Raw genomic sequence first — 144,179 nt, forward strand, 5'->3', positions numbered from 1 at the left:
GCATTGGCCTGAGTGCTGGGATTAAAAACGCGCACCACCATGATGCCCAGTTTAGTCTTCTGGTCAGAAAGAAGCCCTGTTTTTCCTTAAAGGAAGATGAGGCACAAAACTCATGGCTACAGCTAACTCCTGCTTTTTACCAGCCATCCCAAGATTCGGTATTAAACCAAATGCACTTCATTTGCTCACAGTTCTTGGGCTAACAATTTAGGCATGGCACAGCGAGGCTAGCGCGTTCCAGGGTGCCTCAGGACTGCAGGGCTGAAAGGGCTTCATCTCCATGACTAGAGACTTTAATGCTGTTGAGGAGGGGATCTTAATTCTCCTCTGTTTCTCTTCCTCCTCCCCTGCCCCGAGCACTAGCCCAATGTCTCATGCCCCTCTTCATTTTGTGACCCAGCTCATTTTTATGTGACAGCTGTGTCCCACGTGGATAAAATGTATCATACAGCACAGCGTTGTATTCTGTTGGCCAGAGCAACTTAGAGGATCCACCTAGATTCAAGAGCTGGAAAACAGATGCTACTCCTAATGGGAAGATGGTTTGGGCACACTGCAGAAGGCTATGGCTAGGCTTGCCAAAAGAATCCAGATACACAAATTTATTATGTATTAAGGTCTTATGTATATGCGCTTATATCTGTTTGTGGATGCCAGAGGTTTGTGCCTGGTTTCTTTCTCAGTTGCTTCTCCACAGATGACAATTGTCTCCACAGACAAGGTCTCTCACTGAACTTGGAGGTCACTGATTCACCTAGGCTGTCTGGTCAGCAAGTCCCAGGAATCTTCTGGTTGCTGCTTCCCCAGCACAGGAGACTTTTATGTGGGTGGTGAGGATCTATACTCAGGTCCTCATGTTTGGAACAGCAACCTTTTTATCTACTGAGCCATCTCCCAAGTTCCTGGAGTTATTAAATAAATCCCAGAAAAGGCAAGCTAATCAATAGTGACAGGAAATAGATCATATAAAGCATCTAGAAGATTCTAGATCTAGAACAGTTACTTTAGTAAATCATACAATAGACAGCTCTGATGTATGTTTAAAACCGTAGTTCTCAAACTCAATATTCCCCTGTCTCTACCTTCCAAGTGCTAGGATTACAGGTGTTTGCCACTATGTGTATAGTCACTTTTCTTAGTCATACATTAAGAGACTGTGGATTATAAATATAAAATTACTGTAAATGCATACATTAAATTGTGTTTTGTGTGTACACTCTAACAGTCAATGTACAGAACATTTCTATCACTTCCAAATTTTGACCATGTGTCTTTGCAAAAAATTCCCACCCACCATTTTCAAAAAGCCCATGATCTATTTCCTGTCACTATTGATTAGCTTGCCTTTTCTGGGATTTATTTAATAACTCCAGGAACTTGGGAGATGGCTCAGTAGATAAAAAGGTTGCTGTTCCAAACATGAGGACCTGAGTATAGATCCTCACCACCCACATAAAAGTCTCCTGTGCTGGGGAAGCAGCAACCAGAAGATTCCTGGGACTTGCTGACCAGACAGCCTAGGTGAATCAGTGACCTCCAAGTTCAGTGAGAGACCTTGTCTGTGGAGACAATTGTCATCTGTGGAGAAGCAACTCCAATTCCACTGGTTCTGATTTAACTGACCAAGGGCAGGCTAGGACCAGTTTTTAAAAGCCTCCCAAGTGATTCTTGTATGCCAGTCAACACCAAGACTTACTAGCACGGTGAGCAATCCTACCTGACCTCAATATTTAAGCAATTGCAGGAGGAAGGTTGGGAGACTAGCCGACATCTTAGAGCAGAGAAAGAGCAGGGAAATGCTTCAGCAAATCTGAAATACAGTGCATTCCAACGTGAAACAGGGAGGAAAAAAAGCCTGCTTAAGCTAGTGCTGTCCGGGAATATTTAGGGAAGTGAGTACTTTAGACTTAAGGGAGAAATTTTAGAGAAAACTAATGAAATAAAATCAAATGCAGTATAAAATAAATTAGGATTGACAATTCTTTCTGAGGCTGTGTTATGCACAGAATCTTTTCATACAATCTGCATTTCTAAACTAGTATCATTTACTACTTTCTAAAAATCCTCCAAGAAGTCTGGTATAATGGTAATACCCCTGTAATCCCAGCATTTAGGAGGCTAAAGCAGAGGGTGGCTGGGAATTTGAGTTCAGGCTGAGCTACAGTGTGAGACTCTGTCAAGAGAGACAAAGACTTAGAGAGGGGGAGATGAGAGAGAACAAGGGAGGGAGAGAAAGGAGAAAGAATGAGGGATAGAAAGGAAGTCGATCTTGAGGACATCTATTTTTAAATGTTTGTCTAATGCTGCTATTTTCTGCATGGTTTGTGGTGTGTTGTAAAGTTGGCTATGATCAAAGTTTAGGTGAAGAAAACACTCTTATAGAAGGGTAGAGGTTGACTAGATAGTAATTATTTTTATTTACACAATAGCCAATTGAAAGAAACTAGGAAAATTAGACTTTATACAAAAATTGAAAAATAATTCTTTTGCTAAAAGTTGGCTTCTTAAATGACTATGAACTTAAATTGTATTTCATTACATTTTAATTCACATATTTATTTTATATATTTATATTCTGAGTAAATTGAGGAACAGGAAATAGGAAATTTTTTTAAAAAGTGGTGAAGGGACCCAGGGTCTAAAGAGAGCAGATGGCAAATGAATGATTAAAATAGGGGAAAAGATACAGCAAAAGAAAGGTCCTGGTAGTAGTCTAATGAAGAAGAGTAGAAAGACTTTTGTCCATTCACGGCTGTATCTGAGGCATCTAGACAATGCCTGGCACATAGCAGATGTTCACGGGTTGAACATACTTGAATGCATGGCCCCCAAAGATTTCTCCAGTGTTGCATATTAGGGTGCCATACTTACTGGGATGATTGCAGATGAGTGCACGAAATCTCACACTTCTTTCTTATGAAGAGCTTGTCCGGCTCTATTCTGACAGGTATTATAAACCTGCCCTGGCCAAGGTGTAGACTTAATCAAAAGTTCCTAGACATGGAAACTGATACGGGAGACTCCCTGGGGATAGCTGGCTATTCTGAATCTCCACACTCCCGTTTAAGTACTTCATCTCATTTTCCTCGAAACTGAAGGGGGTTCACCCGATTTTCATCTGAAGCACGGTCCAGATGTGTGTTTAATGGTGAATACTGTATAGTTTTCTTAAGTCCCACAGCAGTCCACCAAGGATGCTACTCAAACTACCGTACACTGGAGAGGAGCTCGTAACTGGAGACCAGTGAAGAACAATTATGTATGCTCATTTTCCTCGTACACTTCAGGAGAATTAACAACAGACTACCAATGGCTAGAATGAAAAGCAGCAGAGAAGAGAGCTCGCTTTTTTTCCTTTGGAAAATGAAATGGCAGACTGGCTACTTCTTAGCTATCCCTTATGGATTATTGAATCAAAAAATAAAAGTGAAGTTAGGAGAGCAGTTTTCCTTGTGTCTTGTGATTTTTATCCTCAACTCACAGGACTCTTAAATAACGGTTGCTTCTTAATTGCTGACTCGGCAAATATCTGCAACCGCCCCCAGTACATTGCCAAGTACCACCCTGGGCTCCAGAGAAAATAGGGAATCCCTGTTCTAATAGGTTTACAGGGAGAAGAGAAACCAATGAACAAATATGAAAACTATATATTGTTAAAAAGAGGTTAAATGCCATGACTGTGGGTAATTTGCCACTAGAAACTTTAAAGCCAAACTTGACTTCCATTCTGCCTTGCTATTTTTTGTTGTTTGTTTTGTTTTGTTTTCTCATTCCTGACAGGTTGTAAGCGCAGACAGATGCCTTCCCTGCTAACTCAAAGCCGGTTTCTTCCTACATTCGCTTTGGGTAGTCATAAATTCTACGATGGGACTCCTAACCTAACTCTAACCCAGGTCGGTTCCCTCCCCTAGTTACCAAGGCTCTCTGGTTCCATTGCTCCTGCCCAGGGTTGTGCACCGTGCAGGGCGAGGCCTCGATGAAGGAACAGCACCAGCTGTGTGTGGTGCCATCCCCAGCTTCCTCGCTTTTTTCTAAAACAACATGATGGTGCAGGGAGCCAGAGAACTTGGTTCCGCACAAAACTGTAGAGCATGAGAAAACTCCAAAACATTAAAGGGGACGAGGGCCGATAGCTCGAATCCAAACGGGAAGGTCGTGCACAAACCAAAAGCAATCCCTCCTCGGGCGCGGGACGGCCTTCCAGGCCGGGAAGGCGCCTGGGCCACAGACCAAGCCGCCCTGCGCGTCTGTGAGTGGCGGCCAGGAACAAAACGAAAGTCGGCCCCGGGGCCCGGTGGGGATAGGCCGAGGCGAGCCGGCTTTGTCCCCTCGCATCCCGACACGAAGTCTCCCGATGCCCTGCAACCAGGATGCCGAGCAGGACGAAGCCCGTTCGGCTCAGCGGGCGGCGGCGAGCGGCCACCGCGGCCCCTGAAGAGCCCAGAGCAGGAGCGGTAAGGCCGCGCGGTTGCGACCTCGCGAGCTCCGGGCCCCGCGCCCGGGCGGGAAGTAGCGCCGTCCGCGCGCGGAGTGGGACGCCCATGGTGGCGCGGAGTGAGACGCCGGGTGCAGTGCGGCCGGCGCGAGTATATAAGCGCGCAGCTTCTGTGTGCCGCCGTCGTAGCTGAAGTACGGGTTGTCCTGCTGCTGGGCTCTCGCTTTCACGAAGCCAAAAGATCCCACATCTGTGCATTCCAGTGGCTCTGCATCCGCCCAGCTGGAGTCCTTGGTCCCAGAGGCAGTTGCAAGGCATGGGGTGTCCCGAGGAGGTGGCGACTTCAGCCTCGGGGAAGCCCTGGGTTCCAAGCATGTTTTGCCAGCGCCTGTTCCACGTCACTTGGTCCCATCTGTCCCCTCATGCTTCACAGTAGGTGCTAGCGGGTTGGCAAGAGTTGCTCGGTGCTTCCTTCCCAAACGCTGTCCCTCAGAATGGAGGAACCGAAACGAGGACAATGCAGGGAAAGCTGTCCAAAAGCATATCGTACCCCGAAAGGTTAACTCAGCTTTAACTCAGTGTGAATACAGGTAACAACTCACACGAACCTGAAAACATTATACTATGAGGGGAAATCTCAGGAAAGACCGCGGTCAATTTGAGTCCCTGACAGAGTTTTAGAAGATGTAAACTAGATAGATATACAACGCATCTGCCTGGGCAGGAAATGAAAGGATTACACTGGAGGCCAGTTGCCACAATTCAACGAACTGCAATCAATCTAAATGGATAAAGTTTATTCTACTCGAACTATAAATAAATTCTTCGAAAGTTGGATGACTGAGGTAGGGTGTGTTGGGGGGGAGGAGATGTCTACCTTCTCATCAAATCTTAGCACTTAGAAATTGATCTCAAGGTTAGCTTTTCTTTGGCAGTATTTGGGTATTGGGTATACTTTCCTAAAAACCTCACAATCCTAATAAGCCATGTTTTCTCACTGTTTCGGCTCTAGATTACTGTCTCATTAGTGCGCTGCCTTAGCAGCAATCAGTTGAGAATAATGCCAAATATCACTCTTTGGGGTTGGGAGAAAGATAAAAGTTTGGGCTTCTATTTATTTATTTGGTTTCTACTGGTGTTTCCTCACAAGAGTTAATTCCTGATCATGGGATCTTACATGTTATAAACATTAGGAAGTTTGAAAAGTTGAGATACATGTTTTGTGTAAAACAGAAAACACATTCAGTTACGGTGATAAAGCTGTTAGCCTGGAGCTCTAATTATATGTTTTAGGTCATTTTCAAAAAACTGTGTTGTGTTTGTTCTAAGATCACCCGGACAGGCTAAATTACAAGCCTTCTAAAGCAACCTCTAACTTATAATACTTTGCAGTTTTTCTTTGCATTATTTTAAATATCAGAGAGTTAAGTTCATGGTTTTAATGATAATAACCACTGTTGCAAAATATTTATTGAAGATTCCTCAGGCCCATTCTGGCTCCCATCTGGCTTGTCAGCCATCTGTAACTTGATCAACAGTAGTTTGAGATGGGACTGGCAAGGGTCATATGTTAAATAGAACATTTCCACCGTTCTGACTACAAAATCCTCCCTTTCCTGGCCACTTAACAACTGTTACATAATCTGCAAACACATGAATCCAGTGGCTTCTGCTGCAGACCTTGGTAAGAACACACACCTGCAAATTTGCTTTTCTGTTGCCACAGTGTTCTCTATTTGCAATTTAACTGCTTAAAATTCTAACCTTGAAAATCATTTTAAAAATATATTCTGCTTTCCTCTTCATCTGTAGTTAGTGAATTGGTTGTTAGAGTGGAAACCTTTTCTCCTACTGTGTTTACAGTGTTTAATGCTTGAAAAACATTTCATCTGAATTTAATTATGGCAGAATGAAGCAAGGCTGTGCAGATAATGTGAACGTTTTCAAAGAAAGAAAAAGACATTTAGGAGTGTCTTAGGTTCTTCATGTCTACGCAATAGCAGAAGAAATCTTAAATCCTGGCTGCTAGTTCCTCCCAAATTTATGAGGACAGACAATGTTCAGCAGCCATGCAGGTTTATACTTACAAATAGGTATTGCCCTCTCCAGTAGGTCAAAAGGTTACTGTGGTTATGTGCTATTACTCAAACATTTTTAGAATTCTTTATGCTACTAGTGTCTGAGTCACATTTTAAATGACATATTCGGTGTTAGCAAATCTTGCCCACTTAGAGCAGATCAAACTGTTAGGAATATCTGAAAGTCATTTGCAACCACAGCTGGCTTATCAGCATTGTTTAACAAGTGAAATTTTAATGAGAAAGAATAAAACTAAGTGAACTGGGCAGCACTTCAACAAAAACACTATAACCAAATAATAATAATAGTAATAGTAATAATCATAAGCCTCCATGGAAGGAGGTTTGAAGAATGACTACTGAAAGAGAAACTGATGAAGGAGAGACTGATTAAATGAATTAATTCAAAAGGAAAGAGATCAGGAAAATTAAAAATCTATTTAACAAATTATATAAAGCATAAATAAAGCTGAAAAGATGAAGGGCATAGCACTGGTAAGGAGTTTGCCTTTTAGAATTCATCTTGCTACCATGATTACATTTTGTTTTTTGTTTTCCTCAAATAAATTACCAAAAATTAATCAAGAAGGAAGAGGAAAATGAAGTGTAAACCAAAGTCGAGGAAGAGCTTTTTAAAGGCTTTATGCTTCATAAGACATAGAATTCCCTTTTAGCGTTATAATACGTTAAGGATTTTTTATAAATTGAAATTTATTATAAAACTTTTCCAAATGGTACAAAAAAATTTAAATGTAAGTTCACACAACAAACCCAGTGTCAGCAAATTAAATTGAAATACAGTAAGTCACTTTTAGCATGGCATTTTTTTTTCTAGAAATAAGATTTATTTTTATTTAATTTTTGTTTTTTTAACACAGGGTTTCTCTGTGTAGCCCTGACTGTCATGGACCTTGCTCTGCCCCCTTTTGAGACAAAACTCTGTTGTTGAACCTGCAGCTCTCCAGTAGTGAGGCTGACCTAACTGTGAGCTCCAGAGATGTCCAGTCCCCATTCCCACCCTCCCCAGCCCCCTTCCCACCCTCCCTGGACATTCCCACCCTCCCCAGCCCCCTTCCCACCCTCCTTGGCCATTCCCACCCTCCCCAGCCCCCTTCCCACCCTCCCTGGACATTCCCACCCTCCCCAGTGCTGGAGTCACACATGCTCGTCCCCTGCTCTCATGTGAGCTGGAAACTAAGTCAGGTTCTCATTCTTACATTGATGGCTCTTTACCAATGGGCCATCTCCCAGCCCATGAAATTTTTAAAAGTAAAATCACACCTGTATATTATCCTGTGCTTGCTTTTTAATTTCATTAAAAAAAACTTGACTGTCTTTCATGTCAGCATTTTTTATAATTGTTAGGAATAATTACATGAATGAATCACAATTTTTCACTCACTAATTGGTAACCACTTAGATCGCTATCCAGGTTTCTCAGTAAAATAGCAGTGGAATGCCTTTGCCTACTAGGGAAAACCATCACTGGATGCCTTTGGCTATTAGTTAGGACTAATACCTAGTAATGGAAATGAAGATCAATATAGGAATAGGTTATCTCTCCCATCTAAGTACTGAACAGGCCCACCCTGCTTAGCTTCCGCGATCAGAGGAGACTGGGAGCATTCAGGGCGGTATGGCTGTAGACGTGAATAGGCATTTCTAAGCCTTTATCCAGAAGGGTGTGATTTGTATCCCTCTGAAACTCCATGCAAAAGCGCTGAAGGTTGTTGAGAACACGTGACAGGTAAATGTCATATTATGCACTATACTTTTGTTTATAGTTTTAAATTTCTATACTTAATCATATAACCAAAGAACCATCTTTATTAAAATTAAATATAAAGATATCTGTTGCCACTGTTGTTATTTAAAATTGCTGAAATACCCAAAAAGGCAAAATGTAAATAATAGGGAGACTATTGCAAAGAAGTGGGGAAATGCTTTTATTTGCAGGTAATATTTTTGCCTACAAAACTTTAGAGACCTAACTGAAAAGCTACTGGGAAATATTGAAAATGGGGGCGTGGGTGATGGTTCAATGAGTAAAGTGTTTGCTGAGTGAATATGGGATTAAAGGCCATGGTAGTTCACACCTTAATCCCAGCACTCAGAAGGGAGAGGCAGGCGGATCTCTGAGTTCAAGGCTGGTCTGGATAATGTAGTGAGTTCCAGGATAGACAAGACAAGACAAACTACACAGACAAATCCTGTGTTGAAAAACCTACTCTGTGTGTGTGTGTGTGTGTGTGTGTGTGTGTGTGTGTATACACATGTTATCCCAGCACTGGAGGCAGAGATAGGAAGATTCAGGGAGCATTTTGGTCAGCCAACATAGTTAAAATGGCAAACTTCTGTTCAGTGGAAGACTCCATGGAAGGAAATAAGGTAGAGAATAATAGAATGGGACCTCTGATGTCCTCCTCTGGCCTCTGTAGGGATATGCAAACATACTGTACACATACATACATATATGTTTATGTTATATATAAAAAGGTTTTTGCAGTGACCTACCAATTGCCTGTTGGCTAATAAAACTGTTAAAAGACCAAATTCAAAATAACTAAATGATCCTATTCGCACATAAGTAATGTTGACAATAACTGAGTGAAATCTATATTCCAAAGGAAAAGGGGGCAAATACTTGAATTAATCAATATATATATATGTGTATATATGTACATATACATATATATATGCTCCTAGATAAATATTTGCAATTTTAACTTAACAACTCTGATGGGACAGATTTGATTTGAAACAATTTCTACCTGGGAGAAAAACATAGTAACTAGAACAGATCTGAAGAGTAAGAGCAGAGATGGTCCTTCCACCAGATGTTAATCCATATTAAAAAGCCTTAGTAATCACAGTGATATTGAATTACTGAAAAAGATTGATTAATAGATTAATATTTTAGAATAGGCAGCTCTGAATTCAATGTGTCAGTAAATAAAGCATCACTAATGGAGAGGACGTGGATTATCCACACGCAGTCACTGGGGGAGTCTGGTGGAACACAGCTTCATCCACCCTGAAACTCATCTCGGGTCAGAGGGAGGCGTGAAGAGGTTAGAGTCTGAAGCATGCCACCGAAGGTGTAGTGTAAGTCAGAGCACGGCTTACTTGTGATTGCTATCACACAGGAGAGTTAGCATCTGCATCTTAGCATCAGCCCTCCATGGTGTTCTGGGAATTTGTACAATAGCATCAATATACATGTATGTCAGTGTGTAAAAACCCTCAGAAGACTCACTCATCCTATTTTTTTTTTGAAATGCGCAGATTTTTGTAGTTTTTATATTTTGCTTGTTCTCACCTCAATTCTCTTCTATGGGGTAACATTTAGGTTGTAAATGCTTTTTTGTCCAGTTTCTTTTTCAAAAGTGTCCCTGAAACATGGCACTTTCTTATATTCTCTGGAGGAGAAGGATTGAAAATTTTGCTGAGATCAATAAAATGGCAATAATGTAAATGATAGGGAGCCCATTGTATGGCGGTGCAAAGGTGCTTTTCTGTTTACACAACACTTTGGCCTTCAAAGCTTTACAGAGTCAGTTTATCACCTTACAATCCCCACTTCCCAGACTAGAAAGGATGATTTGTGTGTGTGTGCGCGCACACACACACACACACACACACTTCTTTTAAGCACAAATAGGTATCAAAGTGAAAAACAACATAAACAAAGCCATTTGAAGTAAATTTATTAACGAAGCCATGGGAGTGAGCTGGGTTTAGTGAGAGGCCAAAAGGTGCCTTCTAATCCTCAGAGGATTGTTCCAACCAGCATCCTCACATCTTATTACTCCCATCCCTAACTACCACAGGCCACACTAAGGGATGATGGCTTAACTGTAGCAGTACCCAAAGAAGAGAACATCCCAGAGGCTATGAGAGTCTAAGAGAAAGTCCCCTGACTTCAGTGGAAACCCCTGCCTAACGACCTGCATTTGTGCTGGCATTTACAGAGAACAGAGGCTGTTGTAAGCAGGTTCTGACATTGTGATCCGCAGGAATTACCTCAGGTAGCCATTACCAAACAACCCTAGAATATAAGTAATTTCGTTTCTTTATTTTCTACATTATAGAACTTACGTACAGAGAAGTAAAGTATCTTGCTATCATCCACCCCAATGGAAAGTGATTTGAGCTCTTTGTAGGAACTCTTATGATCTTCACAACTTTGTGAGCGGGGTCAAGAAATATCCTTCCTAATTTATACTAAGGCAGTGGGAAGCAGAAACGGGTACTGGAATTAATACATTTTTATTCAGTGATCGGAAAGAAAGAGCTGAGCACGGACAGACATGTGATAAGGAAGGACTGGAGGGAAAGCCAGACTTAAAAAGCCTGGGTCAGACAAAAAAGAAAAAGTGCTCTAAACTTTTTCAGATGAAACATGAGCTCATTAAAGCGGAAGAGGACTAGAGAACAGGCCAGTGGTGATCGTGGTAGTGGAGTATTCACTCTGTGAGAATGGAGCCGTGCCCACGGCCTTAGAACTATCGAGAGCCATAGCAGTCTAGATAGTAGACACACACACACACACACACACACACACACACACACACACACACGCTGTTTCCCACTGTTTTGGAATCTACCTTCCTGAAATACTAGCTCCTGTTTGGTCTCCCTGTTTATGTAAGACCTCTCATTCATTGTGTGTAACTGTTTATCTAAGACACTTGTTAATTTATAGCTCTGTTTATTTACATAGCTTTGGTTAGTTTAGATAACAAGAGTGTAAGTTGGATGTAAAGCCACCACAACGAAGTTTCGACTGAGCAGAAGGATTTTTACTTACTTTCTAAATAAAAGCTTGGCAGTGAAGTTTAGGTGAGCACTTTTAGAGTTTCAGAACTGAAACAGTATCTGTCAGCCTCTGAACTTACTGCTTTATTTTTTTAATCTCACTTGTTTATAATTCTGAAATATTCTAGAAGTAGCCTCACAAAAAACATGCATATGATGGAAATCTGACTTTTGTCTGGCTAATCTGATAGACACTGAAACTGATGAATTGTTAAAAGTGTTTAGTTTTTTGGAGTTTAAAATTGGTGCTTTTATGTCAGTACAAGGGCAGTTTGTTTACCTCCTTCATGTTTCAACATTATCCAAAAGTTTTACATAAAGGTATATCACTATCAGATTTATCATTAATAACTTCCATAAATAAATGGAAATTCTAAATCCTCTCCCAAGGTAGCAAATTCCATGTAATAAACCCTTCCCAGCCTCCCCTGCACCTCTCCGAAGACATTCTTTCGTCTCTAGTTCTTTGTCATCAAAGTCCTTCGGTGATTTATAGCAACCAAACAGGTTTCTAGTATTTGATCTAATAGTCTTGTTATTTTTAAGATTTTTTTTGGCTGAAATATTTTGTCTATGTCTCAGGAGAGAAAAATAAAAGACACTTTTTTAATCCATGGTTACAACAACCATTTATGATTTTTTAATTGCTAGAGCTGGCATGCATAAACACTAGATGATTCATTCAATGAGGATTTGGATGCTGGTGGAAACCCAGGTGAGTTAACAGAAAGGCCTGGAACTTGTGGGGAAAACGGTGTCAGGAGAAGAAAAGGAGACTCAGCCCGTGCAGGAAAACATTGCCAGCTTGAGCTCTGCTCGGTAAAGCCTGAGAAAGGCCAGCAACACACAGCACTAGGATGGGGAAGCCGAGGGGGAAAGTTTCAAAGCTGACTATCAAATAGATGTAACTTACTGACTAGTGTGCCCATGTGGGATTTTAATTACTCGGACATCTGTTTAGCGAAGTGTACTACTAAATAGGGATCAAATACAGAGATCAAATTACGTGGGGAAGGGAGTGGAGATGACATTCATGAGTCAGAAAGGAGAGCCATCAGCCGGGGGAAAATCAATCCTGGCTTTACGTCTCACCAACAGAGAAGCAATTATTTTAGATGTGGGGCTGGTTAGCATCCTCGGTCATGAATTTAATTAAATAACCCTCAAGTGGCAGAAAACAGAACAAAACACTGTATTTAACTGTCAGGAAGACATGCAGCATATAAATGATCCAAATTCCCCCTCTTTCCTCCTCCTCCTCCTCCTACATAGATCTGTAATAATTTTTCTTCCCTTTCCTAACAGTCTTTTCTTTCCAAAGGCCTCCAGTGAACTCATTGGTATAGATGGTTAAACCAGAGAAGCGGGATTTAGTACAAAAATCATTGCAAATGGGGTAATTTAAAATGTGGAAGGAAAAGAAAAGATGCAAGGATTGAGTCGCCATTTGAGTTCCTTCCTTGGGCTCAGTACAAAAGCTAATAAATTCACAGGAATATCTTGAAATAAACAAAACCTCTGTGACACTCTTACTGATCCTCACTTGGCACCTTGGATGGATAAGGCAAAAGACACAAAACTTAAAAGTTCAAGTGGCCAGAACAAGAAGTGTAGGAAGCGTCCCTACGCATGGAAGAGACCAAGAAGAGAGTATATAGTTGCTTTCGAAATGGATGTGCTAAACCCAGTCTCACTTGGTATAGCCCCTTAGAACCCTCTTTTATCATTATCTCAGGACTAGTTCTGTACTCAGGTCTCCTTTCCCCCTCCTCAACTACTTCCCTGGGCAACACCAAAATTCTTCCATGTCCCAGAACCGGGATCTATCTGGTTTCCTCCAGATGCTGGTCCTCTGTTTGCAGAGAGCAGAAGCCAGCTGGGGAGAACTTAAGTGACCGGACACATTTACAAACATGCCTAGAGCATCTCATGGAACAACCAAGCTCTGTGTGGTTCATTCCTAGTGCCTCAAAGCCAGAGTCCACTGATTGGCTGCTATGAATCACTCTAAAAGACACAATTATCACTGTTTCATGAGTAAATTCTAATATTCCCAGGAGACTCTTATTAGTGAGTTCACATAGTAAATATTCAAACTGAAGTCGTAAGATATGTTCTGAAAGTCTCCTTACAGCGTGGGGTCTTTCCTTCTAAACTTCTTCTTCTTCGTCGTCGTCTTCATCTTCGTCTTCGTCTTCGCTTCTCCTCCTCCTCCTCCTCCTCCTCCTCCTCTTCTTCTTTCTTCTTCTTCTTCTTCTTCTTCTTCTTCTTCTTCTTCTTCTTCTTCTTCTTCTTCTTCTTCTTCTTCTTCTTCTTCTCCTCCTCCTCCTCCTCCTCCTCCTCCTCCTCCTCCTCCCCCTCTTCCTCTTCCTCCTCCCCCTCTTCTTCTTCTCTTTTTTCCCCTCTCTTAAAATCCTAAGAATTGCTCAGGCACTGCTAACCTCAGCTGAGTCCATGTGGCCGCATGGCTGCCAGAGCAGCAATCTTGACGTAGAGAACCTGAACAGAGCCTGTTCCTGCTTGGGCAAGCTGTCTTTTCAGAGCATCTTCAGCTGGGCTAGGGATGTTGTTGAGTGATGAAACATTTGACTAGCATGATCTAGACTCTGGGCTTCATCAACAGCACCAACAGCATCAACATCAACTCAGCCAGAGCAGAGTTCCTTTCAGGGCGGCTCACGGAACCCCGCAGGCTCGTTCCTTCCATAATCACCTCCCGATCCCTTCCTAGCACTGGGCTGAACACAGAGATGGCCAAGTACGGCTCCCTTCTTGCCCTTGTGAAAAACCTTAGATGTGTATCTAGAATAAGCAACTATCTGAGGCTTCCCCAGAATAAGCGCCTGTGAACCCTGGGACCTAAAACCTCTTCCATTGTATAGAGACCTAAGGATTCTGTCTGGTGCAAGGCAGTCATTGCTACTGAAGGCGAGAGTTCATGCTGTTAGGGCCTTCATTGCACCCATGGAATGAGAGCTGAGTTGATTCCATGAGGAAGCATGGCCTGGTGTTATTTCTTTTCATGCTATAATTCACAGAATATGATTTGATTGTGGACTTGCTTTTTGAGAAGTCGATGGTGGGCCAGTGAGGTAGCGCAGCAGTTAAAAGTGTAAGACCCACAGGTTTGATCTAGAACCCAGGTAAAGTTGTTAGGAGACACTTGGCTCCACAAAGCTGTCTTCTGACCTTTACATGCCTGCTGTGGCATGGAAGCCCACACATGCCCATGACACACAATATTTAATATAAAAGACACATTCTGCCATTAACATCCAAAACCTACCCCAGAGACACAGTGATGACATCTTCACCATGTAAATTCTAAAATTCTCAGGAAATCTGAAGAACTTGGATTATTTTTATCTGGCTGAATTCTGATGTGACCCAGTTACCTCAATGTTCTTAAATTACTTTTATTCAAATGAAGGTATTAATTTTAAAATTTGACAAATTATTAAGATTCATTCTGGTTGTGATTTAATTCAGTTCATTTCTGGAGTTAGGATATAAAAAATGTCTAACCATATGTAGTAGTGCACATCTGTAATCACAACACTATGGAGGTTGAGGCAAGAGGATCTCAAGTTCAAAGCCAGCTTAGGCTGCAAGTAAGACCTTATCTCGGAAAAAAATAAAAGGGGAAAAGAAAATTTTTTTTAAAAAAGTGTGACTCCACTTGAGACCCAGGGAGCCCGGGATCATTGTTGACCTTTGCTCCTGAGGAAGCTGGGGGTATTTGTGGGGAAACCACAGTTGCTGAAGTTGCACTGGATCTCAGTCTGAAATGCTACTTCCACCTTCTCCAGCACTCCAACTCATCCCACGCTGGTCTAGGCACACAGCCTGGTGCATGTGAAACCCACGTCCTCACAGGCCCTAGTTGCCGTGCCTACCCCAGACATCATTTTGTTCTTGTCAGTTTTCTGTTGAAACTAAGAATGGACAGCAGGAGCTACCCCTATTGCATCGCATGTACCAAATGCTCTTTCCTTCCTGCAGGCTCTAAGGCAACCCTTCCTCCTCCGGGAGACCAGATTCAATAATCACTATTGGTACAGAGTGATTGTGGTCCTGCTCCCGTGGCATACAGAGATTAGAGTACTGGATTGAGTGGCAGCTGCATTTTAAAGTATAATCAGATCCTTTAATGACATATGACCCCTCCGGGAAACAAGGTTTCTTGACCCACAGAATAGAAGGCTTGAGTAACAGGAGCTACAATTGCCCAAATATGCCACTGAGAATGACATAAAGCAGGGTCATGCCTACTTCCCCCAGGCCTATGTTTCCATGTATTGTGTTTTGGACATAGCCCCCATAAAATGTTCATTGATTTAGGGTGTCATCTCTAGGCTGGAGTCTCCAAACTGAATAGAACTTGTGGACTCTGCTGTATGGACATCAGATAGTAGCAGTAGCCAGGCCGGTCTTGGTGAATGAAAGGCCACACCATTGAAACTCTACCTGACCATTGTCCCTGCCACACTTGCTGATCCATCCCTGGGCCCTTGTGCCAGCACTATGGTACTCTGAGGCTGACTTACACATGTGGCTTGGTGAATGCTCTTCAGTGTCATTTAGGGAACAGCTAACTTCCTATTCATACAAGGGATTCTCCTGTGTCCCTGATCAAGCCATTACCCCGTGTCTTCTCTTCAGCCACACTTCTCTCCCTGCAAAGTGGGTGGCCAGTGGACATCAGAAACTTTCCCCATTTTAAGGAATTCCCTTCCCCACCCCTTTCATAGGAAGCAACATCCACTGTTAGTTTGCACTCTTGACTAAACCATCTGTGAAAAAATGGGTTTCTGTTACCCTCATCCATAAGTTTTCTCAAAGGCCAACCCCATGCAGCTAGCTATAGCTGTGAATACCAGCACAATAGCAGTGGATGACATTTGGGTCTAGTCCCTAAACTGGTGTCTTCCCTCTGTGTTCATGCCCAACCCCATGTCTGTTTCTTTTAATTCTAGGCCCACCCAAGTTATATGAGTTGTGTGTGTACAGCCAGACCTCTGGCTGCATAGCTGATGATGCCCCATGGTCAGATGATTCATTCAAGTTAGGTCATAGTAGTGGAATGTTGTTTCTATGGGTGGTGTGAATCTTGCTCCAGGTTCCTAGAAGTCTGTGCTCTGATTCTTCTTTTATGATTCCTGGTAACTTCCTGGCCTCCTTGTCCCAACAAATCCCACTAACAGCATAGGGTATTCTGAGAGGTGTGTCAGCGCTTCCTGCTGTAGAGCTCTTCCCTGGTTAAAGGGATAGAACAACATTCTGGTGATGAGAAACAGCACTAAGTACATTTTCGAGGGGAGCGTTGTCTCCTTAGACAGTGGGATTGAGGTTTGAGACATGTGCAGTTCTGGAAACTGGGCTAGTGACTTCGGGAGTATCCTAGTTTGCTTTCCATTTCTGTGATCAAACACTAAGCAGAGGCAACTCAGGAGGAAATGCTTTGTTTGCTTACAGGTTACAGTCCATCATTGAGCAGACTTAAGAGGAGAACCATCCATTCTTGGTCTATCATTGTTCTAAGTTGTTACCTTGTAAACCACCCCCAATTTGCCTCTAGAGCATTAAGTTCTATTAACTGTCTTCATAGATGTCTGGATAGGACCACTGGATGACACATTAACCTTGTCCTTTTGTTGCAATAATTGCAAATTTTGCTCCAGGCATTATCTGGCTTCTGTTATTATTATTCTGGGATCCTATCCTTATTTCTGTGAGAGAGCCCCATTCTATAACTGTGTGTTCAGTCACCCTACATATACAAGAAGCCACCACTGAAGTCCTTAGTAATCGTTACTTTTAAATGTACTTTATCACATGTTCTGTGCCATGGGCTCTGGCTGGTCATTTTCTATCCTTACATAGTATGACACTTGGAGTCGCTGGTACCTTTTGTCACCCTGCCTTTACTCTTCTTGTACAATAGGCTGCTGTTTCCTCCAAGTTCCTAGGAGCCATCCTAGCCCCAGAGTGCTCCCACTACCAAACTCTCTCATACGTCGTGCTAGACAGTATTCTCTGTGATTGCAGTGCTAGGTATGAAAATGAGCCAAAATCGTCCTTTTGTGTGCAAAAGGAAATCATCACTACAATAAGGATTCTCTGCCTGTTATGTCCCAGCCAAGGTTCTGGGCTAAATGGAACACAGAAAAGCTGCTTTCCTGAGAGATATCTGCCTTGTAATAATGGTATGCCATCAGCATATTGTTTGGGGTTTAATTTTTAAAATAAAAATGTATTTTAAAATAAAAATGTCCTCTTAAAACATGCTTTGCTTTAAATACATTAAAAATTTCCTAATTTGATCTTATATGCAAAGTTTATTTTTTAAGTAAATTTTATTAAATTATAAAAGTTAATGACAATTAATTTTTAAAGATTATTCTTATTACTATTTTGTGCATGTGTATGCACGTGTGCATGCAAGAGTAAGCACATGGGTTCCTATGGAGACTAGAAGATGGTGTCATATCTCCTGGATCTGGAAGTACAGATGGTTGTGAGCCCCAGAAGTGGGGACTAGGAACCTGACTCTGGTCCTCTACAAAAATAGCAAGCACTTTTTAACTGCTGACTCATTTCTCCAGCCTTCAGTTAGCATTTCTGCCAACCTTAACTACAGGTTTTACTGTAGGATGTTCTTTTTGGTAAAGAAGTGGGAAATGAGGGAAGAGGTGAGCCCAAATGTTTCTAGGCTTGTAAAAGACAGATGCTGATTCCTTTTACTGAGATTAACTCTGCTGCTGACTCCATGGTGTAATGTTTAATGCTCTGAACTTTGACTCCAGAGATTAACTTTGAATTTTTCAAATTAATTTACTTACACAACAGTGTTGCCTGCAATGCTTTTCTAAACAAAAGTTAGAAGAATACCACGTAGACTTTTAGTGAGTGCTTGCACACAGCGGTGCAGGTCATTTCTATACAAAGGTACCAGTACTTCTTGGTGTCATGGTTTATGCATTGGACATCACAGATTTGCATGTTTACAAAGAGAATTTTCCAGCAGATGGCAGTCAAGTGTCTTATTTTAACAAAATAAGATGGTTACAACAATTTATGCCAATGGAAATAAAATGTATTGAGGATTGGTCACCCTTTCCAACTCATGCAAAGAATAGACTAATGGTGGCAGTGTTTGCTGTCCTGTCGGCCATGTGCTTCTCTAGCTGCATCTCACCCTCAGAACTGTATGAAGGGAGTGCTATTGCTAACTTGCCCATGGCCTCACTTTGAGCATAGTAGTTTGGGGGTTCTCATGTGGATCTTGGTCTCCTTGAAACCGTGTGCTCCCTTCTACACTATAGTACTCCAGAAGACTAAAGCCTCAGAACTTGAAGAGACTTGAAAGACCATAGCGAGAAAATTGTTTCGGCCTAAATCAGTCAGAGACCAGAAGCCCTGACTCTCAGCCCAGCCTCTGCCCCTTCTGCCCACAGCAGGCTTGCTGCGGTGCAGGAGATACTGGGAACTGAAGAGAACAGAGCCGCAACACTTGTATGGTTGGTTTACACTGTACACGCTACAGAAATACGTAAAATGGAGAACTCGACATAGGTCATAATCATTCACAAGCAGCTAAACATGTTTCTATCCAGCATACTTTGAACATTTACTATCAGTAATGTATACATTTTATATTTTAGAAAATTTTTACTAGGAATATGTTACCAATAAATTCTATGCATAGACAAACTGACAGGCTTTGCTTAATGTGTATGTATTTGTACTAGACCATCTTGTGATGGTGCTATATTAATATTCTTGATCCAGCATTCAGTTAAAATTACTATAGAAATAGTAAAATACTAAAAGGAACTCATAAATACTTATTTTTATACTGACCCCTAAATTAATTACTGAAGAAATATTTTCCCCTAAACCCATTTAGATAGATAAATAGTGAAAACTCTGTGATCTATAAGACAAAGAAACTACTGTGTCTCTGGGAATCGTATTTAAAATCCTTGAATAACGTGGATCCATTTTCCCCAATTTTTTTCTAACTGTACAAGGATAAGGAAGCCATTTGAAGTTTGACTAACTGCTTAATGGATTCTTTCCAGGGTTCTGAAATCTGGGGAGGTTTTGCTTCCCTCTTTCCCTCCCCTTGTCACACCATCACCGGCATTTACAAAGCTCTATGCTCTTTAAAATAGTTCCTCTCATTAGACCAACTGTCTAGCCCCAGGACTAATCAAACACAAGACGATGTGTTTATGTTTTTTTAATTAACATCTAATTTTAAAACTCAAAAAGACTTTGAAGCAATTGGCAAATACGAGAGCTATAGACTTGTCACTTGGTCCTGTCAATCTCTGAAAAAGTAACTACAAATTAAGTTTTCTAAATGACAAATTTGATGACCAAATAAGCCCCAACATTTGCTAGCACCTGTTTTAAAGGGATGGTTACAGAAAATTCTTCATCTTTTCAAGGTCAGTTTCTAAACTTGACTTCTTAGGGATGGCCTTTGGGTTTTGAAAACAGAGTTAATGTTAAGCAGGGCTACATTTCTAGCAACAAGCAAACCTTTCATTCTTTAAGAGAAGGTTTTGTTTGAGAAGAAAGGGTTAGAAAATCAGACCCATGTCCTATGAATATGAATTTGTCAGTCATTTTCACATGCTGAATTAAATATGACTGCTTTGTGTTCAGTGTCTTGTGGCTGTTTTGCTCCACCTGGGAAAGTGTGTGTTTGTGTTAGAAAACTCCATGAGGGCAGGAAATGGAGCTTTGCTTTATCACAAATCACTGGACTTAAACCCCACTTGCCTAAGAATGAGGACTGGGAGACACTATATAACTGCTGGCCAAAATGTACAACTTTGTCCCTCAGATCTCCCCTGAAGCATAGCAATGATATAGAATGGAAGAGTTACAACACGCTACCTGCTTCGTTATAGGTTGTTTTCATAAGTATCCTAAGAGGAAGACGAACGCTTATTATCACCCTTCCTCCCTGACAGACTAGCGCCCAGAACCCAGGCTTTAATATCCCTTCCAGAAAGGTCCTACTCATTTCATCTCTTCCCACACAGGCGGCGTAGCTTCAGCTACAAAAACAAGCTGGCCAACTCTATTCCTGAAGCCCTAACAGCGGATAGCCCTCAAATGTGAGGAATCTGAAAAAAAAAAGTTAAAATTTGAATAAACTGCAGGGGACAGCAAGAGAGGGGTTAGTCTGCACAATTGGTACCAACAAAACTTAAATCAGGAGTGAAAATGCCAGAGAATATCATCAATAACAGACATTATTTTTGCTTTAACACAAATAAAAGGATTTTTAATGCTATATTTAAATTTAAGTTTGATGTTGCTTAAAGTGTCTTGTAAAGAAACATTTCATACAGCTGGGTGTGGTGGCATACCCCTTAAAGTCAGTACTTCGAAGGCAGAGGTGAACAGACCTCTCGGATTTGGTCTACATTGTGAGTTCCAGGACAGTCAGTGATACAACATAGATAGACCCTGCCTCAAACAAAACAAACAAACAAAAAAGAAACATAACTTAAAATTTCCTAAACACATCTGATCAAATTAGAAGCACCTAGCAGAACAGTATTATTTCATTCTTAATGTAGTGGTCTGATAAAGATAAAATGACATATAACGGGAAGACGTCAGCCACAAAGTAGAACGGTGATAGGAAGAAGTGAGGGGATTCACCACTCTAACCTAGCTAAATTCATTTTTGCTACCGCCGTCATGGTCATCTGAAAAACTGCTGTTGTGGTTTTGTTGGTTTGTTTTTGTTTCAGACAGGGTCTTGCTCTGTCACACAGATTAGTCACAAACTTGAAATCCCGACACCATAGCTTCCCCAGTGCTGAGACTTTTTCAACACATGAAAAGTCTAATTAAGAATGACGAAGTCAGACAGTGGTGGCACACGCCTTTAATTCTAGCACTCGGGATGCAGGGACAAGCAGATTCCTGTGAGTCCAAGCCCAGCCTGGTCTACAGAGTGAGCTCCAGGACAGAAAGGGCCACACAGAGAAACTCTGTCCTGAAAAACAGAAAGAGAGAGAGAGAGAGAGAGAGAGAGAGAGAGAGAGAGAAAGGGAAAGAGAAAGATGAAAGCTTTAATGTCCTCAAATCCTTAAATGGCTTATAGTAAAAACTGGTGGAGAGACAAGAAAAAGAAAGAGAAGCTAAAAGATTGAAAATAAAAATAATGTTTTACTATGCAATGAGTCTAGGAAATTGGTGCAAAGAATAAAATAGGCTATGAAAATATTAGGAAATGAAATCAGGAGTGGGGGTGTCATTGTCCATGCAGGACCACGAGTTCAATCCCCAGCATACCACCATGACCAGGAAACCACTAGATATTCCAGCTTGACAGAAGTGAAAAAGAGATGAGAAATTGGTTGCTGGTTCTGAAGAAGTTTTTAAATCTGTTTGGTGGTAGAAAAATAAGCAATATGGAGGTAAATCCAGAAAAATATCCCGTGTAATGAAAACTTTCATTCTGAGGAAACTAAACATTACAGGAGTTTGAGAAGGAATCGTGAAACCAGGTTTTTAGGACTGGCCCCACTGTAGCTTGGGGATTTCCTGGGATAGCCTGTCCTCCTCTGTTCTTCGGGCCTCCAAGAAAGTGCTCTTCTGGGCTCCATCCGCAGCAGGTATGCACATAATACACAGGCATACATGTGAACAAACACTCATACATATAAGTAAGAGTAATTAAAAAGAGAACTGTCCCACTAGGCCCAAAAACATAGGCATAACGACCAAGACTAATAAATCCAAGCACAAGTTCCTAAGGCCAGAAGTACATTGGCCATACAGTAGGGAAAATTAAAAAAAAAAAAAAAGCGATGCTATTTTTAATGTTTTTTTTTTTCTTTTTCTTTTTTCTTTCTTTTTTTTTTTTTTTGGAATCTGCTGGGGCCCCATTACAGCTTCTTAAATGAAATGCATTAAGCCTGAGCCTGCTGCTGTTTTGCTCAAATTAGACCTTATATCCCTGAATTTAAGGTGATTTCTGTGAATTCTGAAAATACGTTGGGAAAGGGAACCTGGGACAAGGGAATCCTGAAGACCCATTTTCCCTTGAACGGGAATCATGATAAGACCTCTCGGAGACAATGGAGAGCTTGCCATCAGAGTGAAGAAAGGGAAGGAATACTTCCTGTAGGGTGAGAAGAAAAGAGTTTCACAATAATAAACAAGGAGTTTTCCTGAATGCTTAGAAAACCGGGCAGTTGGCTAGCTGCAGAGCTGCTACATTAATTCAGAGCACGTAAGCAACCATGCATCTTACGGTCCCTGCTTTTCTGCCACAACTTCTGTCTTCCCATACTTCCCTTCTTATTTTCTGTGTAACTGCCAAGGTCCGTTTTACCTAGCCACCCCCATGGGGAAATAACTAGGGGTTTTCAAACAGTACATCTCATTTATATCTAGCTGTAAGGATGTGTGTGTGTTGTATTGTGTCTGTGTTTTGTAGAAAAATAAATACCTTAAAACCCTTCATTGCCTTTTAAATCTTCCTTTATGCATATCGCTACACATGCAAATGATTATAATTAGTCTTCCACACATTGCGGCTAATAATTTATAAAGTATTACAAAATATAGAAAATATTAAAGGTATTTCACATTGAACAAAACTAAGATGCACTAGTTCAAACATTTTAGAAAGACCTTTAACAGTTGTTATGCAGAATCCGAGTTTAAAGAAATACTTTGTTCAGTTAGTGAGCGGCTGGTAGCTGTCCACCCTCTGCAGAAGTGTATCTGAGTATCCAGGAGAATAGTACCTGAGAAAGAGAATCTGCTATCAGACGTATGGAAAGCTTTCATACAGTAGGCACAAAGTGGTCTACATAAAGAACTTATTGAAATAACTTATGGGGCTGGTGAGGTGGCTCAACCAATAAGGGTTGAGTTCATCCCTGGAGCCCACATAGTAGAAGGAGAGAACCAATCCTACAGGTTTGACCTTCACATGCATGTATGTGTGCACATATGTGTGCACACATAAACACATGTAGAATGTTTTGAAATAGATAATCATGGGTGAAACTTCACATATGTCCCTGTGATGCTTATCCATAATGTTAGAGCATGAGAAAAAAGAGAATCCTCCTCATAATGTTGTACTAGATACTGAAACACTTTAGGAATGTGTCATATTGTAAGGAGATATTGTCCAAGCATATTCCTTCAATCCAGCGGTAATATTTCAGGGACTTCCTTCTTACCACACCAAGTGAGTGAGAGTACTTCAGGATGGTAGCTAATAAATGTCTTCTATATGTTACACACATACAGCCTATGATTGCTAATCAATTTCTGAATTCCAATTACCTTAGAAATTATATATTAAAATACAGCTTGATCAGAACCAGACATAATTCATGTTGAAAACAATTGAAAAATGATTTATAAATACCCATTTTATATAAAATATAAATTTAACCGTCTTCATTGGTTCTGGGACATATATAGTACAATACATTTACATTTCTAGACTTCTAAATTGAGTATCATAAAATATTTAGTATAAACTATTAAATATATGAATAGTGTATATAAACAGTGATGATATACTATGGAAAGAATTTTTATTTACATAAAAAAGCTAAATAAAATCTAGCAGGTATTCTAATGTAAAAATGGATTTAAAAACCTGGGAAACTATAACTTAAAATTTTCCAAAATATTTATTCAAAGTGATTAAGCCTCTGAATCTATGTTATGTTTTCTATAGATAAAAGCTAATGTTGAGGCCTTGTCCTTTTTAATTGTTTTTATGCCTACTTAGAATTTAGTTTTGAAGCTGGAAAGATGGCTCAGTGGTTTAAAACACTTGCTGCTTTTCCAGAGTGCCCGGGTTCAGTGCCCAGTGTAACCCCAGTTCCAGGGCACATGCCCTCTTCTGCTCCCGAGGGCACCAGGCACACACACAGGCAAAATACCAATACACTAAAAATAAAAATAAATCTTTTAAAGATTGTAAATGCTTCCACAGTGTATCAGGTTAAGGTAGACAAAACAGAGCTATATTTTACTAGTGTCTTTTTTCATAATTAAAGTCAAACAGAACACACACTAACTAAGAAGCTCCTTTAAAGAATGTTCTTCCTTCTGCACTCACATACATATACACAGAATCAAAAACTAAAATAAGACAAAATTTTAGCTAGGTGTGGTAGCACACACCTTTAACTCCTACCAGGAGGTAATTACAGGTGGATCTCTGTGAATTTTAGACCAGCCTCATCTACATAGAAAGTTCCAGATCAGCCAAGACTACATATTAAGACCTTGATCCTGTCTAAAAAAAAAAAAAAAACATCAAAAGATCAAAAAGGCCACCTAATCTAGAAAAAGTCCATTTCAAAACTTGGTTTCTTAGTCTGGCACTGCAGAACTGTCCACTGTCTCCCTCCCTGAGCCTGAGTTAGTGCAGATGTTAAAGCTGGTCCTGCTTTCATTGGCACCTCATAAATGTGTCAGGCACCAGACAGGTAGCTTTTATATAAACGTTAGGAGGCAGGGTTTAAAATCTTTAAAATGTGCTACTTAAAATGACAGGCACTGGTCTGAAGAATACTAGAAATATGGCTACTGTGTTTAAGAAACTAAATTTTTAAAATTTAACTTCAGAACTGACAAATAAACTATAGGAAAACACAAAAAATGAGTTCAGAATCATTTGTGAGTCTTCTTTTTCCAATGTAAGTTTTATATGATCTAAATTTAATCTAAATATTTCCAATGAGATTTACTACCTGAATTAAGATATGCTAGAAGTAACAAAATATACGTATATAAAAATAACTCACTAATTTTATACTGATTACAAGTTGAAATTATATGGTTTAGATATTTGGGTTGTTTTTAAAAAATCATCAAAATTTATTTACCATTTCATTTTACTTTCTTAAATGTGACTACCAGAAAACTAAAAATTATACATGTGTCTCTTACTATAATTTTAGCGGACATTGTTATTTTAAGAGTCTCACTATATCAGTTAGGATGTGTCGATCATTCTTGAGGCTTTGCTAGATTCACTTCCAAGTTTACTGTCATTGCCATATTTCCTTCCCCAAAGACCTCAGAGGCTTCGCTGTCCCTAGGACTCCCAGTCAAGACAACGTGCTCAAACATACCCACACTCCTTCGCCGGCAGAGCAGGCAGGCAGCATTGCCCAGCTTCTCATGACTACATACTGACCTTGCAAGTGTCTCAAAATGTAGACCCAGGAATAAGCAGATCAAGTTACATATTTCCTGTGAGAAAACCTCGTTCCAACTACTATGGTGCTAAGGATTCAAAAGCAGCTTCACATCAGGAAAACCTATATAACCTATATTCCGGCTCAGCAATGAAAAGCATTTTAAATATACCAGAATAACTTTATTTTATATTTGCTTGCTAGTTGTTTATCACCAAAACAAATAGCAAAAATAAGGAACAAAACACTACTATATAGTATCTGTAATGCGATTATAAAATTAAAAATTTACCTAATAATTCTATTTAATTTCAAGAGTAAAAAAATGAGACTAGAGATACTCCAAAGGGACAATGAGAAATACTGACTGAATTGAAGTCTTACTAATACAAGCCTTTGGCGATCATGTCATTTAATTCTAATGTTATGAGATATAGGTAATAATATTTACACATACAGAAATTCTAGTTTAAAGAATTTAAATAATTGTCTTTAAGGTCACACAGTAAATAATTAGAACTGAGATAGGCACCTAGGTCTGTCCAGACACGTGACCTGAGCTATCATCAAAGACATAGGAAAAAACAGTGCGAAATTCCTTCGTTCCCTCTAGCTGTCAGTCACCGCTACTCTAACCTAGCTCAGTGGCCTTTAATCCCAGGGTAAGCAAATCAACCTTACTGCAGACCACAAGGAATTTAGATTACTTTAGTCTTGGCCTTGGGGCTTGGATCTCGTGCTACACTGGTAAATTGCTGGAACTGTCCCCACAACAGATGTGCCCCAAGGCTTTTGTCCTGAGAGTGGGCAGAGATCCAGAGTTCAGAGTGTGCCCTGTGGCCAGGGAGTGGACCAGACCTAGAGCACAGGTCCTTTGAGAGCCTGTCCAGGTCACTTTCCTCCTATAACACCACTTGTGCTAGAAATGATGGATTAAAATGAAAATTGGAAGAAAATATGAAATGACTATCAGGCTGATGTTGTCATAAAAAATAGCCCTAACACAGTTGTCACCAACTGAGTTTTGAGAAACAGGTACCTGTAAAAATGAAACCATTTTGAAATTATATTTGTCTATTTTCACAGTGCTTTAAAGGTGTTCATAAAAATGATTTTATAGTACCTAATGCTCTTTTAAGAACCAGAAAACTAAAAAGTTTGGCTAACCAAAAATCCTCATGAAAATTAGATGGTTTTTAAAATGAAATTTTAGTTGGGCATGGTAGTACATGCCTTTAATTTCATTACTGCAGCAGAGGCAGAGGATCTCTGTGAGCTTAAGGCCAGTTTGATCTACTGAGCCAGTTCCAGGAAAGCCAGGGCTACACAGAAGAATCCTGTCTCAAAAACCAAAATTATAATAATAATAATAAGAATAAGAATAATAATAAGAATATCAAAGCATAGAATTTAAGGATTAAATTTTTTAAGCATTTTGACAAAGCACCAGACTAAATTCTATTATGACAGTTCTTTTTTTATTTCCACTATTTCTTAGTTAAACTGTACTTAGAAAGGGAAAAAAAATGAATTTTTTTCAAAAAAAAAAAGTACCTAATCATTGGTTGACAACAGATCATTTCTGTTCTGGAGATCTTTAGTTTCCCTTTTGTTTTCTCCATTTTTATTTTATTTTCTTTCTTAAAACACTGTATTGAAAGTTATATTAAGCATATATAAAATATTCATACATAAAATGCACAGTATTCTTCCTAAGTATACATACATCCATATACAAAAACAAAGTTTACTAATAAACTATTTTCAGAATTACTTCATGGGGGGGTTGGTGGGGCTTTTGTTTTGTTTTGTTTTGTCTTGTTTTGGTTTGGTTTGGTTTTACAAGACAGTGTTTCTCTGTGTAACAGACCTAGTTATCCTGGAACTCACTTTGTAGAGCAGGCTGGCCTTGAACTCACTGAAATCCACCTGTTTCTGCCTCCCAAGTGTTGAGATTAAAGGCACATGCCACCACTGCCTGGCTCATTTTGTAGTTTTACAAGTATTTTTGTTATATAGCTTTTTATTATTTATTTGTATCTTTTATATATGCTATGGCATAGTACTACTCTGATATCATATACTAATATAGTAATAGTTTCAAAATAGGCTTATTGGAATTGTTTCAAGCTCCCAACAGCCTCTCAAGCGTGTGTAACTTGCACTGCAGAGACAGCACAGTGGTTAAGAGCATGCATGAACCACTCTTGCAGAGGAACCAAGTGGGAACCTCAGTTTTGTTCCCAGCACCATCTCAGGTGCTCCAGGGGATCCATTTGAGGGCACCTGCACTCATGCACACACACACACACACACACACACACACACACAGAGAGAGAGAGAGAGAGAGAGAGAGAGAGAGAGAGAGAGAGAGAGAGAGAGAGAGAGGTAGTTGTAAGTTTTTAAAAGGAGTTCAAGCCAGGCATGGTAGCACACGCCTTTAATTCCAGCACTTGGGAAGCAGAGGCAGGCAAGATCTGTGAGAATTTCAGCCAGCCAGGGCTACATAGCACGATTCTCTGTCAGCGGGGTGGGGAAGAAAACCACATGAAAGTTGAGTAAAAGAATAATTTAATCTTACCTTGTGCTCTTAAACTCAATGTTACTATGTTTTTAAAACCATTAAAATAGCCAGCATTGTGGCACACACCTTTAATTTCCACACTCAGGAGGCAGAGGCAGGAGGATCTTTAAGTTTTAAGTAGGAAGAATAGGTGGAAGGTATAATTTATAGATGTTACAGTCTTGGGTTGTTAAGGAGGGAGTTTGTATATTATTTGTGGAGAAAATACAAGTAAATCTGTACTCTATGTGATCTGTGTTGTTCTTGAAGGCTCTGTAATGAGATTTCATTTGTAACTTAATTCATAAAGCTTGCCTGAAGATCAGAGAGTAAAACAGCTACCTGATCAGGCTTACAGACCAGGCAGTGGTGACACACACCTTTAATCCCAGTAGCCAACACTAGTTTACCATAGAAACTGGGCTGTAGTGGTACACGTCTTTAATCCCAGCTCTAGAGAGGAATGTAAGACGGGAGGAGACAGCTCTCAGACACAGTCTCATTCTGAGATTCCTGGAGGCAGGATCGTCATTTTGGACTGAGGTAGAGGTAAGAGTCAGTGGCTGGCTGTTTTGCTTTTCTGACCTTCAGGTTGAATCCCAATTTCTGTCTCTGGGTTTTTATTAATTGTGCTACAAGACTCAGTTCTTTAGATTATTCTATCCTTTTTCTGGCAAATTTGCTTTTTTTTTTTTTTAAGGACTTAACCATACAGTTTTCCTCTAGGTTTACAAGACCTGAGACTTGGGTTTAATGCTCTAAAAATAGACTTCATTTTGAGAAATATTAATCTAGATTGGAGGTGTAGCTCAGCGGCACGGGGCCTGAAAGTAGGTTCATGTTGAGCCTGGCTTGGTAGGTAGGTCTCCTGTAATCTCAGCACTCGGGAGGCTAAGAGGGAAAGATTAAGGAATTCAGGGCAAAGTCCAATCTGGACAGCAAGATCATCTCAAACAACAGAAATCAACAGTGGCTTCCTCCTCGTCCTCCTAACCCTTTTCTTCTTGGTGTGCGTGGGGGAGGGGGAGGCATGTATGCACATGTGTGTGGATATAAGTGTAACACTTACCACCTTGTGTTTGGAGACATCTCACACTGAACCTGAATCTCACTGACATCGACTTAGCTGGTTAGTGTGAGCTTCCTGGTTTCCCCTGTGTCTGCTCCCAGTGCCTAGGACACGTGTGTGCTGCATAGGTTCTACGCGGTATGGGACCCTAACTCAGGTCTCTTGTTTTCACAGCAAGCGCTTCTCTCCATCCCCCCAAAGCTACATTTGAAAACAAAGAACAAAAGTTATGCAATATTGAGCAGCTTAAGTCCATTCCCCTCACCTTACTATCTCCTCTGGGTAACAGCTGTTAATATTGTTGATGTATTCTTGGAGGAGGGAACCAGGTTCCGCCTTTATCTCTTGGATCTTTTTAAGTCCACCGCTCGTTACAAAAAGCCGGCGGGCTTTGCTGTCGTGAGGCAGCACCTTAGACAGAGAAACAGATAAAAACATCATCTTTACTTTCCTAAGTTAGATTGTTTATCTTTAAAAGCAATATTGTATCAGAAGTAATGTAGAAGAGAATTTATGTTCAGCACATCACCTATAAACTAAAGGGCTGGAAGTGAAATACATTCTTTTCAAATTACTTTAACCTTTATGCTATAGAGACAGAATAAAGCAGGGAAATGAGCAAAGCTGGCGGATCCACTCACACCGAAAACATGAATCTGAGGTCTCCCCGCTATCAAAAACAGTGAAGCCAAGCTCCTTAGCAAGGCAGGGAGGTCCTCTGCCATCATCTCTTAAATGAATCTTCAGTCTCCAGACTCTGACCTCTCCATCCTTGTCTCCTGAACATCAGAGCGTGCACACTATGTCATCAGCTGTTTCCCAATGAGGAAATGTCCTCTTGCTGCTTAACTCTTTCTCGTTGTTTAATACTCAGCTCCCATTTTACTTCCTTTAAGGAAATACAGGTTGGGTATGGTGGCATACACCTATCTCAGCAGGCAAAGTCCAGAGGATCATGAACTGGGCAGATTATGAACTGGAGGTCTACCCAGGCTACACAATGATATCCTGTCTTTGAAAAACTAAGGTAGTTCAATGATAAGAATATTTGGCAAGCATGCACAAGTCCCTGGGTTTGATCTCCTGCGCTGGAGACAGAGATGGGAGATAAAAGGAAGAAGGGAAGGGAGAGGGAAGGAGGTGGAGGAAATGACCTGGTTTACAATAGCACGAAAGTTGACTATCCAACTGAGTTTGTCTTCTTCCATTAACTTGGGAAAATTTAGTTGGCTTTAAACATGTGAATGTTTGCTTTGTTTGTTTGTCTGTTTGTTTATTTATTATTGTGGGTGGGCATGTGCGCTACAACATGCTTGTGCACCTCAGAGAACAAGCCCGTAGAGTTAGTTCTCTCTTTCCACCTTTACACAGGCTCCAGGGATTGAACTCAGACCAAGCCTGCTGGCAAATGCCTGTACTTTTTCATCAGCCCCAATGTGGGGTGCTGTTTTAACATTTATCAGTTTGTGCTGTGGGGGTGCTCATGCCATAGTACACTCGTGGAAGTTGGAAAATGACTCTCAGTTCACCAGGTGGGCTCCTGATTACACTCAGATCGTCAGGTCTGGAGGAAGCACCTTTGCCTGCTGAGCCACGACACTGGGCCCAAATGTCCTGTTTCTTAAAAACAGAATTTTGCTTGGTTTTGTTTCCATATTTTGGTATTTTTAAGTACCTTAGCTTTAATTAAGCTCTTAACATATGCTATCTCATAACCTCTACAACAGTATCTGGAGTAAGTGTTCTTGCTCCTGTCTTCTGTGTAATAATCTCCAGTTTAGAGAGGTCAGAGCTCTCCTGAGGGGTAGAGCTTTAACCTGAAACATGATTCAGTGGCAGAGCCAGCTGCTGTGTGTGGCCTTCGGTGCCATGCCCAGCTCCAAACACGAACCAAAAGAGGTAAAGAGACAGAACTGAGCCTACACACATAAACACTCTGGCGCATGTCTTATGCAAATGACATTTTATTTCTTTCTTGTTTGTTTGTTTTGTTTGCTTCCTGCTTATTTTTGAGATGGGTCTTACTTTATAACCTGGCTGGTCTGGAAATCTCTGTACAGATCAGGCTGGCCTCAAATTCCAGAGCCTATGTTTTAATTCAGACTTGCCGAGTTCAGTTTCGACAGTTCCCAACAGCTGAGGGGCACCGTCCCGATTGCCAATGGCCATAACACAGTCATTCTCTTCAGTCCTTGCTGTCAGAATCTGCCTTGGTGGCTGTGCACTTCGGCAGCTTGACCTTTCTACACTGCAATCAATCTGCAATGATCTATGAAATATGACAGTTATATTTGTTTACATTGTTCATAAGAAGACTGTGCACCAAATAACTGAGGGTATCTCCAGCACATACAGAGTTTCAAAGACTTTTCTCTTTCTCGTTCTTAAGATGTTTGCTATGTTCCTCGACTAAAAGTGAGACTAAAGGACACAGGAAATTAATAAAAGATAAGTTTCAGCAGAAATCATCTATATTATAAGGATTTTACTGTGTTGGCATAATACCGCCTTTTTATACAGTTTAAGAAGACACTACAGGGCTTGGGAACTGTATGAAGGATGAAGAATTTCATTTATCTGTGAGTTTTATTAACCTATGTTACCTGTGTCAATTGAGATTGAGGAGAGTTGAGACTTAAATAGTAAAACCCAGACCAAATTTTACAGAAGCAGAAAAACAAGCTGGCAAATCACTTCATTTTCTTCCCTGTTTCCAGGCTATGAGAGCATTTCTTACCTTGCTGAACTGTCCAGCCACATACTTCAGGATATTGGGAGGTGCATCATAGAGAAACGGCTCGAGAGCTGGGAGGTAGGTGCATTTTTGTATGATATTCTTGATGGCCCTTTTACTCTATTGAAATACAAAGCAGAACGCATACAAAGCTTGGCAATTCATGTCTCATATTCCTGAATTTTGAAAATGAAATCAGTTTCTTGCAGTTGTTTCATTTGTAAAGAGTTTTCTGAAGAACTTCACAGCTGAGCCATCTCCCCAGCCCTGTATATCCTATGTTTTAAGTCAGATATGCAGGGTACAGTTTCCCAAATTCCCGACAGCTAAGGAGCTGTTGTGACTGGCTTTGTTGTCACTTTTATCGGTTGTCTTCTGTTAAACTTGAAACCATGCAGTGAGCTGCTGAGCTCTTAAATACATATCACAACCCATCAAAACTGGGTTCAGCAGTATTGTGTTCAGCAGAACTGTCATAATCTTTGCGCTATCAGTAAATGATCTCTTGAATTTTAGGTTTTCTTTAGCGATCCAGACTAAGAACTCTTACACATCCTTATCTCCTGACACATTTGACCAAAACCATTGCTGCATAGGTTAAATAAAGAATGTACGATTGTAGCCCACAAGTAGTGTAGATTAGGAGCAAACCCCCAGCTTCTAACACACCTGATTATACCATTCCTTTGTAAACCATCTTAAGACCATGATGACCTTAGCAGACCAAGAAATTTAATTTAGCTGCCATTGCTGACAAGGTTAAAATAGCTGTAATAGTACAGATTATATCAATTGCACCTCACCGACAGCCCTACCCTAACTCTGATCATTCAAGTTGATGATGTACAATCAAGAGTTCTAAAAAGCAATCTAATGACCTCAGAAGCTCATGGAACTTTCTATTCTCAATTTGAAAAATATACACTTAGTTTATAACTATTCTCTTAGATAGGAATAGATATTATGATAATAATCAACATAATAATATTATTAATAATAATTTCATGGCTAGCATGAAAGAAACATTAGTTAAGGTTTTGCTTACCTGCCGACGTCTGAGCTGTAATAATAACAGACAAAGGAGCCAGTTTAAAAGTGAGCAGGGCTTCTACAGCTCAGAAGCACAGGCTTGCCTAACATGTGAGAAGCCCTGAGACTGATTTTATTAATAATAAAATGAATAAAGGGTCAAAGAATGCACATAAACAGCCAGAGCATATATGAAAATATTTTCAGCACTATGGGCCATTAGGCACATCAAAAGTACACATTAGGATAGCTGCAGTAAAAATAGAATGAAGGAATAAAATTCATTCACAAGAATGTGCAAAACTTGGAACCTCCTACACTGCTGGTGGAGGTAAGGCGGTGCGGTTGTGTAAGAAAATGGTCCAATAGCTCTCAACATCTTAGAGCATTTCCAGTGGTCGAGCGATTTCACCTATGGAAATAAACCCAAAAGAAATGCAGACATGTGTCCAGCTAGAGACAGCCTCAGCAGGAAAAGGTGCCTGCTGCTCAAAACCAGCCCTGGATTTGATCCCTAGATGGAAGGAAAGAACCAACTCCAAAGAACTGGCCTCTGACCTCCACATTCAACCATGGCACACATGTCCATGCATATACATCATGTACACACATACATATGTACACCCATGTAGTGATATTTTGTTTATGATTTAACAAATACAGCTGAGAGGTCAGGGAATCAATGCAGCCAGCCACTAGAGAGATAAAAAAGGGGAAATGTAGTGATATTTTGTTTGTGTTTTAACAAAGAAAGCTTGCCTGAAGATTAAAGTACAGAGCTAAACCGCTAGAGACCAGGCAGCAGTGGCTCACACCTTTAATCTCAGGACTCAGGAGACAGAGGCAGAGGGATCTCTGTTAGTTCAAGACTACCCTGAACTACATGAGATTGAATCTGTCTAAAAGAGAAACAGAGCTCACACAAAGGTGATCCCAGCACTCGGGCTCCCACACCTTTAATCCCAGCACTCGGGAGGTAGAAACAGGAGGGATGTGACTGGGCAGAGAATGTAAGGCGGGGCGGGACAGGAGCAGTTGCAGTCTGAGGTTTGGTAAAGACTGTTGCGGCTCAAGGATATAGCCTGAGGTACCGTCTGAAGCAGTCTGAGACCAGGATCGCCCCTTTGGTCTCAGCATTGGTGAGGTAAAGATCTCTCTGGTGACTGGTTACACTGCTTCTCTGACCTCTCAGCTGTATTTGTTAAATCATAAACAAGATATCACTACACACATAAATGCATACATGTACTAAACCACTAGGCCTAGCTGTAAGCCGTTCTTGTTTTGTTTTGTTTTGTTTTTTGAAACAGTTTTTTTCTGTGTAACAGTCCTGACTGTCCTGGAGCTCACTTTGTAGATCAGGCTGGTCTCAAACTCACAGAGATCCACCTGCCTCTGCCTCCCAAGTGCTGGGACTAAAGGCATGCACAGCCATCACTTGGCACAAACCATTATTTTGATCTGGAAAATCTTGCAACTACTAAGAAAAATCTTACTCTTGAAAATCGTTTTGTAGAAACTTAGCATGTAATAACAGATAAAGAAACTCACTTCCATGAAGCTTGGGGACTTTCTTGTCATCCAAGTTACAATCAGCGACTATGTTTCACTGTTCCTTCATTTACCATCTTATTAAATTTGTATGCACTTTACTATTAATTTTATTTGGGGTTTTAATTACATTTGTTTACTTATCTTCTGTGGAATGTGAGTTGTGCCTGCAGCAAGTGTATAGGGTTCAGTAGGTGACATGGCCAAGTCAGTCTGTTCTGCTATGTGAGTTCCAGGGATTAACTCAGGTCATGGGTTAGCGGTGGTCACCTTTACTCACTGAGCTGTCCAGCTGGCCATGTTCACTTTGTTCTCAATTACTGTCTCAGCGGTAAACTTCCCCCAGCAGCTCAAAGACCTTCATATTTTCTTAATACGTATGCTATAAAATATCCTTTCTTTAAAATGATAAAATTATTAAATAGTCCATCCTACTTTCTGTGTGTGTTCCCTGAATCACCCTGACTGTCAGTAATAATTTTCTTAGAAATTTGCCTTTTAAAAATGCACAATTCAAAAATTTTAGTTTGGTGAATCTTCTACACATTTTTAAAAGAAACAAGACAAAGAATTAAAAGATCAGACATCCTTGAAGTTAGGAGAAGCAAATTATAGCTTCAAGAATATTCCCTTACTGGTTATATCTTTAAAAAGCAACTTAAATTCTTTTTGACTCTGTTTTTTAAAGCAAAAGAGAAAAGCACTCTCCGGAGAATCTAAATTCAAAAATCCTGTTATTACTCCATTCATATTTCATAGAAAATGTCAACAGCAATAAAGAGTGTAAAAACTTGACATTCGCTTTACAACCAAGTTTTTATCTGTACAAAAGTTTCTTGAAAATTTATCCCTAACTGTGGGGATAGGGGAACAGGTTACCCATTCTTCTGGAGGATTTGCATTTCCTGACTCAGAAAAGCGACACAGTCCACCGGAAAAATCAAAACATTTAAACCACATATTTTAAAGAATAAGTCGGCGTCTACGCAATCGCCCCAAGTCTGTTCAGAGCAATACTTACTTTCACCTGCAGGTCCTCGGAGCTCTCTGTGGACATGTACAAAGCCAGCAGCACTGGCAACACGTCGGTGATAGCAACGGCCCGCGCGTGCTCCGGAGTGTGTCTCCCGACCTGTCCTAGGGCCCAGGCAGCCGCAGCTTTAATATGATCTTCAGGTTCCTCTGACAGGCAGGCTGACAACTGGGGCACACCCTGCAGCGGGGATCAAAAGAGCAAAAGCTCTGAATCTAGAGCGGGATTAAAGAGTTCTCTCTGTCTCTCTGGCATTAGAAGAAATCATTTCAGCCTTGATCTCTTTTTTTTTTCCTCCTAAATGGTTCAATAAATGTGCTCATCACAAGGGCGGTCACTTCTTAAGTCAATAAAATGACTAGAACTAAATTGCCTTAATTACCTGTAACAATCTACCTTAAATAAGAATGTCTCTACTAGCTTCTACCCCCCCCCCCAAACAGAGGAACATTTAAGCAAACAATAGAGATGCCTCAGACCAGGCAAGACCAGATTCCATGGTGACAAACTTAAAATTTATTTTCCTTCATTTAAAAAGTGAAGACTGAGGATAGCCCTCAGTTCAACCCTCAGCAACATACGCACTCCAGCTATAGTAATCTAAAATAAAATAACTGCAACAAACTAAAACTCAAATGAGTATGCGCAAGAATCCACTCTAAGTGCCTTTTACATGGAACGCCCCCACTAATATCTTTCCTGAAGTATACACACTTTTCCAGTAGTCTTGGTCAACTTTATAACGCCGTTCTGTTACCTTCACTGGCTGACTAGGACCAGGTTGCTTTGGTTACACAGGTGCAAATGTGTACATTGTTCATTTTAGACTCTAATTTTGGTTAAGCAATAAAAAGACCATCAAAAGGCCTCAAAAAATCAGTTTATAGACCTAAGGAAGAATCAAATAAACATATCAAACTTTAATTCCAGATTTTGTAGAGGCATAATTGTAAGTAGTTTGAGACAATAGTAATTATTTCAAATTTAGTACTGCAAGAACTGGTATCACATGTTGATGCTGTGTGACAAAGGTCAAGACCATCACATGTGCCTTCCCCGTGGCCTTTTAATCTGCTTTTCCTTATCTTTTTTCTTTCTTTTTGCCCCTTTTGAATCAGTTTGGTGAAATTTACCATGTTTCCTTATCTGTCCCATTCAAAGTACAAAAATGGTGTATCCAAAATACAAAAAGCCAGACCTGCTAAGGCTGGAGTAACCCTGGAAAGGTTATATATATAAGGTTGTGTATGGATATATACACAAGCTTGAGGGAGAAGGGAGAGGGAAGAGGACAGCAGATGACCCTCATAGCCTGTCCCATGCTCCCTATTATTGATCCCACCAACTGTGAATACTCAGACGAGACCCGGAGCATAAATGTGCTTCAGAGGTAAAGTGCCATAAATGGTAGACATTATTAACTGGTTCCTGAAGCACTTCAGAGGACAAGGAGAAAAGGCCTCACTGCTGTGTGGTGTGCTTCAGACACTGGGAGAGACTGGCGACAGTGCTCCACCAAAGAAGGGGACAGTGTCCTGGCCAGACTCAAAAGGATGTAGAGGATGCTCAAGCAACTGCCGCTGCGCTTCATCATTCTGATGGGGCATCTTCCTGACAAAGGAGCCAAGGATCAAAACCCAGACACATACATCCCTAACGACCCCTCCAGAGCACCGGGACTGCCCCAGCCGCTGCTGCAGTCTGGAGCGACAGAACAAAAGAAAGGCAGGGTGAGAGCTCAGCACTGCAGAACATCGCTGTGGAATAGGCAGAAAATCAAGATCTAGGGCTCCTTTGTATTCTGAGGATAAGCAAGTGAAGGAAGATTCCCATTTCTGTTTAACAAACAGCAGCAGGTTTTCTATGGCGATAAGAGCCCTACCCCCTAGAGGGCTGCCACACACAGTGTGAGCACATGGTCTTTGAAGGGCTCCTCAGGAAATCCATATCTATATACCAACATATTTTGTGAGCACCTACTATGGGCCAAGGCTCACTACAGGGTGGATTCATACAAAGCTGTAATTGAGAACATGAAGCAACAAAAATGCTGCCATCTGCTGTGCCCTCTGACTGTCTAAATGACTACGCCTGAAAGAGAAATAGCCAGAACCATCTCCTTATCCAAATGCCAGGAGCCGGAGGAATACACAGGCCTTAGGGAGGTGCATGGAAGTGATAAATAGGCAAATCACTTCATGATGTTTTTTTCTATAGTGTGCTTTTGCATGTGTGCACAATGAATCCTTCAAGATATGTATATTATACATAATGTACTATATAAAGACAGATTACAGTGATGTTCAAAAAAGTTGATATTAGATATGGAAATCTGTACATTTCCTGTAACTCACACCTTTTGTCAAAGATCCCCCTGGAAAACAAACCAATAAACACAGACAGCGGTAAAACAACTGAACACATTCAGGCATTTCTTTCACTGTGTCCAGTTACGTTTCCTGTTTGGTGTCAGCCTACGGCTGTCTCAGGCCATCCTACCACAATGTCTAGGAGAAATGAAGCAAGCACCAACCTTGGAGATGATCACTGCCATTGCCAGGTTTTCGGAATGAGCAGCCACGTAACCGAGCATCATGATGCCGGGCAGCCGTATGTTCCCTTTGCAGGACTCAAGGCAGTCGATCACTGCAGCCACACCTCCTGCATTAACGATCAGCTGTGAAAGCTGAAAGAAAAGAAAAAGGCCCCAGGCAGCACAAGATGGTCTTTTAATAGGATTTGGCCACACTTGATGTAGGACTTAAAAATATCTGGTAAAAATCGAAATACCATTCAAAGAGATTACTGCATTTATTAAAGAAATGTTCAAGTATAATAATCCTACGATTTCAAATGTTCAAGTATAATAATCCTGTTATTTCAAATGCTCAAATATTCATAATGGAAAGGTTTGTTCTATGGTTTAAAAAAATTACATAACTTTTATTCCTATTGTAATGAATTTCAAAATCCCTCACTTAGAAACTAGGCTGAGGGCTAATTCATAACTGGCTAGCTACAGAAGTGCCCAATCATGATGCCTTAGTTTAAAGATGAATCAATGCCCAAAGACATCAGACTTAACGTCTGACCTAATTTTACCTCGCACACCAACAGTGATTACTAGCTGGGTGCACTTCGGTTCTTGAGAAAAATCTCAACTACATATAAGTATTGGATGAAATAAAAATGAGGGCGTCAACATGGAATAAAGTGAAAATAGATTAGTCAAAATAGGCACAGAAAAAGTCATCGCAACCTCAAAATCGACACAGGCTTGCTTTGCCTCCCTTTCTTTCACATCAAAAAGCTCAGAGCAGAAAATCATATTACAGCAGCTAGCTATCAGAGAGTCACAGTAGGCCAGAGAGCCTCTGTGGTCTGTCCCAACCTACAGATGCAATATCGTTCTCGCTGCTCCCAGCTGTCATAAAATGATAAGGATAACAGAGGTTCCAAGTCCCCACAACCCAGAAATGGAAAGCTATCAATGACTAGAAACTGACTTTCAGACTCGAATGTCATTAATACAATTCAGTGGTTCTGAAATGGAGGTGATTTTGCACCCTAGAGAATGTCTGACAATGTGTGGAGTCAGTTTTTATTGCCACTGCTGGGGGGCGGGGACAGCAGTGATGCCATTGAGTGGGCAGAGCCCAGGAACACTGGTGAGCATCCGCTCTACCAAGTACAGACTGTCACATCATCCAAAGCGTCTGCGTGCTGAGGACAGGGAGCAATGACCTAGTCAGATGGAGTGGAGCAAGCCTCAGAACAAATAAAACAAATTGGGGTTTTATTTAAAAACTTGACACCAAGTGTAACTGTTCCGTGGAGACCGCGTTTTTGTTTTGCTTGCTTTACCTCGGGTGTGTGCTTAGCGATCTCTCTAATTAAAGTGCAAGCATTTTTCTTCACGTATTCATCTTTGTCCTTCAGACAGGTGAGAACAACCGGGAAAATCTCTGCTTCAACAACCATCTCTGCTAGGTCCACCGAGTGCTTTGCAATGTGACTGAGAGCAGAAAGGACCTGGTGCTGATAAGCAGAAAAATAAGTCAAACAAAACATCATATAGAGTCCACTGGCCCACCTCGGAGCTCAGGTGTAACTTAAACAGCTTTATAATATCCATATTTCTTTATGAGGAAAAAAGAGCTATATAGATATTTAGCACAATCTAAGGTTTCTGAGCACTGGGACTTTCACATATTAGTCACAAACTTAATTTTTTAGATTTCCCCATTAATTCTCTACGGAGTACTTTAAAACCTTTTACCAGTGATTAAAATGTAGGACCTTCAGGTGTTAAAAAAAACTTCTTAATTACACCGTACATAGATTGCTAATTTATGGTATGTGTGGTATGTATTACAATAACAAGCAGAATTAATGTCTTTATCATATGATGTTGGTACCATCTCAAAGAACTTGTCATCACTTAGCTAACATTAACAATTAATATATGTATATATATATATATATATATTTGTATAATTGGTAGATTTAAAAAGCTAACAGAGGACTAATAAACATGAAAATTTCATAGGAAATTCAAATATTCTAGTGATGGGCTAGAAAATCTTTATGGTCTTGTTTTCAGTCTAAGACGCTCCTAACTGAGCTATTTTGGTTAGGCCAATGCCTTATTTTAATTATTAATGTTAGCATTAATGCTACTTGGAATCTTCAGAATTGTACACAAATTTCCAAAAAAACACCTTAAATGTGACACCCAAAGCATTATTTCCACGTGCTAAAGGACCCAAGACACGATGTATTTGTATCTGCTTTCAGCTGTATCTGTTAATTGTTTTTCTCTGTAACATTAGTCTGTACACAGCTTCATTTTCTTGGATTGTTAAGACTGCTGGCTTGTCTGTTGTCTCTTGACCTCAGTTTTAAATACCTTCAATTTTTCATCAGGGTTGAGGATCATCTGGGCTAAGTGAGCAATCGCTCCGACGTCCACCACCGTCTGTGCTAACTCTGGAGAATGCTTTGAAATATCGCTGAGGGCCGAGGCGGCAATCCTTTTCAAAGCCGTTTCCGGCTCCTGGATACACAGCACTAAAAGAGGAACGGCTCCCGCATCCACCACAGCTTGTGACAGTTCTGTGGGTCCAAGAAAAGGAATTAAGTGAGTATGGGTGACTGACCCTTGTGCAAGCCATCTTTCACCCTGACAGATACAGCAAAGAAAAAAGGGGAGGGTGTACTTCACTCTCTCGACATCTGCATTTCAAATCAGCCTTTCTGGTTTCATAAACCATGTGGACCAATCCCGAGCTGAGAAGAACACAGGTCAATAGACGGGCCTCCATTTACACGAACACATTTGAGGTAGATTAGGCTGAAACGGCCTGTTATCCTTTTTTTTTTTTTAAGAGAGTAAGCAGATGTCAGCTGTTTAAGCTCTGGCAATTCTGCACTTCTCAATAGGCCAGCATTTTATGCATGGTTTACAATAACAGAGAAAATTAAAGTACCAAAAATTTACCAACCACACTAATTAGGTAGTATTCTGTTCTATTTACAACCACATTAATTAGGTAGTATTCTGTTCTATTTACATGAGTAAACACTAGCATGAATCATGGACCAATAATGTCGATTTTTAAATTCCTTTCATCTTCTAATACTTCAAAAAGATTTTTTTTAAAATATTTTATACAAAATAAAAGATTGTCTTTTCATTGTTTGCTAAAATACTTTCAAAAATGAGGTTTAAAACTTATCAACATACTTTTACATATAATTATTAATACCTAGGTAAGGGAATAAATTGATATTTATTATGTTACACAAGGAGCAAATAAATATCTTTTGAATATATGTGTTGATTTACTCACATGTCCGAGAATAACAGCTATAAAATAATAATTTTACATTTCAGAGAATGAGAGATGTTGGGGCCGATGCTTACAAGGCACAGGCGATAAATGCAGAAGCAGGAAGCTCTGCCCAGGAACTCATTCTGCTCCCGAGGCAACTGTGGCCTCAAGGAGTCACACCCACCATTTCTCACATCTCTCCTGCCAAACAGCGTTCCCATTTCCCCATATTTCTAGAGCCTTTTACATAAATGTCTCAATTATCAAGCTGAAGTAGCTATTTACCATGTCACTTTAGTCTTTAATTTGCAGAAAATATTTAATTTTTCAAAAGATTGATAATACTACATTTTCCAAAAGAAATTAATGTTATTAAAGACAGGTTAGTGTGTATAATTTGTTTTCCTTAAACTACCATAATTATCTTAGAAGTCACAATAATGTATAAACATTTTATTCATTCTTTCATTAAACAAGTATTAATGGAAGGTTATCATCTGAATTCTGGAGCCTGTGACACACTTCTACAAATTAACAGTACATTCACTAACAAATGTTTTGATTTTTAAAAAATCTGGTATGTAATATGATATAAATGTGAAGTTTATATACCATCTCAAAAACCAGGGGAAGTAAGAGGAATCTTTTTTAAAACAAACATAATATCAGAAAGACTGTTACACAGCAATGTAACAGGTCCCTCGGAAATATCTGCTGATCCATCCACCAGAAGATGAACAGGACAGCAGGCTAAGGAGGTAAGCCATGTTTCTCCACATCCACCACTCAAGGGAAATAGAAGAGAATATATATAAAACAGTGTGTGTTGTTTCTAAATACAACACTCAAATTTCCTGTTAGTTAACAGGTTCCTGTGAGATTCAAACCAACCCAAATTATACAGATATTATATGGTAATATCAATTTTATATGTGCCTATTGGAATACAATGGGCAAGGTGGTAAATCCTGTCAACGTGACACCCACGAGCAAACCTTGTGAAGGATTGTGTAGATTAAGGTTAGCCTCTGAGAGTGTCTGAGAAGGATTGCCGTCTCGATTAATAGAAGTGGGAAGCCCTACTTTGATTGTGGACAATACCATTCTGAGTAGGGAACCATGGACTCTGTAAGACTGGGACTGTAGACTGGGCACCACCAGGGGTGATTTCACTGGTCCTCTCCGCTCTTGACTGTGGGTGTAATGTAAGCAGTTCTCTCAAGCTCCTCCCACTGTGATATCCCTCCTCTGAGGGGCTGAAACCCAGAATTACGAGCCACATAAACCCTTTCTCCTCACACTGTTTCTCACAGCAGCAGAAAAGAAGCTGAGACAATGGACCAAACATTTATCTTAAAAAAGTGGAAAGATGAATTCGCTTCTGTGTTTTCCCTCTTATACAGTTCCTAGGAATAAAGAGTACACAGTGAACTTCAACTCTTTAAAGGAAATACTAAACCTTCCCCAGCTAAACAAGTAAGCCATTAACAACAAAAACTTAAGATACCTATTTTATAATATGCATATATTTCTCATTGAATGGTTGTCGGAGTAACAAATGCTTCATCAGCTGGATGCTGAGCCGTTAATAATAACGCACACTGTCCTGAAATGCTACCCAACTCTACACTATGCTGTTCTGCAACCACCCACCCAGGAAGGGCACTACCCACTATAGAGTGGGCCCTCCCCATCAATCACTAATTAAGAGAACACTCTACAGCTGGATCCTATGGCGGCATTTTCTCAGTTGAGGGCCCTCCTTTCAGGTAACTAACGGTGTCAAGTTGACATAAAACCAGCCAGCACAGGACCCTCTCTTCAAATCTCTAATTTTGTGAGTCTAACTTAGAAAGAGGCTGTTCTTCCCTGGCAGCTTTCAAGAGCTGGAAAATACTGTGAAGGCCACTGGGTGGTGGTGGTGGGGCATATCAGAGGTCTTACTTCCCCATCTGTGAAACACTAGGCTACACCCTAAACTCTCAATCTTACTTCGTAATTATGCATTAAGTTGTCTGTTTAAATCAAAGTAAGTAAACTCAGAGCCTGTAGGAAAGAAACGAAAATAAATAAAGCCCAAAGAAGGAAGGAAAACAGGACACTTAGAAGCAGTGGAGGAGGGGAAGGCCTCTATCTACAAGGGACAACAATTGCTAGCCTTAGCCCTCTGTGGCCGTGCAAGAATAGAGGCATGCTGTCATCAGGCCCTTCTGAGATGTGAAGCTCCCTGCCCTTTAAGTGTTAGCAACTTTATTTTTTAAAAGAACTCTGTGTGAGACAACATAATACAGGCTAAATAGAACACATCCACCTGGGAGCCCGCTTCAAACTCAACCACCATTTTACAGCCTCAGGCTTAACTCTCGGCCCTTCTCAAACGACCTGTGCAGGTGCTTTCTTGATATGGAAACATGATGTTCTTCCTACCTTCAATTCTTACAGTCACGTTCAGGAAGGACCACCACGGTGGTGATGTAAGGAAAATGAGAGGAGAAACCAAGCAATGATGAACAACAACAACAATGGGGCAGCGCTAATCCAAAACCAGATGATAACTGACTTTTCTGTGCATAATCAGTACATAGAATAGATTAGAGCAAAATGAAGTGACTATGAGAACTCATAAATTAAGTTAGCCCTAATGAAGAGGCCTGAGAAAGAGAGAGAGAGAGAGAGAGTTCTAACATACAAATTCAGCAACTCCTCTGGAAACCTTATTTCTTTAATTTTACTTACTTTTATTTCTAAGCCCTGGAAATTATATTTCAGTTTGTTTCCTTATAAAAATACCAAAAATCATAATCCAATTCCGTGCACTTAGGTGTTCTATATCTGTTTTAAAATCGGCTGGCTGGTTTTTACTCTAGCCATAAACATAAAATACATAGCTAAATCACTTCCAAACTTTCATTTATTTGTTTATTTATTTTGAGACAGTCTTGTGTACCCCAGGCTAGTGGCCTCAAGCTCATTATGTTGTTAAGGACGACCTTAAATTTCTAATTCTCCTGCATGGGTCTCAGGAATGCTGGGATTGCATGTCACTGTACACAGGGCTGGAGAGTCATACTTTGCGTGTGCTAGCCAAGCACTCTACTAACTAAACTACATCCCCAGCCCAATTAAAACTTTTTTAAAAAAAATATAGAAAATACGTTGAGGAAGTAATCTTACATTAATAATAATCTGACATACCATTCAACCAATTTTTCATAAGTAGGTGAAACTACAATTAAGAAAAAAAAACCAAACTGTAGTTCCAAAGCTTCAGAATGGCTTTAATACCAGTTCTTCCAAAGCCAAATTAATTTAGTCTTGGTCTAACCCAACTATTTACCATTGGTGTGGTTATCTACTACTGTGTAATAAATTACATTAAACTTCAAAACCTGAAGCATTTACTCCCTTGTGATCTCTGTTGGTCAGAAATAAGGAAATGGTTTAGTCAAAGGGCTACAATCAAGGGGCCAGCCTGGGCTACATGGCTGCTTCAGTCATCTGAAATCCACTTCCAAGCGTACTCAGGAGGCTTGGGAGAAACCTGTCCTGTCCAGTATGTGAGCTTCCCTGTAGGACATTCAAGGAGGGTGTATCGAAAAGGAGTGATCCAGAACACATGAGCCAACACAAACTCTGCAGTCTGTCATAGCCAAACTTGGACGTTACAAAGTATCACTTCTATTGGCGGAAGGGACCACACAGGATGTGCACAGCAGGAAGCAGAAATCACCGGGCTTGCTCCCACAGCAACCTGTTCTTCACCATCACAGCTGAAAGATGCAACATCCACAGCCAACAATCCCTCCATTTGGTTATAATTTTGAGCTGATTGATTGACAACTAAATTTGCAGATAGAAATGAGAAAAGCACAGAGAGGAAACTCCTGTGTCCTATGAAAAAGTTTCACGTGAGTTTTCTTTCTCCTCCCACACTCAAAAGTCAATGTCCATTGTTCCCGTCTCACACTCCTCTCCAGTATTTTCATAGTCATTGGCCGAGCCCTAACCAATACCTTGAGTGATAGGTGAAGGGGTAACACATACATTTGCTTCCAAGGCAAAATGATTCTGGTGCCTTTGAAAACTCAAGTGAGTCCAACAGGCCACGTCTACAGATAACAGGGCTTGGGCTAGAAATTACAGCCGGCTGATTAGACAGAGCTGGCAGCACTTACACAGGCTTCTATGGAGAGAGGCTCAAAACATGATGTGGGAAAGTCAAGGAAAGGAGACCAAACAAGAGAAAGCAGAAAACAATGAAAGCTGGCTGTGGCCTGAATGACGGCAGGTAGGAGGAGACTGAAAGCACCCTGAGGCCCACCCCACTCCCTCCTTAGCCTTCGACTCTCCACAGCTGAGACTGGGCAAAGACAAGCTACTGAGCTGGTCCACAGTGCCCTGGTAAAAGCAGCACAGTGAAGAAAGTGGAATTAGATCTTCACAAAGTAGGCTTCTTGTACCTAGAAGTCTTCAGGTTTTCCACTTGCCTGATAGAACTTTGCACCCATGGTTGGGACTTCCCTTAGCCTACAAGCTAAAAACCAAATCCTTCTGATAGGAAGAGTTCTCTGTTTGTTATTCAGATTTTATTGGTATTCCTTTGGCTTCAGCCCAGGGCTAGGTAGGATCCCTGCCTTGTAGAAACTCAGTGGGATGAGGAAGACTGTTCAGTCCAACGTTACCAGGTTCTGATGGAATTCTCTATGGAAACAGGACAAGGAGGGATTCAACTGATAGGCAAACAAAAATAAGACACTGGAGATTACAAAGGTCACACCAGATGCCAAGAATGGTGACACACACTCTTGATCCCAGCATGCAGGATGCAGAGGCAGGGGAATCTTTGTGAGTTCAAGGTCTACCTAATCTACATAATGAGTGCCAAGACTCCATAGAGAGATCCTCTCTTAAAACAAACAACAAAGTCACACCAGGCTCTTGGAAAAGAGGTCTCTGTTCACGAGTTTCTTCTGAGCCTCCCCTGAGGGGCTCTGAAAGTCCCCTGGGCTTTGCTGTCTACTTTTAATCTGGAGGTGGATCTAACCCAACACTTTTTAATCATGTGTGTGTGCAGGGACCTGTGTGGGTACGTGCACATAATCGCAGGTGCTCATGGAGGCCAGAGGTGTCATCCCCGGAGTCACCTGACACTGGTGTTGGGAGCTGAACTCGGTCCTCTAGGAGAGCAGGATGTGGTCTTAACCAGTGCTCTCCAGCTTCTCACCTAGCATTTTTAATGTGTGTCTAAAATCACATTAGGTTGATATTGCCATTATTTCCTCAGTCAGTTCCCATAGGAGATGTTTAATTGTTTTTGCTTAGTTTGATTGTTATTTTAATATATAATACATATATTATATATACATAAAATATAGAATATCTTGTATGCTGATCACATGTTTATATATTTTTGAGTATGTATGTGTGATATACATTTGTGGATGCATGTTTGCATATGTATAGGTACATATGTGTGTGGAAATCAGAGGTTGACATTAAATCTTTTCTTGATTGCCCCCACACACACTTTATTTTTTGAGGCAGGGTGTCTTGCTGAACTGGTCATTTCAGCTAGCATGGCTGGCCAGCTTGCTCTGGGTTACCAGATTAGTTCTATGTAGCTGTGTGTACCCATCTCCTCCTCCTGTTTAAGCATTAACCTCATGCTAGGGCTTCTCAGATGGTTGTGGGGAGGGGTTGCAGGACCTCTTTGTTCTTCTTCCCAGTATGGCCACGCTGAATAATTCTCCTTTTTCTGCTTTCACTATTACTTATTTGCTTAATTGGCCTACTGAGGATGGGTGGTCAGCTTGTTAGGGCTGTCAGGGCCCAGGCTCTCACCCTAAAAGCTTCAGAAACAGTTTGAGTAAAATGCTTTGATGTAATTAACTTACTTTGCACTTTGAAAGCAAGCTGGGCCATTCATCTAAAACCACATATAAAAACAAAAAGGCCCCAAACTATGTCAGCTAGCACAGTATACTTGCTATTTTCCTGAAGACTATGGCATTAAGACCTATGGCAAACCAGCTGATATGTGTGAATTACTGGAGAGCCCAATTCTACATTGACAAAGTCCTCAGCACTCAATAGCTAACACCTCTCATAGAAGGCTGTGAAGCGCCCAATGAGGACTTTCAGATTTCAAATGCATTATGCCTAATGTAGTCCTAGAAGTTCAGGTGCAAATTCAAATATTTTCCCCTCCATATTTAATAGGTGTTATGTGAACTGGAAAACAAAGCAAGTTCCAGAAGCAGGGTGGCCCGGAATCTGTGTGGGACGTGTCAGGCACTGGAATATCCATCTCTTTCTCTGCTCTCCACACACAGCGATTCTACTCCAGGTATTAGCATAGAACCAAAGTGAACCCCAGACTAAGAGAAGGTGGGGTGCCATCAAGGAGAGGGTCGGGGAGCTCTTTCTTCTCCCACATCTTCTGTCATTCCCATCGTACTTCAGTTCCAGAATCTGATGAATGATGGCCTGAGTGGCTCATAATGAGATGAGGCCAGGCGGTGGTGGCGCACGCCTTTAATCCCAGCACTCGGGAGGCAGAGGCAGGCGGAGCTCTGTGAGTTCGAGGTCAGCCTGGTCTACAAGAGTTAGTTTCAGGACAGGCTCCAAAGCTACAGAGAAACCTTGTCTCGAAAAGCGAAAACAAAACAAAACAAAACAAAATGAGATGGGTGCAGACTGAGGTTCTAGTGACTTCGCTTGCACCGCACGATTCCTGTGCCTCTAATGTGTGTCACTCAGTATATTATATGCGGTGGTTTTCTTTAAGGCTGGGTCTCATGTAGGCCAAGCTGGTCTTGAACACAGTACATGGCCAAACATGACCTTCTGATTCTTCTTGTGTCCACTTTCTCAGTGATGTATGCATGTGACATCGCAGCCCCATTTTATGTGGTGATGAGGATCACACCTGGGCCAGCACTGTACCACCTGAGCCACAATCCCTAGCACTCATACATGCTTTTCAATACAGTGTTGTAGTTCTATACATTCCTGTCCAGTGTTAGTCCCGTTGTCTGCATGGCCTTTATGTCCATTCATATCAGTTATTTTTACCTCCGAGATGAGATCTGAGGCAACTTTTACTCTGTCCATTAAGAAAGATACGGTGATATGAAAATTAAAAGTTTCTGTAAAGCAAAGGAAATAATCATAGCAAACAGATAACCCACAGAATAGAGAAAATCTTTGCCCACCCCACTTCACACAAGGGGCTGATATCCAGAATTTACAAAGAATTGCAAAATAAAATACCAAGGAAATAAAACTGCCAATAAGTAGATGGGAAAACAAATATTTTTTTGTTTTTTTAAATATTTTTTTTAATTTAAAAAGCCGCACATTTATTTCGCTCTCTGACTCTGCGCTTGTGCCTTCAACACTTTCACAACAATTTTCTGCTCCTCAATAAGGTAAGCCCGCGTGATTCCGTCACGGACACACTGGCACACATGGAGCCACCATAGGCCCGGCTGACATGCTTCTTTGTCTTAGACAATCTCATGAGGACTCTCGGTCTCACAGCACGAACCCCTCGAGTCGGCCTGGGCACACACCCATGCTGGTTTAGGTGCTTTCCCAACCTTCTTGGTGTAAAGGTAAACAATCCTGTTGCCAGGGGTTCAGGACAGCCTAGTTTTGTTAGAGACTGTGTTGTAGGAAAGCCTACGATGGTCTGTCAAATACTGGACCATTCTGAGTGCCTCTAAGCACTGTCCTCGGAAGAGCACTAATAATTTTTTTAAAGAAACACAATGGTCAATAACTATTTTTAAGAGTATTCAGCATCCTTCTTCATCAGAAAAATGCAAATTAAAACTACTTGGTATCCCAGTCAGAAAGGTGATTGTCAGGAAATCTGACAACCAGTGTTGGAGAGGATGTGGGAGAGAAAGGAACCCTATTTACTGTTGGTGGAGGTGCAAATTAATACAGCCATTCAGGAAGTCAGTTTGGAGATTTCTCAAAAAATTGAAAAAGGAACCACCATATGACCCAGCTATTTTATTCCTAGGCATATACCCAAGAACTCATACCCCATCATAGGGATATTTGCACCACTATATCAATTACCATTTTGTTCTCTTTAGCAAGGAATTGAAACCAACCTGGTTGTCCATCAACAGATTAATGTGTAACGAAGATTTGGTATATGCATATATATGTATGTATGTATGTATATGGAATAGTACTTGGCTCTAAGGAAAAAATAATTTTAAAAACTGCAGGATAATTAATGGACTTTATAATATTAAGTGAGGTCACACAATCTCAGAAATAGTGTGTTCTCTTTCACATGTGAATCCGAGGCAATAATATCTGTATATAAACATACACGTAGGTATAGTCTAACATAGAAAAGGGAAAGCCAGGCTGATTGTGAGTGGGGAGGAAGGACAGATGCAGACACTGAACCTGGGTTATGAAGAGGACATGAAGCAAACCATCTCTCCAGTTCCGACTCAATCATGGGTTTTGTCTAAAGAGGTAGATAGCGCAGAAGATGTATTGATGTATTTGAAACTAAAAGTGTAAAAAAAAATTGGGGCAGGGGTGGATTCAAGACAGAGTTTCTCTGTGCAGCCCTGGCTATCCTGGAACTCACTCAGTAAATCAGGCTGGCCTTGAGCTCAGAGATCTGTCTGTCTCCCAAGTGCTAGTATTAAAGGCATACATCACCACTGCCAGGCCTGAGTTCTTTATATCAACAACAGCAACAGCAACAACAAAAAAAAGGAGGGAAGGAAGGAAGGAAGGAAGGAAGGAAGGAAGGAAGGAAGGAAGGAAGGAAGGAAGGACAAAAAAAATCAAAAGAATTTAAAAATACAGGAAAATCAGAGTGTACTTCTCACCCACATGTGCACTGCCCGGTGGAACATGGCTCTAGCTAGAATGGTATTTTAACATATTTGGAGTCTACCCCCTAAAACAAACAGGAGATGCTTGTTCTCCACTTCCCCCTTTCTCTAACACCTGGATCATTGGAAAGGAATCTGGGAAAATAAATGTCAGGATCAAATAGATATGATATAAAATATTATGATCCTCTAAGACTCATTTTCCTCTGTGTGTACAACAAGCATATATATAAAATGAAAAATGTTACAGAAATCAGTATAATCGTTACAGTCGCCAGTCCACGGGGCTTTGCTTCAGCTGCTGAGATGGGAGCATTCACTCTGTTGCTTGGGCTGCTCCCAAACTCCCAGGATGCTCCTACCTCACCTCCCCTGCACCTGGGTTAGAAGTGGCTCTGTGGGGGCTTCATCAGGCGCCCAGGGCGGCCTCCAGCCCCTGCTGCTCCTCTGTTCTACACCATCGCTGTAACATCACTTCTCTCAATACTGATGATTAAAATTTGCACTTTTAAAAGTTAATTCCTTTGAAAATTGTTAAGTAGATTGAGGTAGTTTCATCATAAATAAATGTGTGGCTTGAGAATTCATTATTGCCTTCTAGGCCATTCTACATTCTCTCTATGTCTCTGATATTGGCACATTGAAGGAGATGAGTATTTATAAAAATTCTAAAGTTTAAAGCCTTCTCCTTTCTCGTTTCAGTATTCTGCATAAGATAGTTAAGAGTCCTTCCACATGCTACTCATTTAAAAAGCGGGCTGTGGTGTAGCAATAAATCCGTGGGTGTCCACAGTGCCCAGGCCTGAGAGCCAGGCTGCAGAAGCTCCATCTCACAACTGAGCCGCACATCTGTCTGAGCTGAGGAGGAAGAGCACACATGTGGAAAACAACCCCCGGCAATTAGAGGCAGAGGTGTCTGACGTCATGGGGAGCTTGAACTAGAGAGGATGGTATCCTGGGGACACCCTTTCCTCACACAGAGGAGGGGCTGAGAAGCTGTTGGTTGTCTAAGTGTCCCATCAGAAGCTGCTGGTGACAGAGCCACCCTCTAACCACGCCGCTACAGCTTCTTCATCTGGACCCCGGCACAGAGTCGTGCCTAAGTTGTAGAACATCTAATCAAATGTATTCCTTTTCGCTAGACGTAAATCCAACCAGAGCTTACTACCAAAAGATAGCCTGACTTTTTAATTAAAGCTCTCAACACCTAAAACTTATTTTTGAGCCCAGATGTAGAGAAGTTTCCCTCAGAACACCAAGCCACTTTCTGCCTTTCCTTCAGTTTGTACTTTTAATTAGGCACTGAGGGGTCCTGCCTGGGAGGCCAGGCTTAGGGCTCCTGTGTAGCTCTGTCCCCACTGCCCAGGGGCTACAATCCTGCTGCCCTTCCTACTTCATCCCTCATGCTTCTGGTCTGACACTTCTATCTCCAAAAGCAAGGCTAGGCCCTAAAAATGGAAACAGACATGTTAGTAAAGCGGGAAAGACACCAAAGAAGAAAGGAAAGAGAGACCATTCTGAGAAAAGGGCTGACCTCAGATCTCCAACCTTCCCTTACTTAAGAGCAAGAGAGGAGAAGGTTGGCATTTCACTTAAGGTCTAAATCACTTTAAAGCATCGAGCACCTTAGCGCGGATAGGGAACAGAGGGCAGGGAGTGGGTGTGGCCAAGTGATCTCAACAAGCTCCACTTCAAGGAGACACTGGGAAATAAACCAGTCCTTTGGGGGTAAACATCCCATTGTCTTCCATTGGCTGTGACTGGTGGCTTCTGTGGTTCTGAGTGTCGGGCCCTAGGCCCTAACTACGTGAAATGGTAGATTAGACTGGAGGTTTCACATGGAGTCCTGAAAGAAAGTGGAATGTGATCCCCAAGTTGGATCCTACTTATGAACTACAGTAACATCTCCCAGACTGGGCAACAAAGGAAGATGGGCAGGACATCCCTGGCACATGCCCACCAGTATGGGACTGTCCTGCAGAGCTTCTGGGTACTCCGCACAGTGTGGACCAGTCCTCTGACTTCTCAGAACCTACCAAAGCCAACTGCGAAGGTTTTGGCTTCTGATTACTATGGAAAGAAAATTAATATGAATCTTTCTAAACATGACAAGAGTTTTCTTTTTCACCTTAGCTTCCTGCTATTCTATTTCTAGTCTGTCGCTAGTGGTGTCCCCATTTTACAAACCAAATACAATGTGAGAGAGCCTCTGCCTGCTTCTGCGGGTTTCCTCCAGCACGGCCAGGAAGTGGTCAGTCCAGCTATATGTGCAGCAGCTAACACGAACTTGGGAGTAGGAAAATTTAAACCCCAATTCTGACACCACCATTCACATCTTCCCAGGCCTCTTAAGTCACACTTTTCTCATCAAATAGGGAGAGAGGCACCTAAGGGCAGCTGCAGCTCAGTGGGATAAAGGTCACAAGTACATGGCACAGAGCCAGCCTCACAAGGATGACTCCCCACACAGCAGCTGCCCTAAACACACCGGAAAATCTTTAACTCTACCAGCATGGTGATGTAACATGCCTTTTCTAACCTACAGCCACAGGAAAGCTCATTTTACAGTGTGGAAGCACAATACACAACTTTCTCCTCTTTAGTATTATAATTACTTTTCCTTGTTACCAAGTAAGGACCCTAATTACCTTTTACTTTATTGCATGAGATTTCATTAAATGGATTACTATTATTTAACTATTTAAGTTCTATCAAATATTTGAGGCATTTGACACTATGAAGAATGTTATAATAGCATTTCCACAAATACAGTTTTTTCATTCTGTGATAGTCTTCCTTCAGGACGAGCTTCCAAAGCAGGTGTTTGAGGTAAGCCCGAACTCTCCCACGACTTTCACTGATTTTGACACACTGTTTTCCATTGGTTTATACAATTTATACTTCCTCCTCCAACTTTACTATGTTTTTTAAGATTGATACTTTACTAGATTGTGTGGGGTGGGCCTCCGACTTCCACTCCTTCCTCCAAGTAGCCCAGTCTACAGGCACATGCCAGCACCCCTGGCTCACAGCCATCAGTGTTACAATGTCCTTTCCTATACTTAACACTAACATTGGCATCTCGTGTTCACCAGGTACATGCCAAGACCCACTGGAGCTCTTTGCGTCTCATTCCATCGCCCTCGTTACAAACCTCAGAAATGACGGCTGGTTGCCCTCTGTTCCGAGGAGGGTGTAGAAGTTCAGAAGGTCCAAAGCTGTGGCTGAGGTCACACAGCAGCTAAGTGTACTAGGCTGGACTTCAGACCCAGACACATGGCTGTCCTGCCCTGTTCCTCCTCCCCATCAGCAGATGGCTGTCGTGTTCCAATGTGCCATTTGTCGATCCCTGGCAAAGCTGATGGTTCTCACATGCCATTGTCATTTGTTCTTCAGCCGTTCTACAGAGAACGGAGTGGGTCCCCCCCCCACACATGCCATCTCCCAATTGTGTGTCCGCACAGCCCTCTCCAGGAGACTACCAGCCCATCGTGTTGACTTCATCAAGATTCAGTTTAAAGAATGTTGCCCTTATTTTCTTCCTCCTCCTTCCTGCCAGCTTAGGGGAATAAACCACTTTCTACGGCTTTATTCCATCTTCTCACATCATTCATTCATCATTCATTCGTGCAATGGGCCGCTTGATTGACTTGGAATGCCCTGTCATGAATGAGCACGAGCTCAGAGGATGACAACCACAAAAGCGACGTTATCTGACCAGCTGCCAAGAAAATAATTATCTGGTTGTTTGGCTGAGCTGTTTTGTTTTGTTTTATCTGGTTTGGTTTGGTTTGGTCTTGAGACGGCGTCTTGCTGTGTAACCAAAGTTGGTAGAACCAGTCCCACTCGGCCATACCACACATCTCCTTCAAATTTCCCTTCTGTTGGACTCAAATGTAAAAGTGTTTTGTAAATATTTGATCCAAACAGTATGACTCTCTTTCCAGACTGCTCTCTCATGATGTCCAGCAACACCTTTAAAATTCTGTTTACAGTAAACAAAACTGTTTTTATCTAATAAACCTAAACTTGAGTCACCCTCCTTTCAAACATGCCACAGTACCTGCATTATGCCTTGCAATATATGCAAGCGCCCAGGCTGCAGCCTCCTTGACTCCAGGGTCAAAATCTTCCAAGCACATCACCAGAGAGTCCAGGGCGCCACAGTCAACTGTGGCTTGCGCCAGCTGCGGAGAGTGTTTACCAACTGCTCTCAGCACGAAGGCAGCTGCTTTCTTGTAGACGCACTACAGGGAAAGAGAACAAACCCAGAATCTAAAATAGCCCAAAAGCAACACAAAAATGGCATTAACATAAAGTGCAATGGCCGCCGAATGCAAACAGTGAAACAGCCCGCAAACGCTGGTACTTGGACAGCCGCCTTTGCTTCTGTTCAGTAATTAACCTGGGAAAGAGGTGAATTTTAAATTACACTACAAATATTTTAGTTTGAAGCATGCATTTGGAAATTGTATAAAATCAAATATAAACATGGCACTTTCTGCAGATTCATAAAATAATATGATTTTCTGTATCTGCTTGACACCGAAAGGTGCTGTGTGAGTCCTGGAACTCCAGCACGGTAGCTCGCTGTCTCTGTCAACCGACCACCTCTTTTCCCTTACTTTCTCTCGACCTCTAAGCCTAGCAAGCTTGCCTGGCCTCAGCAGGTCCTCCTAAATAGCACAAGATACTTGGCAATCGCAGAGAGAGGTAAAACGTTCACAACATTTCTAAAGCTCCTCCTTGTTAACACAGGACATGTTATTTCTCTGTTCTAGAAAGGCTTTTTTAAAAAAAGATAAAAACAAGTAAGCTATTGTGTGAATTGTGAAAGCTGTTTCATATGGATAGTATGCCCTATAAACAAATTTTACTTGATTAGGGAATCAAAAACATAGGAGTAATGTGTTTCTCTCCATTTGCTAAAAGTATGTGTAGGAAATATTTGACTACAACACGGTTGTTACATGACTAAAATAATATAGAGATGATCTCATAATTCTCTGTTGGTTTTATTGCTTTTTTTTTTAAGGTAAGGTCTCACTGTGTGCACTGGGCTGAGCCTGAATTACCACATAGGCCACGCTGGTCTTGAGCTCACAGAGATCCACCTGCCTGTACATCCTGAGTGCCAACACTAAAGGTGTGCACCACCATGCTCAGCTGGTCTCACCATCCCTATCAATAAACCACAGTCATCTCCTACTCGACATTATCAGTTTTGATTTCTTTATATTAATTACTATCTTAGTTACTTTTCTATTGCTGTGAAGACACCATGACCAAGGTAACTTATGAAAGAAAGAATTTCATTTGAGGGCTCACGCTTCTCAAAGGTTATATAGTCCATGATCTATCCTGCAGGAGGCAGGCAGGCATGGCTCTGGAGTAGCAGCTGAGACCTTACGTCTGATCCACAACCAGGAAGCAGAGAGAAAAGTAACTGGAATGACTAGCATTGGCTTCTGAATTCTCAAAGCCCACAGCCCCAGTGACACACCTCCTCCGACAAGGCCACACCTCCTGGGGAATCAAGATTCACATATATGAACCTAAGATGGCCATTGTCATTCAAACCACCATGCTACTAAAGAAGGACCAGCCAATTGCCTTCTCTGAAAGACTTCTATCATTTAGGCTAAAAATATAAATAGTAAAAATAATAAGAGAAAATGCACTACATGTATTTGAATGTGTTGTATCTAAAACAGTGACATATGTTAATATAAAAATGTACTGTGCTAATACCTATGTTTTAATGTGACATATTTCCTTTCGTTTCTTAAATTATGTCAAAAACCTATTCTCTAGTAATTTATTCAAAAATTAAGGTAGACTTTCAGGATACCTTTCTAAATAACACTTTATTATAATCATGAAAAATAGTGTTAGCACATTTCTTGCCCTTATCTTAAACCAATTTGATTTTTTATTCTGTAGAATTACCAAATTTATAATGTAAACTTACCAATAGCTACCGGCTAAGTATAACTATAACTGGCACTTTCTGACCCCTTCTCCTGCACCAGACCAGTGTTTTCACATTTCACATCCTTACTCCTGTACCAAGAACTGAAAACAAAAAGCAAGCTCACAGAGCTGACGGACAGGGCATGGTCTGTAGCCACCGTGAAGGTGACGGCCGCACAGCACCGCCTCTCACCCTTGATTTGGCTCTAGCCAAGCCACCTCCCCACTTCTCTGTCTCGTGTTAGATGCCTGTTTACAACCAGTACACAGTTAGTCATACTTAGAAAACTATCAAGGCTTTATAAAAAGCATTAAAAAAATAAACCTATAAAATCAAACAAATTTCTGCACAGTTAAGATGCCTTAGCCTGGTAAAATAAATACATCATAAAATTCCCAGTGTAGCTGGGATGCAGTCCTAGTACTGTGCACGTGTCACTGCTGAGAACACTTTCACCACCCAGGGATCCTTTAAAGGCCCAGGCAGTGGTGGTGCACACTTTTAATCTCAGCAGAGACAAAAGAAGCAGAGGTAGGTGGATCTCTGAGTTCAAGGTCAGCCTGGTCTATAGAACAGCCAGGGCTACACAGAGAATCCCTGTCTCAATGCCCCCCCAAAAGCATCCCTTAAAAATGAAGCAGTCACTCCCTCTCTCCCTTCTTCCCCCAACCCTTGGCACCCATGAGTCTGCTTCTGTCTGTATGGATTTGCATATTCTGTATATTCATATAAATTATACAATGCAGTCTTCTGTGCCTGTCATCTTTCACGTGGAATAATGATCTAAGAATCATCCATGTTGCGACATTTATCAGTACTCAATTCCTTTTTATGCCAGAACAACACTCATTGTATGGGATAGATGATATTTTCTTTACTCATTTATCTGTTGATGACTTGCCCTGCTTTCCCCTGCAGACTGCTGTGAGTCACGCTGCTCCGAACATTTGTATATAACTTGTGAGCGTTGCTTTTAGTTCTCCCAGATCCATAGCTGGAAGAGCTGCTCATTCATATCCTGAAACCCCGAACTCACTGCATACCATGCCGCTCTACACTGCTCCGAGCAACCGCTGCGGGCTCCTACTTCTCCACACTTTGAATTTTCCTAGAAAATATTCGTTCTGCTCATCCTGGTAAGTGTGCAGTGATGCCACACCACGCCTTTAGCTTGTATCTCTTACCAATGCTCCCAAGCTTCTCTTGCATTTGTTCACCATTTGGAGATGTTCTTTGGGGGGAATATCTATTCCTTTGCCCATTCTTCAGGTCTTATTTATGTTTTGTTCTATAAGTAGGAATCTAGTCTTAAGGACATCAAAAGAAGGTACATGCTGTATTATGATAAGCTAAAAGTGGAATGAGTAGTCAAAATTCTACTTACAGATACCAAACAGGCAGAGAAAAATCAAATGACACCAAAGTACTCATGTGTGTGTGTGTGTGTAGACCAGAGGTCAGCTTTGGGGGTCATCCTTAGGAGTCTTCTGTTCCTTTGAGTCAGTGTCCCTCTTTGGCCTAGGTCATCAGTTATGCTGAACTGGCTGGCCAGTGAACCCCAGAGGTCCTTAGGATCCTGCCTTTCATCCCCAGGGCTGGGATTAGAAGCATGTGCCAGGGTGCCTGCCATTTCTACATGGAGTCTGGAGACTGAACACAGGTACTGATGTTAGCGGGGCAAGCAGTACTAAAGCCCTAGTGATTCTAAAGCCTTCAAGTTTACAACTGTCCCAAAGCTCTCAGTTTTTTAAATCTAAGGAAAACAAAAACAAAAGTTTTTAGAAAAGTCTTACATTCTGCTCTGCCAATGAATAGACAAGCTGTGGAAGAATGTCGCCCTTCACAACTGCTTCTGCTAAGTCATCGTTATAGTTGGCCAGCCTCCCCAGGGCCAGGGCAGCCGTCTGTTGAATCGTTGGAACCACATCCAGAAGAAGAGGCCTCAGCAAGGACATTATACCTGAGATAAAGTATGAAAACCGGAACTCAGCAAAATTTTACTTTACAAAGCAAAACGTGTGATTCAGCATCTATTCAGTGAGAAAACGAAGGTTTAAAAATAAAATGAATCAGGAAAAAACAAACAGAAGCGAGCTGAATAGCAGTACATATCTGTAATGCCCTGCTTTCAAAGGCTGAGGCAGAGGCATCGTGAGGTCAAAGCTCCCTCTCTCCTCTCTCTCTCTCTCCCTCTCTCTCTTTCTCTCTCTCATACACACACACACACACATGTACACATACAACAGAGTATTCACTGGAAACTAATGGAGGATACTTATGGAGGCATCTAACTAGCCAAGACACAAAATCATGCTAGCTGCCAATCTCACTAACACAGAGGAAATACAGGCTCTGGAGCTGGATGGGAACTCACAACTCTTACACAACAGGTAAACACCTATGGTGTCATCAGGAGGAATGAGAGAGAGGTAGCATGTCTGCAGCAAAGCCCAGCCCCAACCCCACCAACTTCGTAAACCCTATCTCTCAAGGATCATCCAGGTCCTTTGTCCTGTTTGGTCTTTTTTTTCCCAGACTGAAAATGCTTTCAGGCCGTCTCAGACTTGAGAGCCGGGAGAGCCATTGTACTGGGGCCAGCGCTCGCACTCACAAAAGGCACAAGAGGAACTTTAAACAAATCCTTGTGCTAAGGAAGCACAATGTATCATTAGCTCCCCCATAATATTTGTGCCAGGGTTGAATACACAGGGACCATATGGCCATCATCACCACGTAAGTCATTTATACAGCCCGGAGCTTCACGCAGAAGCGTTGCTCCGGGAACCTTTTCCACGTTAACTCACTTAAGTCTCATGACAAACCTTAGTGCTAGGCCCTCTCCTTAGGACCAATGAAGAAACTGAAGCTGAGAAAGACCAAGTAAAATGTCCACAATAAGGAACTGATGGAATGAATCTAGAATTCAGACATTCTCTACTGATAGTTAGTGAAGAAATGTGTATTGAGATCAGAGGAGACCGGGGAAGGGAACCCAGTAGTAAATGCACTATGGTTACCTCCCAGGACACGTCAACCCTCTATACCAACTTTCTCTTACTACAACATCCGGTAAAGTGCCATGTGCCTTCCGCCTCGGTGACACTGCCCAGTCGAAAGTCACAAGAAATAATGACAGCATTCAAACTGGAGCAAAGTGCCCTTGACTTTCTAAATGTTATTTAACTTACACATTTATTAAACTTGATATCATTACATCTATTCTTTAAAAATATATCCTGCTGGGGTTCAGCAGCTTCGCAGGTAAAGGTGTCTGCCACCAAGCCTAATAACAAGTTCTATCCCCAGGACCCACATACAGAGAACCCAGCTGCTGTAAGCTGTCCTCTGACCTCCACATGTACCCTGTGGCACATGGACACACACACACACACACACACACACACATACACACACACACGTGTCATACAAGTAAATAAAAATATAATGAACTGTGTGGTGATGGTGCATGCCTTTAATCCCAGCACTTGGCAGGCAGAGACAGGTGAATCCCTGTGAGTTCGAGGCCAGCCTGGTCTACAAGAGCTAGTTCCAGAACAGCTAGGGCTGTTACACAGGGAAACTATGTCTCAAAAAACCAAAAAGAAAAAAAAATAAAATTTTAATAAAGAATATTCTGGTGATAGACAAACTTGAATATTGCCAAATATTCTTGTCTCATTTTATATTTAGAAACATTTGAAAGGGAAAATATAGCATCTACAGTAACAAGAAATCAGGCCAAAAATAGCACTGCCAAATAGCATAAGCTAGAAACAACTATGCTTGTCAAGATGTATTTAATTATGCAGCCTGAGTCTTCTTAGTTTTCCAGTTTCATTTGGTTATTATTTCTATGTTTATATTGGGCAGATTGGACCATGCTCTATAAGACCACAGCTGCCTGTACGGGAGAGGCTGCCTGTCCGCATGTGGGTCAGGGCCTGTGTTAACCAAGCCCCACGTTCATGAATGCTGCTTGTACTTTTATCTAGACTTTCTAATGGGAGAGCGACAGAAGTCTCACAACAGAAAGTTTAAAGCACAGAGTAAGGAACTGAAATAATTACCAAATGCTGGCATGGGTTATTTCTGGAAAGTTTCTGAATATTAAAAAAAGATTTCTTTTTAGTGCTTCATTATTTGTTCTGTTTTTGCTGTGATAAAACACAATGGACAGACACCATTTTCATCATTTTTAAGTATGTGATGAGTATGTTGTGTGCTTACAGTGCTATTTAACCATCGCCAGCGAAGAATTACCTTCTCCAAAGCAGCTGCACCACAAAGGGCTCAGAATCTACACCATCCCCATCTCTGTAAGTGGCGGCTATCTAGTGGGTGTGCTTTGGCCGCTCACTGTGGCCAGTGTGCATCTCCCCAGCTCAGAGCACTGAGCATCTTCTCCTGTGCTTATTGGTCATTTCTATCTTTACTGAAAAGATGTCTTTTTAAGGGTTTGACCCATCTCTTCATTTTACTGACTTGTCAAATATTACTTGACATATTTATAATAACTATATGACACATTATTAAATGAGGTCAGCAACATAAATGGTGAAGTAACACACTGAATGCGTTCTTGGAACCATAACCTTAAAGTTGCTAAAAATAGTGGTTTTAAGAACTACAATGTGGTTTCAAGTTATTCTTTTTCCAGATGGATCTGGTATTTCTCTTTTTCCTTTTCTCTTTTTGATATGTGTGTGAAGGCAACAGTTTGTTATTTTTCAAAATATGTAATTGAGAAAACAGTTAATACTTTGTTATTCATATTGAATTGTATTTTAAATTAAACTACAAGAACTCTGAATTGCTAGTGATGTGGAAAACAGTCAGGCATGGTGGTGCACGTCTTTAATCTCAGCACTAGGGAGGCAGAGAAAGTAGAATCTCTTTCAGTTTGAAACCAGCTTAGTTTCCATAGCAAGCTGCAATTCAGTCAGGGCAACATAGTGAGACCCTGTCTTTAAAACTAATAAAAAAAATCTTAAAGTGAATTATCTGGAGTTATAATATTTAATTAAGTGTTTAATTTAATTTTAAGTCTTTATTAGTAATGGCTTGTTAGTTATGACTAACCAACTACAAATCTCCCAATTTTGGAAATTTTTAGTTTTTATTTCACCAGTCCACAGAGTCAAAGGAATTTTCTTCCTTTTACGTTTTTCTCATTTTTTAAATACATCTGGCTCATGAACTATTAAGCCAGTGCTGGAGAGGTAGCTCAAAGGTTAAGAGCATTTGCAGCTATTCCATAGGACCCGAATTCAGTCCTCAATGACATCAGGCAGCTCACAACATTCCAACTCCAACTCCAGGGGACTGCTTTCTGGGGCCTCCTCAGGCACCTAAACTTAAGTGCACATACCAACACACATATACACACATATACATACGCACACACATACACACATACATACATATACACATACACACATACATACACACACACAAATAAATCTTTTTAAAAATGCAAAGCCAATGAATGACTGATAATTCTTTTTCTGCTGTTTCTTTGCCCCAAGTTGGAGTTAACCTTCTATGTTAGTATTTCTGCCATATCATAATATTCCTGCATTCCTTACTTTAGACAGTAGCACAATACCAAGTTATAAAACCTCCAAAATTACAGAAAATAGAAAAGTCAGTTTGAAATCCTTTGGTTTGAATAACTGTATTCAATAAATGACCTTGAGAAAGGTAACTTTATTAGAGAAGAAAATAAATTTTCAAACATTGCCCCACACGTCTGTCTCCTAAACTACAGCTTCTACTTTATCTGCAGCCGTCTCCAGGCATGTCTCCAGGCATGTCTCTCTACCAAGATGGAGACTTCATTATTCTAATTATAAGTTTGGGGTTGAACATGTACCTCAATGGTAGGACACTCAGTGTGCTGGCTAGTTTTATGTCAGCTTGACATGAGCTAGGGTTATCTGAAAGGAGGGAATCCAGATTGAAAGAAATGCCTCCATAAGCTCTGGCTGCAGGGCATTTTCTTAATCAGTGATTGATGGGGAGGGTCCAGCCAATTGTGGGTATGCTATTCCTGGGCTGGTGGTCCTGGGTTCTGTAAGAGGGCAAGTTGGGCAGACCACAGAGAGCAAGTCAATAGGCAGCACACCTCCGTGGTCTCTGCATCAGCTCCTGGGTCCAGGTTCCTGCCATGACTGAGAGCCAGTCCTGGCTTCTTTAAGTGAGGGACAGCAATGTACATGTGTAAGTCAAATAGACCCTTTCCTCCACAACTTGCTTTTTGGTCATGGTGTTTCATTGCAGCAATAGAAACCCTAAGACACTTGCCTAATGCATCTATAACCCTGGGTAATTTAATCCACAGAACCATACAATAGAGGATAGAAGAGGGAGAGATAGATAGGTAGGTAGATTTGTTCCAAAAAATATATAGATGTGAGAGGAATGATATAAAAACAAGCACTCACCAAAGGAAGAAGGAAAGTAACACAGACAGAGAGGAAGGAAAGAAGGAGAGTAAGAGAAGAAGCTTCCTTCTTGCCCGACTGCTCCTTCAGAATCCACGGTTCACAATGAGTGCATGAAAGGCAGAGCCCATTAGGAGGGATTATAGCCTCTGCCCACAGGCCTCTAATGAGGGGCTTTAATGGTATGGTATCACCAGTCTGTCCTCTGAAGGCCCAGAACTAATAGTTTTAAAATTTAGTCAGGTGGTGGTAGTGCATGCCTTTAATCCCAGCACTCAGGAGGCAGAGGCAGGCAGATCTCTGTGAGTTCAAGGCCAGCCTTGTCTACAAGACAGGTTCCAAAGCTACAGAGTAAACCCTGTCTCGAAGAACCAAACCAAATATGTGTGTGTGTGTGTGTGTGTGTGTGTGTGTGTGTGTGTGTGTAGCTTTTAGTGAGGTGGTAGTGGCATACACCTTTAATCCCAGCACTCAAGGGGCAGAGGTAAGCAGATCTCTGTGAGTTCGAGGCCAGCCTGGTCCACTATTTCTTTTTTGAGATAGAGCCTCTTTAGGTAGCCTAGCTTTCCTAGAACTTGATCTGTAAACCAGGCTGGCCTTGAACTCGCAGAGACAAACTCAGATGCTTCCTGAATGCAGGAATGAAAGATGTATTCCACAACACCCAACTTACTGCTTGTTTAAGTATTGCCACATGTGAAGCTATGTCATAATAATGTTTAAAAGTATCACTGTAATAAAAAGTTAATATTATTCTTAAAAGGTCTGCTAATAGGCCTTTGGTCTACTTCTGTCACAGTAAGTCTTTTAGCCAGGCAAGGTGGGGCCCACAAATAGAACCAGCTCTTCAAGGGCTAAGAATTGTCTTCTTTGAGAGTAGAACTTGGAGCCAGCTTGGGCAGCACAGTGAGGTCACATCTTTTAAAATAAATAAAGGCATGGCATGTGGTTCATCCTCACATTAGGAGCACTGCCTCTGCCTCTGAGCAGAAGTACTGGGGTCTGAAATATCCACACAGGCTCAAATGTTTGAAAACTTGGTCCCCAGTTGTGATGGAGCTAACTTGAACTGCATAGAAAAATAAAAATAAAAAGGCTAGCAAGATGGTTAAGCAAGTAAATGTGCCTACCTGAAGACTTTAACTAAATCTACAGGATCCACGAGGTGGAAAGAGAAAATTTACTCCTGAAAGTTGCCCTCTGATCTCACATGTGCGCTGCACTACTCTCTCTCACTCTCTCTGTCTCTCTGTCTGTCTCTCTCTCTCTCTCAATACCTTTAAAAGAAAGAAGAGAAGAACAAAGGGGGCATCCATTGTCGCTCAGGTATCTGTTATGAGCTTTATTTAACTATCTTAAATTTACTTACTTTTGACTGAGGAAAATATAAATTTTAGTTGTTCATTTTTTATTACAGCTGTGTGTGTGTGTGTGTGTGTGTGTGTGTGTGTGTGTGTGTGTGTGTGTATCCACGTGTGGACACTTGTAGAGGTCAAAGGACAGCTACGGATGCAGGGTGACTACAGCACAGGAAGGCAACAGGAGGAAAGGGGCTGAGATAGAACAGAAACGAAGTCTGGAAGTTCCCTTCTGACTGTTTTGAATATTTTGAACTTTATTCTGGCAGTACAGTAGCAACAGGATCAAATGTTAAATGGGGAGATAGGATGGCAGGTAGGAAAAACAAGGTGGAAGCTATGTGCGGAACTGGAGGCACACAGCATGGGGAAACGGAAGACCTAAGGAGACAATAGAGGAGGTGGCAGGGCTAGGAAGAGGGATGGAAGCCTGGTTTCTGAGTCCTGTTAAGTTCCTATTACCCTGAATTACAAGACTGGAAAAGGTTCATGAGGCAAGAGATAAAGCTAGAAAGGCTGCAGGCCAAATCCATGTCCCCTTATGTTACTGGCAGTGTGGTGGGAAGTCATTTCTCTGTTTGCAGCGCTTACTGCTACGGAAGTAAAGAAATAAACACACGAGATTTTTACCAATGCCCCAACCCACTGGGGATGGCTATTCAAGCCATGCACTGCTGAAGCCCTGGGGGCACCACTTCCTTGGATCATGCTGCAAATGGCACCCCTGAAAGGGACTTGGATATGTAGAAAAGCACAGCGGCCACCCTGACCGTGTTCTATGTCCTCTTGTTTATGTGAGTAGGATGGTCTGGTCAAGTTACCCAGCATAGTTCTGAATATGCAGCTCACTCACCCTTGACTCTGGTCCAAAAGCTACCCATCCACTTTTTCCTATTGTAAGCATATTCTAGTATAATACAACTGGTTATTTATCCTTATTCTAATTTTTCAAATTTTACTTTATGTGTGTGTTTGTGTGTGTGTGTGTGTGTGTGTGTGTGTGTGTGTGTGTGTGTGTGTACCATGTTCATGTAAGATCCCAAGGAGGCCAGAAGGGAGCATCAGATTCCCTGGAACTGGAGGTACAGATGGTTTTGAGCCACTGCCACCAATGTGATGACCTCCCCCAATAAAAGCAGAATCCAATTTATGTTACCCATGTATTTACTGGAGCTTGGTCAAACTCCCTGTGGCCGGGTTCTTAAAGAAAACTGAGTCCTTCCCCACTTTCACCTCACCAGAAGCCATCAACTATGGAGAGCTATACTTCAGCATCTTTATCACAATTTTTAAGAGTTTTCTTCAATGGCTTCCTGTCTAAACTGTTTCTTTTCTTTTTTGAGGCAGGGGAAAGGTTGCCACAGAAGTATAATTCTGTCCCATAAGATAGCTCCCAATAAAGACATGGAGACTTATTAATTATGAAAGCTTGCCTATAGCCTAGAGGATGATTTTTGGTTATTTGATGGATTATGAGTGTTTGTCATCATTTTGGGAGTTTGATTACAAGTCGTTATTGGTCATGTTAGACCAAGGAGATTAGATCCAGGGGTCTCTTTCTGAGTGGAAAAAAGGGGGGAGACATAGTATAAAAATGATGGAATAAAAGGGTGGATTATCAAATCTACTTTTGAACAACTATTGGTCTAAAATATTTTACATTGGTATGGATTTTTGTATATCAATACATATTGAAGGTTATTTTGTTACACTGTATATATGTTTCTGCTCTTGTTTAAAGTTATTTTGTTACACTGTATATATGTTTCTGCTCTTGTTTAAGGTTATTTTGTTACACTGTATATATGTTTCTACTCTTGTTTAAGGTATTGTAGCTATGAAGCTCATTTAAAAATGTACTGTAAAGTTTTAGTCCTTGAAAGCTATTTAGGATATTTAAAGAAAGACAGATTGGTAGTTAATCATCTATAACAATCAAACTTATAATCATGTTAGGTATGTTTTCAAGGTTGAACAGGGATATATTTTAAAAAGATAGATGGTCTTTAAACACTTAAAAGACCTACATAATATGGACTTTAAAATGTTTAAGTAAATAAGGGGCTTTTCAAGATAGTGAGACATGTTTGCTCTACTCCTGACAGCACCAATCTACTTCAGAGAAGAGGTGGGCATTGGAGAACCTCCATATGGAGTCTGCTTTCTTTGTGGCAAAAGTGAGCCAAAAAAATAATAATAATAAAATAAAATAAAACATGCCCTGGCCTTGACTGCTGATAGTATGCTGTCCAAATTGGACAAGCAGGACACAAAAGAAAGCAACTACCAAACTTTAACAAGACAAGGTAGGACAGGCCGTCAAAATTCCTGCCTCACAGAAAAGTCTGTCAGATATTCTAGGCCTGTAGGCTGGATGCCCCAATGTTGCAGAGGAACCTTGGGTGACTGCCCAGACAGCCAGATATTTCTGTCATTTCTATAGTTTTGGAAGTTGTTTGCTCTACACTTCCTGTTTATTCAGGTAATATTATCTCCTTTTCAGGTCCTTGGTAGAATTGAAGACTAGATAGTTATAGTTTTACAGTTTTCCTTGCTACCAAATTCAGGAAAGAAACTTACATAAGAGTTGTCAAGTTTTAAGGCTGAAAAACATAAAAGCTTAGTTTGGTTAAGAAGTTTTAAGGTTTAAAAGATATTTTTTAGGGAAGTAATACAATTTATGATAGAAAGTAGCTTACGTAGTTTTAACTAAAATAGGATAGATAATGCAGTACTTTCTCCTAATTTACCAAATGTAGATGGACTAAACATTGTACATGTAATTCTCTGATAATTGTTCTTATTGTATATAGTTTTACTATGTGAGAGTTAAAACCGTTCCTTTCTATTTAGACAGAAAGGGGGAAATGTTGTGAGATGTTTGTACACTGTGGATAGTGTATTTCTATGACTGCTGTAATAAAAAGCTGAATGACCAATAGCTAGGCAGGAGGTAGAGCATTTCTGGAGGGAGAAAGGAAGAGATAGAATCTAGGCATGCAAGAGAAGTCAGCAGACACAGAGAGGAAACAGGAGGTACAAGATGGAAGAGAGGTAAAGCCACATAGCAGAACATAGATTAATAGAAATGGGTTGATTTAAGTTAGAGGAGCTAGTTAGAAACAAACCGAAGCTATAGGGAGAGCTTTCATAATTAATAAGAAGTCTCATGTCATTATTTGTGAACTGGCTGCCCAAAGATCTGACTACATATGGCATCTAATATGGAGGCTCAACTATCCAAACATAGGGCCTGAGAAAGCTAAGAAAAGTTCTGGACAAGGAGCCAGATGTGGATTCCTAGTCCTGCAGTCTTTCAGAAGAGCCAGTGCTCAGCAGCACACAGAACTGCGGCTCCTAGCCATTGACTGCACCCTGCACCAGGGCCATGTGCTAGGTTGAGCCTTGTGGCAGCTGACATGGCAGCTTAAAATTTGTCTCACACAGTCAGAGAATGCCACAGGCACTTAGAAAAGCCAGCTACAGACACAGAAAACCTCTAAAAAGGCAAAATATGTTTAAAGATATGTTTAGATACTGAGGATAGAAAACAATGGGTATAGACAAGCATAGGACAAATAAATAGTTGCCAGGTGGTGGTGGCACAGACCTTTAATCCCAGCACTCGGGAGGCAGAGACAGGGTTTCTCTGTGTAGATTTGCAGCCTGTCCTAAAACTCACTCTTTGATCAGGCTGGCCTTGAACTCACAGAGATCCACTTGCCTCTGCCTCCTGAGTGCTGGGATTAAAGGTGTGCACCAACTAAATCTATATATTTTAAGAACATCTTAACTGCAAAATGGAAGTCAGAAAATATATTGTGAGAGAGCTTATTCCTTTGTTTCCACAGAAAACAAAAAGTTAAGGTTCTCATGTAAATTAATAAAGATCATCTTTGATGGCAGCAGACATGACGGGGAAAGCCAAGAAAGGCTACAGGGCAGGTGACATCTATTCTGATCCCTCAACACAGGAGCAGCTCTGAAATTGGATGAGATATGATCAGTCTTGTTGGATACAGAGTTCTCATGGCTTGCAGGCCATCCTTTCATATAACATAGATGGAGGTCTATATTACAGCTTGGTGATAGAGTCCAAACAGACTTATAAAGTTGGCAGATGCCTTTTACCTACTCATAGAACAAAAAAAAAAAAAATCATCAGTCATGTGTGACTTGTGCACACCACACATTCCATACTTGTGTTAATGCTGATACATACAAGTTTGTGTGCTTTCAGAAGGAAAAAAAAGGATAAAACACCAGTGAAGCCAAGTAGCCCAGGTGATCCAGCTTCTCAGGAGGCATCTACTGCAGTTTCCTCAAAATTCTATACCCAGAACAACTTCAAAGCTGCTGGCTGAGATGGTCCAGCATCACATACTCCAGCCAGGACTTCGGATAAGCCCCCATGTTCTCCCATTACACAGAGACTAAACAAACAAACAAAAAAATACAGCTATTTCTTCCAGGATGTGACCATTTCCCAATTTTCTCAGGGTTCCCTACAAATACCATTGCCCTCAGATAGCAGGAAGCAGTCTAGATAACACACACCCACATTCCCAAGCTTCACACAATGTACAAATATTCCACAACACAAGCCTTACGTCTCTCATTCTCAGCTGTGGGTCTGCAGTCATCTGTACCACTGATGAAAAAAGAAGCTGCCTTCCTCTTTACAGTCATTGGTAACATGGATCACGGACTTCCGCTTGGCTTCTGGTGACAGCAAGGACCACAGACATCCACGTGGCCTCTAGCATCAGCGCAGACCTCAGCATGGTCTCCAGTGGCAGTACAGACCACGGCATCAACATGACCACTGGTGGTAATACTGATGGCCGACATCCACATGGCCTCCTGCAGGAGCAGACCATGACCATCACGTTGCATCTGGCTGCAGCATGGACCACAGACTTCAATATGGCCTCCAGCAGCAGGACAGACCAGGACATCAACATAGCCCTTGGCTGCGACACAGGCCAGCATGGACCACGGACATCTACATGGCCTGTGGTAACACAAGCCACGAACATCAACATGGTCTCAGGTAGCAGCAAAGGCCACACACAGCTTGTTTTTTTAAGTCTTTCTTGTATTTGAAAAATTGTGACCTTCAGGACTTCATCCAGTTTCTTCTGACCTTTATGATTATTACCTCTGACCACTAAAAGTGCATTTGATTATTCATAAACTTTAGTAAATTTGCCATAGTTTTAGTATATACATAATTTAGTACTAGCTGTGCTGTCCTAGTTACAAAGTTTAGTGTGTTTAAGATGTGATGGCCCCTAGAGCACAGGGAGTCTTGCCATTTAAGTCAGAACAAGTTCCAAAACGCATACTGTTTTCACATGGAGTATTTGTGCTGGCGAATGGTTTGCGAAACTGTCAAGAGCAAGCCTGATGATTTTACTAATCCTTTATTTAATAATCCTTTCTATTTATTCTCATTGGCCGTAAGGCATTCTGAGATCTTGGTGCTTCATTGTGAATCAGCACCGAGTGGAGGACTGCCACAGCTGGTGTCCCTGCCGAAGTGGGAGACTTGGGAAGGTGGGACAGAGGCCACAGACACTCACTGAACATCAACTGACTCTTCTGAGAAGGCAAATCTTCTCGGATCTTCAACGAGGTTGAAGACTAGATAGCTGTAGTTGTAGTTACTTTCCTCTCATGACTTGGGCCAAGTTATTTATTATACAAGACTTAAACTAGTTAGGATAGGATAATTATTGAATATGTTTGTTCTTATTGTATATAATTTTGCATTAGGCTTAGAGCTCTCTTATTTAAACAAAAGGGGGGAGGTGCTGTAAGAAATCCTACAACCAGTAGTTACCCGCCCATTAGGGTGTGGCCTCTTATGCTATTTATGCAGATGTAAAGCGTGTGTTGAGTCTCTTTTCCAGCTGTGGGATTTGGTTTCTGTTCTCCATTCCAGCAGAGGATTTTGATTTGTGAGTCTACCCCTAAATGAATAACCATCTATTATTCTCAATTCTGAGCTAGTGTGGGATTTCTTTTAAGCATTCTTCTTCAGCAGAAGATATTACAAATGTATTTCTTATTTAACAACTCAGTCTTATCATGTATCAAGTGTCTCCCTAAGAAACAAGCAGATAGCAACCCACTAAATCCTCATTTCAAACTTGAGGCAGATAGCAGTTACAGCACCGGCCTATTTCTCTGTTTCTCCTATCATCCGTCATAATCTACTAGCCAATGAAAAGTGGCTCATGTGTTAAGTCTACAGAGGACACCAAAGGGTTCAGTCTATTTCATTCACATCATTCTGCCACTAGCATTGCTATAATTATCTTCTATGGTCACTATATTGAATGAAAGCTCCCCTAATTTTTCTAGTGTATCAGTCTCACTCTTTTTTTAAAAAATATTTTTATGGTTTATTTAACTTTATTTTATGTGCAATGGTGTGAAGGTGTCAGATCCCCTGCAACTGGATCTTCAGACAGCTGTGAGCTGCCATGTGGGTGCTGAGAATTGAACCCGGGTCCTCTGGAAGAGCAGTCAGTGCTCTTAACCTCTGAGCCATCTCTCCAGCCCCTCAATCTCACTCTTGATCAGTACCACTACCATCTGCCCATGAGGTTTCAAACGAGAACATACAAGCAATTTCAGGGTAGAATGCGTAGCTCAGTGATGGCATGTGCAGGGCCCTGGATTCAATCCCTAATGCCACATTAAAAAATTATTTCCAGCCAGGTGGTGGTGGCGCACGCCTTTAATCCCAGCACTCAGGAGGAAGAGGCAGGTGAATCTTTGCGAGTTCGAGGCCAGCCTGGTCTACAGAGTAAATTTCAGGACAGCCAGGGCTGTTATAGAAAAACAAACAAACAAACAAAAAACCCTATCTCAAAAAACAAACAAAAAGCTACTTCAAATTAAATTGTATTATATGGTAGACAAAGTAATTAAAACATGTTTATAATTACATAAGGAAACATTAATGGGCTTTCATATAGTTTTCAAATAAATATGTAAGTTTCATGTGTTTAAACCTCTTTCCAGCTAAGCTCCACTCTGTCTCCAAGCAGTCAGCCATACCTCAACACTAACCTTTTCTGCTTGGCACCACTTCTTCCTGTGCCTTCTTGTCTTTACACATAGTGTTTCCTCAGGATAAAAACATTGCATCTGACTAACTTTCAAAAATTCAACAGAGGTAATACCTACACCAAGATGGATCCCATAATACAGAACCCCTCATACCCAAATCTTGATTTAGGTGTCCTTCAAATAAATAGTAATATATAGATAAATAACTATAGTAATATGTAGTTATTATATATTATGTGATATACATAGTAATATATAACTATAATATATCACATACTATAATCTATATCCATTAGCAAATAAGCCATAGAAGAGCAAAAACTGATCCTTTCAATGTTTTCATGATCAGTGTGCATGTTCAGTGTCCATCTGATACCCTGTACATGCAATAAATGTTCACTAATGGCAAAAGAATCAACTGTGCAAATTAGTGTACAACTTTCTCTTCTTTCAGATAAACTTTAGTTAAAAGCAAAATTTTAAAAAATATTTTGCTGGTAGTTATTTTCATATTAGGCATACAATGCTAGGTATAGCAATATTGTAATTATATATTCATAAAACTTAAAGGGAACTCTTATTGACCATTTAAACTGTTCCACCCCTTAAAAATCACACCATACTGAAAAGAATCATTCAAATGATTATAGTTCTGTATAATTTGAAAGTCATGTGAACAGCTAAAAATTGATTTTATCTTGTCCTCTTTTACTAATGTGTTGTTTCTTATGAAATATATAAGATTATTTAATTTTGGATGATTAAAATATTAGGAAGAAGGCAGAATGTTAAGTTAAAAGAGCTATGCCAAAGGACTTGCTTCTGCTACATGATTCTTGGGTGATATCTGCAGAGAACATAATTGTAAGGCAGTACACACACACACACACACACACACACACACAATCTTCAGAGTTAACTCCTATTTCACATTATTTTCCTAAACTATTTAGACAGTTTACTGTGTTTGTATGCATATTAGAGAACACTTACTTTAAAAGATGTGTATACTATACACTATATGGTCCACTATATGCTTAGCATGTTAGAGGCCCTGGGTTCAATCCACAGCTCACACAAAATGGTATGTTTAAAATGATGACAATAGCTTTGTATTGGGGAGCTGATTGATAACTGAAATCAGAAATGTAGGCTAGTATCACGGTTGAGGACTAAATAGAAGTTTTCAGTCAGCAAGAGAAGAGGGAGAATATTTTACAAAATAAAGAGGAACAATTTTTACCAGAAATATCATATAGAGTAGCTAATTTGACATAATAAATGACAAGTAATTGTAGGATAAATAACTGTATCTTCTGATAAATTCAACAAGATAGCCAATGTCTTCATTGACAGATATCTATTTCATTTTAAAATTAGACTTTAGTATTCTTAAAAAAAAAAACATTTTCATGTTATATGCCTGTATGGTGGTGCACATTTGCAATCCCAGCACTCAGAGCTGGGGCAGGAGGATTATGAGTCTCAGAGCAGCCTAAGATACATAGTGAGTTCAAGGCCAGCCTGGATAACTTTAACAAGATGTCTGTTGCTATAAAAATATTTCTATGGAAAAACAATGTAGTCCGCACATTCTTTGACAATGACTGTCTTGACAGGCATAAAACAAAATGTCTAGAAGAGTGGGCAGAGATTATTCTCTCTAGAGATGCTCACATTTACAATACCAATACTTTTGAAAGAATGCAAACAAGCCAGGAATTTAACATTGAGGGATGGAGAGATGACTCAGTGGTTAAGAGCTCTTTTTGCTTACAAGCACCCATGATTCCAGTTCCAGATGATCCTCATGAGTACCAGTTCTACACATGGTGCACACACATACATACATGCAGGCAAAACTCTCACATCCACAAAATTAAATAAATCTTCAAAAATTAATATTGAATGATCATCATGGCAGGAAGCATAAGGCAAATGGCAAAGCCAACACTCCTCTTCGAAAACTAGAGTATCCTAGCTTGTATTCTCATAGGGCATCCCACTGACTCTTAGGCAAAGACAACATTCTTTCCAGAATATAGCATAGGTTTCTGCTAGGACCAACAGAGCTGTTCAGCAGATATCCCAGTTTTTGCTCCACTGAAAAAGAACTTCATACGAAGTATGACCTAAGCCAAAATGAAAGGATAAAATGTTCATCATAGACTTAAAATCAACCAACAGACAGCAAATACACCTTTTGTTCCCTTCTGCTTCTCAGTCAGTAAATCACAATGCTCCGTGGAACTTCCCTGATCCAGGCAGATTATCAGTTCAGTTCTTTGAACTGCTATCTTGGTTCTCACTACCTAGGGGACTCTAGACTTTTCTCTGTATACTTTTAAAGAGCTCTGGTTTGATAAGACTTTTTTTTTTTTTTTTTTTTTTTAGAACAAGAGAAGCCTAAAGCTCCCTAAGAGACCAACTTAAATTTACTATCAGCCCCACTCCCTCACACCTCCAGGGATTTATCTGTTAAGATTTGACAGTGCTAGCTTCATTCAAATTCCCCTGGTGGTTCCCAGGGAGATCTCAAAGGCTGACTAGCGCCTAAAGATGTAAACTGAGAACTTCTTTAAACAATTTACATCAAAGTTCATAATAATCTTCATCTTTAATATTCCTTTCACATACAATGATTTAAAATTCTTAACAAGGAAATTATACTTTTCTCATTATGCCTATATAGAAAATGTTTTTCCTATAATCCTAGATCTATGCTGTATGTCTAATTAAAGAATATGTTGGGGATGGGAGAACAAAATATACGTATGCCAGATACATAGTCCTTGTGTCAAAGTCAAAAGTAAAATGCATCCATACCATACATATCAAAGGGAAGGCACTTGCCTGCTGAAAGCTTGCCTGTAATATGAGATTCAACCACACTCAAAAGCATGTTTAAATCAATGTTGATTTTTTTTCAAGAATTTATAGTCTTGAAAATATATATTAATCTTACTGACTTGTAAGGAAGAAAGGGCTCCATAATAAAATTTGTAGGTTATTTTTAACTAAAGGAATGTACATGCAGGGATAATCATGATTTTAAATTACTAAAAAGAATTATCAGATTTAGTAAACTTAAGTATGTTTAAAATGTCCTCCCCCCGGCAAAAAAAAAAAACCCTTAACATTACATTAAGATGATAATCAAAAGTAGACCATTTTGAAAGACTACTATAATCTCTTCTGAATTTATTTCTTCACAAGCCAAAAGCAAGCATAAAATGTCAGGTCCGAGTCATGTGCCTCTTCTAGATTGGTGATCACGTAGACAGCTAGTTTAAATTAAATTCCTCATACATTTGGAGCATAAACCTGGTTACTTGATAGAAGAAAGCAGGAGGATCACTTGAGGCAGGGGGTTCAAGGCCAACCTAGATACCAAAGCTGAAACCTTGTCTTAAAAGGAAAAAACAAAACACAATGTATTCTACCTTGTACTCTTAGGGAAGAGGGAACCTGCCTTTAAAATCCCAAAAGACACTCTATATCTTCAGTATTAGATACATTTCAATATTTCAGAATGAATTTTTTCTAAATATTTTCTTATTTAAAAAGTATTTTTTGCTTGTGTCCATATTGCCCAAGCAGTAAATCCTTGTGAACAGTAAGCGTTCGTGCGCAGAGTACATTGAGTAGGACTGAGAAAAAATAAACTGCTTTAAAATGTAAAACGTCCTAATAAATGTAATGTTTGTACATAGAATAAAGAAAATAAATCTACATCACACAATTATAGAACAAAATGAGTTCTACAATGGCAACATTTTTGAAACAAATATTAGTTCAGTGGTTGCCCAGGGGTTAGGGACAGCAGGAAGCGATTGTAAAAGGACAGTTTGAGGGCTGGCATGATGGTTCAGTGGCTGAAGATCCTAGATGACAAGCCTCACAACCTGGGATCAATACCCAGGACCCATGAGATGGAAGGAGAGACCTGACCTCCTAAGCTGCTCTCTGACTACCACCAAGGCACCTTGGCATTTCCCTTTAAAGGAAAATACAAAAGGTCTTTGTAATAGTCAAAGTATTCAGACTATGGCAGACGTTCTTGAGGCAAAGGTTTATAGAGTAAAACAAGAGAAACAAAACTGGGAAGAGTGAACTAAGATCAAGGAATTTCTGTGTCAGCATTCATGTGCTGAAGTTCTGAAAAGCTGTCGCAGAAGGGAGCTAGACAAGAGGACTGCATTATTCCCTGCAACTGCACTTGCATCTACAGTTATCGCACAGATACTTAAAGACTTTTTAAAAACATATTTTCTTCATTATGAATGGCTCCCTGTCTCAACCACAAACAGCAAACTCCAGTGAGGAGAGAAAGTATTTGCTAAATAGAAGGTGTTTCCTCAAAGAAACGCAGAGCAGACACTGTCTAAATATTGTGGCCATGACAACGCGTTCTTAATTTATTTTTAATGATGTGTTCATTTAAACTAGTGCTAAAGATCTCATCTTATAAGCCAGGGATTTCTTGCCACCTAATGAGCAATATCTAGATTACAGTTCAGTCAGTGGATCCTGTGGAAAGTAGTCCTCTGAGCAAGGCTGGTGCCCTCTTGAACTCTCAGCAGTTGTGTGGTTAGAGCAGGAACACCCTCAATACCTTTCCTCTCTCTCACTCTCTCTCTCTCTCTCTCTCTCTCTCTCTCTCTCTCTCTCTCTCTCTCTCACACACACACACACACACACACACACACACACACACACACACACGCGGGGTGGGTAAAGATAAAGACTGCAGAAGGAGGCGTTTATGAAATCCAAACCCTCTCCAGGACGTCTAAGTAGTTAAGGTCGCTGAGGAAGAAACGGATTTCCAGTGGTGTAGCTGCTGGTAAGCTGCTTGCACTTAATAAAACTTGGTAAAAACTCACTGGTTCTTCAAGTTCGTCTTGGTTGGAATACTTTCTGTGGTCTGTCCTTGGTGCCCCATTAGGGGCGAATAACTGTCTCTTCAGAACACACACACACACACACACACACACACACACACACACACACAGCACACAAACAGCAGAGGACTGGTTTCGCCAAAAATGAACTCTCCTCTCTCCCCCTTCTCCCTTTCAGACTTCAGACTAAAGGGTGAAAAGGGTTGCTTCGTAGAGTTCACAAAGCCAGGTCCTTACCTATTACTTATCTTTCTGTGGGAAAGATTCAAACATACTACACTGCTCCTCTTCCATTAATGTCAAGAGGAGAACTGCGAAAGCAGCCTGAAATTTCTCCGCTTCTAGGAAGGGAATGTGATCAAAGAGTGGCAAGAAAGGGCATCGGGAGAAATGGGTCTGGTTAGGGTAGATTCCTATCCGGGAAAATGACTTCTAGGCAGTTCATATGGCTGGCGATTGTAACGAAGACGGAAATGATCCCAGGCCTCCTCCATCCTCTGCTTCACCCCACAAGTTCCCTCATAGAGGAGAGGGTCCGGAGGATCGTCGCCTCACTTAAGCCCATTCCCAAGACTCCCAAAAGTTGAGCGGGTAAGGGGGCGAGGAAGTGAGGCTGACAGCGGTGCGAGAAGGCGGGCGACCGGGGACCAGGTGAGGCTGGCGCTGGTTGGTGGAAGGACGAGGATGGTTGAAGGATGAGGTGTGGGGCGAGGGTGCCGGGCGTGGTTCAAGCTCACCCGCATTCTGCAGTGTCTCGATGTTCTGAGGTCTGGTCGCCTGCTCTGCCACCATCTGTACGAACCGGGTCCGGGCATTCTGGTACAGCTCGAACACTGGGGAGAGAGGCAAGGTGGAGCAGCCGCCCCCCTCCCCCAAACTCCCACCCCAGCGCCATCCCGTCGGGGCGCCCGCCCACAGCTCCCTACCTTGCAGCACCTGGCGCTGGCTCATGGCGCCGTGCGTGGGGTCCACTCGCCGCGACCCCTTGGCCCCCGGCGGACTGCTCTGTGTACCCACGCTCCGGGGCAACCGACCGGAACCGGAACGCAGCCGTCCCTTGGCAACGGTAGGGCCCGGGCGTGACGTCACAACCACGATAGAAGGACGGCAGATAGAAGCCCTGGTACCCGGGGACTCACGTCGCGTTCCGTCTGGTGTCACTTCCCTGTTGACTGGGTGCGGGACGCAGGTGTTCGCCTGGAGGACGCTGTGGGCACCTACGCACCGCACCGAGAGCCGCAGGGTCCCAGACTGCACCCCGGGCCGGGAGCTGGGGGATGGCCTCTCCGGGACCTGATGTCAGTTCCGATAGATCCGAGTCATCAGATCAATACAAGAGTGGCTGCACAACCTCAAGTTACTCTGGGTTCCTGCTCCTGGCTCTCTTACCTACCTGACATTTCTGATTTCTGAATTCCTGGAGGGTCACAGCAACTGTGTGCATACACTAAATTACAATATATGAACAGCAATAAGGACACCTAGAGAGTCTATGGAAAACAGAGAAGGGGAAAAATGATAAATATCCTATTTTGCAGGTTTTCTCATTACTACCAGGTTTGCTGTCTCCTTACTTCGGTATGATTTTTAAAAAGAATTTCTTTTCAATTCTGGAGTCATTTTGCAGCTGAGTGACATTTCCAAAAGAATCTTTATCTGGAAAGACTACCTTACATAACTGAGTTCCTCGGCCTTTCTTTTTACCATCATTAGTTCTAGCCACCCCTTGAAAATTCTGCCCCAAATGTTTCAGTGACAGGTGTCACTTTAAATATTTCTCTCTCTCTGAAACTACCATTTTCACCAGGTGTCAAGTGGGCAGCGAGCCGCAGCTGCTGCCTAATGGTGGCAGACCGGAAATCCTTGATGTCTCCTCTTCACCAGGAGGAAGCACACACATCTCCGGCTTTCGCATTTGGAATCTTCCACAATCACTTTTAAGATCTCTGAAGGAGTCTTGGTATCCTGTGGAATTCCCAGCGGGTTGGGAAATGGACTACCTACCTAAGAAAGAAAGAAGTGTGTGGAGTCTTCCGCTTCACACTCCAGGGCAGGTACAAGCCTTTGCTTCTTGCAGTCAGAAGGCAGCCACACCATCCTTCCCCTTAACTCTAAAGCCTAAGCATCGTGGTGGTCTTCTACATTCTTCCCAGCAGGGCCTTTCAGGTAGAAGTGTCTGTTCCCACGTGGAGATGTAGAAGAAACCCCAAGTGAATAATTCAAATTGCTAGTGAAATGTCCTAGTTTCATTTTTTCAGTTCCCTGTTGCATTTTGAAGAATAAAAATCCCTTAAAACTAAAAGGCTTCAGTCTTTAAACAATTCAAGCTCCTGAATTGCCTCACCTTCCACTTTTAGTAGGTGCTTTGCTATGTATTTTCTACGTTAGCGTGGTTAAGAGCTCAGTAACCTATGCATGGGTTAAGCAGAAAGGGTGTTTTAAACTAGGAAGCTTGTGTATGTCATGAACAATGCCCATGAATAGAATTTATTGTCCTAATGAAACACAGTATAGAATGCCTATTTCATATCTGAAGTTAGATGTATTGATGAAGTTTCATCTTTTTATCTAGTATTTTTCCTTAATGTCACAAAAGTTCAGTGAAGAAATGTAACATGATGATCTAATATACCCATAAGTGAAATTGCTGGCAATTTAAATATCAAATATAATGAAGAGATTACTGTAATTAAAAAGAAAGCCACTCTATATTTTTCTGACCCATTTTCAAGTTATTAACTTTAAAACAAAATGCTTCTCTGATTTACATAGTTAAATGAATGTCCCTTGATCACATATAACCCTTTAGAACTACTCAAAATGTTACAAACTAAGGTTCTTCTTCTTAAAGTACCAGCTGCATTTATAGGTATATCATGTGCTTGTCAAATAAAACTGTGCATTTGACTGGGAATGAAACAATAACTTTAAAACGGTTTCAGTGAAGTTTGGAAGTGTTTGCCTCCTTTTGGAAAAAGTTAATTATACAATTTCAAAATCATTATCCAGTTATTTATAAAAATGAGACTTAAAACCAGTTTTAAAATCTTGCTCCGTTTCTCTTTACAAATCTCCTCTGAGAATCCACAAAAATCTCACTGTTGTGGGACTGTATGCTACTCAAGCATAAACCTTTGCTAATTTTAACATGTCTGCTTTCCAGTTCCTAGCTGAATTTGAAAAGGTAAAGTCCTCTCTATACTAATCATACACTAACTTCCACCTTTTTAGAAACCTGTTGAGGTCTCACCTCAGAGACCTATTAACCTAACACATACAATATCACTATGTGTGTCAGACACTCTGCTCTTGAGATAATGTACCTGTCTTCCAGGGCATAAAGTCTAGTAAGAGAAATTAATTCATTCTTCATATAATGCAACAGTGTATGCCTATCACTGATTTCAGGTGTAAAGTCACTCCAAATACTGTGTTTTGAGAGCAAGGATGAGAGGGTTTGAGTAATGTAGGAAATGACAAACTATCTGAAACATTTAGATAAGGAAAAACTTCTTGTTAACAGGTTATTAAACTTGTTAGAATATTATCTGTTCTATATAGACATAAAATCTTTTCAATTCGAACATGTTAGTATTTTTCAAAGGTGTTCAATTAGTAATTGAATGTCATTTGTCAACTTGTGAGACTTCAACAATCCTTTTTGCCTACATCAAGTTTAAAATCACTGAAGTAGCTTCATATTTCCACACTTTAAGATAGGAAGTGCTGTATTTTCCAGAGCCAAATCGGTGGGTTCAGATGTTATTTATAATAAAGAAAAGAAACAGACTACCCAAGTTAAGATACAACCCTTGTTTGAAGCATAAGCATCAGGATCCTGTGTTTGGGTCTGAGCTGACCACCTAGTTGTACCAGCAAATTTGCCAGCAGAGCAAAATAGCCTGGATACTTCCCTATGAATCGGAAGACTGACAGTTCTATGCAAGTGTTGTGGTTGTGTTTACTTGTATTTGCCCTTTGCCTCTCAAATCTTTTACAGTCGGCCTCCTGTCTTCAGGCTCTGTTGTTTTCCAGGCCAGCAGTATCAAGATGACAGTAACTGTCCCACAGACCTAGATACACCTAGACATGGCTTCTCTGGAAGTGTCTCAGGGGATGCAGACTCCCCCAAAAAAGCTATGATCAGGGCAATGACTTTATTTCCCCCACCCCACCCCAAAACAGCGAGGAGCACAGTGGTGATTACTAAAAATCTAGGTTTTAAAAGTAGGAGTCACAGTGTAATATGTCTCATACTGTAACATGCAGAGTAAAAACAAATTATTGCTGCGTCGTGTGTGCATGTGTGCATTTTACTTACACAAGCCTTCTTAATTAAAAGTTGCTCCAAAACCAGCATTACTACAAAGAAAACTCTGAGCACTTTGCATTTAAGATTATCCACCACCATCTCGAGAACCCCTAAGTCTTACAAATTTTATTGTTGGGCTTTTCTTAGAAATCATGTGTAGTTTTGCGCTCCCGTGCTTAAAAATTCCTATTATTATTATTATTAATAATAATTACTGTACAAAACACAAGAGACAATGCTGGAAGGTGCCTCGCAGGAGACGACCCTGGGCGTCAAGGACGGAGCACAGGAGCACAAGCACGGCTCAGGTGCTAGTCCCCCAGGTTAGGTAGTGGTCCAGACCCGAGAAGTGGGGTCCGCGGTGGATCATTCAATGCCCCCGGTGTGCTTGGGGGCCTGCCCCCGACAGGCGTGCCGCGCTGGGCCGAGGGCAAGGCCCCGGCCTCCTTTATCCCGAAACTTTATCCCGAAGTTTCTCCAGCTTCCAGGAGCATCTTCGGGACCTCAGGTCCAGAAGAGAGCGGCAGCGTGGGGACTAGGGGCAAAATCGGTGAGACAACCCTGAGGCCACGGGGACGGGGGGCGCGCGGACAGCAGGGCGGTGAGCGCGCGGGGCCCAGGAGGGGAGGGCGCGCGCCAGCGGTGTGCGGAAGCGCCTCGCCGCGCACCCGGCCTCGCCCCGCGGCCTCGGGGCCCGACACCCCACTCTGCCCTCCGGCGGCGCTCGGGCCTGGGAGCCGGCGGGGCAGAACTAGGCAAAGCTTCCCTCCTTCCGCCGGGGCTCTGCGGCCCGGCCTCCCCGCGGCGCTCCCGGCAAGAGCGCGGCCACATCGCGGGCCAGGCCTCCGCCGAGCCAGCCCGGAGCCTAGCAGCCAGGCTGCAGCCCGGGCGCAGCCGAGAAACGCCCCGCGGCGGCTAGGCTGAGCTTGCCGGGCCGGCTTCCTCCCGGACGCTCCCGAGCAGCGCCGGGAGAGTGGGGTGGGAAGGCACCGGAACTGGACTGTGAGAACCCTGCGAGGTCCCCCAATAGCCAGACCCCGGGCGACCGCAGGGTTCCAGAGGCTGGGATAGAATGCAGCAGCTTATTTAAGGGTAAAGGCGGAGGAGAGAGGTGGCGAAGCAGCTGCACCTCACTGCGCATGTGCGAGATTTCCAAAAAAAAAAAAATTTTTTTTTTTTAACTTTTGCGGTTCTGAGTAGTCCCAAGTCAAAATGTCTTGTGCAGTGATTATTTCAGAAACTAATTAGCTATGTGCGCTGACTCCTGAAAGTCACTGCAAAAGTACAGGAAAGGTTTGCGAGTTTCTGAAACCTCTGAAGTAAAAATAGCGCCTCTTGTTTATCAACTCTTCAGGTCCATTCCTCTAAAAGAGATGGGCAGAGCGGACATTGAACACCGCTGAAAAGTAGGGTGAATTGAAGGACCCCTGAAGCACTACATATTATTCCTACAGAGGACATGCTTGCGCTATCATGAATTATTGTTTCAGAAGTAAGATGAATATTCTAAACTGAATTATTTAAATTTACTTCCTATTTCACTGTTAACCCATATTTAAGTTTATACGGAAGAGCAGTGTTCTCATACAAATAACACAAAAGATAGTTCACATGAAGAAAATATGATTACCTTTCCCATTGATGAGAAAAAAATGTAGTCTTAACTGTAAAGGAATGCTTTTCTGTTCTGGAAGCCTTGTTCTCCGGGTAAAACAATATGGAACTGCTTATCGTTTTATTTACAAAGCAAGGGTAAAAAGTTTCCAAATAATTTCAGCATTTTTATGGACATATCCCAAAGAGAAACAGTTGATGAAATCTTGGTGTTACCAAGGATGTGTGATGCCCAGCATGGAGAGACTTCTCCTAACCCAACAGGATAGAAAGCATTGGGTTTTTATTTAAATGTGATGCTACAAATGTAGGGCAGAAGCTCCAGGAGAGAGCCAAGTAACTGGCACCACTGCATCTGGGAAGGGCACCCCCAGACCCATGGCAGACCAAGATAACACAGTAAACTTGGAGCTTTAGTTCCACCTTTGAGTTCAGAAAGACTACATGTACTATGGTAAGGTGCCTGAAAATGCGTTCCCTAAACCTAGCTTAAAGGTCACCCAGATTATCCAGGGTGGGGTTACTTTGTTGCAATGGGTTTCCTACAAATGTGTGCTCGGAAGTGGTGGAGGCACACTAGCAAATGAATTTTTGGATCAGAATGATCATTTGGTAAAAACTAAGCAGGTTCCATTGAATCTGGTAGCCTCTTTCTCCTCAGGAGGGGGGGGAAGATGAGTTTGAAGAAAACCCAAGTGAAAATACTTTAAGAAAATTGTCACGAGGAGTAGATGGAAACAGCTGGTAAACACATTTCTCTAGCTTCCCCGACTGAGTTCTTCAGTTTACAGTGGAGAACAAACTGTAATGAATCATGTTCAAAGCAAAAGTCACTCCTCCCAGGAGCTAATTACTGATAACACTAATTTGTCTGATTCCTGAACAGTTAAAAGTGTATCACTGCATCTTCCCCTCGTGACACATTCCTGGAAGGTTGGGAAGTGGGCTTGCTGAACATAGGAGTTTTGTTAAGAAAACTGGAAGGAAGTCAAAATCTATAGAAACGTAACTGCTCCAGTTTTTTCTTTCTTTCTTTCTTTCTTTCTTTCTTTCTTTCTTTCTTTCTTTCTTTCTTTCTTTCTTTTTCTTTTCTGAGAGTCGTTTGTATATGCATGATGGAAATGGCATGGTTTGTCAGACCCAAATGGTTGGTTTTTGAGTTCTCATACAAGTTCTACAGCCTTAAGGGTGTAACCTCAAGAGCAGCAGTGTTACAGGTTTTTTAAATAAAACAATAAAATCCATCATTATTCAAGTCAAAAGCAAGAATTCACATGAATATGAAAGCACTTTGATCTTATCCTTCAGGTTCACTGAAGGAGCCAGTTGTAATGAAAAGGGGAGATAATCTGTCTAAGTTGGCCAAAGGAAGTTGTTGGCACTTTCCTATCTTGAAAGATGCTAGGAAGAAACGTCCCTCACAGCCTCACCCTCCTGTTTTTAAGGCGCTAGCAGAGTGGCCGGTGAAATACAGGGTCAGGCTGCCTCTAGGAACCAGGGGGCAATGCTTCTTTTTGGAAGTAAACTATCTTAATGAACTTGACATTTTGTAAAGCTTGAATGGGAACTACTTTCAATAGCATTTCTGAGTCATTTTAATATATTTTACTGTCGTGTGTGATAAAGACATTGTAAGCATTTATCAGTATAATGTAACGTTTATTGCATAGGCATTTCAAAGTGCCCAGTCTTAGTAGAAAGTCAGTACTAGCCCTTTGAGCATTCTCATAAACTGTAGAGACAGTTGATGAGTGTCCTATCTATGTTGCTTGAAAGGATGAAAGGCAATTTAAAAATCCCATTCATGGCCAATTTTACTTAAGCAAAATTCAGACATTTTGGGCGAGAAAGGAACAATGTTACAAATTCTTACCTTACAGAGTATCCAGAAACATTTGCCAGATGTTTTAAAATACAACCCACCACATTTGAAATATAATTAAGTTAAATATGTGTAGACGAGGGTGTCTGGTTAATGCCACTAACTGCGAAAGATGCTCAACTTTTCATTGAGTCCACTAAACACAGTCAAGATTGTGCTCTAACACTAAGTTTTTGTTTTCTGCTAAGGGTAGTTTAGTTCCTCTGCAAATCCGACAAATATTTGTTGAGTTATAAAAAGGATTCCGGAGCATACAAAGGTAAATAAGACAGGTGCTTGTCCCCCCTCCCTCCCCCAGGAACTCTGAGTTTAGAAATGTCAGCTCATTTGCGACTTAGGTGAAATTTCAAACCACAAAATCACTCAGCTAAATGTAATAGATACTTAAGGCCAGGGCAAGTATTTAAAACCCAAAGAAATCTGGTAATGTGCATTTGTATAATAGTTGTTAAATAAAACACTTAGCAGGATACTTTAAAGACTTTTCCTCAGGAATACCTGCGTGAAACTTTTTTTTGTTTTCAAAAGTTAGTATCCTAGAAACACACCCACACACGTGGGAGGGGGCGATACTCCTTGTCAATCACTGTTTGCAACCCCTCTGTCTACACCGACTAAAGCTGCTGTGGGTCTTCAAATGAAATCGGGTGAAAGTGAGGTACTCTATCCACTTAATAAATAACAGGAACCAAGAACCTGCCTACAGTGTTTGAGCCAATGCATGTGATTAAATATTCGTGGTACACAAAGAGGGAAAACTAGAGGTGTGTTTATGCCTGTGGGAAAGCTGCCCCTAACCAAGAGCAAATACAGTGAGCTCAGCTTTGTGTTCGTGTTGCTAGAAAGGTAGTGACCATCGTGGTGTCGCGTTCTTTGACACCAACCTTGTTCAAATTAACTGGCCCTTGTAAAGGGGTTTTGACTTAAGTCGGAAAAGAGGGCGCCAATAGCTTATGCTCGGGAAAACGCTCGCAACTTGAAGGTGTGGGTTCCGCCCTACACTGCAGTGTGCGCCGGCAGCCGCCCCCATTGTTTGCCGTGGGGGCTGGGCGAAGCCCCGACTCTGACTTTCGAGCCCACTACGGGAGAATGAGGTCGCGGGTGGGGAAGAGAGCTGTCACCAAAAGCCATCCCTAGGTCCAAATGCTCAGTCCAGAGGCGTCCGAGGAGGCGGCGGTCCCCGCGCCTGCGGCGACGGTCGGGGCTGCGAATAGCCGTCGTGTGGTTGCTACTGGCAACCGAGCCTCCGCCGAGCGCAGCCAGCAGCCGCCCAAGAAAGGTGGCGAGGGAAACGGCAATGGCGCCCACAGGACGGTCGCCCCGGCCAGCTCCCCGAGGCCCTCCGCCCCTACGAGCGCAGCTGTGCTCGGCCTGGAGCCGGAGGCCTCTGGCTCGGCGGCAGCGCAGCCCAGCAAGCTTCAAAATCCTGGCGCCTCAAAATCATGTTGTGAAAGCAACACGGCAGGCCGAACTCGAAGCCCGGCTGTCTGAAAGCCTGCGGATCGCCGGGCGCCTGCCCCGGTGTCCGCGCCTTCCGTAGGTGGCTGCCTGCGGCCAAGCCCCACCAGGCTCCGGGTGGCGCGCGGGTCGGCCTTTGTTCTCCACTCGGTGGCCGACTCTCGCCGTGAGGGTCTGGATGTCGACCCCCGAGGCGCCGCCACGGGGGAGGGAGTGGGAGAACGCCGGCTGCACCCAGGGCTGTGGCTCCCGATCGCATCATCCCGGGCTGACACTCATCGGGGTTGCCGCTTTCCCCGCAGGGCTTCGCATTTTCCCTTCTCACGCCTCGGAGGTGTGAGGCGGGAGAGCGGGGAGGAGAAATGGCAGGGCCCACGACACCTTTCTACGAACGGAGAAATAAGATCTTTCGTGCTGGGCAGAGGACAGTGACAGTACTGGGTACAAAGGTCCGAGGGAAGGTTCCCCCCCCCCCCGCCCCCAGGCCAGGCTGGGCCTTGCAGAGGCCAAAGAGGAAAGCTGGAGGGAGGATTTGCTTTCGTTAAAACGCAGGGGAGTGTGGATTTTATTTTTGAGAGCAGAGCCACGTGGGCGAGCCAGTTGTGACGTTCCACACAGCGTGCTACAGAAATGCCGAACTCCGTCACCAAATGGCGGTTCCCGCTGCACTGAGAGGGGATCGGCCAGCCCGCGTCGCCCGTGGCAGGCCACTTTCACTTCCCTGCGGTCACAGAAGCGCTGGCGCCTTCACGCCCCGGTGTCCCCGCGCTCCCTGGCTGCACGACCCACTTAGGGGAGGGGACCCCGTTGGACGATCCTTCGCCCCGCACCACGTTGCCCTCCCATCCGGGCGCCCACCCGGGAGGCTGGAGACAGCGAGCTCTCCTCCTCCCTCCGGGTCACTTGCGGGGACCTCGGCAGTTTCGCGTTAGCTCTGCTTCCAACCACCCACCAAAACCCGGACTGCAAGCTGCAAGGACAGCTCCAAGGTGAAGGGAAAAGGGCGCTGGGACAGAAGCGAGTAGAGAGGAGGAGGACAAAGACGCGATTATCACGAAACCTCGGGTTAAAGGCCGAGTCCACGCGGGACTCGCGGGACTCTGCGGCTCGGCCTCGCGCCTCGGTGACCGCGCGCTGCCGGGGAGTGGACGGCCTCGGAGAAGGAGCCGTGTCCGGAGGCTGCAACCCGGCAGTGGCAGCAGCCCGGCGGTGGCCGCCTCTCGCCCCCGGGCTCCGCTTCTTCAAGCCTGCAGTATCCATCGGCCTCCGGGCCCGGTGGGGCCTGACAACCTCGCTTTTAAATTTGGCGGGAGCGGCGTCCGCAGAGCCGAGGGCGGCGCGAGGCGAGCGGCGCACGCGCAAAATGGCCTCCCGGTTCCTCGCGGCCTGTGCTCGCGCGGGGAGAGGCGGAGCGCGCGGCGCGGCTTGGCTCGGACCTGGAGCGCGTGCTGCTGCTCACCGGTAAAACTAAGAGGAGGACGAGGACGCTTTCTCCTAACCTGCTCCTGACCAGGAAGGCAGCTCTGCCGTCCAAGCGAGGTTATTTCCTCAGGTGTCCCGCTCCTTCCCACCTCGCACTGGAAACTTTCATCATTATTATTATTAAACAGGTGCGCCAACCCAGACAATCACCCTGGTCACCGGCTTTATTTTCCCCAACTGTTGGCCTTTGTTGGACTATCTTCCCTGGTTTCTGGGTCGTTTAGACGGAAGATTCAATCTGCAGCACTCAATTTTTGACGCGTTCCCCTCTTACCTTGGTCCAAAGCTTTCTAAGTCAAGTCGCTCCTATCACCTTGGGTTCTAGCTGACATGGGACCGACTTGGAGAGCTTCCAACCTGCCTGAACCTTGAAATCATGTACATTTTGAAGTTGGGGTTTTATGATGGCCCAAAATTGATAGCAAGCAGGGATATTTTTATTGACATGTAGGTGACTAAGGGAACACGAGCTTTAAAAAAAAATTCTGATAATCTTCGGAAGTACTATTTTGATGGCGAGGGTCAGAAAAAAAGGTAATTCCACTCGAGTTTTTACTGAGTGCTTTACTATTCCTTCAAAGGGCTCAATGAGATTTCGGGATGAGTTTTCCACTTGAACATTTAAGAAAACCTGTAAGGTCCCTGGAATGATAAATGATTTCTGGCGGCGTCGTCTTGGTGAAGACGGTTATAGTGAGGTTCTCCGTGTGACAAAGACCTCCAGAAATGACATACTAAGAAAAAGAAACTGATGCAAATAAAGGAAATCCGTTTAAGGAACCAAAAGAAAAAAACGTTTTAAAAATTAACTGCGGAAACAGGAAACACTAGACTGTGTAAACATTTTTCTGAGACTTTCATAATCAAAACTGGTGATCTTGAGATTTGCAGGGCGATTCTCTGGTTCAAGGATTCCACGGGACTGTTTCTCAGGCCATGTTTACTGGCTGGAATGTGTGATAACTTCTCTCTCTTCCTTGTCCCATTTGAATTCACGGGATTCTTTTTTGGAGGAGTTGTTTCAGGAGTCGGGATTTTTTTTTTAGGTCGTTTTGGAAACAGCCACCTGTTGTACTGTTCATTTTATATAGGAAGAGACTTCCTTAAAAGATATATATGTATCTAACTCAAGAGCTTTACATTAGAGTAGGCGGTCTGTGATCCCATTCTTTTAGGTGTCTTAAAGGGATATGCAATTTTTGAGGTGTGTGGTGTTAGAAGATGCAGTGATCTAACATGATGGAAGTCCTGTTATTTTAAAGGTAATTTGATTAAGAACCTTTTTTGTTAGTTTCAATCTCTCATGGAAGCATCATTAGAACTTCTGTCATTCCTGGTGCAATAGGAGGAAAAGGGTATACTAAACCTTTAGAGTACAAAGAGAAAAGCAAAACAACTTCCTTCACCCCAGGATGCTGATTTCTTGGTGTAGAGTGCTTCTGAATCCTATTCCATCTAAACGCTATAGAGTACATAAAAAGATCATACATCTTCATTTCTTGCTGATCGGTGCAAGTAGTGAGTAGTTCATGTGAGTATTTAAGTTCCTGTTATAGGCTTCAGAAGAAAAAAACCTTGTTTTTGATAGGCCCTCACCAACATTACAGTGTAATGAAAGACATCATTGGTAGTTTAATTTCAAACCTTGGGGAAATAGGAAAAGATGAAGGAAAGGTCCTAGCAGTTTGCTCTTGTGTTTTACTTCTTGAGAAACTACCTTCTGAACAGACGCCTATGGAAATGAAGCAATGTGCTTAACTAGTTAAGTCAACCGAAGGGCAACCCTTTTCTACTCTGCAATTAACGGCCGGCAATTTAGGAGGTAAAAAGTACTTGGAAAGTGTTATGCATGTGTAAAAGCAAGATAGATCACTATTTACACAACAGCAGCAGGGCCCCATTTCTCTTTCTACCTTTAAGCTAAGTATCTGTGGGATCAATTTAGGCATTTTCTATAGACCACTTGGTTAACTTTGTATTCTAGGATTCTAGAATACACGGGATAAAAAGTCAAACTTTAAAACCAGCTTTTCATGTATCGTGTACCCTCATTTGGTAAATTACAAACTTAGGAGATTCAACAGATTTCACTTTCTTAAGGTGAAGGTTTTTAAAGTGGTAACTTGGCAAAGGTTTTAAATCTCAATGGTAAGAGCAATAATGACTAGTCATTTAAGAAGCAAACCACGATTCATCTTTCTGTTGTTTTATTAAAAGACAATTTTTGACTGAAATATCTTTTAAGCTTAAGCAATTTTCAAATTGAGTAAGGGTAAAAAGCCTCTTCCCAGATACAATAAATGGAAGTGTTTTCAAGTATGGACACACTGCTGTGTAAGCCTTAAGTGCCTCTGACATTTTTAACAAGCAGTTTCAGAAATAAGTCCATCATAGAGGGCAAGATGTCTTCTGTCCTGGATAATATCATGAAAACCTTGAGAAAAGCCTAGAAAAATGAGTTAAATTCACCAAAAATTGGCAAACATTGGTAACTTTTGCTTCAAAGATTGTAAATAAACAGATACATCTTTCATTGGGCTTTCAAGCAATATACAACAAAGCATTTACCTTAGCAACATCATTTGAAGACAACAATGTTCTCCTTAGGCTTTAGTTCTTGCAATCCACTACAGGTTCCCAAAATGTATGCACATTGTGCTTTTCATAGCAATTTTTTCATAAAAGATCATAGCTATTTTCTAAATGAATATCTTTTATTGAATTTTCCAATTAAAAATGAAATTTAATTTTACATCTATAATTAGAAACAACACACACAATAGGACTGTACAAATTTAGGTCAAAATAAAAATATATGTATTTTGTGGCTTCATAAAACATCATTTACTGAATCTTTAAAGAAAGCAGAAGTAACAGCAGTATATGGAGAAGTAATGACTTAATGGCTATAAGACAAAGCAATAGAATTGTGCTTCTTTCGCAGACTGGAGACAATGAAATGCTTAGCTACAATTTCCCACACAAACATGAAACAATATTCATATAGAATAAACATCCTCACAAAAACTGATAGATGATGAAACACACTAAGTTCGACCAAAGCAAACAGAATTGGTAGGGTCATTCATATTTTAAATTCAACATGTTTACTCTATTTAAAAATACCTGTAGAAACTCATAATAAATTGCTTCTATTTCCAGACAATACAGAAAAGGCAGATTCATTAACTATGAAGACAACTCTTAAATTTGAAATTATTATTATGCCACATACACTAAATCATTGCAGATAAAATGCTTTCCTTCAGCAGTCAGCTTGATGACTTGAAAATCTATTTTAGAATTCCAGTGATAGTAGTATTTAAAAACAATTCTGTTTTAACCAATGGAAAATTAAAACACTACTTCCATTTGCCTTGGTTAAAATTTTTCTTTACTGCAACATTAATTTTTAAAGTATTATTGGAGAAAAGCCAGAACTATGATGATCTGCCATTTGCTTCTAAGTGGAAAAGAATTTGAAACTAGTCATCAGCATTAAAACAAATTCTGTGCTGGTGATAAGTAAGCCTCAACATAGGGTGCACTATGGGTAACTGCAAAGGTCGAACCAGTTTGGAGAATTTTAACAGCTGTGTTTGAATGCATGAAACACAATATTTTTTATAGTATTTATAAATATATCATACAATACTGTTTCCTGTTATGTCATATACCAATATGGCATTGTACAACAAGCATAATGCCATCTGATTCTTACAAAAGCGAATCATTTAAACAAGTCAGTAAAATAAACGGTAGTACCCGCTTTTTAGGCATACAGATTGTAAAACTGAAGTTTCCTTTGATCATTTGCGTAGCAACAGAGAAGTAAAAATCAAACAGGAATTAAAATGGCTAAATATGCAAGAAATTGTTATTCACAGTGACATGGCTACATAGAATGCATTATTCTATGCTTATTCTTTCCATTTGTTGAATTTCAAGATAAAAAGCACTTGTTTTCTACAGGTTCACAAAACAGCATAATAACAAGAACAATCAAAGAGAATGTAATGTAGGCATTAGTTGGGATTAACAAACTATGGCCCAATGTTTCTACTGCAGAACATTTCCAAACCCCAACAATGGCACAGAAACCACTCCACATCTTTTCTAACACAGAAAATCTTGCCTGCCTTCTCAAAACCCAATTCTTTACAGAAAAAAATCTTTCTTTTCCATTAACATCCATATGATGATGTATCACATCTAGTCCATCTCTTATGGCCAAATTTAATGTCACTACAAAAGAAAGCAAACTGGACAACAGTCACATGTATTAGCATCTATAAAGCTGTAATGGATGAAAGTATCTAAATCAGGGGCTGAAAAATCTTTTCCTTAACAGTCTCAGGATTCAACCAGATGAAGTTGCTGATGACCCATTTATTGATGATTTTCGAGGTCTACTGGCAAAGGAAGATTGGTGATTACCACTGGGGCTGTTGCTGGTTCCATTCATGGTACTGGAAATGTGAGGGAACTGTGGGTGAGGAGACTGCACTGGAGTACTGGGGCTGGGCAGACAGGAGGAGGTGGAGGGAATACCTCCTGCTGGGCTGCTGGCCTTGTCACTCCCAGAGTCACTTTCCAGCTCTCCAGCATTGGTCAGTCCATCTCTCTGGTGACTCATCTTCATTCTTTTACAAGTTGGTCGAACTCTGTATTTCAAAGGAAGTGGGCCATTCTACAAAGTTAAAAAGAAAAAGAGCTATCACTCTCAATTGTTTACATGAATTTGGCCAACATGAGCTAAGGCTAGAGAGCTACTTACTCTTCTCCAGGTATAAATATAGGCAATGTCCATTAGTGTATAGTAATCCTTTAAAGGTTCCTCTTCATACATGACATCAATCTAGGGAAGTATATTTCAGGTATTCAGTGACAAAAAGGCAAACTAAATATAATCCAAAATGTTTTTAAAAAGCATCTTTACCAGCTATTTTAAGAGATACCTTAATCTCTGCCACCAAATTTAAGGTTTCTTTGTATTGCTTTTTAAGGTACAGAACCAAAAATTAAAAAATGAAGAATCTACATGAAATGCATGAGGCGGGCACCTGGAAAGTGTTAGGTATATCCATCTTACTCCTGAGAAACTTCCTCAAGTGCATCACGGTCATTGCTGCTGGGCATCGCAAGTATCTTCTATCATTCACCTAGAAGCACATTTACAAAAATTATTTTCTCCCAATTTCCTACCTTCAGATAAAAAGAAAGTTTGAATTGCCTAAATATGATAAAAGGTACTAACATCCACACCCAAAACAATAAAACTCTCAACTAGATATAATTTGAATTTATTATTAAAAATACTAAATCAACAAATTTCCAACACTATTTGGCCATTTAACAGCATCACATGACCCCAGAGTATTGTAAAGGATAACATAAAATGGAGAACAGAAGGCCCATGTGGTTTTGTAATGTGGACATACCTCCTCCTTAGACTTCTCTTTGTTTACCTTCCGATCTGACCTAAGAGACAGAAAATGATTGGTGAGACAAAGTATCTAATAACTGCATGACCATGGAGCACATTTGCGGGAGGACTTACCTGCTCTGATCAAAGAACTCAATGGACAAGCTGATTATCTCATCATCAGTTATAATTCGCTTGTCCTCGTCTGCAACTTCTCCTCTGTCTTCATTAGAGCCATTGGAAGCTATAAAGACATTTTGAAATTTGATTTTTAAAAAAGTGAGTATTTCGTATATAAGAGGATAGAAGGGATAATTTTGAGTAGACACAATAAATTATTCATAAATTTTCCTCCCCAAATAAAATATCTCTTGTCCCACCAAAGTTTACCATCAGCTGAAGGATGAGCTGCATAGAAATCCCTTCTTCTCTTCATTTCATCTGAAGGGCGTGGGAAGGGGAAATACAGAAATTTGGTACAACAGGTAAAACCAATATTTTTTTTTAATTCATTTAATCAAGCTACTCACTTTTGAAAAGTCCTGGAACTAGTTTGTATACAATATCTTGAAGAGTTTTATCTGACCTGAAAAAGAGTAAGAATCAATTAATATGGCAAAACTAGCAATGTTCTTAAATTTTTGGTATTTTTTTGTGTTGTGGTTATTTTACTGATTGTGATACAGTGCAGAAGAACACTGGTAAGGAAGCAGTGAGGGCCCTGTAGTAGTTCTTCACACCCACTGAGTCAAAGAAAGTGGCCTGTCATTTAACTAAGAACACAGAAAGGAATATGGGAACATTGGAAAATTATTCTTGTCCATCATTAAATCAATAAGGCAATGCACAAAACAGGGAAACTAGTTTTAAAGGACAGAAAAGACACCTTAGAACACGGGAATAATACTGAGCTTTGTCTAAACATAGTCTTCATTAGGATGGCAAGAAATTAAAGTCCTATCCCCCAGAAAGCACATTATCAGATTAAGACTCAAAAATAAATTTCCTTCAAAGCAAAACCAGGAATGCCTTCCTACTTGTGAATTATGCAATTCCAGTAACCATTACCACCAAGAAATGTCATCATTTTCCTACCTTATATTCAGTAGTGGTCTAGTTTTGTGAACTTGGACATCACAGATAGGACAATATTTGCTGGTCTCCAAGTAACGCACAATACATGTTTTACAGACTAGAAAGAGGAACACAGAAAATTTTTTTTGTAAGTGTGGAAGGTAAAGGTTCAAGCATTAATAGTATCAGAACTGAAAATTCAAGGATGGGAAATGACAAAGGTATTTCTCAAAGTAAAAAAGTGAAACCATGAATACTACATACTGCCTAACTGTAACAAAACCAGCAACAAATCACTACATGTAAGAGAAAGAAAACCCCACCGTGTGCTAACATTTCCAAGGAATGTGGGAATGTTGCTAGTTTATTATCCAGAATGGGCTGTGAACTATACAGCCATAAGAAGGCTTCCGTGTACTTACAGGAATGTAGACATTCTATTATAGTAGTGGCATCAATGAAGTACCCTCCACAAAGTACACACATTAGGTGGGGATTTAGCTCAGTGATCTTGATTCTGGTTGTTCGATGCATTTCTGCTTGATAAAAGATCCTGCAAAACACAAAAATATTGACTATAATTCAAAGAAAGAGACTCAAGATGATCTCCACAATTCTTAAGTAATTGTATACCCTAAAACGCTGGGTAGTTCATAAAATTTGTTTAACACTGTACAGCTGGACTCTCCAAACGTTTTCCACAGAAGGAATTTACTAATGAGATCGGAATAACCTCCACCGAAATGGTGTAAAAGGACCCAACTAAATTTACTTGTGGCCTCTCAGGTCATTCCTGGAGCGAGATGAAAAGGTCTGGGCTGGGGGCTGGGAGCTGGGTGGATTCAAGTCTCTTTCTTCCATCTGTCCTCCAACTCCTCAAACACCATGCGACTCTTCAGACACCATGCAGTCCCCGCAGATATTTACAAGTCACTAGGGCTTAATCTAAATCTCCGAATTTACTGTGGAATTTTCTGCAGGTCCTCCAGTCAAAAACTTCGGGATTCTTCAGATGGCTCAAACAACCAGAACCTGGCAGGGCTCAGGCCCCACAAAGAGAAAGCACTCGGTGCTGCCTCCTGCACCCCTGGCATTTCCGGACTGGGTGCCGAGAACAGAAGCACCTCGTGGGCCTCTCCTGAGGCCTGGGCGCAGCGGACACCAGCGGGATGTGAGGGGCGGATCCCGAGGTGCCCCGGGCTAGGTCTTGCTCCGGATTCGGAACTCGCCTCTGTTGGGGTTTCCATAGCAACTTACACTTACACTTGGCATCCGGCCACCGCTGCAACTCTGCGAGGAGCTGGCCAAGCCAAGCCTCTGCGGGCGTGCGGGGTGGCGGGGTGCGGGGGAGGGGCGGGGCTGGGTCGTAGGGTGCGGATCTTCGGGTGACCACCACCTTAGTCCCAGCCCCAAAGAGAGTGCACCGGTCATTGCAGACACTCTTCCATATCCATTGGGAGGGAAGAGCTACTTTATCTTGCCGATTTTTTTTTCCCTGCCTGTCCTGTTAGCAATCACTTCGTCAGAAATTTCACTTAGAGATCTTTTGAGAATTGCCAACTGTGCACTTAGCTCCAACCCGACAAGACTCGAGTTGCAGAGACGTTTATTGAACTGAACCTCTAAGGCTCCCTTCTCTAATAAGTCCTCCAGTAGATCAGATGAGCCATGCAAAGTTTTTGGAAGGGCTAAATCCTGAAATCCGTTTTACAAGAAGAGGAGGGACAAACCTCCGTTTGAATAAACTACCCTGGAGGCAAGAAAAAGTACTTTAGTGGGTAGGATAGTGACAACATGTAAAAAAGCCATGTGACCAGCCCATTCCCAAAGCTAAACGCAGGGTAAAGATTGGAAGGGAAAAACAAATGCTATTTTCTCACCTAACTTCCATACAATACTCACAAGATGAAATGGTAATCCCAACAGATACATTTTAGAAAACTCACAGTTGAGAACTGTCAGCAACGTCATAGCAGAAAGTAATCAGGGAAGTCAATTACCCAGTGTACTGCTGTGGGATGTAGCTCCAATTACTACCCTTTCATTCACTGCAGACTTCTAGCCAAGGTTGACCTTTCTACACTGACTGAAATACAGCCTCAAAGCTGTCTGTATTGGAAATCTAGCAACTTGCATAATTTGTAGGAAAATGGAATGGGGCTTTAATTTTAAGGGAATTTTAATACAGTTGAGGAAAATAGCCTACCCCAGTGGCTGGAACTAACAAGAGTCCTAAAAGATGGCCCAAACACAAAGCAAGCTTCTCTATGGAGGTGGCTCGGTGGCAGTCAGTGACTTCAACCAGAGAGCAACTTTATTACTTGTTTAGAATACTGTCAACAAATAGCACGGATCTAAGTAGTAGAGAAGGTGTGGGTGGAATCATATCTCTAAACAGAGGCAAGATCCAAATGCTTGGTGATTAAAGATCCCCTGCCTACTGCTCAAAGGACATTCTCCTGGTGAGACCACAGGGGCTTTCCTAGAAAGATGGCCAGCGAGGCTGATACTCTGCCTAGGCAAGAAAGCACATCCTACAAAGCAGGCATCATAGGTTCACCATGTTACACAAGGCACATTCTATTACCTAAGTACAAATACACTCAAAGAACACTCGAGCCTCAATAGAAGGTGATCACTAATTACCTTGGAACATTTCAGGCACACGAACTTGACTAAAGGTTCTCAAATTCACCTTAAATTGGAATTCATGCAACTCTCTTACCTCAGTTGAAAATAATCTGGCCCCTTTTCCTATAACCATTCACAGTACTTATCAATTATCACTTTGCTATTGATACAAACCTCAATTCTTCACCATTTTTATCTTACTGGATAGTACTGACTTTCTGGAATGCTTGGTAAAAACTTAAGAAACAATCTCTTGCACCAGAGAAACTGCCTGTAAGCCAGTAAAAATACAACAAGCATACAACGCTGAAAATACTCAATAGTTAAAACATGCCTTTATAGCTTACTCAGTAGGAGCTGTCAGTTTTTAGTTGGAGGCCTAACACCAGTAAGGTCAAAATGACGGAAAACAGAAGCAAGCTCTTATGGTAACAATCAGTTTGATGACTGCAACCTAAGAAATGCAAATGAACTCCATAATCCCTTTGGGGGCTCACTGCTCAAATGCCAGGAGGGGAAAGTTGGAGGTGACGACTCACGAGAGAACTTTGCCTATTAGGATACTTAACATACATCCAAGAACTCAGAGATGGAGCTTTAATGGACTTATCAAATACATCTAAATGCTTACTTGGCTTACAAAAGTTTGTATGTGACCATATTTGAGTGTCTACACATGCATACACAATCTTTTATGTAGATTTAAAGTTATTATTACAAGAGTATGATTTGCCCTGGTAGGTAATTTCAAATACTGCACTTTAGTAGGAGATATATGGTAATGAACTGGTATATATATATATATATATATATATATATATATATATATATGAAAAAATCAACCTCTGAGAAATTCTGTCACTCGTCTATTTAAGACTCAATGTTACTACATAGTCTCACAACTTGGTTACACACATGGCGTCAACAATTTACATCCTTTAGTATCAAGTCTTTACTACGTTTTACAATGCGTTTCCAAAGGTTGGGGGGTGTCTCCTATAAAAATGGGTTGAGCTAACATCATACATCTGCATTTGGGTAAATATGCCCGAAATTTTGCCTACTTTAAGGGAAGGGGTTAACAGTCAATTCTCTTTCAGATATTGAACCGTGACCACTAAGCCCACTAAATCCTTTTATTGCAATTGGGAATGATCAAAGTCTCTCTCCTTGTTTATTTCCAATTATTAACTGTAAAGCTCTGGGGAAAAGATCACGCTCCAGTGCTGTCAAGTCCAAATGACTACGTAAACATAAGCAATCAATGCGTTAGTACTCCTTCCCCAAAGCATCCCCTTACTACATGACCTATGCTGACATTTAGTAAAATCTATAAAACACAGTGGACCTAAGCCACGAGTCTCTGCGCATCCCACAGAACAGGGCAAAGTTGTAGTGTCTTCGAAGGAAAAGAAGAAAAAAGGGGGGAAAGAAGTGGACAGAGAAAGGAAGCCTTCCGCGAGGCTAACGACCAGTCGCCTTCTTCACGCCAAAACAAAGCTCTAAATTTGAAATGCCCACCTCCTGGAGAGCTCGCCCCAAGTACGTATGGTACCCCTGTCCAAGACTCCCAACAAATAACACCTTGAAAACTTTACCCTTTCCAACACAAATGCACAAGACCTTGGAAACAACTGGGAACCGCCATCTTACCAGCCATCCAATTTCACACAAGTGTCCCTCCAACTTAAGTTAATAACATTTTTGTCCGGGCTCTCCCCAGCCTAACACCCACCTCGTCGGGATCGCTGCCCCCCACAGTACCCATCCCTATAAAATGGGGGCGTTCCCTGGAGGTTCAAAGACCTCCAGAGCCCTTTCTTCGGGTGAGGAGGGAAGACACTGGACCCAGGCAGCGCCCGATCTCAGGATCCCGTCCCCATTTCAGCAAAGTCTACCTCTCAACAAAGGGCGCAGCGGCCGCGGGAGCCGCGCAGGCTGAAGACACAAGTGCCGCTCTCTGGGACCATGTGCGGCGTGAGGGTGCCGGGGGGCGCTCGGGGGAGCGGGGAACTAAAACGTGGGGCGGCGCGGCGCGGCCGGGCGCGGGCGGCGGCTGGAGCGACTGGAGCGCGGCCGGGCGGCGCTGGTGCGGGCTGCGGGGCGTCCGGCGCCGCGGGAGGTGGCGGGCGCGCGGGCGCGGGCGCGGGGCGCGGGCCGGTTGCCCACGCTGTCAGCTCCGCCGCCCCCCCCCATACCGCCCCGACCCCCACCAGTCCCCGGCCACGGCCCGCCGGCGCCTCGCCTCCTACGTACCCGGAAAGAGCGGCCGGCGCGAGGCTATCGGAGCGGGCGGAAAAGACAATGAAAGTTAAAAGTCGTTCAGCAGAAAATGAATGCGAGCCAAGCGGCCATCTTGGAGCGAGCTGCCGCCGCCGCTGTCAATGGGCACCGAGCGCGGCCGAGAGCAGCCGCGGCCGCCGCGCTCGGCTCATGCCGCTCCTCCGCCGGCCTCCTGCTTGCGCGCTGCGGCCTCCTCCTCCCGCGCGGCCTCCTCCGCCTCCGCGCGGCCTCCGCCGCCGCCTCCTCGGGGCCTCTCCTCCTCCTCGGCGCAGCCGCCGCCTCCCGGCCGCGCTCGGGGGAGGGCGCGCGGAGGGGCCGAGCCGTATTATTCTGCGGGGCTGGGAGGTGTTGCTAAGCCGGCGCGGGGCTCCCTCGCCAACCTCCCCATTGTCTCGCCCGCTCTCTGCCTTTAATACTACGATTATTATTTCAGACTCGCGTGGGGGAGGCGGGCGGGCTGGGGGCGCCGAGTGTGCGTGCGGGCGGGGAGGCGGGGGAGGGGAGGAAGGATGAGGAGGGGGAGGGGAGGGTGGAAAAAAATGCACCGCTGAAGGCAGAGTGGAAACTGACACCGGCTCCAAAATGGCTCGGAGTCCGCCCGCCCCCTCCCCCCGCCCCCCGCCGGGTCACGTGCTCCCCTCATTCCTTAAGGGCGGCCTGGGAATTAGTGTCGGTGTAGTCGGGCCCGTGGCCGCCCCCTCCCCTGCGCGCCGCGCGCCCAGCCCCCTCCCCTTGCTGCGCGCCGCGGCCGCGACGGCGGCATTTCTCCACAGCGCCACACGCCGCCCTCTCCTCTCGGCGCGGCCCGCTCGGCCCCGCACGCCGCCCCGCCCCGCCCCCACCGTGTCTCCCGCTCGCGGCGCACACGTCCGCGGGGCCCGCCGCCGGGGGCGCCCGGCCGCTGCCCCAGCTCGGCCCCGCCGAACCTGCGCTGTTTCAGGCCCGCGGAAACAACAGCGGCCGCCCCGCCCGCTGGTGGCCGGGGAGAGGCGCGCGCGGGGAGCGGCCGGGCTGGCTCCGCGCGCAGGGTCGGGCGGGCCGAGAGCAGGTAACGGGCCGCCCCGGCTGCCAGCGCAGCTCCCCGCACACCTTTCCCGCGGCGTCTAACCCGGGGAAGGCGGGCGTCCCGAGGCTGCGCCAGTCGGAGCTGCTTCGCACACACAGTCGTCACTCGCACACAAACTCCAGACAGAATACCGCCCTTCGGTGGGAACGCCACTTTATTTATTCAGGGACCGATACTTTGATAGAGCTTGTAAGCGCTCAGAAAGGAATGCAAGTTAATACTGAAAATTCAGATGCTTAAGAGTTTCTCTCTTAACCATTTCACATGTGTAAAAAAGTGTCAAAAATTGATGGGTGTCGTAACTTCGAAAGGGCACTCTTTTTCTCCTGAAAATGACATCCAGCTCCCACGGTCCTGCAGGAGACAAGGCGCGGCTGGTTTTCCTCTGGGCTCCTGAGGTCCCAAGTTACAGCTGAGTTGCTCTTTCCAGGCTTTTTGAAGCATCCTTAAGTTTTCCCACCAAGTCCTAAAAGATGTACACTCATGTCACAATTTTGGGATACAAGTAAGGAAGCACCCAACTTGCAGACAGCGGCAAGAAGAAAAGTCGGAAGGACACCTAACGAGTCTTTACAGCGGAGCTTAACCGCTGGCAAATCAGAAGAAGCGCTTTTCTTTCCCCACAGGACCTTGTCTTCGAATCTGCTATTCAAGTTCTAATTAAAAGAGAATTTCTCACAAAATTTTTGCAGCCAGAGAATATCTAAGTCATGTCTCAATTTCTCTAAGAAAGGTTCTGATTCACACACATTTTCTAACCTTTTAAAATTTCGCTAATATTTACAATAAAATGACTGCAGATGTCTCTGGAATATTCAATTTCATCAAATTTTCAGGGATGATCTTCACTTTATTTAACTGGTAAGAAAGAAATTCGTTGTCATATCCATCTGTCAACGAAAATTCAATTTCTTCAGTTTTACATTAACAATATAAACAGTTTTAAGAACTTGTGTGACTTTCCCTTTATAGAGTAATTTAAAACTACAACTTTCAAAATTCAACTTTGGGAAATTAATTTGTGAAAGGCATTTTAAACCCTTGTTCTTACTTTTGCTCAGTTTTGCTGAATCAGACACATGACAAATTGAAGGAAAGTATACTGAGAAGTCTGTTTTAATTAGAGAAAACAGCAAATACATGCTATTGGAAATATTACTATCATACTTTCAAAAAATACTTTTTTAAAAATACTTTAAAAAAATCTGTTAAATTTCTGCTTTCCATTCTCCCTTTGTCATTAAACCCTGAACCAACCTTCATTATCTGATGATAGGTGGATTACAGTTCTCAAACAGGAAAAAGCATATTCAGAGACCCTGATAGTGTACCTGTAATTGTTCCATGCTGCAACTAAAGCTAATCTCTGGGTGGGACTGGGAGTCACTGTTCTATGGAAGAAAAAAATGCTGTTTATTTGAAGGAAATGAAAACTTTTGTTGCACATGGAATTTGTAGACAAGGATCTGTACATACCTCTACATTTAAGGTCACCAAATATCCAGGTCGATACATCTTATGAAGTTGATTAGTCTAAAACAACAGAAAACACCCGTATTTAACCTAAAAAAAAAAAAAAGTTCCCTTTATCCCTCTACAGAGAGTTTGTTAAACTTTACCTTTATCTGATATTCCAAGCGCCAGGAAACATCAGTTATATGAGGGAGAGCTCTGCCTATACTGAAAGACAATGGTAATTTTATAGTGTCTACAGAAAACCTTTCAGTATCTACTAAACCACGTCTTCTCTCCTCAACCCACTTCATCCCACTCTGAACTTAAAAGTTCTGCTCAACTTCGTCTTCAGATTCAAAAGAGTAAAAGCACCTAAGGTTATATCAAGCTCTATCTTTAAAAACATTAGTCTGACTTCAACTGGTCCACATGCCCTTTGGCCCTTTTATTTTGGGTCAGGATCCCAGGTTTTTTGGCCCTGTTTTGTTTCACACCAGCATGCTCCATTCATTACCCACAAGTGAAAAGTGCCCCAGCTTGTCACCTAATACAGTACCTACCTTCCCAGCAGGGTTTCAAGAGAATTCTTATTATTCTGGGGAAGGGGAAAAAAAGAAAGAAAACACGTTTTTGCAAACAAGAGCAGAGCAAAGGGGACTAATTGCTAATTTAAAAGTTTAAAGTACGTAACCTGATATTCCGTACAAAATATTTCTATCCGATCCTGGTCAAATTTACAGTCTTCTAGGTAAGTGCTGGGTTGGGGGGGGAGGGGGAAACCAAGGTTTTAGTCTCTGTCTTTAAAAACTGATTGACGTTACAATCGCAAAGATACCACTTTCAAAGTAAATGGGCATTTAGATAAAGCCTGTACCTTAGAGTGGATTTGTCAACTCGGTGCTTTCCTGCCTCCAGTATGTAAGTTGCAGCAGCTGCATGGCAATGCTTTAAAACCACGGGGTCGATGTGTTTCAAGCCTGGGTGATCTAAAATAAATTAACTGCTAATGATTACAAATTCTTTAGACCCCTGTTCCTAAGAGGGATTATTTTGGTTTGGGTAAAGCTTCCTTTGAAGAAAGATAACAAAAATTCAACCGTAAATGAATGGGATGAACAAGGTCAGGTGCACAACAATAAACAGAATACATCAATAATGTGCTGTCAATCTCTTTTCATCACCTTTTATTTTTATCCCAATATTTTAAAAAATACCAGGCCTCAAAGAAAAAGGACAGTGGTTGCTGGATGGACTGAAAGTAAAGGTAGTTTACATAATGTAAATTTCAAAATGAACGATTTTCAAAAAAATGACATTTTAAGAGTAATTGGTTCCGTGAACATAAATACACCAAAAAAGCTTGACAGGAAAGTAGCATACATTAGAATGTACAACAGAAATTTCAAAATCGCACTATTTCTCTCTCTCTCTCTCTCTCTCTCTCTCTCTCTCTCTCTCTCTCTCTCTCCCACACACACACACACACACACACACACACACACACACACACCCCTCTCCGAGATTAACCCAGGTGGTGGTTACTATTTTTTGCTTGAAGAACAGCTTCCACTTTCATACTTTTTGTCCAAGTGTCGAGTATGAAACCGGGGGTGGGGGGGCGGGGGACAGACACAACAGATCTGAATTGTGTTGATACATTTAAGGAAATAACCTAGAAGTGATTTGTCTTAAAGTACGCTCTTATCCATGACAACGGCATTATGCGATCAGACAGACATTTAAAACTGTCTCTCTTCCTGGTAACCGCTGCAGAACAAAAAAACATTATGCGCCCTACTTGAAGGTTCTGGGAGAAAAACCTGGATTTAACACACAACTTCAGTGTTGCAGTGATCGCAGGATCCGGAGGTGTTCTCTAGGTGGAAAATGTCAATGCTGTTTGACCCAGCCGAAACAGACCCTTTTCAACCCCCTCTAGTCCAGCCGAGGGAGCCTGAATCACAGGACCTCCACAGTTGAAGTCCAAGTGTCAAAACAGCCGCAGCTCCGAGAAGGCTGAAAACCCCACACATTTAGGCCACAAACAAGACTTGAAGGCGGTTTTACAAAGGAACAAAGAGACTGGCAGGAAAACCAGGCCAGGAGCGTGGAGCCGGCCGCCTGCAGGTGACCTGCAGGGGCAAAAGGGCTCTCAGGGCCCGCTTGGGTCCCCACACTCGGGCCGAGTGCCGGGCGAAGCCCGGGGACTTGCCGGGGCCGGGGCTGTGCCCACGGCGCCGGGCTGGCGGCTCTGCCGGGCGCCCCTCCGCCCAGGCCACGGCGGCGGGCGAGCCGCTTACCTAGCGCGGCCTCGTCCGCCCGGGCGTCCAGCAGGCTCTGGAAAGCCGCCCGGAGGAGAAGCGCGAAGGCGTTGGAGTCAAAGGAGCCGGGATCCGCCAGCGTCTGGAAGCCTCTCTGCACATACTCGGAGAGCTCCATTGTGAGCGCGCCGTGACCTTCGACATGCGCACCACGTGACTCGCGACGCGCGCCCAGCTGATCGGTCGCGCGCGCTCGCGGCCGGGCGACTCGGGGAGGTTCGGCGACGGCTCGGGACGGTTCGGGGAGGTTCGGGAGGCGGCTCGGGGAGGTTCGGGAGGGTTCGGGCCAAGCTCGGGCGGCGCCTGGGCCTATCGGCCTCGACTACTCTGCGGGCCTTGCCCCGGGCGCCCTGGCCTTTCCTACTCTGTTGGAGCCGCTGGCCTCGGCCTCGGCCTCGGCGACCGAGGACGCCCATTGGACGCGCTTGGCGCTCACCTGGAACCGCACCCGCTCTGTCCCCAAGGGGCCCGGAGCTGGGTGGCGCTGGAATCCACCACCGCCACCGCGGCCAGAAGCGGGGACAGCGGGAGACTACGTGCCTGTGTTACTCGCCAACCTAACCCGCAGCGCTGCCCTTTTGTGGGGCTGTAGACAGCTAAATATACCAATTTTACCTCGTCTTTGTCATTTCAGAAATATGGCAATAGATTCCTGTGTTATGTGCACGGAGACACAGGCATAAAGAGCGGGTGTGAGCGCGGCGTACTTAACAATTGACAGATTAATAAATTATTCATGAACATATTTGACAGGATTATTAAAATTTTTATATGCTACTTCATATAAATATCTTTCAAACGCACTCTGTCATATAAATTCTGTGCTCCTAAACTTATTACGTCCGTGGCTTTAATTACTCAGTAGAGTCTTCATAATATACATGAGATAGTTATCTTAGTAAAGTACGGTTAGGAACGGCAAGATCTTCAGCAGAAATGAATTACCTTTTCAGATACCCATAACTTCAAAGACAAATCCTGTATAAAGTTTAACTCCCCTCCACCCCCCACCCCTTTTTTTTTAAACTACGAAGTTGGCTTAGGAGAACAAGAATAGTTCTTTGTAAAGAAAACCACGAAGTAAAAATACATTAGGCTTTTCTTTTTTTTATCAAGAGAGTTTTAAAACTTAAAAAAAAATGCAGTTTTTGAAGGATGGAGGATAGGACCATGGAACAAGGAACGTGTTTTACTCTTCCGGAGAAATAACACATAACGTCAAATTCAACATGAAACACTCTTACTTGCCCTAATTTCGGTGCCTATTTGTGGGGGAAAGGTTATTATTAATGAATGAAGTCAATATGCCACGACTCACCGACGTGTGGAGAGTACCCCTCTTCACAGTAACAGGACGCAAGTGGAATGTTTTAGCCTCCAACAAGCCGAATAGCGCTGCTCAGCCCTTTGAAAGCAGCAGTCGTCTCCAGGTGAGAACACAGCGGGGGAAGGCTTAGAAGTCCCCTTAGGGTTCTTATGAAACAAACACGTGTTAATTGTGCCCTTTTTTCTTTCCACGTCTCTATTCTTTTTAAATTCTGCACCCTCATAAAATGTCAGTCGAAAAATTTCGAGATAACTTGATTTTACAGGGCAGAACCATCTATGTGTTAATATTAACAACACGGAAACATTCTGTTTATTACACATTTTATGACCACCGAGTGTTACCATTCAAATAGAATTAGAGCTGATAGCTCTGATCATAGACTAGAATCAAAAGTGGAAAGATGAATGCGTGAGCATGGGCTTCTAAAATGCTGTTGTTGAAAAGAGTAGCAAACACGTGGCCGAAGTGGCAAAGCTAAGAAACTCACAGAAGTTGTCTCCCCTGACGCCTCACATCACCCTCCTGCCCACGTGCCAGTGCTAGATTGTGTGTCTCTTCTCTCTAAATAGATTCATGCATTAGGCCCCCAAAATGGTTCCATTTCCAGCTCTCCCAAAAATTTAACCATAATGTTTTCTCATACTAATAACTGAGTGTTCTTACTCTAACACTTACCATTTAAATTTCATTTAATGAGCATGTGTGCCTTTGACAAGCCATTGCAATGTATAAAAATGTCCATCCGAAGTCATGCTGTAGACTTCCTTGGTCACAGTCATAGGATCAATGAATTTTATGTTGTTAGAAACTGAATAACATTCTGAAGGTGAGCAAATAAGAACTTAACAATTTTGTTTCCATGGCTGTCAACAAACTCCATTAAACTTTGCAAATTTTTGCAGGCTCAAGTCAATGGACTGTATCTGACCTCAAAGGGCATTTTAAAATATGAGTTTAAATATGATTTTAAAATATGAGTTTGAAAAGAACAGCATTCAAGCATCTCCATGCCAACAATGTACCTTGCTTCTATTGTTATAAATATTGAAGTACCACATACTGATAAATTCATTTTACTTTTCAAGAACCTAGATATTATTTCAAGAACTAAAAGGCATCATTTAAAAAAGCATGTTTTAGAGTTTCAGAGAATATTGTATCCTTTGAACACGCTGTTTGTTTTAGCATCACAATGTTGGCCACTGCACTACCGTTACGATGGCAGTTGACCAGGACTTTAATATGATCTCTGTGGTCAACCTTCCCCGAAGGTCTTAGAGCTGTACATTTGCTAGTTTTATGAATTAAGAAACAATTTTTAGGTGAACAAGTACTTTTGCTTTTGTGCAAAGCAAACTGAGAAAAGGTATCCTGTAGTTTAAAGAGGCCATTAGACATCTGTGGACAGGAAATCAAAGCTAATATTCAGGAAGGCCTACAAGATATCCCAAAGTTTACCAGACTATAGGAAAGAGAGCCTATTTGATTCCTGCCCATCAAACAAACCTGCTCGTTCTAGGGAGAGAAAAGAAGGCAACAAATATCTAAAGACTACCTATACTAAAAAACAAAACAAAACAAAAAACATTTTGCTTATTACTCCCAATATATTTTCTTTGATGATTAACTATAGTAAACTCTTGAAAAATTCACTAATTAAAATTGAATTTATTGTTTTTTTTTCCATTGTCCTTTACCGTAACTGGACAGTTTAAAGGACATTTAACTGGGTTATACATGACCTTTGAGTAGTTGAGGTCAAAAACATTTCAGAGTTCAAGTGACCTGAATATTAAGAGGCATTAAAGCTTTTATTTTCAAGTTAAATATAAAATGAAATCTCAAATAATTTCTAAAACGGTCATTGCTACAGTAATTAATTTAGATGAATATAACAATTTCCTTAAGGTAGTCTAGCTTAGTCTTTGTATGTGTATTTAAGAACAAAATGCAAATTAAAGTCAGTGGAGTCAGAGTCAACATGGGAGGAAAAGTGAAATGTGAGGTAACGTAAAGAAATCAGAGCCACAGAAGCAGAACTCTGTGAACAAATGGTCTCTAAAACGCCAGAAAGGTCATGATCGTGATTTGGTACAAGCATTTTGGTTTTTCTCCTTAAATTTTAATTTAAGGCATTGAAATTAAATACTAAATAGCTTAATTTCCATTTTGATAAGATTTTCACCATTCTGTACTATTCTCTCATTTTAAATGAATACATATAAAGTATAAAACTTCAAATTTGAACAAAAATGAAAATTAAATAGTTTAAGATTCAAAAAGACTAAAACATCATGCTGATATGTTTTTTCTAAAGGAACATCTCAAGGCCTTTCCTGAAAGAAGGGTACAAATTTTGTTAAAACTTGCAAATAGAAAATTCTGTAGTCAAGATCATGGCCAATCTTTTGTGTGTCTGAAATGTGGGACCTGCTGCCACGAGGGCCGGGCTGTGGCTCTGTCAGCGACTGCAGGAAGAGTAAGAGGAATGTGAAGCTAAAGGACTTGCGTGGACATCAAGTCACACGTTGTAGTATCAGTTCTTTGCAACTAGTCCACATAGAAAATAAGCAAGACCGGCTTTCCGCATGTTAGCAAATAATTTCTTCCCTTTAGGGCCGCAGGGTCACTTTGATCCGAAGATGCCCAAGTTCTTACTTTGAAACAAAACAGTGAAGTTATGTGGGAATATCTGAGTTACACAGGCCAACGTTGTGAAAGAGAAAGGAGGAAATGCTTTGTGAGAAGACAATGGAAATGAGCAAACGGCATTTGTCAAAGATGAAGGCAAATTTTAAGTTAAAGGTGAGGGAACTAGGAAGAAATGAGAAAGAGAATATGTGTGCATCATCCAAGGAGAAAAGAATGGATTGAATTCTATGTCTTGGAATTTCTGCACAAATGGGAAACACTAAGTTGTCTTTAAACTCATCAAGTGGCCTAAGTGACAGCTACTTACCTTTAAAAAAAGATATTAAAAGCAAGTTTACTCCTGAAACAACATCAATCTTATTTCTATCACCCGTGAACAGCTGTGGCAATTAGGAGTTGGTCAGTCATCTAGCAAATTCTAGAAAATAGATTAAATACTCTACTTAGACAATGAACATAGGCCCTCAATAGCAGGGTTCTCTCTCTCTCTCTCTCTCTCTCTATCTATCTATCTCTGACTCTATGTCTCTGTGTGTCTCTCTGTCTCTGTGTGTCTGTCTGTCTCTCTGCCTCTCTCTCTGTCTCTCTCTGTCTCTGTCTCTGTGTGTCTCTCTGTCTCTGTCTTTGTCTCTGTGTGTCCCTCTGTCTCACTGTCTCTCTGTCTCTCTCTCTCTCTGCCTCTCTCTATCTCTGACTCTCTCTCTCTCACTCTCTGTTTGTGTGTGTATGTGTATGTGCGCGCGAGCACACATGCGTGCTTGAATTATGAAGATTACAACTTCAATTTCCCACATCACTGATGGGTGATTCAGCTGAGAGGGTAAAACTGAGACGCAGACACGTGGGGACAAGTCTGGAGTCAGCCTGTCCACTACATTGTTAAGATATCTTTAAGAGATAAAGGAAGAGAGAGAATTAAAAGTAAGAAGTGGGTGTAAATGGGAAGGAGAAAGATCAACTAGGTTTATCTTCCCTTAAGACTTCCTTAGCTGCACTAATTCCCACAGAGCAGGGTCAGCAACTGCACTGTTCAGAAGCCGTTTGGTTTCCAGGTGTTCCACATCTTAACCACAACAGGCCTGTCTGACCATATCTTCCCTCTTGGCTGCTAGATATATTCTCAGACCTCAGAAATTGGAGTTTTGATCAGATCCATGAATTCCAGCAAAACACAAACAAATAAGCCTATAGTAATAATTTTTAAAGTTTGCATTTTGAGAGTATGCTTTTCACATATTAAAATTAGAATGTAAATAGTTTCATTTATTTTAACCAAGGAAATTAAGTTTTCAAAAGAAAATCAAAACAAACCGAGAAAAGGAAAAGGAATGTTTTATAGATGAAAACTCAGATAACAAGACTCTGTCCTTGCTTATAAACTGCAGGAATTGCCTATATTCACTTATCAATTGATACATTCCAGCAGGAACATTACATGGAGAAAGGATGGTTTGAATTAAATGCATTATAAACACTAAAAAGACTATGTTAAATGTACTTTGAACTCACTTAAAATAAGCATTTAAAAGAAAACTAAATTTTAAAAGAGACAGGGGCTGTAGCTCAGCAACAGAACACTTGCTGAGTGCATGCAAGGCCCTAGATCGGATCCCTAACACAGCTAAAAACAAACCCACAAAAATGCAAATGATACTGAAAGAGCTTGGCAAAGAAAGGTCCAGAAAAAAGGTTTGTTTGTTTCCAGAACAGATGTGAGATTTACTCATGAGCATTCTTTGGTGGGGTGTAGAATTCAGCAGTGGAAGCCCTCAGGGGTGCAGAGCTTGCCTTTCCGGGGAACCATGATATAATGGGGGTAGGGTGTATTTGACCCCCAAAGCCATCAGGGATGAGCTTGGCGACCATATCTTCAAGTCCATCTACATGAAGCTTGCTGAAGCCCCACTTCTGCGAGACGTGGATCTTCTGTTGGGAACTTGACTCTGTGAAGAACCTCCCTCACAAGTCTGCCCTCTGCAGCTTAACGAAGATGGATTTGATGACCTTGCCTAGGTGTCCAAGGTGCTTTAGAGCAGCCCATAGAAGCAACAGGTTATATACATTACCAAGGAGACTGTTGCTGACAGTGGATAAAAGTTTTATAACGTTTGAAATACATATACAATTTAAAATAATACTGGTCGAGAACTTAACATTTTAATTATGATTGTTAATGAATATGTTTTCAACAAAATGCATATTCTACTTCTCCTTCCAGAATAAAACATAGACTTGAAACAATTTTGTAAAGAATTCAACCAAAAAAGTAATTTCTAGAAAACTTTAGTGTCTCCACTTTCTTACATTTCTCACATTTCATCATGGATAAAATTTTTCTGAACAACCTTTGCATGGTTATAATAACTTCAAAACAATTTTTTTGACTGTTGAGAAACAAGCACCACAAAAACAGATACATCTTTCCTACTGTTTCTTCCCCTGCACTCAGTTCTTTTTCTCTTAGTTTCATTGGTTTATTAAGGTTTAAAATACGATGTAATTTTTTTTTCAAATGTTGCAGTCTAGATTGGAATTGTTTTCTTTGTTCTCCTGGAGATTTATCCAGGGTCATGTGTTTGCTAAGTAAGCACAAGTCCCAAACCCAGGCTAGAAGTCTCTGTGCAAGCATGGTCAGTGCAAGCATTTTCATCTGTATTTTAAGGAAAGGGATTGGGTTGAAACAAAGTTTACAAAATCTTTTCCTTTTTTTTCTCTTTTTTCTTCTCCTGTCTGGAGTTCAGGTTCAAACTGACGGTCTTGAAGTCTAGGCAAGTACTCTGCCACCGAACTACATCTCCAGACCCATAAAAATTTTTTAATGTAATAAAATACCAAGAAAATATTGTTAACTGTTAACAGGGTAAAATGAAGAATTGTATTATATAGTCATTATATTATATAGTCAATTTAGTCCATGAAATTAGAAACTTGAACTTCTGTTACCAGTAGTTATGTAATTATTCAACTCCACAGGCTTTTTTTTTTATCATTTGGAGTACCTTTAAATCATCATTAGATAACAATTCAAATCTTATTTACAGTTCTCTATAAAATACAGGAGAGCAGGTGGATCTCTGTGAGTTCAAGGCCTGCCTGGTTTACAAGAGCTAGTTCCAGGACAGGCCCCAAAGCTACAGAGAAACCCTGTCTCAAAAAATCAAAAAAAAGAAAATACAGGCCAAGAAATAATATGGATGAATGGGTATGTATGGGAGTGGAGAGATCCTGGACACTCTGAATTTTCATAAGCTTTACTTTGCTTCTCTAAAAAACAGTGAAGTGTTCTTAATTTTTTATTTTCATTTACTTATTTATTTATATTTCTGAGACAGGGTTTCTCTGTGTAGCCCCAGCTGTGCTGGGATTTACTATGTAGACCAGGCTAGCCTCAAAGTCAGAAATCTGCTTGGCCCTGCCTGTCAAGTGCTGGGATTAAAGGCATACACCACCATGCCTGGCCCTTATAAACTTTTCTTAACTCAAGACAGAGAATTTTAAATAAAGCCCAAATATAATATATATGATATATAATATATAAACATATATAATCCCAAGTATAACATATAAATATATATATTTCTTAAATAGTAGAAGAAAATCATTGGTTTTTCTAAAATAATAATAGTGTCATACATGTGTTTGTGGTAAAAATGAAGAATAGTTTCATAAGACCACAGGTAACAATGAAAAGGACAGGTTTATTCCATAAATTACTTTAGACACTGTGCATTCTCTTTTGCAAGCCTGTATTTCTTGGGCTGGAGGGATGGCTCAGCAGTTAAGAGCTGGGTTCAATTCCCAACACTCACATGGTGGTTCCCAACCATCCATAACTCCAGTTCCAGAGATCCAATGCCCTCTTCTGATCACTTTCGGCATCAGGCATGGGGCACACATGTACACATGCAAGCAGAACACTCAAACACATAAAACAATGAATCTAAAGAAAAACATTTAAATAAGCCTTTCTTTTAGTAGTATGCACTAGAAATTTTGGGAAATACTGATTTTTTTATTTGTTAGTAATAACCACAGAAAAAAATATTCTACATACATTTTATATAGTTTTTGGAAGTTACCTTAGATTGTTTTGGTAACAAAATGAATGTAAATAAAATATAAGGCTACATCTTTTGTGAACTATTTTAACCAATGATAAAAAGAGATTCTTCAAACTGATACTTTTAAGTTAATTTACAGTTTATTTTTTATTTCTTTATTTCTAAGTTGCTATGATCAATATTTGTCTGTTTATAGAAACAGTGACATTTAATGTTTAAGTTGAGTCATAATAATAGTCTGTTAAATTAAAATCAAGAGCAACTATAGGAGAGTAGTCATTTCGAAAGCAAACATCCTGCCACGTGGAGGGGGCAGCATGTGTCAAAAGTAACAGACTCAAATATTTACCTCAGTCACAAGTGTCTGTCCATTGACGTAAATGATTTAAAGACAAGCTAATTGTACTTGCTTAAGCCTTTTCTCTTAGTTCCCTTTATTAGAATTCTAGAAAATAGTGTTCAATCTTAGTCAGTTTTAAACACACAATATCAATATGATTCCTAACATGGTTTTTAGAAAAAGTCTCAGTGGGTGGAAGAAAGGGTTCAGTGATTGTAAGAGCACCAGCTTCTCTCAAAGGACAAGCAGTTTGTTCCCAGCCCAGCAAAGGGGTTCACAAACCTTCTGATCCCCAGTTCTAGGGGATCACACACCCTCTTCTGGCCTCTGCGGGCATTGCATGCACATGTTGCACAAACATGCATGCAGACAAGACACCAATACACATTTAAAAAGGTAAAGATAAATAAATCTTTAAAAAGAAAGACGTCACCAGGGCTTCGAGTACAGCTCAATGAGTGTATGATTTGTACAGCAACCCCCCCCCTCCCCGAGCAGAGAAAGTCCCAGCACTTACAAATAAAGCCAAGTATGCGGCTCAGTTGGCAGAGTGCTGGTTTAGCATGTACAGAGTTCCAGGTTTAATCTTCAGCATCTCACAAAGCATGCTGTGATCTCAGCACGTGGTGATGCAGATGTGGGGATCCATCCTGTGATCTCATCATGTGGAGACACAGATGTGGGGAATCCATCTCCATGCTGTGATCTCAGCCTGTGGAGACACAGGTGTTGGGATCCATCCTGTGATCTCAGCACGTGGAGTCAGAAGCAGGAGGGCTAAGCACTCAAGGTCTTTCTCAACTACATAGAGAATTTGAAGCCAGCTTGAGCTATACAAGATTCATCTAAATAAATAAATATTTTAAATCAGGTGTGGTCATACACACATTTAATCTCAGTACTCAGGAGGCAGAGAGAGGTGGATCTCTGAGTTCAAGTCCAGCCTGGTCTACAAAGCGAATACTAGAACAGCCAGGACTATACAGAGAAGCCCTTGTCTTGAAATGAAAAAAAAAATAATTTAAAAAAGCAGTTCCAGGCCTGGCAGTGATGGTGCATGCCTTTAATCCCAGCACTCAGGAGGCAGGGGCAGACTGATTCAGTGAGTTTGAGGCCAGCCTGGTCTACAAATCAAGTTCCAGGACAGCCAGGGCTACACAGAGAAACCTAGTCTCGAAAACAGAGACAGAGAGAAAGAGAGAGAGAGAGAGAAAGAGAGAGAGAGAGAGAGAGAGAGAGAGAGAGAGAGAAGGATAGAAAAGGAAAGAAAGAAGGAAAGGAAGGAAGGAAGGAAAGAAAAAAAAGCTGTTTCAACTCAGCCCTCAAAGGGATGTCTCCATCAAATCCCTTCTCTCAGACCACAGGGAAACTCGCAGAAGAGAAGGCAAAAAAGAGTTGAAAGAGCCAGAAGGGATGGAGGACACAAGAAAACAAGGCTTTCTAAATCAACGTGACCGAAGCTCAGATGAGGCAGCATGCACAGAGTCTGCACCGGTCTGCAATAAGTCACTGTGTATATGTTATGGCTTCCAGTTTAGTGTTTTACATGATTCCTGAGAGTGTGAACATGCAGGTCTCTTGTTTCTTGTACCTTCTCTTGACCTCTCTTCTTTCTGCTTATTTGTTTTGTTCAATCCCAATGTGTTAGTTTTTGTTTTACCTTATTATACTTTATCTTTGAAGCCTGTTCTTTTCTAATGAGAGGCAGAAAGGGAGTGGATGGTGGGGGGGAGAAACTGGGAGGGAGGAGCAAAGAGAGGGAAACCATAATCAGGATATATTATGTGAGGAAAAAAAATCAATTTTTAATAAAAGGAAAAAATAAGAGAAAGAAAATTCATCAGAAAGAAAGAAAGAAAAAAAGAAAGCTACTTTATAGAATTGGCATCGGAATTTTGTATAGTTTTGCCTATGTCAATACTTAATTAAAAATTATTTATTTTTAGTGTGTGAGAGTACAGATGATCTGTGTGTAGACATTTGTATTCTGTGCCCATGCGGAGCTGAGGACGGCTTATAAAGGCGCTTCTCCCACTCCCCTTCTATCTGGGTTCAGCTAAGTCAGGCTGTAGACTTGTACATGAGCCGTCATATCTGCCATCATTTTTAAATCACATTTGCTTAGGGCCCAGTGTGTCGTGTGGAAATCCAACTCACTGGTGAGGATTCTCTCTTTCTACCATGTGGGTCCCGGGGACTGAGATAAGCAAACATATTGAAATCTCCATCCTAACTAAATAAAACATGGTAACAAGAGAATGGCTGCACTAGTCAGGGTTCTCTAGAGACACAAAACTTAATTAATTTATATATATATATATACATATATGTGTATGTGTATATATAAATTAATTTATAATATATAAAAATTAATTTATATATATATATACATACATATATATAAATGAACAGAAAGTTCAAGAATCTAGTAGCTGCTCAGTCCGCACAAGACTGGGTACCTCAGTTGCTGGTCTATATATGCTGGAATCTCGAAGAAGTAAGCTCTGATGCCCGTGAAGAGTGGATGTGTTAGCAAGGTGAGGGCAACCAAGCAAAGAGCAAAACTGTCCTTCTTCCAAGTCCTTGACTTCCAGAAGAAGGTGTGGCCGAGATTAAAGGTGTGTCATCCAGCCTCCAGATCTGGATCAAAAGCCTATGTCCACCCACTTCAAAGCAAGCAGAAACGCTCTCACAACGTGTCCTCCACTTCTGGAGTGTAGCTCATTCCAGACGTAGCCCAACTGATCCAGGAACAGCCGTCATGGCAGCCGTCACAACTTTGTGCATTATAATAGCTCACCATTCTCCTAGGGGAAAGTTATCAAATTTTTGTTAAACATGCTTGAATAATTATGTGATTTATTATTAAGGAAAATACAATGTTGTTGTTAGTTATTTTTTTCTCTTTGACTCCTTGTTTTTGGGGGGCTGTCTGCCTAGTTTTTAGCTTGGCTTGTTTCTTGTCAGCTTTTCTTAAATTATCTCTGCGGTGATATTTTGTTTGTGCTTTAAAAAATAAAGTTTACCTGACAATCAGAGAAGCATAGCAACCAGCCATTAGTTGTTACCTCTGCCAATTCTTCAGACCGAATGGGCGATCCTGTCTCCAGGAATCCTCAGATTGAATGCTGTGACCTCCTGTCCCCTCCTGCCTTATATTCCTCTCTCTGCCCAGTCATATGCCTTCCTGTCTCCACCTCCCTAGTTCTGGGATTAAAGGTTTGAGCCACCACCATCTGACTCTGATTCTCTTTCAGACTGGATTGATCTTGTGTAAACAAGGGTGTCCTTAAACTCACAGAGCTCCTTCTGCCTCTGCCTTCTGAGTCCTGGGATTGGAGGTGCCACCATTGCCTAGCCTCTGTAGCTAACTCGTGGCTAGCTCTGTACTCTAAATGTCAGGCAAGCTTTTTTTAATTAAAGCACAAACAAAATATCACTACATATCCCAACTACCTTTTGCCTCTGGGATTTTTCCTTTTCTTCCTGTTTGTTGTATATTTTACTTCCACTCTTTCTCCATACCTGGCTGGGTGGCTGGATGCTGGGTGGCTGGATGCTGGGTGGCTGGGTGGTGGCCGGCTAGACGGTTGGGTGGCTGGCCCCTGATGTCCTCCTCTTCTTCTTTCTTGTTCCTTTTTCTCCCAGATTTCTCCTCCTATTTATTCTGTGTGCCAGCCCCACCTATCTTTTCTCCTGCCTTGCTATAAGTTGTTCAACACTTTTTTAGACCATCCGGTGTTTTAGATAGGCAAAGTGTCACAGCTTCATAGAGTTAAACAAATGTAACATAAAAGAATGCAACAGATCTTTGCATCATTAAACAAATGTTCCACAGCATAAACAAATGTAACACATCTTAAAATAACATTCTACAACACTATAAAGTGGCAATTTTCAGTGTTAGGGTTTATTTTCAGTTCTAAGTAGAATATCGTTTTTCTATTAGCAAGCAGTTATAATAAAATTTATTGAAAAGGAGTATTTAAAACCTTTTTAGACAGCATTCATCCAAAGGTATGCCAATATTTTTTAACAGAAGATTTTCCTAACTTTTTTAAAAAGTTAACTTTTATCTTAATAATAGTGAAGATCACCATAAAGTTACACAAATAAGCTACAGGGCCTTCTCTGCATTGGCTGAAGTTGAAAGGATTTATAAAATGGATTATAAAAATGGTTACCTTTTACTTTGCTGTTCTTATAAAGAGCCCTTATTTTTTTATTAATGTTTTGGGTTTTGTTTTTTGGTTTTTTTAAAGATTTATTTATTATGTACGCAGTGTTCTGTCTGCAGGCCAGAAGAGGGCACCAGATCTCATTACAAGTGGTTGTGAGCCACCGTGTAGTTGCTGGGAATTGAACTCAGGACCTCTGGAAGAGCAGCCAGTGCAAAGAGACCTTTTATCAGGGAAGTGCCTGGCTCATGATAGATGGCCCATAAGAATTTCCTGAATGAATGGCGGTGGGAGAGAATGAGGAGCAAGCAAACTGGGCTCAGCCCGTCATCCCGCCTGCTCCTTTCTTATGCTCTTGGGCTACAGATGATTTCTCTAAGTCTCACTTTCCTCGAGTGTACCATCGAGATGACAAAGACACCATTTCCATTTCCAAAGGCTCTTGAAAAGCATTCAGAGAAAATGCGTGTGTTTTACACATGGACCAAACAGAAGAATTCTAAGGTCGTGAACTTTGATCCTACTGACATAGGTAGCTTCTCAGTTACATTTATAGCAGTTGCACGTGCGATTCCCTTTGTGGATCCCAAGTGCCTACTTAGAAACTAAACAAAAACCTTGTGGGCTACCTGGCACTGCATTCAGGGACTCAGAAGTGAATCATTTAGAGGTCGGGGTTTTGTTTGGTTTGGTTTGATTTGATTTTTTTGTTTTGTTTTGAGACAAGATTTCCTCTGTGTAACAGCTCTGGCTGTCTCAGAACTCACTTTGTAGACCAGGCTGACCTTGAACTCACAGAGATCCGCCTGCCTCTGCCTCCTGAGTGCTGGGATTAAAGGCCTGTGCCACTATGCCTGGTTAAGAGATCTTATAATAACACCAGCCATGTTATATCCTCCAAGGTTTCAATGATAATATTCTTACTCTCCTGTCTCTTGATAACGACCCTCCCCTTACCCTCAGGAATCTTGGAGTCCACAGTGCCTGTCATGGTCAGCCTTACTGCCTCTGAAGAAGGGCCAACCAGCTTTTTATTCAGTTTTAAAAAGTTGTTGTTGTTGTTGTTTTTGTTGTTGTTGTTGTTTTGGTTTTTCAAAACAGGATTTCTCTGTGTCGTTTTGGAGCCTGTGTGTAGACTAGGCTGGCCTCGAACTCACAAAGATCCACCTGCCTCTGCCTCTCAAGTGCTGGGATTAAACGCTTGTGCCACCACCACTCAACTACTAGTATTATTTTTAAAGTGTATGTGTGTGTGTGTGCATGTGTGTGAGTGTGTGCATGCATGTGTGCGTGTCTATGTGTGTGTGTGTGTGAAGGTCAGAGGCATCACATCTCCCTGGAACTGAAGCTACAGGTAGTTAGTTATGAATGCCTCATGATGGATGCTGAAATCTGAATTTGGATCCTCTACAAGAGCAGTATGTGCTTTTAACCACAAATCCATCTCTCCAGCCCCTCCAGGTGTTCTGGCAACAGTTGCTTTGGTTAGTGTTCCCTGAGAAAGTCTCAGGGAGCGCAGGTGACAAATCAACAAGAGTGCTTGTTGTCACTTGAGTTCCATTCCTGGAACCTACACAGTAGGAGGAATAAGTCGCCTACCTTTCATATCTGCAAGCGAGTGCACGTCTGGTGCGGGAGAATTATCTGTATTCTGTCAATCATATTTTAATAAAACGCTGATTGGCCAGGCAGGCAGTATAGGCAGGAAAGCCAGACAGGAAGTAGGGGTGGAGCAAAGAGACTGGGAGTATTCTGGAAGCAGAAGCTCTCTCAGCCACTCCTGCGCAGACCACCAAAGAGGCAGCATGTAACTTGCCCAGCTGAGAAAGGTACGGAGCCATTATGGCTAACATAGATAATGATAATGGATTAATATAAGTTACAAGGACTAATAATAAGCCTGACCTATTGGGCCAATCAGTTTATAATCTTATGGAGTCTTGTGTGTGATTTTCTTTGGGGTTTGCTGGCTGTGGAGTACCGGGCGGGACAGATACCCCAACAAGCCGGCCCTCATGTTACACACGTCCACACACAATACATAAATAAATGTACTTTTTTTTTAAGTCTTGGAAAGCAAAATCGAGATACATTCATATTCTCCTAGGGTGGCCTCTTGTCTTACTTCAGAGAATGGTTGTCATCCTTTTACTGAGTGATCTGTAATCTGTGATCCCTTTTAATCTTTTTTGAAGTATTTTCTACAAAGACCAGAGGCTCCACAAGGCATCAAGGAAAGAAACCATGTTTACCAGCAGTGAGAGCTCCTTTCACTGTGGACTGAAGGACACAGCGTTTGGAACGGAGAGGGTTAAGCTCTAGGGCTCTGCAATGTGAACAGTTCACTGAGCTCTGGCAGAAGTCGCCACAGCACACCCGGGATCAAGAATTGCCACAGCGAACATATTTCCAACCTTCCTTTTGCAGGTCATAACTGACCTACCCTGAACCCAGAGAACCAATGAACTGTTTTTGCCCCGTGTAGCTTCGTCATTTCTGGAGCACCACGCAATAGGGGAGGGAGGCTTTTGTGCCTTGTTTCTTTGACCTTATGGAGCAACTTGGGAATTTGCCACTGAAGGCCCATTGACAGTTCCCTACTTCTCCTTCCTACTGTCCCCCCCACAGGACATACCACCTTGAGTTTCCATTTGCCACTGATGAACATATGGATTGCTTCCAGTTTTTTGAAAACTATGAATAAAACCTGTATAGAGATGTGTGGGCTAATTTCGTTGGGAGGTATGTTTTTATTTTGTTGGAATAAATTCCGCAGTGTGGAATTGCTGGTGTAGCTGATATGTGTACACCTAGCTTTATAAAGAATTATTAAACTGTTGCCCATAGTAGCCAGACCACACTGCATTTCCAGCCATTGTTGTGTGGCGTAGTAAATGGTAAACCATTATAGTAAATGGACATTCAGTTGCTTCATGTGTCCTCCATACATGTCTGCAAGACATTTTACCTTCTCCCCTGCTTCTCTTCTTTCTAGACAGAATCATGTTATATTGCCCGTTTTAATAGTTATATGGTGGCATGTTCTAATATAGGAATTTAACGTGCTTTCCCCAGTGACTAATAATGAGCCTCTTTGTTGTGTTATTTCCAATGCAGTCTTTATTAGTGAAAGTTTATTCAAATCTTTCGCCTTCTCATCAGGTTATTTGTATTATTGAGTTTTGGGTGCTTGTTATAGATTATGCATGCATGCCTTTCATTCGAGGTTTTGCAAATATTATTGTGGACATCTCATGGCTTGTATTTTCATATTTTCATTGAGTCTTCCAAATAAAATACATTTTAATTATGTAAGTCCAAGTATCAGGATAACTTAGGCTTTTGAAATTGCATTGAAAACTATCTTCTCACCAAGTCATGAAGAATTTCTCCTTTGTTTTACCCTTGAAGCTACCTAGTTTTTTATTTTACACTCATGTTTGTGATAATTTTAAGACAACTTTTATATATGGCAGAAGATGAATTAAGCTATTGGGGTTCATTGTTATTTGTTACCATATGGATATTCAATTATTTGTCTTCTTAAAAAGATCTATTTATATTTTTTATGTGTGTGCGTATTTTGCCTGCATGTATGTGCACCATGTACATGTCTGGTACCCCTCGAGGCCAGTGAAAGATGCCAGATCCAACAAGTGCTGTAGATGTTTGTGAGCTGCTACATGGGAGCTAAACTTGCAACCTCTACAAAAGCAGCCAATGCTCTTAAAATCACTATGGTGGTTTGAATAGAAATGGCCCCCATAGGCTCGTCGTTTTTAATGCTTGGACCCCAGGGAATAACACTATTAACAGAGGTAGCCTTGTTGGAGTAGGTGTGGCCTTGCTGGAGGAAGTGTGACCCTGGAGATAGGCTTTGAGCCTAAAGCCAGGCCCAGTGGAGCAGAACAAATTTTAATTGTTCTTGATAAAAAACCTAGAGTCAGATCTGAGGGAGTGAAAGCTGAGATCTGGGAAGCAGTGCAGCCCTAGAGAGACATTTTACCTCTACTGAATCCTCAGCCCAAAGGGCAGTCCTGTTCTCAGAGACTGCCTCTTCAGACTGCTGCCTCAGAGTGCCCTGAGCTCCTGTCTCCTCCCGCAGTACAGTCCTCTCTCCACCCAGTCATATCCCTCCTGTCTGCACCTCCCCAGAGCTGAGATTAAAGGCGTATGATCCCAAGTGCTGGGATCACCTTCGTGTAACCTCTGTTTCACTTTTAGACTGCATCAATTTCGTGTAGCCCAGGATAGCCTTGAACTAACAGATAAGTCCTGGGCACCACCTTTGTGTGAACTCTGTTTCTCTTTTAGACTGAATCAATTCCGTGTTGCCCAGGGTTACCTTGAACTAACATAGATCCCTCTGTCTGTCTCCCAAATGCTGGGATTAAAGGTGCATGCCACCACTGCCTGGCCTCTAGGGGTTTAGCTCTGTACTCTGATCTTCGGGCAAGCTTTATTTGTTAAAACACAAACAAAAAAAAAAGGTCACTACACAGTGGCTTTTTCTCTGCCTGCCAGTCTGGATGTAGAACTCTCAGCTCCTCTCCAGCAGCATGTCTACCTGCCAGCCACCATGCTCCCTGCCATGGCGATGATAGACTAAACCTCTGAAACTGTAAGCAAACCTCAATTAAATGCTTTCTTTGTATAAGAGTTGCCATGGGGGCTGGAGAGATGGCTCAGAGGTTAAGAGCATTGCCTGCTCTTCCAAAGGTCCTGAGTTCAATTCCCAGCAACCACATGGTGGCTCACAACCATCTGTAATGAGGTCTGGTGCCCTCTTCTGGCCTGCAGGCATACACGCAGACAGAATATTGTATACATAATAAATAAATAAATATAAAAAAAAAAGAGTTGCCATGGTCATGGTGTCTCTTCACAACAACAGAATGGAGGTTGGTACCAGGAGTGGGGTAGTGCTGTGAGAGGCCTGGTCATGCTCTTCTCTGGAGATATACAAAACACTTTGGGACTCTAGACTAGAAAAATGATTGGACACTTGAAGCAGAATTTAATGGGCCATCCTAGTAGAATCAGGGAATACAGTGGCACTAAAGGGGATTTGAACTACGGTGGCCCAGACTAAGAAGTTTCAGAGGGGAAGAATATTAATGAGTGACCTAGAGACCATTCTTGTGATATTGGCAAAGGAGATTCCAAACAGCCTAGTAATGGCTGTGTTACACGGCTATTAGAGGCGGGTCTTATGTAACTCTCTAATTAGAAAGAGCAGCCTGAACAAAGAAAAATACAAAATGTACTCTTTGATACGAAAAGGGGTACCAGGAAGTGCAATGAAGCCAAGTCCAGCGCTCTCGAGGAGACAGAAAGTTTAAAGAATAGCCTGATCCTAAGTGAAATAAAGGGAGTGACAACTTCAGGATAAGACACTACCCGGCTACGTTTCCAACTTGTGGAAAGGAGTTAAAGGAAAGTTTAGGGCCAGCTGTGGTGGCACATGCCATTAATCTCAGCACTTGGGAAACAGAGGCAGGTGCATCTCTGAGTTTGAGGCCTGCCTCCTCCACAGATTGAGTTCCAGGACAGGCCAAGCATAGGCAGTGAAGGAAGTCACTGAAAACAGAAAGCTGCTGAAAATGTATTTGAACAAGAGCGCAATGTTCCAGTCCCAGCAAATAGCAGCACCTGGCAGCTTCAATCGTATGCTTCTGGCTTTAGATACAAGAAAGGAGTTGTGGCATCTCCCACTTTGGCTAAGGATAGTTGCTGAGGCCAGGAGTGTTTCAGGGTGTCATTGCATGGAGACCCAGAAAGGCCATTGTGTGGATATTTAAGTAAGGCCTGCATTTCCCTGGAGACCCCAGAATGGTCAAGATGTCACAGGTGTGGGATACCTGCTGAAGAGAGCTGCTTAGGGAGCAGAACCAGCCCAAGAGAGAGAAGTGTGTTGCTGTCAACAAACCCGAAAGGAGTTGGAGATATGAAGAGCATTTTGACGTCAGACACAGAGATGCCGAGTTTGGAGTTTGCCAAGTTGGTTTTAGGTCTTGTTTGGTCCGGTATTTCCTCACTATGCTCCCTTTCCTCCCTTTAAGAGTGGTAACATATACCGTGCCACTGAATGTTGGAAGCATGTGATCTGCTTTTCAATTTTGAGTTTTACAGGGGATTACAGTTAAGAGATTGTCGTGAGTCTCAGAGGATATTTTGAATCTTGGACTTTTAAACAGTGTTGAGACTGGTATAGACCATGGGTACTTTTAAAGTTGGACTGCGTCCATTTTCACATTATGATATGGCTACAAGCCTTTGGGGGCTAGGGAGTGGAACGTAGTGGTTTGAATAAGCATGGCCCCCACAGGCTCATAGATTTGAACTCTTGGTTACCAGGGACAAGCACTATTAGGGTGTGGCCTTGTTAGGGTAGGTGTGACCTTGTTGGAGGAAATGTGTCACTGGGGGTTTAGCCCAAACCCAGGCCCAGTGGCTTTCTTTCTGCCTGCAGATCCTGATGTAGAACCCTACATCCGTCTCCAGCACCATGTCTGTCTACACGCTGCCATGCTCCCTACCATGACAATCATAGACCAACCCTCGGAAACTGTAAGCAAGCCCCAATTAAATACTTTCTTTTTTATAAGAGTTGCCATGGCCATGGTGTCTCTTCATAACAATAAAATACTAAGATAACCACTGAACCACTTTTTTTCTGGCCCCAAGACTGAGCTACACTAAATTATTATTACACTTTTATCAAAAATCAGTTGAAACTGGGCAGTGGTAACTCATGCCTTTAATCCCAGCACTCAGGAGGCAGAGGCAGGCAGATCTTAGTGAGTTTGAGGCCAGCCTGGTCTACAAAGTGAGTTCCAGGATGGCCAGGACAACTATACAGAGAAACCCTATCTTGAAAAACAAATAAACAAACAAAACAAAACAAAAAGTCAATTGACCTGTTGGGCCTACTTCTGGGTTTTCTATGTTGTTGATCTGTATTCCTACCCTTTTGCTAACATTACACAGCACTGGTTATTCCAGACTTAAGTCTTAAACAGTGGGTACAAATCTTCTAATCCTGTTTTTTAAAAGTTGTTTTGATAACTTCCTTTTATTTGCTTTTTCCATATTAATTTTTGAGTAACCTTGTTAATTTATAAATAACAGCAAAAGCCTACAGAGATTTTGTATTACATATTGGTTTTAAAGCAGAATCTTATAACCTAGGCTAGACTAGAGCTCAATATATAACCCAGGCTGGTTTTGAACTTGTGGCATGCCTGAGTCTCCTGAGTTATGTGATTATAATGTGATTATAACTATGGACCACACAGTCTGGCTTTGTATGACCTTATAACTTCACAAAGACTCATTCACTACTTCCAGAAGTTTTTATAGACCTGAAGATTTTTCTGCATAGATAATTCTGTCTTTTACAAACAGAGGCAGATTTATTTCTTTCTTTCCAACCTCTGGATCTTTTATCTCCTGCTCATGCATTAATGCACTGGCAAGGATCTTCAGTATGAATGCTGAGTAGGAATAGTGAAAGTGGACAAACTTGTTCGTGTTCCTTAAATCATATGCCCAGTCTTGAGTGTAGGGTCGTAAAAGTAAATGCTAACTATAATGTGTTTGGGTCTTCATTTTATTTTACACTTCATTTTATTTTACAAAATAAGGAAGTATGATTTGCTCTGATGACTAACATTAGAGGATGTTTATAACCCTCGTCCTTAGGAGACTGAGAGAGGAGAGTCATCATGAGTTCAAGGCCGGTCTGGGTTTGCATACTGAGTTTATACCAACCAGTCATCCCCTCCACCCCAAGCATCCCTATATATACCTCAGTCTAGCCCTTGCATATCTGCTTAGTACTATGCATGAGAAAACATGGGACGGAGAATAGCAAGTCATAGTAATCCTTTGTGGGGCAGTGTTGAGACAGGGTCTCATTTTGTAGTCTGGCTGTCCTGAAACTCACTATGTAGAGGCTGGCCTCAAGCTCTCAGAGATACATTTGCCTCTGCCTCCTGAATGCTAGGATTCAAGGCCTGCATGGCCACATGAGGCCATGATAATCTTAATAAAATGAGATAACTTGGAAAACGAAGGGAAATGTTGTCTATTGTATCTGCTGGGTACCTTGTGCTGGGTGCCTTGAGGCAGTCCTTCTCACAACAGTGCTCTCAGGCACACTCACTTCTTTTTCACAAATAAGAAACTGAGTTTAACCTGCCAAAGAGAGGAAAGGATTGTAGGAGCCAGAGGGATCAAGAACATCACAAGAAAACCTGCAGAAATAACTAACCTGGCTCATAGGGACTCACAGAGTCTGACACAACCAGGGAGCCTGCATGGGGTCAACCTAGGCCCTCTACATATATGGGACAGTTGTGTAGCTTTGTCTACCCACCTACATAAAATTAATCACCAGGTTAGTTTATATAAAATAGTGTGGAGACAAGAATTGGGGAAAGGGAAAATCAGAAAGTAGTGTTACGTGACGTTGAAGAGAAAACTCTTGGTCCTCAGTTACGTCACAGACCACCAGGTAAATATTGATGAAATGGTTATCGTCTTCTGCTTCATGGTTCATGTTGTTTGCCTTCATAGGTCTTCACTTGGATGAGAGTCACAAGCCAAAGAAAGAACTCAATCCTCCATTCCTATGACATGGGAGCCATTGAAGGTCCTGCATCTATGGGGCTTCTGCAGTTCTTACAGTGGCTAAGGTAATAGTGAGAGGCAACCCAGTGACTAAGCCCGTACCGCTCTTGCGAGGACCCTAGTCCAGGTTTTGGCAGCCAGATGGTATCTTAGCACATCTGTAACTCTCGGTCCAGAAGATGTAATGCTCTCTTCTGCCTTCCTTGGCACCTGGACTCATGTGCACATACTAACACAGCCACAAAAATAATACATACTTTTCAAAGAGAATTTTTTCTTAACTTTTATTTAGTAACAATTATTTCCTCTAGCAGCCACTCTCAGAGAACAGTGAGATAACGCTCTTAAACTACAGGTCCGAATCTTTTTTTTTTTTTTTTGTCATATATACTGTTGACCTTTAGGGTTTAGCAGTACTGACTTCTTATATGATCCTGGGACAGATTATTTAACCTTGTTAAGCCTCAATTACCTAAGTTGTAAAAAAAAATAATAATGGGCATAATATTTATTTCCTTGTTGGGTAGGGTTATTATGTTAATTAAATACAGTAATTTTTAAAGTGCTCAGTAGTACAGGCTCAGAATCCAGTAGCCTCATAGCTTCTATTTCCCAAGAGCTTTAAAATTACTTGGTGTCATCAGGAGGACATTGGCAAATGGTGATGAAGTACCTCAGCGGGTGTCTAATGTCACCCACTGAACAACGGGAACCCACAGACACCGCATCATCTCTAGAAGTTCTCAGTGTCAGGTTCAGAGAATAGTGAAGCTGACTCTTGAGTTCTGGTCTCTTCTTTTCTAGGGCCTTGCTGTGTGGCTTTGAATGTCCAGCCCTCCTGCATCAGCCTCCCAAATGAACAGCACTCTCAACTCCAGTGCCAAGCAAGTCTCGTTAGCCTCTGTGCCCCTTCAAGTCACTGGACCTAGAAAAAGTGTGGCAAGCACCAGGCAATGATGAAATGTTTGCTGAATAAATATTGTTTCCTCTGATCTTGTCTCCAAATTCTGGAGGTACTTTTCCCCCTTCAACTTCTAGAGTCCACTGGCATAAGGTACTTCCAGTTAAAATTACAGAAAGCTTCCTTTTCTTCTCTATTGAAACAGAAAGTCAATTATAAAATTAGCGCAGACTTCCAAGGATGGAGGATGCTTTATAAAACCTTGGAGAAGATGGAGCTGGAGAGACAGTTAAGAGCACTTGTTGCTCTTGCAAAAGACCCAGGTTTGATTCCCACCACCTACATGGTAGCTTGTCACTATCCATAGCTCCAGTTCCAGGAGATCTGATGCCTTATCAAGCATGCATATGTGTGTGTGTGTGTGTGTGTGTGTGTGTGTGTGTGTGTAGGCAAAACATTCATATGAATAAAGTAAAACACAACAGTAGCACTGTGTGTATGGTTATCTGATTTACAATGCAGGTGACACTGGAGGGCAATGAGGAAAACATTGGGGCTGGATCAATTAGATAGTGCTAGGGGAAAAAAGTCCCTCAACCCTATATCTTACACCCCATATGAAAACAAATTCTAGATAGCTGCCCATAAAACAATAGCGTTTGCTGAAGGAGAACAGAAGAAATCTCTCTGATGTTGCCATGAGCAAAGATGGCTTACTCACCATCCAAACAGCAACCACACAAGACCACAAAAAGAGGGTTTACCAGGGTTATATTGAATTAAAAAGTCTGTTTATCAAAAGAAGCTCTTAAGGGCTGAAGAAATGGTTCAGCGGTTAAGATCACTGACTGCTCTTCCAGAGTACCTAGGTTCAATTTCCAGCACCCATATAGTGACTCATAACTGTCTGTAATGTCAGTTCTAGAGAACCTGACACTCATGGCTAAATACCAATGCATGTAAAAAAATAAAAATAAATAATTTTTAAAAAAAGAAAACCTTGGGGGCTGGAGAGATGGCTCAGAGGTTGGGAGCATTGCCTGCTCTTCCAAAGGTCCTGAGTTCAATTCCCAGCAACCACATGGTGGCTCAAAACCATCTGTAATGGGGTCTGGTGCCCTCTTCTGGCTTGAAGGCATACACACAGACAGAATATTGTATATTTAATAAATATTAAAAAAGAAACCCTTAAGAGAATTAAAAGGAGTTACATGATAAGAGTACCTGTAACCTCAGTATTTAAGAGGTTGATGCAGAAGGATTTCAAGGCCAGATCCTAGAGAAAGAAGTGGTAGTGGGGGGGTTGAGAGAGAGAAACTACAGAATGAGAAAGTGCTAACAATACTATCCCTGACAAAGGAAGCATCTAGAATACATAAAAACTACTGTCAATGAAGGAAAAGAAACAATGCCAATTGGCAAATGGTCAAAAGACTAGAATAGACTTTCACAAAGATGATGTAAAAATGTCTGACAAGACTTTGAGATGCCTAACTCCATCGAACGATAAAAACCTCAAACTTAACCGTACTACTTTTACTAAACACTAAAGAACTAGCATCAACCTGCTTTAGACTCTGACAGGGAACAGAAGAGAAGGAGGCACTAAGTCATTCTGTGTGGCCAGTACTCTCCTGCTGAAGGTGATTTGCAGGGGAAGAATCTACAGACCGTGTTCCTCATGGCTGTTCAAACACAACCCTCTGCAAAGTCACACCCATCCAAATCCATCACAGTAGAAGAATTAGACCCTGATTGGGTGGGTTATTTTCTCTTTGTTTTTGCTCAGGGTCTCATTATTTAGCTAGGGCAGACCTCGGACTCTCAGTCCTATGGTCTCGGGTTCATATGTGCTGGAATTCCAAGAATGTGCCACTCTACCTGGCATGTGGGTTTAACCCAAGATAATTAGCACACTACACCACAGGATTAAGGAAGAAAACCACAAGAGTTTCATTTGGGTTAATGATGAAGAAGAGGAGGAGAAAGAAGAAGAGGAAGAGGAAGAAGACAACAATGATATCTGACAAAATCCTTTTATGAAACAAAAATAAAAAAGAAGGAAATCAGTCAAGTTAGAGAAGTAGGAATAGCTGCGTGGTGGAGACGCATGCCCTTCAACCCAGCACCCAAGAGGCAGAGGAAAATCTCTGAGTTCGAAGCCACCCTGGTCTACCGAGAGAAAACCAGGACAGCCAGGACTACACAGAGAAACCCTGTCTTCAAAAACAAAACAACAAAAAAAACGTAGTAATAGAAGAAGCCTCCTCATTACACTGTTCAAACACATTTCCAGGGTGCCTCAGAGGCAGCGCACTAGCCTTGCATGCACAAGGCCGTGGTCAGTCACCAGCAGTGCGAGGAAGGAAAAGGGGAAACATGTTAGTACAGTGTCCTCTTTCCCACTAAGATTAATAGCAATGTAAGAGTATTCGTTCTAACCTCCATCATTCAACACTGTGCTTCAGACTCTAGACAGAGCAATTAGGCAGGAAAAGGTAACAAAGGGTGCTAATTTGGCAAAGAGGAAAGTAAAAGCGGAGATGCTTAAAGATAACAAAAATTAGCACTAAAGCCAACAAGCAAATTCTCAAAGCTGCAAAGTGAAGGGTTAACACTCAATAAAACAGGTTTGTTTTTATCCTGTTTTAAAGATGGGGTCCTGCTATGCTGCCCAAACCTGTCCTGAGCTCCTGGGCTCAAGTTACCCTCTGCCTCAGCCTCAAGAGTAGCTAGGATTCCAAGTGCAGGCACATGGCTGAAGCTGATTTTCTGTAAACCAACAATGAATACGGACTTAAAAAAAATAATCCCAAACTTCGTGTAAACAGTTGGAAGACAAGACGTTGTTGTCTCCATGTGACCCGGTGAAATGAGCCAGAATAAGAAGCCATAGATATGTTCCGGGGGTTGTGGGAAGGGGAGAAGAAGAGAGAGAGAATCAACGAGAATGAATATCAGAAATTAGCAGAGGCGGTCTATCTGACAGGATGGAGAGAAAGACCATACACACACAGGAGGGAAGGAAGTAAAGCTATAACACTCCGCACTGCGTGGAGGGGAATCTGAGGAAGCTTCCAGAAGGTAACCCAAACAGCCCTAGTGACAAGAGACAGGGAGTCCTACGCTCAGAACCAGCCCACAGACCTGACAAGCCCAGTTGCGGGTTTGGGTGAGCAGATGAAGTTCTCCAGAGTGGAGAGGAGTCTTGCTGTGTTACTGTGTGACTCACAGGGCAGAGACCGCCTGGCACCTTGGGAGAGAACCTGTTTAAAACTGAGCTACTCTGGGGGCCAGAGAAGGACAAACAGGCACAAGACAGGGAGCCGAAATCTGCCGTGGCGTAAGGTAAGCGACAACTTCGGAAGGCAATATAGAAGTGAGACGCTCTAACAAGGGAAGGGGGCATTTGATGCAGGCATGAAAGCAGGTTAGGAAACGGAGCCCAAACTTTGATGCCTGGGACCAAACCTCCCTCACTAAATAACCTTGGAGTGGACCGGCCAGGTCTGAGCTCAGTGGGGGAAGACTAGCTACTAACCCAAGCTGGCTACTTCTCAACCACAGCTGAAACCCTTCGGCAAGGTCATAAACAGCTTAGAGGCCTACAAAGGACAAAGGGACAAATCCTTTGCCTGTACCCCTACCAGTGCCATGGTTTCTTCAGCACAGAAGCTTGGGAGACATTCTACAGTGAAAACATCAGCCACTCCAGGGAATAAGCTCAGAGCTCTGGGAGGGTGAGAGATGACCTGTAAAGCTAAGCGCGGCCAGCAGAGGCTCCTGGTACTCAAAGAAGGCAAGCTACCGAAGTGGAGGTAGCTGGCAGATAGCAGGCACTGGTCCAGGACAGGTTACGTACCTACATAAGCCATAGGAAAGACACAGCTACACGATCCCTAAGAGAAACTGCTCCAGTCCCCCTCTCCCTCCCTCTCACTTACCCTCCCTCCCTCCTTCCTTCCCTCCCTCCTTCTTTCCTTCCTCCTCCTGTCTATCCCTCCTTCCTTCCTTCCCTCCTTTCTTCTTTCTTCCACTCATCCTTCCTTCCTTCCTTCCTTCCTTCCTTCCTTCCTTCCTTCTTTCCCTCCCTCCTTTTTCCTTTTTGTTCTTTAGGCTTGCTTTCACCTCCTTTATTACATTTTTATCAGTATTTTGACTTCATAGTATCTTCAAAATACATTTTCATTTAATTCACCTATGTGCATACATCTAATTGTATTTATATCTTTAAGTTATTATTTTATTGTTTTTCCTTTTGCATTCCCTTTATTTCTCTTTTTTAAAACCACTTACTTCCTTACTTTACTTTTAGTAGGTATTTTGTTGTTGCTGTTTTAAAAACACTCCTGTTTTTAATTCTTTTTGTTTGTTTTGTTTTGTTTTGTTTTTCGAGACAGTATTTCTCTGTATAGCCTTGGAGCCTGTCCTGGCACTTGCTCTGTAGAATAGGCTGGCCTTGAGTTTATAGAGATCTACCTGCCTCTGCCTCCCAAGTGCTAGGATTAAAGGCCTGAGTCACCACCGCCAGGCTAATTCTTTTTTCTATATTTACCTAAGTTTTTATGCAAACTTTCTTATTGCCATGAAAACTTTTTTTCCTTTGGAAAAAAAAAATTACTTTCTTCTCGTTCTCTTTCTCTTCTGTAGCATTCTTCTCCACCCCCTTTATTTGTTTAATGTATTTAATCTGCTTCTCCTCTACTTCCTCCTTTTCCTGCTTCCTTTTATCTGATTCATTCATTATTTCAACATTTATCCTGAACAATTTTAACTCCGTAACAGATTCTACATTAGCTTTCCCTTACATAGTTAAAGTCATCTGTGGTGTACTCTGAGCCTTTACTAATTTTAAGTGTATTTCTGCTTTGTTCAGGCTGTTGTTTGCTATTTTAATGACTTAGTCACCACTTGAGAAGGATTAGAAGATGTGGCCGTGGAGGAGGAAGAGTGTCACTGGAGGTGCTGGAGTTTCAAAAGCCCAGGCCTGGTCCAGTGCCTCTCCTCCTGCTTCTGCCGATCTGAATGTGGAACTCTCAGCTCCTTCTCCAGCACCGGGTCTGCCTGCACGCCAGCATTCTCCCGCCATGATGACAATGGAGCAAACCTCTGAAACTGAAAGCCAGCCCCAAGCAACTGGTTTCTTTTCTAACTACTGGCACGGCTGTGCTGTCTCTTCACAGCAGCAGAACACTGGCTATGACAGTTCGTTTTCCTCCCTGAGTGGAGCTGGAGATCGGGAATCTGGGAGAAAGCTGCTCTATAACAGAATCACCAAATAAAACTGGAAGAGGCACCCACAACAGCAGAGGTACAAAAGCACCATAGAAACCCAAAGAACTGTAGGACCAGCACAAGACAAACATGTACACCGAAGAGTGGAATAAGAAAGAGTAACCAGAAATGACTTCATACAGTTACAGCCGCCACATGGCCCAGCGAGGCCACCTTTGTCACATGCCGAAAGGATTCAGCATCCCATTCCACAGACACTTGCTCAGTCACTCTATTTACAAAGCTAGGAAACAGAAACTTAAGTGTCGGTCAAGTGATGAATGAATAGAGGAAAATTTGGTACATCTATGCAATGGGACACTACTCGGCCATAAAGAAAACTGAAAAGGCCAAATATGCAGATAAATGGATGCGACCAAGTGAAGGAACTCAGACCCAGAGAGACAAGTTTGCTCTTGCTTGTGTATTTGTAGAAAATAAGACATATTTTTTTCTTACTTATGTACCTTAGTTATGAATTTTTTTCTTCAGTTTCTTTTGAGACAGGGTTTCTCTGTGTAGCTTTGGCTGACCTGGAAATCACTCTGTAGACCACTGAATCTGTAAATGTGAGTACGACCTGGCACGACCACAGCCGCCAGAAGACTAACAGGAAACTGTGATGACGGGCTGTCTTGGCTTCTTTTCTGTAAGAACACACCATGACAACAGCAGCTCAGGAAAGAATGGGTTTCTCCTGCCTCCTTCTTAAAGGCACAGTCAGTCCTGGTGGGGAAGCCAAGGTGTCAGGAGCTTGAAGCAGTTTTTCACACTCCATTTCTAGTCAAGAAACAGAGTACAAACAATGCATGCATGCTTTCTCGGCTTGCTCTCCATTTTATACACCCAGCATCCCCTGCCCGGGGAATGGTGCCGCCCATAGTGGGCAGGTCTTCCCTTTCTGCTCTTTTGTTTGCTGTCTGCGTTTTGTTTTGTTTTGTTTTATTTTGCTTTGTTTTGTTTTGTTTTGAGACAGCGTCTTACTAGGTAGCTCTGACTGTCTTATATTCATTATGTAGACCAAGCTGGCCTTAAACTTACCTGCCTCTGTCTCCTGAGTACTGGCCTGGAAGGCATGCGTCACCACACCTGGCTTAGGTCTTCCCATTTTAATGAATGCAATCAAGATACTTTCCCATAAGCATGCTCAGAGGCCCCTCTCTAGCTTTTGTCAGTTGACAATTAACGCTAACAATCACAGTTGCCAACATAGTAATCCAAAGCAGAAAAAGCAATGCTGAAGGAATCACAATAATTGACCTCAAACTAAACTACGGAGCTGTCATAACAAAACTGTATGGTACTGGTACAAAACAAACATGTACACCAATGAGTGGAATAGAAAAGATTAGCCAGAAATAATTTCACACAGTTACAGCCACCTAATTTTCAACAAATGTGTCAAAAACATAATGGAAAAAAAGACAGTCTCTTTAAAATGGTGCTAGCAAAACTGCATATCTTCCCATCAAAGAATGGACCTAGGGGGCTGGAGAGATGGCTCAGAGGTTAGGAACAATGCCTGCTCTTCCAGAGGTCCTGAGTTCAATTCCCAGCAACCACATGGTGGCTCACAACCACCTGTAATGAAATCTGATACCCTCTGCTGGCTTGTAGGCATGCATGCTGGCAGAACATTATACATAATAAATAAATCTTAAAAAAAAAAAAAAGAATGGACCTAGGTCTATACCTCTCACCCTTCACAAACCAACCCAAGATGTATCGAAGGCCTTAACAGGAAGACCTGACACCTTGAAGCTGCTAGTGGAACACATAGGGAAGCACCTCAAGATATCAGCCCAGCAAGGGCTTTCTGAGGATGTTAATAACACAGAAGACAATGGCAAGGGTGGACAAGTGGGATTACATGGAGCTAAAATGTTTCTGCACAGCCACGGAAACAATAGCCATAACAGAGAGACCGCCGCAGAATAGGCAAAAATATTTGCCAACCACATAGCTCATAAGGGAATTAATATATAGTCTGTGCTGTCTCGTTTTGTGACTACTTGACATAGGCTGTCGTCATTTTAAGGGAGGGAACCACAACTGATAAAATGCTTCCATAACATCAGGCTGTATGCAACCTTATAGAGCATTTTCTTAATTAATAATTGATCAGGGAGGGCCCAGTCCCTTGTGAGTGGTCCCTGGGCTGGTAGTTCTGGATTCTATAAGAAAGCAGCCTGATCAAGCCATGAGGAGTAAGCCAGTAAGTAGCGTCCATCCATGGCCTCTTCATCACTTCCTTCCTCCAGGATGCTGCCCTGTTTGAGTTCCTGACTCGGCTTTCCTCAGTGAATGGTAACTCAGGATATGGAAGCCAAATAAACCCTCTTCTCCCTAAGCTGCTTTTGGTCCTGGGGTCTCATCACAGCAACAGTAACCTTGACTAAGACATAGACTAAGACATATGGAGAAAATTTTAAATTAAGCACAAAAATCCCATTAATAAGTGGGTTCTGAACTGAACACAGTTCTCAAAAGTAGGAACACAAATGGCCGGTACGTGTTTGGAAAGCGCTCAACATCCTTAGTCATCAGAGAGATGCAAACGTCTTTGAGACTCCATTTCAAAAACTCTGTCTTGATTACCATCAAGAGAAATAGCAAATGTTAGAGAGGAAGCGGGGAATGAGGAGACCTCCTACACCGCTATTCAACCGCTGTGGAAATCAGTGCGGTGGGTCCTCCAAAAAACTGAAAGTAGAATGACCATGTGACCCCGGTGGAGCCCTCCTGGGCATACACTCAAAGACTCTTATTCCAAGCACTACAGAAAGACCTACGAGTGAGTTTTCTCCTCCGCCTTCAGAAGGAAGGTCTCGCTTGCTCTCTGCATACTCAAGGATAGCTGGCCCTCACTCTGGATGACTCCCCTGCCTCTGCCTCCCATCTTGTACAAATGTTGGGATGACAGGCGGGAGCCACAGCCTCCAGCTCTTCCCTGGGGACTGAACTCCAGGCTCTGTGCTGGCACAGCAGGCGCTTCTAGTCTGGGCACCATCTTGCTGATCTGCAGGTTAATTTTGAAGGAAAACTTTAAAACACCCAGTTGAATCCCTTCTGGATTATCTGCTATGAATTAAAAAGAATGGAAAACAGATGAGGCATTTTCTAGACTGAACAGATTGTTAAAGTTAGGAAATTTACTTTAGGCTGTCTGTTCCTTAAGAATAAAAGTGAAAGGAGGGTGTCAGGGCACACGTCTTTACTCTCAGCACTTGGGAGGCAGAAGAAGTGGTTCTGAGTTCGAGGCCAGCCTGGTCTACATAATGAGTTGCAGGACAGCCAGGGCTACATAGTGAGACTCTGTCTTATGAAGAAAGAGAGAGAGAGAGAGAGAGAGAGAGAGAGAGAGAGAGAGAGAGAGAGAGAGAGAGAGAGAAGAAAGAAAGAAGGAACTAAGGAAGGAAAAGAAAAAAGAAAAAAATTGAAATGACTTTAAAGCACAAGTTGAATGCAGCTAAAGATTTTAACGAGGAATAAGAGACAGCGCTAGGCTGTGAAAGGGCCACTTCTTGTCTCTTTAAGGGGCTTTTAGTCGTCATGGGGCCACAGAGAGCCGGTGAATAAGTTTCTGCTCAGACAAGACCTCCAAACCACTTGCTGCAAAATGTTCACTTTACAGAATCTTTATGCTTCATTTGTTTTGTTGTTTTTATTCTTTGTTTGTTTTAACAACAACAACAACAAGGTAAATTTAAGATTCTGTTGAAATGTGTCAATTCTCTGGAACCCCAATCCATCGGCAGGAGACAAGGCGGGGGCTGGCACCCATTAGCCTGAGCTGGAGCCTGGCTCTGATACTCTCAGTGGGAACTCCTGTTCTGAGCACCTATGCTGGATGCGCGAACACGGTTCCTTGGCCACCTTCTCCGTGCCCGTCTGCCGGCGTGGCTGGCTGCCCATTCACAAGTCTGGACTCCTGCCTTAGTGTGTAGGTGCCAGAAAAGTAACAGTTTCCTCCAGCAACCTGGGCAATCATGACGGTGTGTTCTCGGGCCGCTGTTGGGACACATATCCACCGAAGCTGGGCATTGTGAACTGCATTGCAGCACAGTCTTCCCCGTGTGCTCCCGACAGAGGAGATGAAGGCAGTAGTGGAGGGCGGGGAGCAGCTGCGAGAGTCCCCGGGTTTAAGTAGGATGATTTCCCTGGGACAGCTGTGAAGAAAAGCCTTGTCAGGAGCCTGACGACGAGGTCTCGCCTACCTTTGCGGAAACTAACTGAGCCACAAAAGGCTGCGCCCCGCACTTTAAATGACTCAAAGGTGATGTTTTTTTCCAGGAAAAACGTTTGGGGTGAGGGTGAGGAGGGCTACAGGGGGTCAGATTCAGAGCATTGAACATTCTAAGCAAGTGTTTTACCCGCGAGCTGCATACATGCCCCCAGAGTCCTCAAGTCTGGGAAAAACAGATTTTCCGGGATTTAGAGAACTTAAGTGATCGGATAAACAAGATAAAAGTCTATTCTGCAGAACCTGCTGAATTCTTCTCTAGCACAGTTGCAAACGTAAGATCCTTGAATGTAGAGATTGTCTACTTCTTACATTTCAGTAAACCTACACAACGCTAGAAGCGAGCAGTGGACTGTTAAGGCATGTGGGTTTCTGTTTCGAGACAGAGCCTCAATATATTGCTCAGGCTAGCCCTAAAATTCCTAGACTCAAGCAATCCCTTCAACCTCAGGTTCCCAGATATCTGGGACCACAAACCTATTCCACATGCAGCCCAAGTACAAGGTTTCAAACTTCTGGAAAAGACAATATAAGGTCAAATCTCTCTGATGCTTCAAATGCAGGAGCAGAAGGACTGAAATTGCATATACAGAAGAAAGAACAAGATCATATAGCCTGATGATTTCTTCTCTGGCTCAGGAGAAAGTAAGTTCTGATTCATTAATCTTGCAGAACTCCCGGGAGATGGATAAGGTGTCTTTCTTTCAGAAGGACAAAGAATAAATACAAGCATCAGTGGAAGCCACAGACCTACTACAGCAGCTGGTGCATCTTTGAAAAGTACTTAAACAGCTACGGCTAACAAGATCTAGAGGTTAGATTTCCTCTTCCCTTCCCTCTTTTTCCATCCCTCTCTCCCTCTTCTTCCTCTACCCCTCCTCCTTCTTCTTCCAGAGGCTCAAGAATCTCAGCATGGACCTGAACTATTTATCTGAGGATGACTTTGAACTTCCGATCTTTCTACCTCTACCTCCCAAGTGCTGGGACTACAGGGGTGACCACCATACCTCATTTATACGGTGTAGAGGATGGAGCTCACAGCAAGGACTCTATCCGACCAACATCCTCGGCCACAATGTTTGTTTATTGTCTGCCAAAAGATATGAGTTATCTTTGCTCTTACAACTAGTCTGATAAGTCAAAACAAAAGGTATTGTTTACCTTAAGCAATTAGACAGAGTACTCAGAACTCATCCTATCTGTTAAACACTGTAAGGAATTTAAACCAATTCATTGAATGTAGTGTTTATCAATAGTCGTTTGTAATAAATGCCTTCGTGACTTAGTTATTAGAAAAATCAGTTTTCCAGCCTTAGAGTCATCAATAGTTATGGAATCTCAGATAGAAACTGAGTTGTATGAGAGTCGGGGACTAACGTAGCATGTGTGAGGTTCTCGGCGCATTGCCTAGCACTGAGAAAGTGGGGGGAGTGTTGTGGGACAATGGTTTGTACCCTGTCAATTGTATTATAATAAAACGCTGATTGACCAGTAGCCAGGCAGGAAGTAGAGGCAGGGCAACAAGAGCAGGAGAATTCTGGGAAGAGGAAAGCTTGGTCTGCAGTTGTGACCCAACCACACAAGAAGCAAGATTTGACTGCCTCGCTGAATAAGGTACCAAGCCATGAGGCTAACATAGACAAGTATAATATAAGTTGTAAGAGTAATAAGAAGCCTGAGCTAATGGGTCAATCAGTTTATAACTAATGTAGAACTCTGTATGATTTCTCGGGGATTTAATGACTGTGGGAATCAGGCAGGGCAGAAAACCTCAGACAACAGGGGAGGAAGGAAGGAAGAAGAAAGAAGGCAGGCAGGCAACATGGTTCAGTTGGTAAATGGACTTGCCACCAAGCATAATGACCTGAGTTTGATTCCCGTAACCCACATGGTAGAAGGAATGAATAAACTCCCTTATCTTGTTTTCTGATTGTCACACACGTGCTAATGTGTCCCCACACCTGTACACACAAACAAACAAACAAATGAATAAATAAATAAATGTGATTTTGATTCTTCTTGAGAAAGAATAGAATACAGAGAATCTCAAATAAACCATTTATTCTGTTTGAATCTTACTTTTCTTCTCAATGGAGTGGCAATGCTTGTCCTAGTGTCTTTAACATGGTCACTATTGTAAACAACTCGGCAACAAAAAACTCCTTGTGAATTATACAGTATTGTTTTAAAAAGGAAGCATTTTTATACCTGTAGGGAAAAAAATCATACTACATTTCTGGAACGCTATATAATGTCTGGAAAATAACTTTTTGCTAACAGTCTGTGGATGGAACCAAGGGCCTCCTACATGTTAGGCAAGTTTTCTTTCTTTTTAAAAATACATATTTACTCTATCGATGTGTGTGTGTGTGTGTGTGTATCTGTGTGTGTGTGTGTGTGCATCTGAGTATAGGCATGTGCTTGTCATCCCCAACAACAAGGAGGTAAAGATAACAGGATCCTCAGGCTCAGTGGTCAGCCTAACAGATGCACTCCAGGCCCATAAAAGATCCTACCTCAAAGGAGCTGGATGCCGTTCCTGAGGATCACCTGTGGTTATCCTCTAGCCCCCCCGTATGTACATGTACACACACATACTTGCACTTGCACACACTTGTGCATACGGGTACACAAATAAATGATTTTTAAAGGCAGCTCAACCCCGTAGTACCCTATATAAAACTCCATTATGTAACATTCCCAGCTTAGGAACACGAGGTATGGAGAAAGTAAAGGCTCCCCTTTGTTTGCACAGCTAGGAAGCCAGAGAGCTAGGGTTTGAACTGCTCACTCAGCCTAAGACTCTGTAACCAAAGTCAACTAGATTCTGGAAGTGTTTTCTGAACACCAGGGTGCGGTGCTTTGTGGGACGCTAGGGTGAAGCACAGGACTGCCCTTGAGCAGGGTTTCCTTCCTGAGAGCGAGGTCATGCATCATTCTTTCCACTTGTCAGTCGGGATTTACCATGTTTATTTGTTCATCCACATATATCTATTGGATACATACTATGTGCTGGGTGTGAGTAGGTGAATAAAAGCTATAAAACTCCCTGCTTTCATGTACCTTACATGCCAGCGAGGGAAGGCAGACAAATGAATGAAATAACAAATGATAAAATGCACATCAGAAAGTAAGAAGTGCTCAGGTCCAGTGTGGTGATAGAACTGTAGCCTCGGCACATGGGAAGCTGAGGCAAAAGCGTCAATTAGAAGTCAGCCTAAGTTACATAGTGAGACCCTGTCTTAAAAGGTAGTCAAATAAAGTGAGAAATGACATAAAAAACTGAAGAAAAAGAAAAACTAAAGCACCCTGGGGAGAAGGTGGGTGCTATAATCTGAATAAGAAATGTCCCCATAGGCTCATTGCTAAACCCTGGGTTGCCAGATGGTGGCGCTATATTGGGAGGTTCGTAGACTTGAGGCAGTGGAGATGAGCTGGGGGAACTCGTCACTGGGAGTGAGTCCTGGAGGTATCTTCTCCCCGACTCTTCCTATTCCCTTTCTTGGCTTTCCATCTACAGTACCAAGAACCATTCGCTTTCACACACACTTCCATCACCACAAAGTCCATGTAGCCAGGTGCTATGGACTGAAACTTCTGAAACCATAAGCCAAAATAAATCTTGCCCTCTCTTGTTCACGTCAGACTTTCTCTCATTGTGACTAGAACATCTGATGAATGTAGTGAGAAATCCAGTGTTTAAAAAGTTAGTCGGGAGGCAGAGGGATGTCTCGGTGGGTAAAAGTGCTTGCTCCTTACACCGGCGAGTTTTCTGTCATCTTGACTCAAGCTACAGTCACCAGAAAAGGGAGAACCTCAATTGAGAAAATGCCTCCATAAGACCAGGCTACCGGCTAGCCTGAGGGGTACTTTCTTAACTAGTGACTGATGTGGAGGGCCCAGCCCATTGTGGATGGGGCCATCTCTGGGCTGGTGTCCTAGATGCTATAAGAAAGCAAGATGAGCAAGCCATGAGGAACAAGTCTCTAAGCAGCACCTCTCCATGGCCTCTGCACCAGCTCCTGCTTCCAGGTTCCTGCCCTGACTTTCCTCAGTGTTAGACTGTTACCTAGAAATGTAAGCTGAAATGAGCCCTTTACTTCTGAAGTTGCTTTGGTCATGGAGCTCCAGCACAGCAGTAGAGACCCGAAGACACTCCTCAAGCCCGAAAGCCTGAGTTTGATCCCTGATTCACCCAGAAAGCCAAAGTGGTGCAGAGTATCTGTAATCCCGGTACTCCTACAGTGAAACTGGAGGTAGGGCAGCTAGTTAGGAGGGCTCAGAGCAACAGCAACAACAAAAGATGTGCCTCAAAGAAGCAGAAAACAAGGACCTGTTGACTGTTGACTGAGCTTTCTGTCCTGCCTGCTTCCTGCAATTGTTAAGTCTCAAAAAAGTCACACAGAGGTCTACATTAATCATAAACTGATTGGCCCATTAGCTCAGGCTTCTTATTAACCCTTATAACTTGTATTAGCCCATTATTCTTGCCTATGTTAGCCACATGGCTCAGTACCTTTTCCAATGGTGTAGTCACATCTTGCTTCTACAGTGTCAGAGAAAGAACTGCAGAGGGAGTTTCCCTCTTCCCAGGTTTCCCCTGTTCTCATTGACCCGCCTCTACTTCCTGTCTGGTTGTCCTGCCTATACTTCCTGCCTGGCTACTGGCCAATCAATCAGTGTTTATTTAAAACATAATTGACAGAATAGACAATTTTCCTGCACCAAGGACCAACCCTTGAAAGATGTCCTCTGTCCTCCACATGCACACACGCACACACACGCTTGTACATGTGTACACACACTTATTGAAGACTAACAAGATGACAAATAACTTTGAACCTTGGACTTGTTGCTATGAACATGTCTGGAGAAAGTAATCTTTTTGTTTTTGTTTCCAAGACATCATTTCTCTGTGTGCCCTGGCTGTCCTGGAGCTCTCTTTGTAGGCTAAGCTGGCCTTGAATTGAGAGAGCCACCTGTCACTGCCTCCTGAGTGCTAGGATTAGAAGTGTGTGTCGCCATGTCCATCTTAGAAAGTATTCTTGGTAGAACTGAGAGAGGTGAAGGACCTCAGGTGCACTTGTTGTTTTGGGAGTCTGATGGTTGGAAATAGGAACAACCCAGTTGTCTGGAGCAAAGGACGTGTCTAGCCAAGGATGCTCAGGAAGAGTGCTAAAGGACTTTAAAGGCTTTGGCTCTGCAAAATGAGAATATTCTGGAGGAGGCTGAGCGAAGGAGGTTTTAAAGGCATATCCTGGCTGTTATATTCCAAATAGACATGAAATGAGAGGGTTGGAGATGAAGGGACACCAGTCAGGAATCTGGGGAGAATCACATGCGCCATGATAGAGGTGGTAGAGGATTTGAAAGCAAGGCTGGTAAGATTCTTACAGTTTAATTAGAGAAATTGGAGGGAAAAGAGAGGGTTATGAGTTACAGTGAGGTTTTTTACTGTCGTTTTTTTGTTTGTTTGTTTGTTTTAGAAAGATAGAGTTTCCAAGTGTTGAGATGTGGAAGGCTGTGGGAGTCACAGTTTTTATTGAGGCCAACTATCAGATGTTATGTTCAGGATACATTACTTTTGATACCTATTAGATGTTCACAGGGTAATGTCCAAGGCAGAAAGGGCATGTGAGCTGAAGATAGAAGATAGGACTTGTCAATGGAAAGATAGTTTTTAAAGCTCAGAGATCGAATGAGAACAATATCGGAAAGAAACAGACACCAAGACTGTGCTCTGGGGCTTCAACAGTTAAGCAAGGGAGGGAGATAAGAGCATAGGAGGGAAACACTGGGTGCTGTTGTGCTTCTTGGAAGAGTCACAGAGGTCTTAGTTAGGTTCTTCAGGATGTGGCAAACTGTCCAACAGAAACAGCGAAGGGAAAAAACGGTTTAGCTTGTCTAACAGTCTTAGAGGGTGCAATCCATGCCCTGTGGCTCTGCGTATTTGAGGAGACAGTATCAAGGCTGTGAACGTGTGTGGGAGGCCACCAGGAAGCAGAGGACAAGACAGGAAGTAGCCAAGGTTATTATAAACCTGATCCCAGGGACCTATTTCCTTCAGCTCACTCCAACCCCCTAAGCCTCTACAACATCCTAAAGCAGAGCCACCATCTGGGGACCAAGCATGGAGATGACAAAGCATCGATGACATCACAGTGTCTGACTATGGCAAAGGCCTTGGGCTGTCTTTGAACTGGAGCAGTCTGTCTTCCAAGGCAATACTGTGCATGTTCAGCATGAACTCGGCATGGTATGTAAAGAGGGAATCTTTTTCCAAGCTAGAGCCTGCTCGGCACCATGTCCGGTGCTATTAAATATTTAGATAATCAGTTACAGAACTAATTGACCTTTGGGAGATGTCTCTGTAGTCCATTCTAGAATGTCAAGTGTTTTGTCTTTTAATGATTAAAAAAAATGCTGCTTTTGAGTATGTAAATTAAAGTCTTGGACCAATTAATTAGATATTGATGTTTTGTTAAGTAAATATACTTGAGAAGAAAGTGCACTTGGTCAGTTTCAGGGAAGGGGGGGCTGATCCTCGGGGTTACCGGAGGCCTTTAATGGAGGAATAATGGCCACCAAGGGAAATGCTAGTGAGTGATAAGAGTTGTCAGCTCTCTTTGCATTGAGGTTTTCCAGCTAATTGACCTCATTACTTGCCACATTAAAGGAGATTAAGTGTGTCAACACTCGCTGCATTAGAGAAGATTTGTAGCAAAAGTATGGTCAAGCTCGTCCAAGTGCAGTTTCTAGGAAACAAGATGGGAGAAATGGTGAGTGGAAGAGAAGAAGGAGAGAGTGATGAGAGAGAGCTTCAGCACCAGGGCTGCCTATGGACAGGGGCCTGAGAGGCTCAGCACCAGGGCTGCCTGTGGACAAGGGTCTGGGAGGCTCAGGACCAGGGCTGCCTATGGACAGGGGTCTGGGAGGTTCAGCACCAGGGCTGCCTATGGACAGGGGCCTGAGAGGCTCAGCACCAGGGCTGCCTGTGGACAGGGGTCTGGGATGTGCAGATGCAGAGCCAAGGAGCTGGGGGACGTCACGCCTGGTTTTCAGTCCTTCAGGTTTTACCTCTGTTCCACTCCACATCATGGTAACCTCATGGTACATATAATACTATCTCCCTAGAGAAATTCTTGTATTTCATTTGCTGGAATATTCCAGCTAAGAAGCCATCCACACTGGGTTAGACAGGAGACCCAAACATCTTTCTTACTAGCTTCCAGACACCAAGTGTTCATATTACCATTGCCCCGCTCACCCTGAACCCAAATATCTTCTCTCCTTCAAGGTCCTCTGATTTTTGCTCAGATTACTGAAGAAATGTCGTTTTGCATGGCTTCCCTCGTCATTCCTTCTGACAATGTACCAATTTTGAGATTCGTAAAAAAGAAAAGAAAATCCCTCTTCCAAGAAACCCACCCCATTCACATACCTGAAAGAAGATGTTATACCCGTGTAAATCACCATGGTAATATCTGCTTTTCTGTTAGTAACAATCATAAAGATAGCCAATCTAATAAAAATATCTGATGCATATTCCTTAACTCTTTTATTATCTTAGAAGCTCCCTGAACACATATGTAGTGATATTTTATTTGTGTATTAATAAATAAAGCTTGCCTGAAGATCAGAGTGCAGAGCTAAGTCTCCAGAGGCCAGGGAGTGGTGGTACACACCTTTAATCCCAGATTGAATCTGTCTAAAAGAGAAACAGAGCTCACACAAAGGTGATCCCAGCACTCAGGAGTCACACACCTTTAATCCCAGCACTAGGGCAGTGGAGACCTAGGGATATGGCTGGGCAGAGAGAAGTAAATAAGGCAGGAGAAGACAAAAAGCAGTGTAGTCTGAGGTTTGGTGGAGAGCATTGCAGTCTACAGTCATGCTGAGGACAGGATCGCCCCTTTGTCTGAGCCTTAGTAGAGGCAAGAACTCTCGTGGTTGGCTGCTTTGCTTTTCTGATCTTCAGCTTGAACCCCAATATCTGTTTCTGAGTTTTTAAGTATTTATGCTACACACATGAATTTGATTATGTTTGTATTTGATTGTCATATATCAAGCATTTTACAAACAAAAAGCAGTCCATCTATGTGCATGAAAATATGCATGTACGTATGTATTTTATCTGAGGTGTGTGAACAATTTCTTCTTTCTGTTTTTGGATTTCATTTTCTTTTCAGTGTTGTCTTATTTCCTAATTTGAATTCTTTTAGACGACAACAAAATTTAATTTGAGCAAAGATAATAAAATGGTACTTGAGAAAATGGAACTTAAGAGGTTCTGTCTTTGTTGTTTTGTTTTGTTTTTTTTTCTTACTGCCACCATTTTACCATTGTCTTTGCCAATAAGAGGCTTGTAATTACTTAGTCAATTATATTTTCATTTAAGTCGCTGGAGAAATTTTCCTCTAAAATGTAACCCCCAGGCTGGGGAGTCGGCTCAATAGTTAAGAGTGCTGACTGTAGAAACAAGCATGACAACCTGAATTCAGATCCCCAGCACACACACAAGAGTCAGATGTGTGCTCCTATAATCCGGGGTGCTAGTGGTGGAGACCCGTGACTTGCCGGGGCTAGCTGATTAGCCAGCTCAGTTGGAACACAGTATTGCAAGCTCAGTGAGAGACCCTGTCTCAAGGGAACAAAGTGGCATATAATCAAGCAGGACCCACCCTATGTTCTCCTTGGGCCTCCGCCCAAGTGCATGTGGGCATGTGCACCTGAGCACACACACACGAATATATACATACACAGTCTTTCAAGGTTGGACTATGAAGACTCAGTCTCAAACAAAATAAAGATGCATTTTAAGGAGATCCTTCTGTCAGTAGAAAATACATTCCAGATTTAATATAACTTGTTTATTTTTGAGACAGGCTCTCACGTAGCTTAGGCTGGCCTTGAACTCCTGACCCTCCTGCTTCTACCTCCCAAGTGCTGGAACAAAAGGGGTTTGCCACTATGGTCTGGCAGATTTAATATGATATATGTCAGCTGTACAAAGTGTTATGAAATGTTTATACAACTCTGTTCTCACATGTAAATGGGACTCCAGAAGGATAAATGAGAAACTAACTCTTTAATTCTGTGGCACAGAATTGGACCTGCGGGTAAGAAGGAACTCCTAATCATTTTTCCCTTGTATGGAGGTGAGCTCTCCACAGTATACTTTCTCTGGTTTTATACAGGGGAATAATCATTAAAGCAATCATGAACTTCTGTGAAAATGGATAGCAGTACTGCCCTAGCCACTCCACTTCAGCATCGGTAGTCGGCTTCAGTCAGAACTCTTCTTCCACCCTCTGTCCAAGTGTGCCTCTCACCAGGGCCAAAACAATCCCTCAGTCCTGGGAGGGCCAGCACGGGGCACTCCACTGACCCCTGCATGGTGTTTTTCCTATTCTCTTCTTCCAGATGCAAATACATGTTGCACAAAGTCTGCTGTTGAACTAGCCTCTTAACTGCAGGTTTAAAACTTACCTGTTGTCTGCTCTTCCAGAGAACCAGGGTTCAGTTCCCAGCACCTACATGGTAGCTCATATCCAGAGGATCTAAC

The 144,179-nt window shown here is 42.1% G+C and overlaps 3 protein-coding genes and 2 pseudogenes across 5 annotated transcripts; all 5 read right to left on the bottom strand.

Annotated features, from left to right (window-relative positions):
• Window positions 1-19,561: 19,561 nt before the first annotated feature.
• On the bottom strand, window positions 19,562-77,058 carry Spag6 (sperm associated antigen 6). Of its 2 annotated transcripts, XM_048461054.3 has the most exons (12): window positions 76,925-77,058; window positions 76,736-76,831; window positions 58,004-58,170; window positions 54,300-54,483; window positions 40,436-40,641; window positions 39,391-39,564; window positions 38,060-38,212; window positions 35,515-35,706; window positions 31,917-32,033; window positions 29,445-29,590; window positions 23,005-23,120; window positions 19,562-22,489 (listed from the first exon to the last, which is right to left on the bottom strand). In XM_048461054.3, the coding sequence occupies exons 1-11, from the start codon at window positions 76,947-76,949 to the stop codon at window positions 23,051-23,053; spliced, it is 1,530 nt and encodes a 509-aa protein (XP_048317011.1). In that variant the 5' UTR covers window positions 76,950-77,058; the 3' UTR covers window positions 19,562-22,489; window positions 23,005-23,050. The 2 variants fall into 2 exon arrangements, with proteins under 2 accessions (XP_048317011.1, XP_048317010.1); XM_048461053.3 differs by lacking the exon at window positions 19,562-22,489 and having other exon boundaries at window positions 22,834-23,120.
• Window positions 48,722-49,072, bottom strand: LOC125417476 (large ribosomal subunit protein eL34 pseudogene; annotated as a pseudogene).
• Window positions 77,059-88,936: 11,878 nt separating the features above from the next.
• Window positions 88,937-98,624, bottom strand: Bmi1 (BMI1 proto-oncogene, polycomb ring finger). Its single transcript, XM_085699025.2, has 10 exons — window positions 98,133-98,624; window positions 93,668-93,798; window positions 93,267-93,363; window positions 92,702-92,757; window positions 92,562-92,612; window positions 92,307-92,415; window positions 92,188-92,227; window positions 91,810-91,908; window positions 91,524-91,604; window positions 88,937-91,436 (listed from the first exon to the last, which is right to left on the bottom strand). The coding sequence occupies exons 2-10, from the start codon at window positions 93,777-93,779 to the stop codon at window positions 91,107-91,109; spliced, it is 975 nt and encodes a 324-aa protein (XP_085555151.1). The 5' UTR covers window positions 93,780-93,798; window positions 98,133-98,624; the 3' UTR covers window positions 88,937-91,106.
• A 737-nt stretch (window positions 98,625-99,361) lies between these two features.
• Window positions 99,362-103,165, bottom strand: Commd3 (COMM domain containing 3). Of its 2 annotated transcripts, XM_085699026.2 has the most exons (8): window positions 102,981-103,162; window positions 101,555-101,666; window positions 101,372-101,435; window positions 101,241-101,275; window positions 100,845-100,905; window positions 100,702-100,758; window positions 100,557-100,616; window positions 99,362-99,691 (listed from the first exon to the last, which is right to left on the bottom strand). In XM_085699026.2, exons 1-8 carry the CDS (start codon window positions 103,117-103,119, stop codon window positions 99,632-99,634), a joined length of 588 nt encoding a protein of 195 aa, XP_085555152.1. In that variant the 5' UTR covers window positions 103,120-103,162; the 3' UTR covers window positions 99,362-99,631. The 2 variants fall into 2 exon arrangements, with proteins under 2 accessions (XP_085555152.1, XP_085555153.1); XM_085699027.2 differs by lacking the exons at window positions 100,845-100,905; window positions 101,241-101,275 and having other exon boundaries at window positions 102,981-103,165.
• A 5,827-nt stretch (window positions 103,166-108,992) lies between these two features.
• On the bottom strand, window positions 108,993-109,086 carry LOC125417710 (small nucleolar RNA SNORA70; annotated as a pseudogene).
• Between the last annotated feature and the right edge of the window lie 35,093 nt (window positions 109,087-144,179).

The sequence above is a fragment of the Myodes glareolus genome, chromosome 14 (assembly GCF_982192425.1).
Source record: "Myodes glareolus chromosome 14, mMyoGla1.1, whole genome shotgun sequence".
Lineage (NCBI taxonomy): Eukaryota > Metazoa > Chordata > Mammalia > Rodentia > Cricetidae > Myodes > Myodes glareolus.

Coding starts and splice junctions, on each gene's coding strand:
- Commd3 (XM_085699026.2), bottom strand. CDS start 103,119: ATGGAGCTCTCCGAGTATGTGCAGAGAGGCTTCCAGACGCTGGCGGAT. Junction 101,276..101,371: donor TATTTTGTACGGAATATCAG/GTTACGTACTTT, acceptor CCCCTTCCCCAG/AATAATAAGAATTCTCTTGA. Junction 100,617..100,701: donor TGGTGACCTTAAATGTAGAG/GTATGTACAGAT, acceptor TTTCTTCCATAG/AACAGTGACTCCCAGTCCCA.
- Bmi1 (XM_085699025.2), bottom strand. CDS start 93,779: ATGCATCGAACAACCAGAATCAAGATCACTGAGCTAAATCCCCACCTA. Junction 92,758..93,266: donor AGACCACTACTGAATATAAG/GTAGGAAAATGA, acceptor ACTCTTTTTCAG/GTCAGATAAAACTCTTCAAG. Junction 92,228..92,306: donor GAGTTCTTTGATCAGAGCAG/GTAAGTCCTCCC, acceptor TCTGTCTCTTAG/GTCAGATCGGAAGGTAAACA.
- Spag6 (XM_048461054.3), bottom strand. CDS start 76,949: ATGAGCCAGCGCCAGGTGCTGCAAG. Junction 38,213..39,390: donor TCGCTAAGCACACACCCGAG/GTAAAGCAAGCA, acceptor CTTTTCTTTCAG/CTTTCACAGCTGATCGTTAA. Junction 32,034..35,514: donor CCGAGGACCTGCAGGTGAAA/GTAAGTATTGCT, acceptor GTATTTCAATAG/AGTAAAAGGGCCATCAAGAA.